At 40.4% G+C, this 143,763-nt stretch overlaps 6 protein-coding genes and 1 pseudogene across 9 annotated transcripts; 3 read left to right on the forward strand and 4 right to left on the reverse strand.

Moving 5' to 3' along the window:
• Positions 1-4,904: 4,904 nt before the first annotated feature.
• LOC100920446 (zinc finger protein OZF) lies at positions 4,905-16,003 on the reverse strand. 3 transcript variants are annotated; one of them, XM_031949086.1, is made up of 5 exons: positions 15,835-16,003; positions 14,919-14,970; positions 11,472-11,598; positions 9,932-10,024; positions 4,905-7,434 (listed from the first exon to the last, which is right to left on the reverse strand). In XM_031949086.1, the coding sequence occupies exons 2-5, from the start codon at positions 14,946-14,948 to the stop codon at positions 5,948-5,950; spliced, it is 1,737 nt and encodes a 578-aa protein (XP_031804946.1). In that variant the 5' UTR covers positions 14,949-14,970; positions 15,835-16,003; the 3' UTR covers positions 4,905-5,947. The 3 variants fall into 3 exon arrangements, with proteins under 3 accessions (XP_031804946.1, XP_031804947.1, XP_031804948.1); XM_031949087.1 differs by lacking the exon at positions 15,835-16,003 and adding an exon at positions 15,174-15,827; XM_031949088.1 differs by lacking the exons at positions 9,932-10,024; positions 11,472-11,598; positions 14,919-14,970; positions 15,835-16,003 and adding an exon at positions 7,654-9,916.
• Positions 16,004-26,728: 10,725 nt separating this feature from the next.
• Positions 26,729-37,464, reverse strand: LOC111719627 (zinc finger protein 2 homolog). Its single transcript, XM_031949085.1, has 5 exons — positions 36,699-37,464; positions 35,371-35,422; positions 32,283-32,409; positions 30,828-30,923; positions 26,729-28,367 (listed from the first exon to the last, which is right to left on the reverse strand). Exons 1-5 carry the CDS (start codon positions 37,088-37,090, stop codon positions 27,133-27,135), a joined length of 1,902 nt encoding a protein of 633 aa, XP_031804945.1. The 5' UTR covers positions 37,091-37,464; the 3' UTR covers positions 26,729-27,132.
• Positions 37,465-45,612: 8,148 nt separating this feature from the next.
• Positions 45,613-58,306, reverse strand: LOC105749711 (zinc finger protein 260-like). Of its 2 annotated transcripts, none has more exons than XM_031949083.1 (5): positions 58,015-58,306; positions 56,729-56,779; positions 54,615-54,741; positions 50,933-51,028; positions 45,613-47,825 (listed from the first exon to the last, which is right to left on the reverse strand). In XM_031949083.1, the coding sequence occupies exons 2-5, from the start codon at positions 56,756-56,758 to the stop codon at positions 45,925-45,927; spliced, it is 2,154 nt and encodes a 717-aa protein (XP_031804943.1). In that variant the 5' UTR covers positions 56,759-56,779; positions 58,015-58,306; the 3' UTR covers positions 45,613-45,924. The 2 variants fall into 2 exon arrangements, with proteins under 2 accessions (XP_031804943.1, XP_031804944.1); XM_031949084.1 differs by lacking the exon at positions 58,015-58,306 and adding an exon at positions 57,623-57,931.
• Positions 58,307-66,449: 8,143 nt separating this feature from the next.
• Positions 66,450-80,878, forward strand: LOC100918713 (zinc finger protein 420). The gene is made up of 5 exons (XM_012544148.3): positions 66,450-66,774; positions 67,676-67,727; positions 71,169-71,295; positions 72,734-72,829; positions 75,103-80,878. The coding sequence occupies exons 2-5, from the start codon at positions 67,698-67,700 to the stop codon at positions 77,481-77,483; spliced, it is 2,634 nt and encodes an 877-aa protein (XP_012399602.2). The 5' UTR covers positions 66,450-66,774; positions 67,676-67,697; the 3' UTR covers positions 77,484-80,878.
• A 4,624-nt stretch (positions 80,879-85,502) lies between these two features.
• On the reverse strand, positions 85,503-98,437 carry LOC105749712 (annotated as a pseudogene).
• A 17,603-nt stretch (positions 98,438-116,040) lies between these two features.
• Positions 116,041-126,405, forward strand: LOC111719572 (zinc finger protein 2-like). The gene is made up of 4 exons (XM_031949094.1): positions 116,041-116,459; positions 118,048-118,100; positions 123,366-123,492; positions 124,935-126,405. Exons 2-4 carry the CDS (start codon positions 118,068-118,070, stop codon positions 125,051-125,053), a joined length of 279 nt encoding a protein of 92 aa, XP_031804954.1. The 5' UTR covers positions 116,041-116,459; positions 118,048-118,067; the 3' UTR covers positions 125,054-126,405.
• Positions 126,406-126,460: 55 nt separating this feature from the next.
• Positions 126,461-131,537, forward strand: LOC111719571 (zinc finger protein 665-like). Its single transcript, XM_031949093.1, has one exon. It carries the CDS (start codon positions 127,030-127,032, stop codon positions 128,458-128,460), a length of 1,431 nt encoding a protein of 476 aa, XP_031804953.1. The 5' UTR covers positions 126,461-127,029; the 3' UTR covers positions 128,461-131,537.
• Positions 131,538-143,763: the final 12,226 nt, after the last annotated feature.

Consider the following 143,763-nt stretch of genomic DNA (forward strand, 5'->3'; position numbering starts at 1 on the left):
TCGGGTTAGGGTTAGGGTTAGGGTTAGGGTAGAAGGAGCACTGGTGGGAGAAATGATCATTGAGGGAGACAGATAGATGAGGTCTAGATACCTAAATGAAATTAGGGTTTAATTAAGGTCTGGTGGTAGGTTCGGGGTAAAGGGAGTCAAATAGAGCTCCCTGCAACCCCTTTGGATTCGGTGCAAGGATACGAAGTTAAATGAGGTCTAGAAAAGGCGCAAAGAGTCCCCTGTAAAGGAATTATAGGCCCGAAAAGCTAGATTGATAAAAGAGGTTTATTATGGGCTTTGGAAGTAAGGTTTAAGGTATAGTTAAGGAAATAGGTGAGGATAAAGAGATAAGAAGACACCGGAAACAGGATTCCAGTGGACAGAGATCCCTGGCATGCCAGGTTGGCATGAACCTCTGCAAAGAGAGGATTCCAGTTTGGTTCTTTTATAATGAGAGATTCAGCTAAAGGGGCCTGTGGGTGGAGTCCCAGGTTGGCTCCTTTTGGCTTTCAGTGGAGACTTGAGTTTGCTTGGTGGGGGTTGGGAAACCTGAGCAAATCATTAGAATGGGGGATGGGACAGCCCAAATTGGCTCAGATCTGATGGGGGCTGGGAGAGCCCAAGTTGGCTCAGATCCAGGTGGGAGCTGGGACAGGCCAGGATCTTCTATTGGAATTCAAAGGGACCAGGATTTGTGAATCAAAAGTCCTAGCTTCCTGGATTGATAATCCATTAGCTAAAAGAGGTTGGGAATCAGAAAGAAAAGAATAAATCAGTTCTTTAAGGGACCACAACCCCCATCAAGATCATTACTGCTCAATGCTCTCTTTCAAAGTTATCCTTATAGTGATGAGGTCCAAAATTGAGCTTGGAGAAGGAGGAAAAGGAAGGGAGACAGAGAAAGGAGCCAGAGAAGTCCCCACCACAAGGATTCACAATCCCATTTTCTGTGGCAAAGAATAGGAGAATTTTTTTCTGAATATCACTAAGAAAGAGACTCTCTTAGTGGACAAAAGCCCCTAGTACAATCAGGAGATTTTGTAAAGAGGTTTGTTGGTGGGACTTAGTTTTATGGACAGATCCTAGAGCTTGGGACAATTGAAATTGGGGCTATTCGATTTGAATAGAGAATTTTAGAATTGAATGGGTGTCTCTGGACTACTCTTTAGCTCTATAGAGAACTTAATCAGTAGTGAGTGTTCTCAATGGGAGTGGTGCTTCACTGCTGACAAGTTTTGTAAATCTCACTACATCTAATGTCAAGGGAAAAACCGAGTCCATGTTCTTTTTGCAGTTTTTGTTTTTTTAACCATAGAAGGGTGACAGTACCGTGACCTCAGCATCTCCTTTTTTAAAATTCTAATTCGATTAATTTAAATTAATGGGGTAATTATAACCCATACTGGATGTATTTCTTGTACTGATCTCAAGAGTACTTTATTGATACCTACTTCCCTAAATGTATCCTTCTGTTCTGGGCTCAGGGGTCTCTATATGGAGCAGCTCCTTTATTGACCCCCCCCCCCCAACAACCCTTACAAATCAATCTATATCCACAGGGTTTTTTCTGTAACTACCCTACCCCCCACTCCCAGCACCCACTGGGGGAAGCATAATTTTTATGAATGATTTTAGGGAAGAGTGGCAACCATCTTTGTCCCATACTGTGAAGACCGCGTATTTTAAAATCCACCAGAGTCAGGAATTCAGGTTAGAGGAAAATCGTCAGTCTTTATTCTCAGTGAAGAAAAATCGGAGGTGGAAGAGAATGGGCAATAGCAATGTGTGTAGCTGAGTCAAGAAGCTAGTTAGACCAGCAGCCACACGACCTAGCAGCTAGGAGTATGGAACCCAGGCCAATCTCTCCCAGCTTCTCTTCCTCTCTCCCTCTCTGCCTCCACCCACCAAAAATCGTCATTTCCTATACAACACATCAGGACTTACACAGAGAGTGGGCAGGGACCATTCTTTATCCAATTATGTATATTAATAGAGTATAGTCCAATTACTATTTAGCCTCACGTACTTGGGACCTCAGTGCATCAATTCAAACCTCAGCCCATTACACCATACCTTGCTTATTTGGATCATTGGTAATGATATCATTGGTAAGCTTAAGGAAGCCTTTGAAGAACTTAGTGGGGACAAATCCCAGACCATCAAAGATCTCCAAATGTGTTAGAATTCTTACAAGGTGCTAAGTCACTGGAATTGATAGAGATAATGGTTATTACTTATTAATAATTATTAGTTATTAGAGTTCACACCTTTAAGAGAGCATATATAAGGAGAAGCCCACAAGCCCACTCTCTCAGAGGTGGAGTCAGATTCATTCCAACTTCCATCTTTGTGCTGGCTGGGGACTTCGGGAGATTCAGGGCCAGGGCCAGGATTTGGTCGAGGAGATTCACAAGTCGGGCAGAATGAGGGAAGACAGAAGCCCACAAGCCCATTCTCAGGGACAGAGTCAGATTCATTCCATTTTCCACCCCTGTGCTGGCTGGAGGCTTTAGATTCAGAGGGAGCTAGGGGCTGAAGCTGGAAGAGACAAAGGACTAGCAACAAGAGCTCTCGGAACCAAGGAGAGTGATAGGACTCTAAGAAAGCTAACCAGGCCATTTTGAAGGAGACAATAAAAGATCTGGACTTTTAACTCCTGACTGCCTTTGATGTGATTATTACTTTGAACTGAAACGAAGGTGGCTCCCAGAAGCCCCCCAAGAAACCTGCTCCCAGAGAACATTATATTTTAGAGAAGAACATTACACAAATGTGCTTTGATTCTTGGCCAATGTAGTCCTAAACAATTGCATTGCTTTGGACCACCTCCTGACCAACTGGTCCTGTTGTGTTTACATCAACACTTCCCATCAAATTGAACTACAGGTTGGAATCCTTCAGAAGGCTAAATGGATGTGTGATTTTCATCAGCAGCTTATTTTTCAAAAGTTTTATTTTGTTTTTCCAAATGCAAAAAAAGATAGTTTTCAACACCCATTTTTAATAATGGCTTTTTATTTTAAAAAAATAATGGCCTTTTATTTTCAAAATATATATAACGATAGTTTTCAACGTTCATCCCTTCAAAACCTTGTGTTTCAAATTTTTCTCCCTTCCTTAGACAGCAACTAATCCAATGCATGTTAAACATCTGCAATTCTTCTAAACATATTTCCATATTTATCATGATGCACAAGAAAAATCAGATCAAAAAGGGGAAAAAAGAGAGAAAACAAAAATCAAGCAAACAACTCTAAATGTGAAAATACTATGTTATGATCCACATTAAGTGCCACAGCTTTCATTCCAGGTACAGATGACTCCATCACAAGTCTATTGGAATTGGCCTGAGTCATCTCATTGTTGAAAAGAGCTTTGTCCATCAGAAGCGATCATCACATAATCTTGTTGTTGCTATGTATGGTGTGTAATATTCTCCTTTAAAATGTAAAGATCTCTGGGAGCAAACTCTTGGGGGTTTCTGGAGGCAGTCTTAGTTTGAGTTCAGTTCAATTGTGAAGACTGTGTATTTTAAAATCAGCTGGAGTCAGGAATTCAGATTAGGGGAAAATCGTCAATCTTTATTCTCAGTGAAGAAAAATCAGAGGTGGAAGGGAATCGGTGATAGCAATGTGTGCAGCTGAGTCAAGAAGCTAGTTAGACCAACAGCCACACACAACCAGCAGCTAGGAGAATGGAACCCAGGCCAATCTCTCCCAGCTTCTCTTCCTGTCTCTCTCTGCCTCCACCCCCCAAAATCGTCATTTCCTATACAACACATCAGGACTTGCACAGAGAGTGGGTGGGGGTCATTCTTTATCCAATCATGGGTAGGGTATAGTTCAATTACTATTTAGCCTCATATACTTGGGACCTCAGTGGATCAACTCAAACCTCAGCCCATTACATTCAATAATTACCCCAAATGCAGCCAAGAGTTAAAGTCCAAATCCTTTATTTTCTCTTTCAAGTACTGTCTCCTTTTTTGGGCCAGGTTAACCTTCTTAGAGGCCTATCTCTCTCCTTGGTTACGAGAGCTCTTGCCCCAAGTCCTTTGCCTCTGCCAGCGTCAGCCTCCAGTTCCCTCTGAATGTCTACAGCCAGCACAAAGGTGGAAAATGGAATGAATCTGCCTCCACCTCCGAGAGTGGGTTTGTCCTTTCTGACTTCTGAATGTCCCAGACTGCCTTCTGGTTGAGGCTCCTAGCTTATATATGCTCTCTTAAAGGTGTGAATCTTGAAGAACTCTTAATAAGTACTAAATACATTAGTGAACTAGAGAACTGTTTAAGTACCATGCTAAATTAGATAACTGACTTAGCACCTTGTAAGAATCCTAACAATAGTGTTCTCTTGGTTCTACTTCACCCAGAATTGCTTCACGTAAGTCACTCTAGGTCTTTCTGAAATATCCTGCTCATCATTTCTTGTAGAACAATAATAATCCATAACATTCATATACCGGATTTTCTGCAGCCTTTCCCCAACTGATGGGCATCCCTTCAGTTGACAATTCCTTGCCTCTACAAAAAAGAATGCCATAAGCATTTTTGCACCTGTGGGCCCCTTTTCCTTTTTTATGATATCTTTGGGATACAGACCCAGGAAAGATACTGGTGGATGACAGGATATGCACAGTTTGATAATCCTTTGGGCATAGTTCCAAATTGCTCTTCAGAATGGTTGGATCAGTTCACAACTCCACCAACAATATATTGATGTCCATGGTTTTCCACAAACCCTCCAACAGTTATTATTATATTTTCCTGTCATCTTGGTCAATCTGAGACTTATTTTTGTAAACTTTGTATTTAAATTTTTTCTCCCTTCATCCCTTATCTTTGTCTTCCCCAGACAGCAAGCAATCTGATATATGTTAAATAATGTAATTCTATCATTTACAAGTTATTTATATATTAAACATTAATTTTTAAAAGACGAACATTAAGCATTATTTGTAATGGACCTTTGAGTACACCTGCGATTTAATGCAATACTTGTCATGAGCCAATTGTAAATCTTTTAAATAATAACTGTAATGGGCCAGAATTATTGAGAGAATCTTAGAATAAGGAGTTAACTCAGTGGAATTGATAAAACATTAGTTTTATAGTTTAGCTTGGTGATTAATAATTCTCTAGTTCAGTACATATACTTAGTACTTAATATAGTTCTAATAGATTCACACCTACTGTGATGTAATTTTAATAGAATATATAAGCTGGGACAAACTCAACCAGAGACATGGATTCCATCCCACCTTTGTGGTGGCTGGAGGCTGGAGCAGAGCACAAGCCCTTGGACTCAGACATGCATTCCATCTCCCACCACCATGGGGAACTGGAACAGACTCGGGGAAGACAGAGGACTGGAGGTTGGAGCACAAGCTCCCAGACTCAGGGAGACTTCAAGACAGAGACCATCATGGTGGTCCTCCTGCCTCCCCCACCGAAGCCAAGCCACATTCCAGAGGACCTCAAGAAAGCTAGCCCAGGCCTCAGGCAAGGAGAAAAGACTGTGAGGGAGACAATAAAGATTTTTGGACTCCATCTCTGTCTATTCTCCTGGTGATTACTCTGCTGAAACAAAGGCTGGTCCAGAGACCTCCAGAAAGCTAAACAGGACCTTACAAACCCTAACCTGAATGCACCGTTAAAATGTTAAATTACTTTCCCAAGGCCATACAGGTACAGAACATAAATTTAACCCATGTCCTCTGACTCCAAAAGTGGGGATCTTCCCATTCCACCAGCATGCCTTTCAAGCAGGTGACCAGAATAAAAAGAAGGCTCCAATATGCCCAAGAAACTGTCTGCTATCCCAAGGAAATTTTCATTTTCCTCACCCTCCCTAAAGCATTATAGCAAGACAAGGCTAAGTATGGAAGGCATCAGCACCACATCATCTTCTCCCAGGATTCTGTCCCTAATTTATTTTCTTCCTTATTTTAATGTCGTTACATTTTATCACAGAACCAATCAGATTTGAATATTAAAGATTTTCCACACTGGTTATATTCACAAGGTTTCTCTCCAGTGTGGATTCTCTGATGTCCAGTAAGAGATGCCCTTTTTGTAAAAGCCTTTCCACACTGGTTACATTTATGAGGTTTCTCTCCAGTGTGAGTCTTCTGATGTACAGTAAGAGCTCCCCTTCTTGTAAAAGCCTTTCCACACTGGTTACATTCATAAGGTTTCTCTTCAGTATGGATTCTCTGATGTACAACAAGAGTTTCCTTTCGCCTAAAAGTCTTTCCACACTGGTTACATTTATAGGGTTTCTCCCCAGTGTGGATTCTCTGATGTATAGTAAGAGCTCCCTTGCTTCTAAAAGTCTTTCTACACTGGTTACATTCATAAGGTTTCTCTTCAGTGTGAATTCTTTGGTGTACACTAAGAGTTTCCTTTCTCTTAAAAGTCTTTCCACACTGGTTACATTTATAAGGTTTCTCTCCAGTGTGGATCATCTGATGTGCAGTAAGAGCTCTCCGATTTCTAAAAGCCTTTCCACATTGATTACATTCATAAGGATTGTCTCCAGTGTGGATTCTCTGATGTGAAGTAAGAGCTCCCCTTTGTGTAAAAGCCTTTCCACACTGATTACATTCATAGGGTTTCTCTCCAGTGTGGATTCTCTGATGTACAGTAAGATATAATTTTTGTCTAAAAGACTTTCCACACTGATTACATTTATAAGGTTTCTCTCCAGTATGGATTCTCTGATGTGCAGTAAGAACTCCCTTTTCTCTAAAAGCCTTTCCACATTCATTACATTCATAAGGTTTCTCTTCATTGTGGATTCTCTGATGTACAGGAAGACTAGACTTATATTTGAAAGTCTTTCCACATTCATTACATTCATAAGGGTTCTCTCCAGTGTGGTTTCTCTGATGTACAGTAAGGCATAACTTTTGTCTAAAAGCCTTTCCACACTGGTTACATTTATAAGGTTTCTCCCCAGTGTGGATTCTCTGATGTACAGTAAAACCTCCCTGATTTGTAAAAGCCTTTCCACACTGGTTACATTTATAAGGTTTCTCCCCAGTATGAATCCTCTGATGTACTGTGAGAGCTCCGTTTTGTCTAAAAGCCTTTCCACACTGGTTACATTTATAAGGTTTCTCTCCAGTATGGGTCCTCTGATGTACAGTAAAAGCTCCCTGATTTGCAAAAGCCTTTCCACACTGGTTACATTCATACGGTTTCTCTCCAGTATAAATTCTCAGTAAATGTCTAGTAAGAGCTCCACTTTCTATGAAAACCTTTCCAATTCGCTTATCTTCATAAGATTTCTCGCCAGTGTGGATCTTCTCAGGTTCATCACAGCTCTCTTGCCAAGTGAAGTTAGCAGGACCATCACTGATGAATCTTGACTTGAGAGATTCTACCATTGAAAGGCTTTGCTCTGTAGGAGGTTTCCTCATTTCAAGTCTGATCTCTTTTTCTTGGGGAAAAAAAAAACACAACAAAGAATAAAACAAAGACAGACAAAACACAAGCACACATGTATGCATGCAGGCATGTGCTCACAGAGACACACTCAGACCACAAATTTTTTCACCTTCCCTCTATCAGTAGAAGAGAAACTCAATTATTTTCTATTTCCTCAGATAAAGAGCAAAATGCTAACTGGGCAGAATCAATCATTTAAAAGTCCCATTACCTGACATCCCAAGGTTGATCAAATTTTTAATGAGCTTCATGCACAAATATGTTGGATCCTCATAATAAACCTGTGACAACAAAGAAAGAGCCTTCATTCTCACTGGGAGCACAGCTCAGGCCATCAGCTCAGAATGCTTGACTGACTTGACTCAAATCCCAGCAGCAGAGACTGGAATTTGCACCCTGTGATTGGAAATGCTCTGCCTACAGTACTTGACAAGGTAACTCCATTGTCAATACTTCCTGTGACTTCTTTGCAATCATTTTCAATTTATTTTTTCTCTATACATTGTATGAGGACACATTCAGAATGCTAATACTTTTTTTTGCATGTTGATTTTTTATATTTCATCTAAGGCATAAGTGATTTTGTTCTGATCCATTACTTTTTTTTCATGTAGCCATTAATTATTCTTTTTTTAAAAAAAAAACAATTATCATCATATTCCCCTGCTTATCCTTTTAACAAACTCAATTTTTAAAAATTCCCCCAGGGATTTAACCCAAACATTTGTCAGTGGCACCTTAAATGGTAAATTGTCCTCTGGGATATGTATGTGCATCTATCTACCTTAACAACTATCATTCTGCAGTGATTTCAAACTACCATGACCAGAAATACACAGCTTTATGAGATCATGCAGTGATCACATCAAACTCTGAGGGCTTGTAACTGTAACATCTTCTTTCAGTTTCCCAACTTGGGACAAAATTGCTTCCAAAATTCCAGGAAGTTTGAACATTCAAGTACAAATGGCCACAGGCATGAAAGGACCCTCAGTATTTGTCTCTCATTGCACCAGAACAGTTCTCTCATTCCTGGGTTACAAAGTAATCACTTCTCATCAAACCAGTAGCCACCAAATCTAGATTTCTGGCTTTCCATTCTTGCAGCTGTGAGGGCAGGCTACCTAAAAACCATGGTCCCTAGTGATGCACAGTAGAAGTCATCATGAAATCATCATAGAAGTCTACAACCTTTCTACAAAAATGGACTTGAAATGCCACTCATTGAGATGCTAAGGTCATTTTCTAATTTAAGTGTATCCTCTGTTTATGTTACTCTTCTCTATCTGGCAGTTTCTCAAAGGTATTGGTTGGCAACATGGGTTAGTCAGTAATAATGTAGCCACTTTAGCCAAGGTAGAAAAAACAAAAATATCTGATGAAATTCTATCCTTTTAAAGGTTGCTTTGCATTATGAAACATTACTACAGAAAATCAAAACAACATTTGTGCGTGACCTTTCAATGAATTTGTGTACATTATTAATGCAATACTTCTCATGAACCAATAGAAATAGAATTTTTTAAAAATAATAATTAGCAAAAATTTAATTGGTTAGAGTTTTCAAAAGTGAAATTCCATCTCTCCATGATGCCGTGTCTGATTCTTCTATTTTCCACATATGTGACCATTTTCATCATATCAGTTTCAGAATCAGACTGCAGCTGGGGGACAGTGGAAAAAGTGTAGATAGGGTTTGGAATCAGTAAGAACTGAGTTTTCTTCACATCTCAGAAACTTGCTAGTCCAGTTATACGATTTCTGTTTTCCTCAGTTTTAGAGATAAACTGTTTATCTCTAAAATGAGCCGAATACTACCACCTAAGACCTAGGATTCTCACGAGGATAACATGAGACCATATTTATCTAGTGCATGGCACACAGTAGATGTCCTACAAAAGCCAACTCTTTTATTTCATGTTGACTATTTCTCCCCAATTGTGCTCTCCTTAGACCACTATTATCCTCACGAATTAGTGACCTCCTAAGGCACTAAATTTAAACGATTTTCCTGGTCCACAGTGGGTTTCTACATAGTGCTGATAGATTATCTGCCCCACAGTCTGTGACCTCCATGAGAGAAGATGTCCCTTGCGTCTCTTTCTGTTCCTGATATTTAGCCCAGGGCCCAGCATGGAGCAGGCCCACAATGTTTGCTAACTGGAAGTCCTAAGAAATGGCTTATCTCAGACGACCTGAGCCCTTTTGGCTCCTTCAGAGAATTCCACTGCCCCAGATTCCAAGCAATGACTCTAATAGGACCACAGATGAGCATTGGGAGTTGGGACCCACGAGGCCATGGAGTGTAAGCCACTCATTTTATAGATGGGAAACTGAGATTCTGACTAGTCCAGGAAGCCACTGCTAAAACATATCTCAAAATATTCCAAGACTGTTCTTCCTCTCCCAAACCAAGCTTTTACTTCATGGTGGCTCCTAGAAGTCTCTTGTAAGCACAACTTTCATGTCCCTACTTTGTCTTCACTCACCTGGAGGGCAGCTCCTCAGTACTTCTGGGTGCAGCATCCAGGGTACTTCCCTTTGCTCAAAATAAGAGATCACATCTCTGGGAACTGGAAGCCCTGGGTATGGAAAGCAGTTAGGAATGAAGGAGAGAAGCTTCAAATTTAATGCTCTTTAGGGAATGGAGTGAGGATCCAGAGCTGCTCCATTTAGAGATGTACCCCCTTCTTTTCAAACATGTGAGTCTATGGTCACCTACTAGTGCTTGTAATGCTAGTAACCCATGATAGGGTTTGCCCCATCATTTTGCTGTACCAGGTGTTCTCAGAAAGAGGCAAATGCTCTTCCCCCACCTCCTATCCTGTCAGGTTCCATTGTGGCAGAAACTTCTAACCCCAGACCTGGGTACAAAGGGTTCTTGGGCCTGAGTGGCCTCGGCCAGATCAAGAGGAACCTTAATGCTGGAACCTCTTCTTCAGAGAAGGGCAGACTCATTCCAGAGTTTCCATTATCTAGACATTAGGTGGAGCCGGTAGGGGAGTGGAGGGAGACATGGGCATAGAAGCAGGAGTACCTGAGCTTAAATTAGGCCTTGGATATTTAGTAGCTTAACTCCCTGGTAAGTATATTAAACTGTTTGCCTCAGTTTACTCTCAAAAGGAAGTAACAACATCACCTACATTACAAGGATGATATGTTGAATAGACATAATATTTTATCTTTAATTTAGAAACAAGCATTTCCACAATATAGTAAAATTAAAAGATAATGGACCATGAAATGCTAAATCTACATATACAAATTGCTGTTACTTTCACATAGACAACAAAATTATAAATGTTTTTCCTTCACTTTCCTGTCCCCACCCGAGAGGTATCTGCCATTACAGAGAAATATATATGATATACCTATGCAACCATGCAGACAAACAGATATGTTAAATTATGCTCTACATATTCCTAGTCATCAGTTCCTTCCTCTGGATGCAAATAGCATTTTTGCTCATTTGTCCTTTTTCATCAATTTGATTACTTAGAATAACTACTTACTTGTTGGAAGTTGTTCTTATGCAACATGGTTGCCACAGCACTGTATAGAAAACATATGGCACAGCACCTGGCAAAGGAAATGCTTGTTCCCTCCCATTTCTTTCCCACAACTTACTTGTGCTAGAATTTGAGGGCAATAAGAAGGAAGATTAAGGACAAACTATCTGTACTGGGAACAATTAGGTACTGGAGGCTAAAACTTGATGGCCATTATGAAGAAGAATATTGCAAATGCTAGACCCATCCCAAAGAGCAAGGGGTGTAAGGCAAAGCTACCTGAGACATTTCCAGAGCTTTGCCAGACAAATTCGTGCCCAGTTAGAGTCACCCAAAAAAAAACCCTGAGATTTGTTTGTATCATCCAATGTAAGGACATAGAGCATGACCCTCTTGCTTGACACAGCTGACCAGCACTTTCTCCATTCTGACTAATGCTGCCCTCCCTAACCCTGCACCCTAGTAAATGACGATTTGCTCTTTGATTGCAGATTTACAGTTAGCAGGGGAATGTCCTTACCTAGGGAGAGCAAGTTCCGGGCATTCTCAACCATGACCTCCTTGTACATCTGCTTCTGAGGAGGGTCCAAGAGGCCCCACTCCTCCTGGGTGAAGTCCACAGCCACATCCCTGAATGTCACCCACTCCTAAAGCACCAAAAGTCATGAGATGTAGAACTGAAAGACACTTCAGAATTAGGATTAGGGGAACCTTAACCTTCAATTTACAGCAGGAAACAAAGCAGAGAAGGGATCTACTCAAAGGTCAGACCATTTCTGAGTGTCAGAGTCAGCTCCTGGAACCAGGGTCAGTAAGAGTCTGACTGAATTTTCCCCAAAGCATTTTATAGTATGTGAGTGATGGTGTGGAGTTTGTCACCAAGGGATGGCAGGCACCAAAAATGGGGGTTCAGCCACCTGAAGAATTCACCATAGCCATTCTCTCTGGGAAAAGGAGGATTTATTGAGGGGAATAGGTTAGAGACCAAGTGAAGGGATACAATAATGGTAAATATGAAATACAGTGGGAGAGTCTATGAAAGACAAGGTCCTCAGTGGGACTCACAATTACCCAGTAGAAAGGGGGCCCCCCCATGAGGTTGGGGCATGCCCTCAGCTGGCAGGCTAATCCTGAAAGGGTGAGTTATCTGTAAGGAGAAGCGGGGTTGGGAAGCAGTGGAAGTTAGGGGAGATAACACATGGCATTGTGTGTAAAGAATAAGTAACCAAGAGGCAGAGTGCCCCTGCTGACTGAACAATCGGCAGCCATAAGATGTCCCATAGGAGGTTTTGTCTGGAGTAAGATACAGATGACTCTAACCCAATGTGGAGCCATCTCTAGGAGCAAAGGGAAACTTTCTTATATGTTCTCCAGAAGAGTATTTCCCCATTTGAGTAGTCCACATGGGGAGACAAAAGTGGATACAAAGGCCTAGAGTCAGGGTTTATAGAGCCCAGCACAGAAATCCCCCACCCACCCTGATGACCTTCAAGCCCATTGGCTGGGCTTCAGGACATAAAGTCTAAGTGAGGCAATCTGCCCGGGAAGCAAAAGGTGCCCAATTAATTCAAACCTTCTCTTACTTGGCAATGGAGAGCGGAGGGATTTTCCAGTGAGTCATTCGATTCTATGGGAGGTGAAACTTGGGCCTGTGTTAGCTTTGAGGTGGGAGGAGCTTTGCTCAATTTCCTGAGAGATCTCACCCTTTCCCATTCAGATGGATAACTGATCTCTGACTCTTTACCTCCCCCCCCAAGAGAAGCTACTACAAACCTCAAGCACCCCACAGCCACCCTTTACCAACATGAAGTAGGGCTAATGCACTCCCAACCAGCTTTGAAGGAGAAAGCTCAGCTGTCTCCTCATTACTCACTGACTTTCTTTGGGACTTTTCTGGCTGAGCTCTCCACTCTGTCTTTGAATTGAGGGCCTCCTTCCCACCCATTCCCCTTTCCATCCTTCTGGGCCCTGTGGCTTCTTTTGTGAATTGCCAAGTTAAAGGGATAGAGAACTTACTTTTCCCAAAGAAAATAAACAAGCAGGGAAGGGAAAGACACAAAAGTGAAGGATAGCCTGGGGAAAGTACAATAGACTACAATTAACATTCAAAGAAAATCTGTCCCTGGCTTAAAGAAAGTACACAGGAAGGAAAGACAGCATGCCCATGGACTTTGACAACAAGGATGATAACTTTCCCAGAAATAAACAACTGGTTAAAAAAAAGGGACCCAATCGTGAAGGAAATTCTGGACAGAGAAAATGAAATTCCAATGGAAAGAATCCACAGATCACCCACAGAAACGCCAAACCCAGAAACCAAAAACAAAACCCAGGGCTACAAACTTCCAAGCTGGCAATGGTCACCTTTAGCAATTCATTCAGAAGGAAAAAGTCCTACAAGCCATGAGACAGACCTTCTCATACAATGAAAATGACTGAGTTTGGAATTGAGGAAGACAAATGCAAACCAAGGAGATAAGGAGAAAGAATGAAAGAATGGGTTCCAGAGAGCAATGGAGATGAGGGTACAGTCCAGGGTGACCTATCCTGCAGATGGGAGTTAAAGAATAAGGCACAAAAACTAAATATTCCACAAAAAAGGGGGGAGTCCAACATCCAGTAAAGTAGAACAAAGAAGGTGTCGACAGTAAGAGAGAGTTGTGTCCTAAAAACTTAGAGAACAAAGAATCCTAGAGGAGAGAGTGAAAGGCTGTAAAACAGAATAGAAAATTGGGAATTGAGTGCATGAACTCCATAGATTTGGAAAGAGAAGAGCACCTGGGGAGTGGGGGAGGAATGGGGAAAGATTGAAAAGGTGCAAAAGGGAAGAGGCTTGACTTTGGAGATGAGAGGGGGTTCCACTGATGAATATTCTTAGAGGAGAAAAGGGGTTTCAACCTGAGGCTTAGGGGTTTTATGCCTGAGAAGGCTGAAAACTGCGGTGATACACAATATTCTGAAAGGAAGGCACCATGAGAAAGAGGAATCTGTGGGGTTGTCCCAGAGCCAGTGGCAGAAAGCATCTACAGGGCAGAGTTCAGATTGGATACCTTGGAGGCTTCTGATGGTAGGAAATGTACAGGGGAAAAAAGAAAGACAGGAGGAGTAGGGGGATTATGAGACAGAGAATGAGAAATTAGGCAAAACAGAAAGGAAGATGGACAATGACAAAAAAGGAGCGCAATCCTCCTTGGAAAGGAGAAGAAAAATGGTTGAAATTTTAAAAATTAGTGAACAGGATTAGTTGAAGGGCAAGAGAGGAAAGAAAACTACAAGAGAACTAAAAGGAAAGGGCCATCTTCACCAAGAAATGTAGAATGAAATGTAAGCAGAAGAAATGAGCAAATGTCTAAAGCAACTGGAGGTAAAAGCCTTATGGGACCTTCAAAATGGAGCAACAGAGGAATATACATATTTCTTTGTCACATATGGAACTTCTATAAAAATGAACCACTGGGATATAGAGATACTGCAGACAAAGGTAAATAAGCAGAGATAATTCGCACATCCTTTCATTACCTAAAGAAACAAGAATGCAAATTGATTCAGGGATCACTGACAAAAGATATAAACCTAAGGGAAGAACTTCTGTTGACATAATAAATAATGACTAGGTCATAGAACAGATCTCAGAAATGATAATATTGCCAAAAAAAAAAAAAAAAAAAAAAAGACAATGATTAAACAATATTCCCAAATTTCTAAGCATCAGCTAATATTGTCCTCAGAAAAATAAATTAACAAACCTAAAACAAGTATAAATGTCAAGATATTAAAATTAAAATTTCAATCAGTCAAAAACACAGAAGAGCAGGGCAACGTTGTTCTTACTGTGTTGACTGAATAACCACTTTTATAAAGAGACAATCCATAAGTAAGTTATTGCCAGCTTCACACACCATCCCCCATGTGAAGGGAAATGTTTTGTGATGGTTGATGTTGGTCAGGTCTAATGGAATGCACTCACCTGAGGAGGTCTGAGGCTCCCAGGGCCCATTCCCTCTAGCTCCAGGCTCCCTCTGTACAAAGAAAAAGTAAACAAGTTGACTCCATTTTGTAAAGTTCCTCCAACTGGTCCCTAGTCTTTCTCGACCTCAGAGTCCTGCTGCCCCCACCCTTAAGTGCCCCACCAATGTAACAACCACCAAAGGCCAGAATAACAGAGGTCACACCTAAGGTTTTAATTCTGTGCTTTTCTAAGCACAAGATAGCCTGGAGTCACCTGGAAAGTCCAGACAAAATCCAGTCTAAGACAGAGCTCCGAGGATTCAGAGAGAAGAGGGGCCAGGGAGGGAAGAGGAAGGTCTGGGAGGCAAGACAGATGGTCCTGGTCAAGGCCACTAGAGAGACGTTAGTGCTGCAGGAGGAGAGCTGAGGCTGGGAAGGAGCTGGGGAGGACTGTGGGCTCGATCCGGTGGAGCCTGGGCTTGGAGTCTAAAGGAAAAGTGCAGGAGGAGCCATAAGGCAGAGGATGGGAAGCAGCCCAAGAGCCCCGGCTTCAGTTAAGGAGAAGCAGGAAAGAGCTTTGGTCACTGGGTCCAAGGCGGGTTCCTGGGGGTAGGAAGGCGGGACTCGAGGATCCCTAAAGGGACTGCGTCTGAAGGAGAATCTGGATCTCTGAGCAATCTCCCTGGGGACTGGGAGACGGGACCCCTGGCTCCTGATCGGAAGGCTGAAATCACGACTCCCGGATTCTTAGGGGCAAAGTCTGAAGTCCGGAAGGTAAAACTGAGCAGCGGGAGCCAGCAAGCTGCGGTAGTGGGGAGCTCATCCAGCAACAAGGCTTAAGGGGACGCTCTGCCAGGTCGGAGGAGGAGGAGACCCAGAGGGCGGGACTATCGCGCGGAAGCCCACAAGGGTGGGGAAAGCCGGCTCCGACCTACCTGCGAGCTGCAAGCACGGTTCTGGCTTCCAGAAGACAAAGCGATCGGGGCTGCCGGGAAGGGAGGACGACCAAGGCGCAGGCAGAGAGACAGCGGGTCCAAGACTTCCGGCTTTCCCCAAACCACTCTGGAGGATCTTCCTAGTCCTCAGAGTCCGGTCCTACCCGTCCCCGTGGAGGGTGGAGCCTTCTTCTCCGCACCCCCAAGGGCCAAGACTGCAGGCTATGACCCCCGGCACAATGGTCTCCTCCGACCCCCCACTCCTCCCAGGCCCGCCCACTTCCGTTACCCCTTTCCTCCCCATCTTCCCTCCGCTTCCTGGAGTTCCCTGCAGTAACTCTTCCTGAGCCACAGACTCATTCATCCACATGTAATTTTTGTTTTTACACGCAGCCAACTTTGACTTCATGTTGTCCTGCCAGAGGAGCTGAGGCAAGAAGAGACTGGTTTTTTACATAGAATTCCCAATCCCTCTATTTTTGCCCGCCTGCATTTTCGATTTCCTTCACAGGCTAATTGTACACTATTTCAGAGTCCCATTCTTTTTGTGCAGTAAAACAGCGGTTAGGACATGTGTTTTGTGTTTAATTTATAGTTTAACATATTTAACATGTATTGGTCTTCCTGCCATCTAGGGGAGGGGGTGGAGGGAAGGAGGGGAAAAATTGGAATAAAAGGTTGGCGATTGTCAATGCTGTAAAATTACCCATACATATAACTTGTAAATAAAAAGCTATTAAAATTAAAAAAAAAAAAAAAAGAAGAGATTGATTTTTAGTCTTTTATGTGTGGGGAGCTTAGGCTAGCAGGCAGAACCATTCATGTTCAAAATCCGAAATCATTTGGTCCCGAGTGAGTGAGGGACAGCATTTATGTAGGATACAGAAGCAAAAAGAAATCGGTGAGGTCCTTGGGCAGCTGTTGCACCAAAAAAAATGCTATTTCTCACAGCCCCATAACGTGATGCACCCAGTGATGGGGATGTGCTTGGGATGTACATAGTGGTGGGAATAACAGGATGCAAAGAATGGTGGGAAAGGGCTTAAGGGGACCTTCCAAGATCAGTATTTTCAGGGAACAATAACTGATCTTATCTGTAGAAGCGCCTCCCATGTGCGCTGCCCAGCTAAGCAGAACAGAAATAGGCAAGGTCACTATGGTCACTTCCATCTAGTGTGTGAGGCTAAGTTGAGGTTCTCATGAGAAACTTACAAGGTCCTTTTTAATTCAGCAAACTTTTCCCACTTTTCCTCTTCCTTGTCACCTACTATCTTTCTATGGTCTACTCCTTTAGTGTATGTGTGTGCATCTGTGCATTTTTCCAGTCTATTTCATGACTTCTAAAATTCCTGTTAAAGTTGGGCTGTGATCCGGGGCTAAGGGGACACTTTCCAAGCCTCTTGCCTTGGGATTTGGGGTCTGGGTCTGGGCTCTCAGTCCTGCTTTGCTGAGGTGCAGCCTGCTTCTTTCTGGCCTTGGGGTTGGACAATACCTTCCCTTGATATCAGTGAAACAGAGCTTTCCTGCTGAACTTCTGGGCTGGAAAAATGTTTCACCTTGTCCTTGTATTGGTTCTCCCTCCCCGGAATTCATTCTGAGGCATTATTTTATAATCTGAGGGGAGCCTGGTAGAGTTCCCGCCATGCTGGGCCATGGTGGCTCCACCATGTTGGTTATTCTTTGGACTGGGAAGCAGGCGTTCTGGAGCATGCATTAGGAGGGGAGGACAAAGTAGGAACAGGGCATTGGAGAGATTTGGTCAGGATAAAGGAGGAAAGGAGCCAGTAGAAAAGGTGGGCATGAATTCATCATTAATGATCAGAGATTCAAAATAATGAATAGAGAATGGTAAGAATAGAGTAGAAGAGGTGGAATCAGGTTCCAAGAAGGAGCACTGGTGGGAGAAATGATCATTGAGGGAGACAGATCATTACTGTTCAGTGCTCTCCATCCAAGTCCATCCTTGTAGTGATGAGGTCTGAACCTGAGCATGGAGGAGGAAAAGGAAGAGAGAGACTCAGTGGACAAAAACCCCTAGTACCGTCAGGAGATTTTGTAAAGAGGTTTGTTGGTGATATCTAGTTTTATGGATAGAGCCTAGATCTTGGGACAAGTGACATTGGGCCTATTCGATTTGAATAGAGAATTTTAGAATTGAAGGAGTGTTTATGGACTACTCTTTACCTCTATAGAGAATTGAATCTGTAGTGAGTGTTATCAATGGAGGTGGTGCCCTTATGTCTCTCAGGATAACAGAATGAAGCTGTTTATCCTGTTTCCCTCAGGCAGGGTCCTTTACAGAGGCCAGGATTCAAGGAGACTTACTCCTTGAGAGAGTTTTGGGGTCTCATTCAGTTTCAGGCTCCCCTCATCAGTAGCAGGTGATACTGAAGAAGGAGGGAAAATGTTAAATTGTGTTCCCTTTAAGAAACTGTATTGCCTTTTAATCTGTGATTTCCTTTGGAGTCTCATTCCCCTCTTGGGGAAAGCGTATTCCCCCTTATAAGTTATCTTTGGGGGATCCCAGAGCCTTTGATTCAATTAGAAATACTGGCCAAAAAGGACGCCTTTGAAGTTGTTAATTGCAATAGGAGATACAGGCTGGAAACTATTTTGATGACCTAGAAAAAATAATAACAAAGTTCATATGGAAAAACAAAAGGTCAAGAATTTCAAGGGAATTAATGAAAAAAAAATCAAATGAAGGTGGCCTAGCTGTACCAGATCTAAAATTATATTATAAAGCAACAGTTACTAAAACCATCTGGTATTGGCTAAGAAATAGACTAGTTGATCAATGGAATAGGTTAGGTTCAAAGGACAAAACAGCTAATAACTTTAATTAACTAGTGTTTGACAAACCCAAAGACCCCAGTTTTTGGGATAAGAATGCATTATTTGACAAAAATTGATGGGAAAATTGGAAATTAGTATGGTAGAAACTAGGCATTGACCCACACTTAACACCGTACACCAAGATAAGGTCAAAATGGATTCATGATCTAGGCATAATGAATGAGATTATAAATAAATTGGAAGAGCATAGGATAGTTTACCTCTCAGACCTGTGGAAGAGAAAGGAATTTATGACCAAAGAAGAACTAGAGATCATTATTGACTACAAAATAGAAAATTTTGATTACATCAAATTGAAAAGTGTTTGTACAAACAAAAGTAATGCAGGCAAGATTAGAAGGGAAACAATAAACTGGGAAAACATTTTTACAGTCAAAGGTTCCGATAAAGGACTCATTTCCAAATTATATAGAGAATTGACTCTAATTTATAAGAAATCAAGCCATTCTCCAATAGATAAATTTGGTCAGAGGATATGAACAGGCAATTTTCAGATGATGAAATTGAAACTATTACCACTCATATGAAAGAGTGTTCCAAATCACTATTGAACAGAGAAATGCAAATTAAGACAACTCTGAGATATCACTACATACCTGTCAGATTGGCTAGAATGACAGGGAAAGATAACACGGAATGTTGGAGGGGATGTGGGAAAACAAGGACACTGATACATTGTTGGTGGAATTGTGAACACATCCAGCCATTCTGGAGAGCAATTTGGAACTATGCTCAGAAAGTTATCAAACTGTGCATACCCTTTGATCCAGTAGTGTTTCCACTGGGCTTATACCCCAAAGAGATACTAAAGAAGGGAAAGGGACCTGTATGTGCCAAAATATTTGTGGCAGCCCTGTTTGTAGTAGCCAGAAGCTGGAAAATGAATGGATGCCCATCAAATGGAGAATGGCTGAATAAATTGTGGTATATGAATGTTATGGAATATTATTGTTCTGTAAGAAACGACCAGCAGGATGAATACAGAGAGGATTGGCGAGACTTACGTGAACTGATGCTGAGTGAAATGAGCAGAACCAGGAGATCATTATATACCTCAACAACGATACTGTATGAGGATGTATTCTGATGGAAGCGGATTTCTTCGACAAAGAGAAGATCTAACTCAGTTTCAATTGATCAAGGATGGACAGAAGCAGCTACACCCAAAGAAAGAACACTAGGAAATGAATGTAAACTGCTTGCATTTTTGTTCTTCTTCCTAGGTTATTTATACCTTCTAAATCCAATTCTCCCTGAGCAACAAGAGAACTGTTCGGTTCTACACCCGTATATTGTATCCAAGATCTACTGTAACCTATTTAACATGTATAGGACTGCTTGCCATCTCGGGGAGGGGGTGGGGGGAGGGAGGGGAAAAATCGGAACAGAAGTGAGTGCAAGGGATAATGTTGTAAAAAAATTACCCTGGCATGGGTTCTATCAATAAAAAGTTATTAAATAAATAAATAAATAAATAAAACATGGGCAACTGTTTAACAATTTTAAAAAATTAAAAAAAAAAAAAAAACAATACCTTCAAAATGAAATCTACAAGTATTCTTGTCCCGTCCACCGGGACTCAGTTATTCGTGGGGAACCGAGGGGGACCCAGCCTGAAAGAGAAACGGGCGGGAAGGAGAAGGGAGACAGCATACGGTTGAAGCAAGTCTCATTTATTGCTGGAAACAGCTCAGGTTATATAGGGTGGAGCTAGGCGTAATACATGAGGACAAAAGCTGGGAGAGAAAAAGGGGGCAGGGGAGAGTGAAGCTATGTGTGTTGCGTTCGAGAAAAGGTATGGGAGGGGGCTACAGGAAGGAGCAGATGTTCCAGGAGGAGAAGGAAGGACATCCTGTGGTTATTGTTCTTATCTGAGTTTCCAGGGTCGTTATGCCCTGAGACATCTCTGTGGCTGACACAATACCATGGATATATGTTCTGAGGTGCGGGGGTCGTTCCGCTTTCCTGGCCATTTGGCCGCCATCTGTTGCTTGATACAAGGTCTGCAGTCTGGTAATTTTCCATGACTATGGTCCGGTCACCAACATATTCTTTAAAAACTTTTTTCTCAATATTGTCAGATATCTTTCAACAGCCATCTGGACCCATCTGGTTTTCAAAAACCATTTCTAACTTGGCTGTTTGACAGCATTTGGTTCTCTAGTTCTTTTGTTTCTAATTTTCTTCTGCACTTTTTTCAAGTTGTATTTATTTGTTATTTATTATATAATTTAATAGAAAAGAGAAAGACAGAAAAGAAAAACAAAACAAAACAAATCAGAACATTGTCATGTGCCCAGCAGAATTACAATTACAATTACTTTTCCACTGAATTCAGGATCGTGTCAGTCTGGACTGCTGAGTGTAAATCCTTAGTTCCACATTTGGGCACCAAAATGTAATGTTCTGGTTAGTTTTCTGGAGGTCTTTGGACCCGCTTTCATTTCAGCTGAGTAATCACCAGGAGAATGGCCAGAGATAAAGTCCAAAAGTCTTTATTGTCTCCTTCACAGTCTGTCTCCTTGCCTGGGGCTCGGCTAGCTTTCTGGAGGCCCTTCAGATGCACCTTGGTCTCAGTAGGGGAAGCAAGAAGACAGTCCAGCCACCATGAGGCTGATGAAGATGTTATGTCTCTCTGAGTCTGAGACTTTGAGTTCCAGCCTCAAGTCCTCTGCCTTCTCTGAGTCTGCACCAGTCTCTCAGGAGAGCCACCAGGAGCCTGACCAAAGATGGAATGTCTCTCTCCCAGTCCTTGTTGGCTCTAATATGCTCTATTACGATTACCATCTGGGGGAGGGGGTGGAGGGAGGGAGGGAGGGGAAAAATCGGAACAGAAGTGAGTGCAAGGGATAATGTTGTAAAAAAATTACCCTGGCATGGGTTCTGTCAATAAAAAGTTATTAAATAAATAAATAAAACATGGGCAACTGTTTAACAATTTTAAAAAATTAAAAAAAAAAAAACAATACCTTCCAAATTATATAGAGAATTGACTCTAATTTATAAGAAATCAAGCCATTCTTCAATAGATAAATTTGGTATTGAAAAGGGGGTCAATCTTGTGGAACTAAATTAAGTACGAAATGCATGTACTAAACTAGAGAACTATGAATCACCCTGCTAAACTAGATAGCCATTGTCTCAGCAATTCCTCTGAGTTAACACCTTCTTTCAAGGACACTTCTCCAGAGTTCTGCCCTTTACACATCTTTACTTCCTTGCAGGCTGTTTTTTTGTTCTTTGATGTACACTTTTTAAACTTTTTTTTTCCACTTTTATCCTCACTATCTCTCCCAAGCAGGCAATAGTTAAACACAGTTATATTTAATAGATACACACATGTGCATACAAATGCAAACACACACACATATATCACAGACCCACAGATACACACTTCTATATACAGAGTAACATGCATACTTATCTACATAAACACATGCACACACACACATATATGTATTTGTGTATATATATATATATATATATATATATATACACAGACCCATTTATCCATATGTAAATATGCATTTAAAACAATATTAGTGTGGGTGACATACAATGTTTCTCTCTTAAATGAATCTTCAAGCTTGAGTATATCTAAGATCAATGACTACTAGCTGTTACAAAATGAAATTTGACCCCTCATCTGTCTTAGCATTTATGCACATCTATTCTTTCCTGTCTCTGCTGTGTCTTCTACTTTAATTCTGCTCCTTAATTTGTCTTGTTATTACTTAATAGCCTGCCCCTTTTTTTGCATTCCCCTCTACCTTTCCCTTTATTTCTTTAGATTTTGGAGAATGCTATGCCCTTCAGGATAGATAGATATATATATACATATAGAGAGTTGTCTATTTAACCCATCCCTGATATGAACAGATTTTCAGAACTACAAGTCTTCCTCTCCCCTCTAATGCATCTGTGTCTATTCTTTCTCTGAACTTTAATTGTATAAATCTGTCTTTTGAGCTACCCAATTCTTGATGTCAGTTGTAAATACATACTATACCTTTCCATGTAGTAAACATAATTTGTCCATGTCAAGTTCCTTTAAATTAATCTTGGATATTGGCTTTTATATGTAAATTTGCCTACTAAGCTCTGGTTTTCTACTAAAAAGTCCTAAAAATCTGCAAGTTGGTGGAATGTTTCTTTTTAATTCACTGAATATTATAGATAATTTTGCTGGATATAATATTTTTGGCCACAGGCCTAGTTCTTTAGATTGCCAGTAAATCCCCCTGGATTGATGAATATTCTAACAGGTGATGAGACCTCATCTAGAGACCTGGAGATTTAGCACCTGAACGGACTACTTCTCTTGGAGTTGGGGGACTTGGCACCTTGGGGGAGGGGGGGAGAGTAGTATCTAGAGGATTAGGGAAGCATGGACATAGAGTTGAGAATGTGGAAGAAAAATAAAAGGACAAGAGATGGAAAATGAGGAGGCAATGTTCCCTTCAAGCATCTCTATCACCTGCATAAAACACAGTATTTTGAAAGGAAGGCACCATGAAAAAGAGGATTAGCTTAGTAGTAATGGCACAAAGCACCTACAAGGCAGAGCTCAGAGTGGTTACCTTGGAGGCTTTTGATTATATGAAGTGTACAGGGAAAAGAGAAAGATTAGAGGAGTAGAAGAGCTATGAATCAGAGAATGAGTAACTAGGTAAAACAGAAAGGGAACATAGAAAATGAAAAGGACAGAAATCCTCATTAGAAAGGGGGGAAATGGATGGAATCAAAAGTGAATGAACAGGACCAATTGAAGGGCAAGAGAGGAAGGGAAACTACAAAAGAACTAAAAAAGGGATGACGAAATGTAGAATGAGATAGAAGCAGAGGGGCCATATAGCATCAAGAAATATATTTGTTTCTATTTCCATTCATTTTCTCCAGAGGTTTATCATGACTAACTTTTGTAAAATGTATTAATCTCCTTCATTTCTTTTTTGTATGTTTCTTAGGTTTATCTAGTTCTGAGAACAAAAATTTGAGACCCCTTACTAATATGGTTTTCTTATTTCCTCCCTCAACTCATTTAACTTTTAAAATGTGGATGGCATCATTGGGTGCCTATATGCTTATTATAGATATATGCTTCAATGTCTGTGGTACCTTTTAGCAAAATGTAGTTTCCTTTCTTTTCTTCTTTAATTAGTACTATTTTTGCTTTGCTGGGATTTTGATTGCTATCCCTGCTTTTTTTTTTTTTCATATACATCTAACAACATTATACAAGCAAAAACATTTCAAAGACCAAGAACTTTGAAAATTGCAATGGCTCTGTTCAATGCAATGACCAACCAGGATTCTAGGGGAGTAATATGAATGAATGAATGAATATCTATTTTTCAACATGACTGATGTGAGAATTTCTTTTGCTTGACTTTGCATATTTTCTATGAGAGTTTGATTTGTCCTTTCCTTTTACCAATGAGTGAGAAGTGTAAGGGACACAATACAAATTCTTGTCAATTGGAAAAAAATGATAAAATTAAAATATAGGGGGGAAAAAGGATAACTTACATTTGTAAAGTCTCACACCAGTTTACCAAGAAGCAATTCCACAAATGTATTCCTAGGAAGGAAGTTGTTCTGAAAGAAGGATTTGGAAGTTTCAATGGACTGACCACAAACAGCATGGACAATCACTAGGATGCAGTAATCACTTTATTGCCATCTTGGGCTGCGTGAAGAGAGGTAAGGACAGGCAGGGCATGATCCCCCTGTGTTCTTGTCAGACATCATCTGCATTGCTGAATTCAGTCCTGGGTGCCAGGGTTTAAGAAGGCCTCCATAAGTTTTAAGGTATACAGAGATGCACTTCCAGAAGTGTGAAGAACCTTGAGCTCAAGGTACATGAGGACTTTTCTCCTGCTCAGCCTCAGAGGTTAGGGCTGGCAGCCATAAGTAAAAGGTACAAAGAGAGAAATGTAGGCCTGATGTCAGGAAAGTTTGTAACAATTAAAGTGGGCCAGAGAGGAATGGGCTATCCTGAGACATGGTGGGTCCCCATTTGAGGCCTCCAAGTATTGTCAATGAAAATCAAAGAGAGCAGAAGCTCATGGTCATCAGAATGGCAGGGCCATTTATAGCATTTGTGATGGCAAAATGGGGAATAAGCTGGATAATAATAATAATAACAGAATTTGCTGTTTTACTAATGAGAAAGTCAGTGAACTACCTGGTCTATTTCTGAAGTTGAATTTGAACCCAGTCCTTTGTGACTCCAAGCTCAGGACTGTTTCTACTGTGCCTCCTAGATGAACTTCAATAGTTCATTTCCTAATTGTTGACTTCATGTTCTTGGCAGAAGACTGAAGTAGGAATGTCTAACAGATAGCTGGATTGAGGAAATGGAGCTCAGGCAAAAGGATATTAGTTATATTCATAAGATTTCTCTGCAGTGTGGACTATCTGATATTGAGAAAGATAACTCTTAGATGTGAAAGCCTTTCCACACTGGTTATATTTATAATGTTTCTCTTTGGTGTGGATTATCTGATGTAAAAGAAGAGCTCTTTTTTGCCTAAAAGCCTTTCCATACTTACATTCATAAGGTTTCTCTCCAGTGTAAATTCTCTGATGACTAGTAAGACTTCCTCTTTTTTGTAAAAGGTTTTGCATATTGAATTACTTTTCTAAGACTACTCCCTAGTGTGTAAGAGTGCTCCGTTCTGGATAACCATTTTGGAAATGGTTACATATATAAAGTTTCTCACTGGTGTGGATTCTATGATGGTCAAAGAGATTTCCCTTCTGTAAAAGCTTTTCCACATTCATTACATTCATCAAATTTCTTAACAGTGTGGATTCTCTGAGGAACAGTAAGAGTTCTCCTTTCTGTGTAGCATTTCCCCATTGATTACATTTATAAGTTACTTTCCATTGTGGATTCTCTGATGTAGAGTAGGAGACTCTGTTCTTATAAGAGTCTTTCTACACTCATTAAATATATAAGGATTCTCTCCAGTGTGGATTCTCTGATGTACAATAAGAGCTCCTTTTTGTCTAAAAGTCTTTCAACACAGACTTCATAAAGTTTCTCTGCAGGGTTGAGCCTCTGATATCCAGTGAGAGATTCCCTTCTTGTAAAAGCCAATCCAAACTGGTTACATTTAAAACATTTTTTTCCAGTGTGAATTTTCACATGCACTAAAGAGATTCTCTTTCTGTAAAAGCCTTTCCACACTGGTTACATTCATAATTTCTCTCCAATATGCATAACCTTATATCTAGTAACAGCCCCTACTTCTCTGAAGTGCCACTTATTGAAATGGTAAAGTTATTTTCTAATTTGAACTTTCCTCTGTTTATGTTACTCTTCTTCTATCTGGCAGTTTCTCAAAAGAATTGGTTGGCAACATGAGTTGATCATTTAGAAAAGTTTCAGTGATAAGTGTTGCAACTTTTCCAGTATAAAACCAAAGTAATACCTGAAGAAATTCTATCATTTTACAAGTTATTTTATATATTAAGCATTGTTTTTAAAAGCCCAACATTAAGCAATATTTGTAATGGACCTTTGAGTACATCTGCCATTTAATGCAATACTTGTCATGAGCCAATAAAAATATAAATCATTTAAATAATAACTGTAATGGGCCAGAATTCTAGAGAAATTCTTACAACAAGCTGTTAACTCAGTGGAATTGATAAGACATTGGTTATATATTTAGCATGGTGATTAATAGTTCTCTAGTTCAACACATGTACTTAGTACTTAATATAGTTCTAATAGATTCATACCTACTGTGATGTAATTATAATAGAGTATATAAGCTGGAACAAACTCAGCCAGAGACATGCATTCCATCTCCCACCACCACAGGGAACTGGAACAGACTCAGGGAAGACAGAGGACTGGAGGTTGGAGCACAAGCTCCCAGACTCAGGGAGACTTCAAGACAGAGACCATCGTGGTGGTCCTCCTGCCTCCCCCACAGAAGCCAAGACACATTCCAGAGGACCTCCAGAAAGCTAGGCCAGGCCCCAGGCAAGGAGACAAGACTGTGACAGAGACAATAAAGATTTTTGGACTTTATCTGTGGGTATTCTCCTGGTGATTGCTGAAACCAAGGCTGGTCCAGATACCTCCAGAAAGCTAAACAGGACCTTACAAACCCTAACTTGAATGCACTGTTAAAGTTAAATTACTTTCCCAAGGCCATAGAGCTACAGAACATAAATTCAACCCATGTCCTCTGACTCCAAAAGGAGGGATCTTCCCATTTTACTAGCATGCCTTTCAAGCAGGTGACCAGAAGAAAAGGAAGGCTGTCTGCTATCCCAAGGAAATTTTATTTTCCTTTCCTCACCCTCCCTCTAGTGTTATAGGAAGACAATGCTAAGCATAGAAGGCATCAGCACCATATCAGCTTCTCCCAGTATTCTGGCCCTAATTCATTTTCCTCCTTGTATTAATGCCTTTACATTTCATCACAGAACTGGTAAAAACCAATCAGATTTGTATATAAAAGCATTTCCACACTGGTTATATTCACAAGGTTTCTCTCCAGTGTGGATTCTCTGATGTCCAGTAAGAGATGCCCTTTTTCTAAAAGCCTTTCCACACTGGTTACATTTATAAGGTTTCTCTCCGGTGTGGGTTTTCTGATGTACAATAAGAGTTCCCCTTCTTGTAAAAGCCTTTCCACACTGGTTACATTCATAAGGTTTCTCTTCAGTGTGAACTCTCTGATGGTCAGTAAAAGGTTCCCTTCGTGTAAAAGTCTTTCCACACTGGTTACATTTATAAGGTTTCTCTCCAGTGTGGATTCTCTGATGCACAATGAGAGCACTCTTGCTTCTAAAAGTTTTTCCACACTGGTTACATTCATAAGGTTTCTCTTCAGTGTGGATTCTCTGATGTATACTAAGAGTTTCCTTTCTCCTAAACGTCTTTCCACACTGGTTACATTCATAAGGTTTCTCTTCAGTGTGGATTCTCTGATGTACACTAAGAGTTTCCTTTCTCCTAAAAGTCTTCCCACATTGATTACATTCATAAGGTTTCTCTCCAGAGTGGATCTTCTCATGTACAGCAAGAGCTCCCATTTTTGGAAAAGCCTTTCCACACTGGTTACATTTATAAGGTTTCTCTCCAGTATGGATTCTCTGATGTGTAGTAAGAGTTCCCTTTTGTGTAAAAGCCTTTCCACACTGGTTACATTCATAAGGGTTCTCTCCAGTGTGGATTCTCTGATGTGCTGTAAGAGGTCCCATTTGTGTAAAAGCCTTTCCACACTGGTTACATTTATAAGGTTTCTCTCCAGTATGAATCCTGTGATGTACAGTAAGAGCTCCCTTGTCTCTAAAAGCCTTTCCACACTGGTTACATTTATAAGGTTTCTCCCCAGTGTGGGTCCTCTGATGTACAGTAAAAGCTCCCTGATTTGCAAAAGCCTTTCCACACTGGTTACATTCATACGGTTTCTCTCCAGTGTAAATTCTCTGTAAATGTCTAGTAAGAGCTTCACTTTCTGTGAAAGCCTTTCCACGTCGGTTATGTTCGTAAGATTTCTCTCCAATGTGGATTTTCTTAAGTGTATCAAGGATATCTTTCCAAGTGAAGTTAGCAGGACCATCACTGATGAATCTTGGCTTGAGAGATTCTACCACTGAAAGGCTTTGCTCTGTAGTACGTTCCTTCATTTCAAGTCTGATCTCTTTTTCTGGGGGGAAAAAAACACAACAAAGGATAAAACAAAGACAGACATTCCACACCCACACACATGCATACAGGGATGTGCTAACAGAGACACACTCAGAGCCACACATTTATTTCACCTTCACTCTATCAGTAGAAAAGAAACTCAATTATTTTCTCTTTCCTCAGATAAAGAGCCAAAATCCTAACGGGGAAGAATCAATTATTTAAAAATCCCATTACCTGACATCCTAAGAATGATTGAATTTCTAAATGAGCTTCATGCACAAATATATTGGATCCTCACAGAAAACTTGTGACAACACAGACAGTGACTTCAATCTCACTTGGGTGCACAGCTCAGGCCAGCAGCTCAGAATGTTTGAGTGACTTAACTCAAATCCCAGCAGCAGAGACTGGAATTTGCACCCTATGATTGGAAATGCTCTGCCTACAGTACTTGACAAGTTAACTCCATTGTCAATACTTCCTGTCACTTTTTTGTGATCACTTTCAATTTTTTTTCTATTATGTGAAGTCACATTCAGAATACTAATTCTTATTTTTTTGTGTGTTGATTTTTCATATTTCATCTAAGGCATAAGTGATTTCGTTCTTTTCATGTAGGCACCAATTATTCTTTTTTTTTTTTTTTTTTTAACAATTATCATCATACCTTAGTTATCCTTTTAACAAACACAATTTTTTAAAAATTCCCCAAGGGATTTAACCCAAACATTTGTCAGTGGCACCTTAAGTGGTAAATTGTCCTCTGGGACATGTATGTGCATCTATCTACATTACCAACTATCATTCTGCAGTGATTTCAAACTACCATGACCAGAAATACACAGCTTTATGAGATCACGCAGTGATCACATCAAACTCTGAGGGCTTGTAACTGTAACATCTTCTTTCAGTTTCCCAACTTGGGACAAAATTGCTTCCAAAATTCCAGGAAGTTTGAACATTCAAGTACAAATGGCCACAGGCATGAAAGGACGCTCAGTATCTGTCTCTCATCGCACCAGAATAGTTCTCTCATTCCTGGGTTACAAAGTAATCACTTCTCATCAAACCATTAACCACCAGATCTAGATGTTGTCTGGCTTTCCGTTCTTGCAGTAGTGAGGGCAGGCTACCTGAAAACCATGGTCCCTAGCAATGCAGAGTAGAAGCCATCATGAAATCATCATGGAAGTCTACAAGCTTTCTACAAAATGGACCTTGACATACCACTCATTGAGATGCTAAAGTCATTTTCTAATTTGAGCATATCCTCTGTTTATGTTACTCTTCTTCTATCTGGCAGTTTCTCAAAGGCATTGTTTGGCAACATGGGTTAGTCAGTAATAATGTAGCCACTTTAGCCAAGGTAGAAAAAACAAAAATATCTGATGAAATTCTATCCTTTTAAAGGTTGCTTTGCATTATGAAACATTACTACAGAAAATCAAAACAACATTTGTGCGTGACCTTTCAATGAATTTGTGTACATTATTGATGCAATACTTCTCATGAGCCAATAGAAATAGAATTTTATTTAATAATAATTAGCAAAAATTTAATTGGTTAGAGTTTTCAAAAGCGAAATTCCATCTCTACATGACAGCTTGCCTGATTCTTCCATTTTCCCTGTGTGACCATTTTCATCATATCAGTTTTAGAATCAGAATACAGCTGGGGGGACAGTGGAAAAACTGTACATAGGGCCTAGAATCAGTAAGAACCGGGTTTTCTTCACATCTCAGAAGCTTGCTAGTCCAATTACAGGACCTCGGTTTTCCTCAGTTTATCTCTAAAATGAGCCTAATACTAGCACCTAAGACCTAGGGTTCGCATGAGAATAAAATGAGACCATATTTATCTAGTGCATGGCACACAGTAGGTGTCCTACAAATGCTCACTGTTTTATTTGATGTTGACTATTTTCTCCCCAGTTGTGCTGTCCTTAAATCACTAGTATCTAATTAGTGACGTAAGGCACTAAATTTAAAAAATTTTCCTGGCACAGTGGGTTTCTACAGAGTTGCTGGTAGATTGTCTGCTCCACAGTCTGTGACCTCCATGAGAGCAGATGTCCCCTCCATCTCTTTCTGTTCCTGGTACTTAGCCCAAGGCCCAGCATGGAGCAGGTCCACAATGTTTGCTGTCTGGCAGTCCTAAGAAATGGCTCACCTCGGACAACGTGAGCCCTTTTGGCTCCTTCAGGAGAATTCCACTGCCCCAGATTCCAAGCAATGATGCTTATAGGATCAAAGATGATCACTGAGAGTTGGCACCCATAAGGCCATAGAGTGCAAGCCACTCATTTTATAGATGGGAAACTGCGATTCAGTGACCAGTCCAGGAAGCCACTGCCAAAATATATCTGAAAATAGTCCAAGGCTGCTCTTCCTCCACCAAGCACAGCTTTCACTTCATGGTGGCTCCTAGAACTCTCTTCTAAGCACAACTCTCATGTCCCTGCTTTCTCCTCACTCACCTGGAGGGCAGCTCCTCAGGCCTTCTGGGTGCAGCATCCAGGGTACTTCCCTTTGCTCAAAATAACAGATCACATCTTCTCTGGGAACTGGAAGCCCTGGGCATGGAAAGCAGTTAGGGATGAAGGAGAGAAGCTTGAAATTTAGATCTCTTTAGGGAATGGGGCAAGGATTCCACTTTTGAGGTTTACCCAATTACATTCAAACATGTAAGTCTATGGTCAGCCATTAGTACTTGTAATGATAGTTACCCATGAGAGGGTTTGCTCCATCATGCTGTTGTACAGTGTGTTCTGAGAAAGAGGTAAATGCTCTTCCCCCACCTCCTATCCTCTTAGGTTCCATTATGGCAGAAACTTCTAACCCCAGACTTGGGTAAAAAGTGTTCTTGGGCCTGAGCAGCCTCAGCCAGATCAAGAGGAACCTTACTCCTGGAACCTCTTTTGCAGAGAAAGGCAGACTCATTCCAGAGTTTCCATTATCTAGACATTAGGTGGAGCCGGTAGGGGAGTGGAGGGAGATATGGGCATAGAGGAAGGAGTACCTGAGTTTAGATTAAGCCTAGGATATTTAGTAGCTCAGCCCCTTGGTAAGTATATTAAAGTGTTTGCCTCAGTTTACTCTCAAAAGAAAGTAACAACATCACCTAAATTACAAGGATGATACGTTGAATAGACATAATATTTTATCTTTAATTTAGAAACAAGCATTCCACAATATAGTAAAATTAAAAGATAATGGACCAAGGAATGCAAAATTTACATGTACAAATTGCTGTTACTTTCAAAAAGACAACAAAATTATTAATGTTTTTCCTTCATTTACCTGCCCCCACCCTAGAGGTGTCTGCCATGACAGAGAAATATATATGGTATACCTATACACATATCCATATACACATATATATCAAATTATGCTCTACATATTTCTAGTCATCTGGATGTAAATAGCATCTTTGTTCATTTGTCTTTTTCCATTAATATTAAAATTTGTATTTTTAAAGAATGCATATGGCACAGCAACTGGCAAAGAAAATGCTTGTTCCCTCCTATTTCATTCCCACCACCTGTGCTAGAGTTTGAGGGCAATAAGAAGGAAGATTAAGGACAACTTCCTGTACTGGGGACAACTAGGTACTAGGGGCTAAAAATTGATGGCCATTAAAAAGTAGAATACTGCAAATGCTAGACCCTTCCCAAAGAGCAAGGGGTATAAGGGAAAGCTGCCTGAGCTCTGTTCAGAGCTTTGCCAGACAAATTTGAGTCCAGTTAGAGTCAGCCAAAATGACCTCCGAGATGTGCTCCTATCGTCCAATGTAAGGACATACAGGAGGACCCTCTTGCTTGGACACAGCTCACCAGCACTTTCTCTATTCTGACTAATGCTGCCCCCCCGAACCCAGTACCCTAGAGAATGACCATATGCAGATTCATAGTTAGCAAGGGAAATGTCCTTACCCAAGGACAGCAGGTTCCAGGCATTCTCCAGCATGACCTCCTTATACATCTCCTTCTGAGGAGGGTCCAAGAGGCCCCACTCCTCCTGGGTAAAGTCCACAGCCACATCCCTGAATGTCACCCACTCCTAAAGCAGCAAAAGTCATGAGATGTAGAGCTGGAAAACACTTCAGAATTAGGGTTAGGGGAACCCTCACCTTCAATTTACAGCAGGAAACAAAGCAGACAAGGAATCTGCTCAAAGGTCAGACCATTTCTGAGTGTCAGAGTCAGCTCCTGGAACCAGGGTCAGTAAGAGTCTGACTGAATTTTCCCAAAAGCATTTTATAGTGTTGTGACTGATGGTGTGGGGTTTGTCACCAAGGGATGGCAGGCACCAAAAGTGGGACTCAGCCACGTGAAGAATTCACCATGGCCATTCTCTCTGGGAAAAGGAGGATTTATTGAAGGAAATAGCTTACAGACCAAGTGAAGAGACACAAGAATAGTAAATATGAAATCGAGTGGGAGAGCCTATCAAAGACAAGTTCCCTAGTGGAACTCACAATTACCTAGTAGAAAGGGAGCCCCCCATGAGGTTGGCGCCCGCCCTGAGATGGCAGGCTAATCCTGAAAGGCTGAGTTATCTGTAAGAAGTGGGGTTGGGAAGCAGTGGGAGTTAGGGGAGATAATGCATGGCACTGTGGGTAAGGAATAAGTCACCAAGAGGCAGAGTGCTCCTGTTGACTGAACAATGGGCCAACCTAGGATATCCCAAAGGAGGTTTTGTCTGGTATGAGACAGAGATGACTCTGACCCAAGGTGGAGCCATCTCTAGGAGCAAAGAAAAAGTTTCTGTTCTCCAGAAGAGTATTTCCCCATTTGGGCAATCCATGTGGGGAGACAAAAGTGGATACAAAGGCCTAGAGTAGGGCTTATAGAGCCCAGTACAGAAATCCCCCACCCACCCTACTGACCTTCAAGCCCATTGGCTGGGCTTCAGGACATACAGTCTAAGTGAGGCAATCTGCCTGGGAAACTAAAAGGTAGCCAATTAATTCAAATCTCCCCTTACTTGGCAATGGAGAGTGGAGGGATTTTCCAGTGAGTCATTCGATTCTATGGGAGGTGAAACTTGGGCCTGTGTTAGCTTTGAGGTAGGAGGAACTTTGCTCAGTTTCTTGAGAGATCTCACCCCATCCCATGCAGATGGATAACTGATGTCTGATTCCTTACCTCCTCCCCAGGAGAAGCTACTACAAACTTCTTTCCTTTACAAGCATCCCACAGCCCCCTTTACCAACATGAGGTGGGGCTAATATACCCCAATCTGCTTTGAAGGAGAAAGCTCAGTTACCTCCTCATTACTCACTGGCTCTTCTTTGGGACTTTTCTGGCTGAGCTCTCCACTCTGTCTTTGAATTGAGGGCCTCCTTCCCTCCCAGACCCGTTTCCATCCTTCTGGGACCTGTGGCTTCTTTTGTGAATTGCCAAGTAAAGGGAGTAGAGAACTTACTCTTCCCAAAGAAAATAAAAGAGAACAGGCAGGGAAGGAAAATAGACAAAAGTGAAGGACAGCCTGGGGAAAGTGAAGTAGACTACAATTAACATTCAAAGAAAATCTGCTCCTTGCTCCTTGCAAGTACACTGGAAGGAAATACAGGATGCACATGGATTTAGACCCCAAGGATGATGAGTTCCCCGGAAAGACACAACTAGTTTTAAAAATGGACCCAATCATGAAGAAAATTCTGGACAGAGAAAATGAAATTCCAATGGGAAGAATCCACAGATCACCCACAGAAAAACCAAACCCAGAAACCAAAAACAAACCCAGGGCTACAAACCGCCAGGCTGGCAATGGTCACCTTTAGCAATTCATTCAAATGTAAAAAGTCCTACAAACCATGAGACAGACCTTCTCATACAATGGAACTGAGTTTGGAACAGTGACAGGCAAATGCAAACCAAGGAGATAAGGGCAATGAATGGAAGAGTGGATTCCGGAGAGTAGTGGAGCCAAAGGTGCAGGAGAATGTGGAAGAAAGGTAAAGGAACAAGAGATGGTAAATATTAGGTGTCAATGTTCCCAGTTATGGAGCCATGTTTTCCCTGACACAGTATTCTGAAAGGAAGGCACCATGGGAAAGAGAAATCTGGGGGGTTGGCCTAGATCCAGTGGCAGAAAGCATCTGGAGGGGAGAGCTCAGAGTGGATACCTTGGAGGCTTTGGATTGTGTGAAATGTACAGGGAGAAGAGAAAGGGCAGAGAAGTAGGGGGACTATGAGCCAGAGAATGAGAAATTAGGCAAAACAGGAAGGGAAGATAGACAATGACAAGAAGGAGCAATCTTCCTTGCAAAGGAGAAGAAAAATGGATGAAATTTTTAAAATTAATGAACAGGGTTAGTTGAAGGGCAAGAGAGGAAAGGAAACTACAAGAGAACTGAAGAAATGTAGAAGGAAATGTAAGCAGAAGAAATGAACAAATGTCTAAAGCAAGTGGAGCTATAAGGCTTATGGGACCTTCAAAATGGAGCAACAGAGGAATATGCATATTTCTTTGTCACATATGGAACTTCTATAAAAATGAACCACTGGGATAAAGACATCCTGCAGACAAAGGTAAATAGGCAGAAATAATTCATACATCCTTTCATTCCCTAAAGAAATAAAAATAGAAATTGATTCAGGGATCACTGACAAAAGATATAAACCTAAAGGGAGAACTTCTGTTGACATATTAAATAACGACTAGGTCATAAACCAGATGTCAGAAATGATAATATTGCAACAAAAAAAAAAAGAAAGAAAGAAAAAGAAAAGAAAATAATTAAACAATATTCCCAACTTTCTAAGAATCTGCTAAAGTAGTCCTCAGAAAAATAAATTAATAAACCTAAAACAAGTATAAATATCAAGATATTAAAATATCAATCAGTCAAAAACACAGAAGAGCAGGGTTGTTCTTATTGTGTTGACTGAATAACCACTTTTGTAAAGAGTCGATCCATAAGTAAATTATTGCCAGCTTCACACACATTTCCCCAGGTCAAGGGAAATGGTTGTAATAGTTGATGTTGGTCAGGTCTCAATGGAATGCACTCACCTGAGGAGGTCTGAGGCTCCCAGGGCCCATTCCCTCTAGCTCCAGGCTCCCTCTGTACAAAGAAAAAGTAAACAAGTTGACTCCATTTTGTAAAGTTCCTCCAACTGGCCCCAGTCTTTCTCTACCTCAGAGTCCTGCTGCCCGCACCCTTAATTGCCCCACCAATGTAGCAACCACCAAAGGCCAGAATAACAGGGGTCACATCTAATGTAGTGTTCCAGTCGGTTTTCTGGAAGTCTCTGGACCAGCCTTCATTTAAGCAGATTGATCACCAGGAGAATAGTCAGGTATTAATTTTTTATTGTCTCCTTGTCTTGGGCTAGGGCTAGCTTGGTCTCAGTGGAGGAAATTCAGGAGGACAGGCCTGCTACCATGGTAGTGTGAGATGGAGTGAATGAATCTGGCTGAGTTTTCCCACCTTAAATACTCCATTATAATTACATCATCATAGGTATTAATCTTATAGAATGGGTGTGAATCTTATAGAACTAGATTAAGTACTAAGTACATGTACAGAACTAGAGAACTATTAAGCACCATGCTAAACCAGATCACCATTGTCTGTCAATTCCATTGACTTAACACACCTTGTAAGAATCCTAGTTTCAAGTACAGAGTTCTGGCCCATAATTACTAAAGTTTTTAATTCTGTGCTTTTCTGAGCAAAAGATAGTCTGGAGTCACCTGAAAAGTCCAGACAAAATCCAGTCTAGGACAGAGCTCCGAGGGTTCAGAGAGAAGAGGGGAAGGGGAAGGTCCTGGAATGGAGGTCAAGGCCACTAGAGAGACGTTAGTGCTGCAGGAGGAGAGCTGAGGCTGGGAAGGAGCTGGGGAGGACTGTGGGCTCGATCCGGTGGAGCCTGGGCTTGGAGTCTCTAAAGAAAAAGTGCAGACGGAGCCACAAGGCAGAGGACGGGAAGCAGCCCAAGAGCCCCGGGTTCAGTTAAGGGGGAGTAGGAAAGGGCTTTGGTTATTGGGTCCAAGATGGGCTTCTGGGGTAGGAAGGCGGGACTCGAGGATTCCTAAAGGGACTGAGTCTGAAGGAAAATCTGGATCTCTGAGCAATCTCCCTGGGGACTGGGAGACGGGACTCCTGGCTCCTCATCAGAAGGCTGAAATGAGGACTCCCGTTTTCTTAGGGGCAAAGTCTGAAGTCCCGGAGGTAAAACTGAGCAGCGGGAGCCAGCAAGCTGGGGTTGTGGTGGGGAGCTCATCCAGCAGCAAGGCTTAAGGGGACGCTCTGCCAGGCCAGAGGAGGAGGAGGAGACTCAGAGGGCGGGACACCGCGCGGAAGCCCACAAGGGTGGGGAAAGCCGGCTCCGACCTACCTGCGAGCTGCAAGCAGGGTTCTGGCTTCCAGAAGACAAAGCGATCGGGGTTGCCGGGAATGGAGGACGACCAAGGCGCAGGCAGAGAGACAGCGGGTCCAAGACTTCCGGCTTTCCCCAAACCACTCTTCCTGGTCCTCCCATCCATCCTCCAGGAGGGTGGAGCCTTCTTTTCCACACCCTCGCAGGGCCAAGACTGCAGGCTCTGACCCCCGGCGCAATGGTCTCTTCCTCCCCAACTCCTCCCAAGCCCACCCACTTCCGTTACCCCCTTCTCCCCCCTCCCCAATCTTCCCTCCGCTCTCTGGAGCTTCCTCCAAGTAACTCTTCCTGAGCCACAGACTCATCCACATGTAATTTTTGTTTTTACACGCAGCCAACTTTGACTTCATGTTGTCCTGCCAGAGGAGCTGAGGCAAGAAGAGACTGGTTTTTAGTCTTTTATGTGTGGGGAGCTTAGGCTAGCCGGCCGAACCATTCACGTTCAAAATCCGAAATCATGTTCCAAAATCATTCGGTCCCGAGTGAGTGAGGGGCAGCACAGAAGCCAAAAGAAAGCAGTGAGGTCCTCGGGCAGCTGTTGTACGAAAAAAATGCTATTTCTCACAGCCTAAGGCAATAACCGGATACACCCAGTGATGGGGATGGGCTTGGGATGTACGCAGTCCTGGATTGATGAATATTCTAACAGGTGATAAGAGACCTCATCTAGAGACCTGGAGATTTAGCACCTGAACGGAATACTTCTCTTGGAGTTGGGGGACTTGGCACCTTGGGGGGGGGGGGGGGGGGGGAGTGGAGGGAGGGGAGAGTACCATCTAAAGGATTAGGAGAGCATGAACATAGGGTTGAGAATGTGGAAGAAAAATAAAAGGACAACAAGAGATGGCAAATATCAGGAGGCAATGTTCTCTTCAAGCATCTCTTTCACCTGCAGTGATACACAGTATTTTGAAAGGAAGGCACCATGGGAAAGCGGGATTAGTTTAGTAGTAATGGCACAAAGCACCTACAAGGCAGAGCTTAGAGTGGATGATAACTTGAAGGTTTTTGATTATATAAAGTGTACAGGGAAAAGAGAAAGATTAGAGGAGTAGAAGAGCTATGAATCAGAGTAAGAGAAAGTAGGTAAAACTTTCCCAGAAAGTCCCAGAAAGGGATCATGGACAATGAGAAGGACAGAAATCCTCATTGGAAAGGGGGGAGGAAATGGATGGAATTAAAAATGAATGAACAGAACCAGTTAAAGGGCAAGAGAGGAAGGGAAACTACAAGAGAACTAAACAAAGTGATGAAGAAAGGTAGAATGAGATAGAAGCAGAGGTGCCATGTACCATAGAGAAAAATATATATTTGTTTCTATTGCCATTCATTTTCTCCAGAGGTGTACCATGACTAACTTTTCTAAAATGTATTAATCTCCTTCATTTCTTTCTTGTATGTTTTTGTTAGGTTTATCTAGTTTTGAGAACAAAAATTTGAGATCCCTTACTAATGTGGTTTTCTTATTTCTTCCCTTAACTTATTTAACTTCTTTTAAAATGTGGATAACATCATTTGGTTCCTATATATGTTTATTATAGATATATGTTTCATTGTCTATGGTACCTTTTAGCAAAATGTAGTTTCCTCTCTTATCTTCTTTAATTAGTACTACGTTTTCTTTGCTGAGATTCTGATTGCTGCACCAGCTTTTTTCTTTTTCATATGAAGGATAAGGACCTGAATAGGTCTATTATGCTTTCTTGTTTTTTGTAGACAGCATTGTAAGAAACTGTTTTTTAATCAATTTTGCTATCTGCTTCCATTTTTGGGGTGAATTCATTCCATTCATACTTACAATTTATACTAACTTTGTATTTTCTTCATCCCATTTTTACCTAATTCTAATCTCAGTCTCTCTCTCTCTCTCTCTCTCTCTCTCTCTCTCTCCCTCCCTCCCTCTCTTTCTCTCTCTCTCTTTTTCTTTTTCTCACTCTCTCTTTCTCTCTCTCTCTCTCTCTCTCTCTCTCTCTAATTCTCTCTTTCTCTCACTCTCTCACTCTCTCTCTCTCTCCCTCTCTTTCTCTCACTCTCTCTCTCTTTCTTTTTCTCACTCTCTCTTTCACTCTCTTTCTCTCTCTTGCTCTCTCTCTAACTCTCTCTTTCTCTCACTCTCTCTTTCTCTCTCTCTTTCTCTCTCTCTCTCTCTTTCTCTCTCTCTCTCAGCATGATATATCAAATTTGGGGAGCTTTGGAATTTTGTCACAACATTCCTAGTTTTTCTTTTGTTCCCTTTCAGAAGGTGATAGGTAGATTCTTCCAATTTCTATTTTACCTTCTGGTTTTATATTATCAGGATACTTTTCCTTGATAATTTCTTGACAGATGATATCCAGTATCTCTTTTAAAATTATCATGGCTTTCAGGTAATCAGTTTTTTCTGTAATTATCTCTCCTGGATTGATTTTCCCAGTCACTGATTTTTCCCAATCAGATATTTTACATTCTGTTTTGTCATTCTTTCATGTTTGTTTGATTATCCTTTGATAAGGATAGGATTATAATCAGTGGACACCAAGTGGTTCTAATTGGAGAAGGCCCATGAGAGGGAGACAAAAACCTGAAAGTGAGTGATTACTAGAAAGGGACCAAAGAAAAAGGTTGGCAAGTTGATGGCGGGATGTGGTCATAGGGGAGCTCCTTGGGCCTGTGACTGGACGAAGCCGTAGGTGATGGAGTCAGAATAATGTGGGCTAGTAGATTTAAAGAACAATTTTTAAATGTTCAGTGCCAAAAGTTCAAGAAGTCTCCTGGGGATATCTGGGATAAATATTTGGTCATATGTTGTTTGACATTTTAACAATGACTTAAAGATAAAGGGAAAGAAAGTTGCCACATTAATTTTTCAAAGCTAGAAGAGATAGCTAGTAGTTGTGTGATAGAGTTAGTGTCCTAAATAATCCTGACAGGTAAGAGAGATCTGGGCTAAAATCACAAAATGAAGTTCATGTGTCCGAAAGAGAATTGTGTCAGCTGGTATTAAGTGAATTGAATAAAACCAGGAAAAAAATTTATACAAACAAAAACATTTGAAAGACCAAGAACTTTGAAAGTTGCAATTGTTCAAGTTCAATGCAAGTTTTTCAATTCAAGGACCAACCAGGATTCTAGGGGAGCAATATGAATGAATGAATATCTATTTTTCAACATGACTGATGTGAGAATTTCTTTGCTCGATTTTGCATATTTTCTATCAGAGTTTGATTTGTCCTTTCCTTTTTCCAATGAAAGGAGTGAGAAGTGTAAGGAACAGAATACAAATGGTTGTCAATTGAAAAAAAACGATAAAAATAAAATATAGAGGAAAAAAGGATAGCTCACATTTGTAAAGTCTCACACAAGTTTACCAAGAAGCAACTCCACAAATGTTTTCCTAGGTAGGAAGTTGTTCTGAAAGAAGGATTTGGAAGTTCCAATGGACTGACCACAAGCTTAGCATGAATAACCACTAGGATACAGTAAGTAGTTTATTGCCATCTTGGGCTTCATGAAAAGAGGCAGGGACAGGTAGGGGATGATCCCCCTGTTCTCTTGTCAGACATCATCTGCATTACTGAATTCAGTTCTTGGTGCCAAGGTTTAAGAAGGCCTCCATAAGTTTTAAATGTACACAGATGCATTCCAGAAATGTGAAGAACCTTGAGCTCAAGGTACAGGAGGACTTTTCTCCTGCTCAGCCTCAGAGAGCAGAGCTGGCAGCCATGAGTGGAAGCTACAAAGAGGGTAATGTAGGCCTGATGTCAGGAAAGTTTGTAACAATTAAAGTGGGCCAGAGAGGAATGGGCTATCCTGAGATATGGTGGGTCCCTCCCTGTTTGAGGCCTCCAAGTATTGTCAATAAAAATCAAAGAAAAGAGAACAGAAGCTCATGGGTCATCAGAATGGCAGGATCATTTACAACATTTGTGATGGCAAAATGGAGAATAAGCTGGATAATAATAATAATACTATTTGCTACTTTACTAATGAGAAATAGTTAATGAACTACCTGGTATATTTTTGAATTTGAACCCAGTCCTTTGTAACTCCAAACTCAGGATTGTGTCTACTGTGCTTCCTAGATGAACTTCAGTAGTTCATTTTCTAATTGTTGACTTCATGTTCCTGGCAGAAGACTGAAGTAAGAATGTCTTCATCCCATTTTTACCTAATTCTAATCTCAGTCTCTCTCTCTCAATCTCTCTCTCTCTCTCTCTCTCTCTCTCTCTCTCTCTCTCTCTCTCTCTCTCTCAATCTCTCTCTCTCTTTCTCTCTCTTTCTCTCACTTTCTCTTTCTCTCTCTCTCTGATAAAATAATGATAGCTGGATTGAGGAAACGGAGCTCAGGCAAAGGGATATTAGTTACATTCATAAGATTTCTCTGCAGTGTGGACTAGCTGATATCAAGATAGATAATTTATATGTGAAAGCCTTTCTACACTGGCTATATTTATAATGTTTCTCTTTGGTGTGGATTCTCTGATGTACAATAAGAGCTCTTTTTTGCCTAAAAGCCTTTCCACATTAGTTACATTCATAAGGTTTTTCTCCAGTATGTATTCTCTGATGTACAACAAGAGCACCTTTTTCTCAATAATCCTTTCCACATTGGTTACATTTATAAGGTTTCTCTCCAGTGTGGATTCTCTGATGACTAGTAAGACTTCCCCCTTTTTGTAAAAGATTTTGCATATTGAATTACCTTTATAAGATTTCTCCCTAGTGTGTAAGAGTACTCCATTCTGGATAACCATTTTGGAAATGGTTACATATATAAGGTTTCTCTCCAATGCATTCGCTGATATCTAGTAAAAGATTCCATTCTTATAAAAGTCTGTCCCCACTAGTTACAGTTATAATGTTTCTCTCCGGTGTGGATTCTCTGATGTACAATAAGGGCTCCCTTTTTCCTGAAAATCTTTCCATAGTGGTTATACTTACAAGATTTCTCTCCAGTGTGGATTCTATGATGGTTAGCAAGAGTTTTCCTTTCTGTAAAAGCTTTTCCACATTCATTACATTTGTAAGGTTTTTCTCCAATGTGGATTCTCTGATTTCTAACAAGATCTAATCTTGTTCCAAATGACTTCCTACATTGGTCATATTCATAAGGTTTCTCTCTAGTGTGGATTCTCTGATGAACAGTAAGAGTTCTCCTTTCTTTATAACATTTTCCCATTGGTTGCATTTATAAGTTTTCTCTCCACTGTGGATTCTCTGATGTAGAGTAGGAGAGTCTGTTCTTATAAAAGTCTTTCCACACTCATTACACATATAAGGATTCTCTCCAGTGGATACTCTGATGTATAATAAGAGCTCCTTTTTGTCTAAAAGTCTTTCAACTTAGACTTCATAAAGTTTCTCTCCAGAGTTGATCCTCTAATGTCCATTAAGAGATTCCCTTCTTGTAAAAGCCAATCCAAACTGGTTACATTTAAAACATTTTTTCCAGTGTGAATTTTTACATGCACTAAAGAGACTCTCTTTCTGTAAAAGCCTTTCTACACTGGTTACATTCATAAGGTTTCTCTCCAATATGCATGACCTTATATCTAATAAGAGCCCCCACTTCTCTGAAGTGCCACTTATTGAAGTGGTAAAGTTATTTTCTAATTTGAACTTATCCTCCATTTATGTTACTCTTCTTCTATCTGGCAGTTTCTCAAAAGAATTGGTTGGTAACATGAGTTGATCATTCAGAAAAGTTTCAGTGATAGTGTTGCAACTTTACCAGTATAATACCAAAGTAATACCTGAAGAAATTCCATCATTTTACAAGTTATTTTATATATTAAACATTATTTTTTAAAAGCCCAACATTAAGCAATATTTGTAATTGACCTTTGAGTACATCTGCCATTTTGCAGGGGTCCAGCCTCTGCAGGAGGTCCAGGGGGCCGAGCAGGAGGAATAGAGTCAGCGTCAAAGGAAGACAGGAGTCTTGGGATAGTTTGAGTGAGGAACTAATGGAAGTGATATTCCCATTTCTCTCAGGCTCCTTCAGGATTTATTTTTATACTATATCATGATCATATATTTTTCTTTAGGTCAACATTGTCTTCAGACATGTGTCTGACTTAGTGACCTTTATATGTTACTACATTTGACATTTAATATTCGAGTAAGTTTTTTATGGTTAAGTGTTAATTATTGATTACATTACACGAACCCAATAATGAAAGGTAAATGTTATACAAAGTTAAATGTCAGTGAATTTTGTTAGTTTACTTATGTCTTTGTCAATTCTATGGGTTGTTTGATTTCTCTTTCCCTATTGGAACCATGTACATAGGCATTTAGGGCAATTCCTAGTTATACTTTAACCATCTTTTGGTTCCTAAATATACTGATCTTTTCTGAGTCTAAGTTGATAAACACCATTATTTCTTGGACCTTTGGACTCTCTCTGATAGTGACAATGCTTTCCATGGTGTTCTCTCCTTTATCATTTGTCTCAGTGAGAGATTAGTTTTATTAGGACAGAATATGTATGTGGAATCATTTCTAGTTAACTTGCCCAAATTCCCCTTGTCACCAGATTTTTAAAGATAATGTTTAGTGCTATAATCAAGCCAATTATAAATAATATAGGAAATAGTAACCCACTAATAACTTGGAGAAGACACAGGACTGGAAGCTGGCCTGTCCTCCTGCTTCCCCACTGAGAGCAAGGCCTGTCTAAATGACCTCCAGAAAGCTAGCCAGGCCTCAAGTGAAGGAGACAGACTGTGAAGGAAATAATAAAAAATTTGGACTTTATCCCTGGCTATTCTCATGGTGATTACTCAGCTGACACAAAGGCTGGTCCAAAGACCTCCAGAAAACCAACCCAAACACTACATTTTGGCGTCCGAATGTGGGACTAAGGATTTACACTCAGAAGTCCAGACTGACGTGATCCTGAGTTCAGTGAAAAAGTCTCCATGACACAGAAATTAGGGTAAGTACAAAAACAGACAAGAAGGAAACTTTGTTAAGAACTAGTGTTTCAGCTGAAATGGGACAAATGTTTAGAAAACAGTCTTCTCCACTACAAGGAAAGTGTGTAGCAAGCATAGTTGGACTAATAAAAAACCAAGATTTGATTGTAACTTGGGAGCAAATCATTGGACTTTTAGAAACATTACAGTACTAGTCTCTTTGGTTCTCTAAGGAAGAAGAATTAGAACCAGTCTGGCAACCATGGTACTTCCCTTTGCTTAAAATAAAAGTTCAAAGCTTCTCTGGGAACTGGAAGTCCTGGGCCTGAAAATCAGTTAGGAATGAAGGAGAGAAGCTTGTAATTTAGTTCTCTTTAGGGAAAGGGCTGAGGATCCAGAGCTGCTCCATTTTGAAATTCACCTCATTATGTTCACACATGAGTCCATGGTCACCCATTAGTATTTGTAATGGAAGTAATACAAAATGGGGTGTGCCACATTATCTGAGGAGCCAAACCCTCCATTCCCCAACCTCATCCAGTTATACCCCATTCTGGCAGAAACTTGTAACCTCACAAAAACTGCATTAAAAGGGTTATTGGACCAGAGAAGCCTTGAGCCTGATCAACAGGAAACTTAGAATAAGACAATCTGGTCTTGGGGCCCCTTCTCCATAGAAGGATGGACTTGATTCAAAGTTTCCATTATCCAGTGTGTTCAGGGAAGACTCTGATGTGAAGGCTTCCAAGCCCTTGACAGGGCTGCTTGTCACCTTTGGTGTCCACCTGATCCCCCAATTCTCACCTGTAACTTCAAGAAGCTGGAGCATGCACAGGGGCCATGCCCTGGTAAACTCTGGCCAGATGGGTTAAACCAGGCTGAGGACCACCAAAGAGTTTCAAACTCTAGGGTAAATTTTAGGGAAGGGTGTCCACCCTAGCCATGTAAAACCTACCCCTGGTGGAATGGGCAGATGAAAACAATTCATTCCACTGGGCATGAAGGCTGACACAGGCATTGTGGAAAGCTTAGACATTGGTTAGACATTGAAGACACGATAAATCAAATCATCACCCATCACCTTGACTCCATCCTGTCACTGGATGGTGGTGACTTCAGAGTGAGCATGATGACATTGTGCAACTCTGCCTCCCTCAAATACAATTAGGCATGAATCAAAAGCCATCACTACACATTCACACGCACGCACACAAACATACGCACACACCCACACACACCATTGTTCTTTCAGTTCTTTCTCTGGATGCAGACAGTGACTTTTCTTCTTATATTCTTTCTAGTTAATTTGGCTGTAAACACTAGCTGTAAAAATAGTGCTTTCTGTTTCTCTTCTAATCTTGGGTGCATTGGTTTTATTTGTGCAAAAAAGCTTTAATTTAATGTAATCAAAATTATTGTTTTGCAGTTTATAATGTTTTCTAGTTTTTCTTTGGTCATAAATTCCTCCCTTCTCCCCAGATCTGGCAGATGGACTATTCCTCATTCTCTTAATTTGCTTATATATGATAAGACCTTTATATCTAAATCATGAATCCATTTCAACCTCACCTGGATAGAGGGTGTTAGATGCTGATCAATGCCTAGCTTTTGCCATACTACTTTTCAACTTTCTCAGCAATTCTTGTGAAATAATGACCCCCCAAAAGCTTGGGCTCATTGAACACTTTTCTTGGCCAGTACCAAAGAGTTTTGATGACAGCTACTTTATAATTGTTTTAGGTCTAGTGTGACTAAGCCACATTCCTCTGCATTTTTTCCATTAATCCCCTTGAAATTCTTGACCTTTTGTTCTTCCAGCTGAATTTTGCTATCATTTTTCCTAGCTCCACAAAGTAACTTCTTGGCAGTATCCAGTGGGATTTAAACCAGGGATGCAAGGATACATTAGGAATACAATGAACATGATTAGCCATACTCTAAACCAAAATGTCCAAAACCACACAGCAGTTTCAATGAAGAAAAGGCTTTCAGCAAAGTACCAGTCTCTGATGGTAAAACTATAATGAAACGTATCAGCCTGGTGGGACCATTTTCAATATCATAAAAACATCTATCTAAATCCAAAAATATCACAGGAAATAGGACTGAAAGCTTTTCCAATAAAAGCCATGATGATTACTCACCCTACTTTTCTAAAAATACTAGCAATAGCAGTAAGACAAAAGAAAGGAATTAAAGAATAAAGACAGGTAAAGAAGAACTCAAACCCGACCAATAACTTAAGTAAAGTTGCAGGTTACAAAATGGATCCTCAAAAGTTAATATTACATAATAGTAAGAACTCCCCTTTTTGCAAAAGCCTTTCCATATTGGTTAATTTTATAAGGTTTTTCTCCAGTGTGGATTCTTTGATGAACAGTAAGAGATTCCTTTCTCATAAAAGCCTGTCCACACTGCTTGCACTCATAAGGTTTCTCTCCAGTGTGGATTCTCTGATGTCGAGTAAGAGTTCCCCTTTCTGCAAAAGCCTTTCCACACTGGGTACATTTATAAGGCTTCTCCCCAGTGTGGATTCTCTGATGTACAATAAGACCTCCCCTTTTTCTAAAAGCCTTTCCACATTGGTTACATTTATAAGGTTTTGCCCCAGTATGGATTCTTTGATGTTCAGTAAGAACTTTCTTATAACTGAAAGTCTTTCCACACTGGTCACATTCATAAGGTTTCTCACCAGTGTGGATTCTCTGATGTATAATAAAATATCCTTTATTGCTGAAAGTCTTTCCACACTGGTCACATTCATAAGGATTCTCTCCAGTGTGGATTCTCTGATGTATAGTAAGATAATTCCTTTTTCTAAAAGCCTTTCCACACTGGTTGCATTCATAAGGATTCTCTCCAGTGTGGATTCTCTGATGCATAGAAAGACTAGACTTATAAAGAAAAGTTTTTTCACACTGGTTACATTCATAAGGTTTCTCTCCAATGTGGATGCTCTGATGTCCAGTAAAACCTTCACTTCCTGCAAAGACTTTTCCACATAGGTTATATTCATAAGGTTTCTCTCCTATGTGGATTCTCTCATGTACACTAAGACCTCCCTTTTGTCTAAAAGTCTTTCCACACTGGTTACATTTATAAGGTTTTTCTTCAGTGTGGATTCTCTGATGTACAATAAGAGTTTCCTTTTTTCTAAAAGCCTTTCCACACTGGTTACATTTATAAGGCTTCTCTCCAGTGTGGATCCTCTCATGTAAAGGAAGACTATGCTTATATTTGAAAGTCTTTCCACATTGGTTACACTCATAAGGTTTCTCTCCAGTGTGGATCCTCTGATGTCCAGTAAGATCTCCCCGTTTTCTAAAAGCCTTTCCACATTTATTGCACTCATAAGGTTTCTCTCCAGTGTGGATCCTCTGATGCACAATAAGAGTTCCCTTTTGTGTAAAAGTTTTTCCACACTGGTTACATTTATAAGGTTTCTCTCCAGTGTGGATTCTCTCATGTAGAGGAAGAATCTGTTTATATTTGAAAGTCTTTCCACATAGGTTACATTCATAAGGTTTCTCTCCAGTGTGGATTCTCTGATGTACAGTAAGAGCTCCCTTTTGTCTAAAAGTCTTTCCACACTGGTTACATTTATAAGGTTTCTCTCCAGTGTGGATTCTCTCATGTAGAAGAAGAATCTGCTTATATTTGAAAGGCTTTCCACATTGGTTACATTTATAAAGTTTCTGTGCAGTCTGGACTCTCTCATGTTTAGTAAGAGCTCCCCTTTCCATAAAAGCGTTTCCACATTGCTTACATTCATAAGGTTTTTCCCCAGTGTGGATTCTTTGATGTCTAATAAGAAACCCCTGTTTTCTAAAAGCCTTTCCACATTTGTTACATTCATAAGGTTTATCTCCACTATGGATTCTCTGATGTGTAATAAGAGCTCCCCTTTCTTCAAAAGCCTTTCCACATTGTTTACTTTCATAATGTTTCTTTCCAGTGTAAATTCTCTGTAAATGTCTAATAAGAGCTTCACTTTCTAGGAAAGCCTTTCCACTTTGGTTATGGTCATTATATTTCTCTCCAATGTGGATCTTCTCAGATTCATCACAGATCTCTTGCCAAGTGAAGTTAGCAGGACCATCACTGATGAATCTTGGTTTGAGAGTTTCTACCACAGAAAGGCTTTGCTCTGTAGTACATTCCTTCATTTCAAGCCTGATCTCTCTTTCTGGAAAAAAAAAAGACAACAAAGAATAAAATAAATATAGACACTACACACACACACACACACACACACACACACACACAAATCTGATCTCTTTCTGGGAAAAAACACAACAAAGAATAAAAGAAATATAGATACTATTACTACTACTACCACCACACACACACACACACACACACACACACACACGTACACAAGTTGTGAAGGCCAAGTTAGCACCCTGGGTACCTTAGAATCAGCCAGTCAGGATAAGCAAAAGCCCTTGATCTTTATTCTTGGTCTTTTGGGGTAGCAGTCAGGGGAATGGACACAAGAATCTCCACACCTTCTTTCTCTCTATCTACAGCCAAAAAGTATCTCTTGCTTGTCTCATTCTACCTTCTAATCCCTTTTACAATTCTCTGTATACACCAACAGATCATGCTGGCACAGACTAGTGGGGTGGGCCATTTTCCAAGCATATGCTAATAGAGTATTGTCCAATAAGTAGCCTTAAGTGCTCGGTTGTCCAAGTGTATCTGCTCAGTTTCAGCCCTTTACAACAAGTGCTCATAGAGGCATCCTCAGACCCACACATTTATTTCCCCTTCCCTATATCAATAGAACAGAAACTCAGTTATTCTCTATTTCCCAAGATAAAGAGCAAAATCTGAAATGGGCAGAATCAACAAATTAAAAATCCCATTACCTCACATCCCAAGGATGATTTAATTTCTATTGTGCTTCATGCCCTAATATATTGAATCCTTACAGTAAATCTTAGACAACAGAGAAAGTGCCTTCAACCTCATTGGGTGCACAGCTTGGGTCATTAGCTAAAAATGGTTGAGTGACTTGACCCAAATCCCAGCAGCTAAAACTAGAATTTACCCCCTGAGAATCGGCATGCTCTGCCTACTGTACTTGACAAGTTAACTCGACTGTCAATTTTTCTGCCACTTTCTGATGATCACTTTCAATTTTATTTTTCTATTACATTATCTAAGGTCACATTCAGAATATTCACACTATTGTTTTTTACATGTTGATTTTTCATATTTTATCTACAGCATAAGTGATTTTGTTCTGATCTATTTTTTTATGTAGACACTAATTATTCTTTTTGAAACAATTAACATAGATTCCCCTACTTATCCTTTTAACTAACACAATTATTTTTATTATTATAACTTTTTATTGACAGAACATATGCATGGGTAATTTTTTACAACATTATCCCTTGCACTCACTTCTGTTATGACTTTTCCCTTCCATCCCTCCACCCTCTCCCCTAGATGGCAGGGAGTCTTATACATTTAACTAACACATGTTTTAAAAAAATTTACTGCAAGGATTTGACCCCAAAATTTTTCAGTCCTACCTCTGGGACAATGTGTATATGCATCTATCTACCTTAACAACTATCTTTCTGCAATGATTTCAAATTATCATGATAAGAAATACACTGCTTTTGGGGATCATGCAGTGAATACATCAAACTCTGAGGGCTTTTAAGTGCAACATCTTCTTTCAGTTTCTCAACTTGACATTAAATTGCTTCCAAAATTCCAGGAAGGTTGAACATTCAAGTACAAATGGCCATAGGTATGAAAAGACCCTTAGTGGCAGTCTCTCATTGCATTAGAGTAGTTCTCTCATTTCTGGGTTACCAGGTAATCAGATCTCATCAAACCAGTAACCAGCAGATCTAGATGTTGTCTGGCTTTCCATTCTTGCAGCAGTGAGGGCAGGTTACTTGAAAACCATGGTCCCTAGTAATGCAGAGTAGAAGCCATCATGAAATCATCATGGAAGTCTACAACCTTTGTACAAACATGGACCTTGAAATGCCACTCACTGAGATGCTAAGGTCATTTTCTAATCTGAGCATATCCTCTGTTTATGTTACTCTTCTTCTATCTGGCAGTTTCTCAAAGGAATTGGTTGGCAACATGGGTTGGTCAGTGATGATATAGCCATTTTACAAGTGGCAGAAAAAACGAGTATCATCTGAAGAAATTCTTTCCATTTAAAGGTTGCCTTGCATTATTAAACATTATTACCCCCCCCAAAAAAGCAATGTTTGCAAGTGACCTTTGAATAAAGTTGTATATATTATTATCAATACAATACTTGTCATGAGCCAATAGAAATATAAATCTTTTAAATAATAATTAGCAAATAATTTTGATTAGTTGGAATTTTCAAAAGTGAAATTCCATCTCTCAATGACAGCTTGTCTAATTCTTCTATTTTCCACATGTGTGATCATTTTCATCATATCTATTTCAGAATCAGAATAGAGTTAGTGGTACAGTGGAAAAATTGTGGATAGGGCCTTGAATATGTAAGATCCGAGTTTTCATCCCTTCTCAGAAATTTGGTACTCAATTACAGAATCTGTGTTTTCTTCAGTTTCTTTATATCTAAAATGAGCCTGATTCTAACATCTAAGTCTTGGTGTTCTCATGAGGATAAAATGAGATCATATTTATCTAGTCCATGACACACAGTAGATGCCTTACAAATGCTCATTGTTTTATTTCATGTAGATTCTTTCCTCCTCAATTGTGCTCTCATTAAACCACTATTATCTCACTAATTAGTGACCTCCTAAGGTACTAAATTTAAACAATTTTCCTGGTCCACAGTGGGTTTCTACATAGTAGCTAGTAGATTGTCTGCCCCACAGTCTGTGACTTCCATGAGAGCACATGTCCCCTGCATCTCTTTCTGTTCCTGGTGCTTAGCCCAGGGCTCAGCATGGAGCAGACACATAATTTTTCTGACTCAAAGTCCTAAGAAATGGCTCATCTCGGACAACCGAGGTGACAACCTGAGCCCTTTTGGCTCCTTCAGGAGAATTCTACCGCCCCAGATTCCAAGCAATGACGCTTATAGGACCACAGATGATCACTGAGAGTTGGGCCACAAGGCCATGGAGTGCAAGCTGCTCATTTTATAGATGGGAAACTGCGATTCAGTGACCAGTCCAGGAAGCCAATGACAAAGCATATCTGAAAATATTCCAAGCCTGCTCTTCCTCCCCCAAGCCCAGCTTTCACTTCATGGTGGCTCCTAGAAGTCTCTTGTAAGCACAACTCTCATGTCCCTATTTTCTCCTCACTCACCTGGAGGGCAGCTCCTTAGGCCATCTGGGTGCAGCATCCAGGGTACTTCCCTTTGCTCAAAATAAGAGATCACATCTTCTCTGGGAACTGGAAGCCCTGGGCATGGAAAACAGTTAGGGATGAAGGAGAGAAGCTTGACATTTAGTGCTCTTTAGGGAATGGGGTAAGGATCTAGAGCAGCTCCATTTTTGAGGTTTACCCAATTACATTCAAACATGTGAGTCTACGGTCAGCCATTAGTGCTTGTAATGCTAGTCACCCGTGATAGGGTTTGTCCCATCATGCTGTTGTACAAGGTGTTCTGAGAAAGAGGCAAATGCTCTTCCACCACCTCTTATCCTGTTAGGTTCCACTGTGGCAGAAACTTCTAACCCCATACCTGGGTACAAAGGATTCTTGGGCCTGAGCAGCCTCGGCCAGATCAAAAGGGACCTTAGTCCTAGAACCCTTCTTTATAGAAGAATAGACTCATTACAGAGTTTCCATTTTCTAGAAATTAGGTGGAGGCAGTAGGGCAATGGAGGGAGACATGGGCACAGGGAAGGGTGTACCTGAGCTTAAATTAAACCTTGGACAGTTAGTAGCTGTTTACTCTTTGTTAAGTATATTAAACTGTTTGCCTCAGTTTCCTCAACACTCAAATGAGCATAATAACATTACCTAACTTGCAAAGTTAATATGTTAAACACAATATTTTTTTATATTTATTTACAAACAAGCATTTCTACAATTTAGTAAAATAAAAAAGATGATTAAACATGAAATGGCAAATTTTTACAGTATACAACTTGCTGTTCCTTTCATATAGAAAAAATATATAAATGTTTTTCCTTCACTTTCCTGCCCCCACTCTAGAAATTTCTACCATTACACAGAAATATACATGGTATATCTATACATCTATCCACATACACATATATGTCAAATTATGCTTTATGTATTCTTAGTCATCAGTTCTTCCTCTGAATGCAAATAGCATCTTTGCTCATTGGTGCTTTTTCATTACTTTGGTTACTTAGAATAATAACTTACTTGCTGGAAGTTGTTCTTACATAATATCGTTGCCACAGTGGTGTGCAGAAAGCATCTGGCACAGCACCTGGCAGAGGAAATGCTTATTCCCTCCAAATTCCTTCCTACCACCTGTGCTAGAATTTGAGGGCTATAATAAGAAGGAAGAGTAAGGACAAACTTCCTGTACTGGGAACAAATAGATGCTAGGGACAACAAATTTATGCCTATTTAAAAGAATATTCCATAATAAAAGGTCAAGAATCTCAAAAGAATTAATGAAAAAAAAAATCAAATGAAGGTGGCCTAGCTGTACCTGATCTAAAACTATATTATAAAGCAGCAGTCACCAAAACTATTTGGTATTGGCTAAGAAATAGATTAGCTGATCAGCGGAACAGGTTAGGTTCACAAGACAGAATAGTCAACTATAGCAATTTAGTGTTTGACAAACCCAAAGATCCTCACTTTTGGGATAAGAATTCATTATTTGACAAAAACTGCTGGGATAACTGGAAATTAGTATGGCAGAAATTAGGCATGGACCCACACTTAACACCGTATACCAAGATAAGATCAAAATGGGTCCATGATTTAGACATAAAGAACGAGATTATAAACAAATTGGAGGAACAAAGGATAGTTTATCTCTCAGACTTGTGGAAGAGGAAGAAATTTGTGACTAAAGACGAACTAGAGACCATTATTGATCACAAAACAGAAAATTTTGATTACATCAAATTAAAAAGCTTCTGTACAAACAAAACTAATGTAAACAAGATTAGAAGGGAAGCAACAAACTGGGAAAACATCTTCACAGTTAAAGGTTCTGATAAAGGCCTCATTTCCAAAATATATAGAGAGCTGACTCTAATTTATAAGAAACCAAGCCATTCTCCAATTGATAAATGGTCAAAGGATATGAACAGACAATTTTCAGATGATGAAATTGAAATCATTACCACTCATATGAAAGAGTGTTCCAAATCATTATTAATCAGAGAAATGCAAATTAAGACAACTCTGAGATACCACTACACACCTGTCAGATTGGCTAAGATGACAGGAAAAAATAATGATGAGTGTTGGAGGGGATGTGGGAAAACTGGGACACTGATACATTGTTGGTGGAGCTGTGAACGAATCCAACCATTCAGGAGAGCAATCTGGAATTATGCCCAAAAAGTTATCAAACTGTGCATACCCTTTGATCCAGCAGTGTCTCTACTGGGCTTATACCCCAAAGAGATACTAAAGAAGGGAAAGGGACCAGTATGTGCCAAAATGTTTGTGGCAGCCCTGTTTGTAGTGGCTAGAAGCTGGAAACTGAGCGGATGCCCATCAATTGGAGAATGGTTGGGTAAATTGTGGTATATGAATGTTATGGAATATTATTGTTCTGTAAGAAACAACCAGCAAGATGAATACAGAGAAGCTTGGAGAGAATTACATGAACTGATGCTAAGTGAAATGAGCAGAACCAAGAGATCATTATATACGTCAACAACGATACTGTATGAAGATGTAATCTGATGGAAGTGGATTTCTTTGACAAAGAGACCTTATTCAGTTTCAATTGATCAATGATGGACAGAAGCAGCTACACCCAAAGAAAAAAACACTGGGAAATGAATGTAAACTGTTTGCATTTTTGTTTTTCTTCCCGGGTTATTTCTACCGTCTGAATCCAATTCTCCCTGTGCAACAAGAAAACTGTTTGGATCTGCACACATACATTGTATCTAGGATATACTAGGACATATTCAACATATATAGGACTGCTTGCCATCTAGGGGAGGGGGTGGAGGGTGGGAGGGAAAAATCGGAACAGAAGTGAGTGCAAGGGATAACGTTGTAAAAAAAAATTACCCTGGCATGGATTCTGTCAATAAAAAGTGACTATAATAAAAAAAAATAAAATAAATTTGATATACACAGTACCACAATTTGAAAAAAAAAAAAAAAAAGAAGTAGGGCAGAGGTGAAAAATATAATAGCACTTAGTAATTAAAATCTGATTTCTCAATTAAACATATTGTTACTCTTAATTATACTGATTGTTTTAATAAACTATGCAAAAGGAAAATTATTCACAATCAGATGAGATAGCAGGCTATAAATACAGAGCGTGAATTTAAAAAAAAAAAAAAAAAGAATATTCCACATGCTACACCTATCACAAAGAGCAATGGTGTATAAGGAAAAGCTGCCTGAGCCCTTTTCAGAGCTTTGGCAGATGAATTTGGTTCAGTTAGAGTCAGCCAAAATAAACTCTGAGATTAGTTCCATGTTTGAGATGTTTCCTTACTGATTTGTTCTTAGACTTGAAGTTACCTAGAATTGGTAAGAGATGGCTTCAGGAGCAACTAAAGACCCCCTCAAGGTTCTATCATCCAAGGAAAAGAGACCCAGGAGGGATCCAGTTGGGGAGTCGGGAGGCATTTAGGGTTAGGGTTAGAGTCGGGAGGCGCGAATTTAGGGTTAGAGTGGGGACCCGCCTCCCGATTCTAACCCTAACCCTAAATGCCTCCCGACTCTAACCCAGCTGACCAGCACTTTCTCCATTCCAACTGATACTGCCTCCCCCCCCTCCCCCCAATCCTCCATCCCAGGGAATGATGATATGCCTTTCGATTGCAAACTTCAGAGCTAGCAGAGGAAATGTCCTTACCCAGGGACAGCAGGTTCCAAGCATTCTCCAACATGACCTCCTTATACATCTCCTTCTGAGGAGGGTCCAAGAGGCCCCACTCCTCCTGGGTAAAGTCCACAGCCACATCCCTGAATGTCATCCCCTCCTAAAGCAGCAAAAGTCATGAGATATAGAATTGAGACACTTCAGAATTAGGGTTGGGGGAACCCTAACTCTCAATTTACAGCAGGAAACAAAGAGAAGAGATCTTCTCAAAGGGCAGACCATTTCTGAGTGTCAGTCAGCTCCTGGAACCAGGGTCATTAAGAGTGGGATCGAATTTTCCCAAAAGCATTTTATAGTGTTGTGACTGATGGTGTGGGGTTTGTCACCAAGGGATGGCAGGCATCAAAAGTGGGGATTCAGTCATGTGAAGAATTCACCATGGCCATTCTCTCTGGGAAAAGAAGGATTTATTGAGGGGAATAAGTTACAGACCAAGTGAAGGGATACAATAATGGTAAACATGAAATAGAGTGCAAGAGCCTGTGAAAGACAAGTTCCTCAGTAGAACTCACAATTACTCAGTAAAAAGGGAGCCCCCCCATGAGGTTGGGGCAAGCACTTAGCCAGATAAATCCTGAAAGGCTGAGTTATATGTAAGGAGGAGAAGATGGTTTGGGAAGCAGCCTGGAGTTAGGGAAGATAACATGTAGCTCTGGGAGGGAGGAGAGGCCCAAAGTATAAGATACCAAGAGTCAGAATGCCCTGCTGACTGACCCAAAGGAGGGTAACCCGTGTAGGATAGCCCCAAAGTAGGTTTCCCTGAAATCAGATGGAGATGACCCTAACCCAAAACAGACACATCTCTAGGGGCAAAGTGAAAATTTATTACATGCTCCTGAGAAGCGAATGTCTCCTCAACTGAGCAGTCCATTTATGAAAAGGTCCAGAGTAGGAGTTACATAACCCCAGAAGAGAAATTCCCCACCCACAGTGCTAATCTTTAAACTCATTGGCTGGGTTTAAGGCCTTACATTCTAACTGAGGTAATCTGCCTGGGAAACCAAAAGGTAGTTAATTAATCCAAATCTCCCCTTCCTAGGTAATATCTGATTTGGCAATGGAGTGTGAAGGGGTTTTCTATAAGTCTCTTGATTCTATGGGAGGTGAAACTTGGGCCTGTGTTAGCTTTGAAGTTGCAGGAGCATTACTCAATTTTCTGAGAGATCTCACTCCATCCCATTCAAATGAATAACTTATCTGATTCCTTACCTTCCCCTCCCATGAGAAGCTACTGCAAACCTCTTTCTTTTACAAGCTCCTCACAGCCTCCCTTTACCAACATGAAGTGGGGCTAATGAACCAACCTGCTTTGAAGGAGAAAGCTCACTTACCTCCTCATTACTCACTGGTTCTACTTTGGGACTTTTCTGGCTGAGCTCTCCACTCTGTCTTTGAATTGAGAGCCTCCTTCCCACCCAGACCCCTGTCCATCCCTCTGGGACCTGTGGCTTATTTTGTGAATTGCCAAGTAAAGGGAATAGAGAACTTACTCTTCCCAAAGAAAATAAAAGAGAACAGGCAGGGAAGGAAAATACACAAAAGTGAAGGACAGCCTGGGGAAAGTGAAGTAAACAACAATTAACATTCAAAGAAAATCTGTCTCTTGCTGAAAGCAAATACACTGAAAGGAAACACAGCATGCACATGGATTTAGATCCTAAGGATGACAGGTTCCCCAGAAAGACACAACTGGATTTTTAAAAATGGACCCAATCATGAAGGAAATGCTGGACAAAGAAAATGAAATTCCAATGGGAAAAATCCACAGATCACCCAAAAAACCAAATCCAGAACCCAAAAACAAAACCCAGGGCTACAAACTGCCAGGCTGGCAATGGTCACCTTTAGTGGGGGAGGAAGGTGGAAAGACTGAAAACGTGTAGAAAGGAAGGAGGCCTTATGGCATCTTCTAAATGGGACAACAGAGGAACATGCATATTTCTTTGTTCCTACTGTATTAACCTAATAACAAGTTTTGGAAAGAGACAATCCATAAGTAAGGCACTGACAGCTTCATATCATCTATCATGTCAAGGGAAATGCTTGTGATTGTTCATGTTGGTCAGATCTGGATGGCCCGCACTCACCTGAGGAGGTCTGAGGCTCCCAGGGCCCATTCCCTCTGGCTCCAGGTTCTTCTGTTCATAGAAAAATAATGAAAGTGACTCCATTTTGTAAAGTTCCTCCAACTGGTTCATATTCTTTCTCTACCTCAAAGGCCTCCTGTCCTTACCCTTTATGACCCCACCAACGTAGCAACCACAGTAGATCTGAATAACAGATGTCACACCTAAGGTTTTTAATTCTATGCTTTTCTGAGCATGAAACAGCTTGGAGTCACCTGGAAATTCCAGACAAAATCCAGGCTAGGATTGAGTTCTGAGGGTTCACAGAGAAGAGGAGCCAGGGAAGGAGAGGTAGGATCTGGGAGGCAAGACAGGCCAATATAGATCAGGTTAGGTTAAGGCCACTAGAAAGACAAAAATGTTCCAGGGGGACAGCTGAGCCTGGGAAGAGCTGGGGAGGACTGTGGGCTCGATCCGGTGGAACTTGGGCTGTCGTCCCTAAAGGAAAAGTGCAGATGGGGAGCCACAAGCCAGGAACCTGACAGGAAGTAGCTCAAGAGACCGGGTTCAGTTAAAGGGGAGGAGGGCAGAGCTTTGGTCATTGGGTCCAAGGTGGGCTCCTGGGTAGGAAGGTGGGACTCGACAATCCCTGAAGGGATTGAGCCTGAAGGAGAATCTGAATCTCTAAGCAAGAGGTGGGGAATGGGAGACGGGACCCCTAAGTCCTGATCAGAAGGCTGAAATCAGGACTCCTGGATTCCTAGGGGCAAAGTCTGAAGTCTGGGAGGTAAATCTGGGCAGGGGGAGCCAGCAAGTTTGGGAATTGGTGGGAGCTCATCCAGAAGCAAGTTTTAAGGGGGCGCACCCGACAGCCTGCGAAGCCAACAAGTGTGGGGAACTCCGGCTCTGACCTACCTGGGAGCTGTACACACGGTTGTGGCTTCCAGAAAACAAAGCGATCTGAGCTCTCAGGGAGAAGAAGAGAACCCGAAATTCCCCAGTAAGGGAGGACGATTTGATGGGCAGGAAGAGACATTATAGCTCCAAGTCTTCCGGCTTCCTCCAACCCTTCTGGAGGGTCCTCAAGGTCCTCAGAGTCCCTCCCTGTCCATCTACCAGGATGTTTGAGCTCTTTCCTCCAATCACAACCAGGGACAGGACTTAAGGACTCTCACAGCTCCTCCACATAAATCCCTCTCCTCTCATCTGCCCTAAACTCCCCACTCCCCCCACCACCACCCCTTCACACTCCACCTGGACAGTCACCCACAGGCTGGTCCTCTCTGAGAGCGCCTTTGATCAGTTACCTTTATTTCTTCCAGTTCCTCTTCATATTGCTTTAAAGCTACATTTTACATCCTTAAGGTCTGGCCTGCTTGTAGAGGGTGAAAAATTCAAAGACCGTGGGAGAACCAATCCAATCCAATCTGGATTTACAGCTACAAAGAGTGTCCAGCATCCGCATTTTCCCAAGAGCCGTTTGCTTTCAGTTCCTCAGAGTAGAGGATCCCTTGTTTTGGCTTAGTCTTTCTGCTCAGAAAGAGGTGAGTCTGGGAGGGAAGGAGCTGGGGGAGGCGTTGGGGAGGAGGAGCTGTCAGAGAGGACCAGCCTGTGGGTGTCCAGGTGGAGTGTAAATTCCGGGGTGGAGTTTGGAGCCTTGGGAGGAGTTTAGGGCAATAGAGGGATCTTTGTGTGATGGGAGGGAGAGGCAGGACTTATGTGGGAGGAGCAGTGAGAGTCCTTAAGTCCTGGCCCTGAGTGTGATTGGAGGAAGAAGCTCAACCACCTTGGGGGATGGACAGAGCAGGGCTTTTGGGACTGGGAAAACCGTCCCTGATTGGATTGGAGGGAAGCAGGAAGTTTTTAAGCTGAGATCCCTCTCTTCTGTGGGGTTCAGATCCCTCTCCTTTTTTCCCTTGGAACTACTGTCCCTTTGTCTTCTGGAGGACAGACCTGTTCTTGCAGCTCCCAGGTAGGTTTGAGCCAACATCTCCCATATTTCCTGGCTTCTGTTGGCTGTCCTGGTCATTCGGTCCCCTCTTCCACTCTGACCTTGTTGTGAGTGTCCTCCAAGTCGACCAAAAGTACCCCCTTCTCCCAAGCCTTCTTCTTGGATGAGCTTTCCACCCCTAAATGTTTTCCAGGCTCCCAGCCACTTCCCCAACATCCGGGCTCCCCCTGCCCACATTTAGCTCCCAGACTTTAGTCTTTACCCCCTAGTAATCCGGGAGTCCTGATTTCAACCTTCTGATCAGGACCCAGAGGTCCCCTCTCCCTGTTCCCACTTCTTGCTTAGGGATTTAGATCCTCTTTCAGACCCAATCCCCTTTAATGTCCCTTGAGTCCTGCCTTCCTACCTCCAGTACCCCAACTTGGGCCCAGTTTCCAAAGTTCTTTCCTCATCCCCTTAACAGAACCCGTGGCCATTGTGCTCATTTCCATCAAGTCTCAGGGTTGTGAGTCCTTGTCTGCACTTTCCCATTATGAACTCCAAGACCAGACTCTACTAAAGCTTCTCTCCCCAGTTCCTAGTCAGGCCTCAGGACTCAGAATTCCTGCTTTCCCAGGCTCAGCTGTCCCACTGGAGCACAAATTGTCACTCCAATATTCCTGATTTCCCTGCCATGACCTATATTGGTTTGTTTTACTTCCCAGACTGTAATCCTGCCCCTCAGACCTGCTTCCCAAACCCTCTTCCATCAGACCCTCAGGGCTTAGTCCTAGATAGGATTTTATCTTTCTTGTCTTAGGTTTCTCCTGGTCATTTCTGGTGACTCCAAGCCAGGACTTTCCCCATCTCCCACCTTTCCTGGCTTCCCTCTCTCTACAACAAGCAGTCTGTCTATTGTCTAGAATGTTATATACATATATAACTTATATAACATTGTGTTAGTTGGGAAGAGAGGATAGAGGGAGGGCAGAGAATCAGGTGGAAGGAGAGCTCTGACTCAGGAACTATTGAAGCTCTCACTGGTCTCCCACCTGGAATCCCAAGCCTCTTGTACTTCTGGGGTCTCTGTAAGATAGGGAGAGGAGGAAGAGACAGAGGGGATGGGTTTTCCTGTCCACCCCATCTTCATTTCCAAACCTGACTCTCCCTGCTGCCTGCAATCTTCTGTAGGGTGGAGTTTTTATCCTGAGGCCAGGACCAGGGCCTTTGAAACTCCCTGTTGGGGTCTTACTCCCAGTGTGTCTCTTCAGGCTACCTTCCAACCTGTAGGAACCCCTTCCTCTTCAGGGATGGCTCTCCTTCTCCAGGTCAGTCTTCAGGGGAACCAGGCCTGGCCCAAGCAAATATTGGGTCAAATGTAGATGACAAAACTTGGAGGAAAATTAGACTGGTTTTATCATGAGGGTCCCAAAGAGCAGTCACCCAAAGGACGGTGAGCACAAAGGCAATCAGCCTGGGAGGAAGATTGTGGCAAGTCCTGGGGACTCTAGGACTTTCTCTTGGCTCTCAGAAAGACTAAGAATGAAAGCCTCCCATGGTTCACTGTGACCACTGTTGATAAGAGCTTTGGTTGTTGCTTCGTTTGTGGGGCCAGAAAGGGTGGGGGAAGCTCAATCCTGAGATTTAAAGATCAGGACCAGGAGGAACTTGACAAAATGGAGTTACTCTGGGTGTTTGCTACCTCCATAGAGAGTCTGGAGCTCCCTGTGAGGGAATGGGCTCTGGGAACCTCTGACCTCCTTCTCAGGCAAGTATAGTCCATCCCCAGACCTGACCATCAGCAGTCACAACCATTGCCATGGACATGGAGGATGGGCTGTGAAGCTGGCAATGTCTCTCATATGGATCATTTCTTTATCAACATGGGTATCAGTTATAACACAGTAGGTTAAATTCCATCTCCTTACAGCTGACACACAAAGATAACCACTTCCCTCATTACTCTATTACCTAGGGGACATGTCTTTGCTCTCTGAATGGTACACACACACACACACACACACACACACACACACACGAGCTTCTCCCAGTTCTCTTTCTTGTGACCAACCTCTTCCATATAGCAACTCAAGATCTGGGAAAGATCTGGCTTCCCCAGCTCTTGGCTTTTGCAATGCTGTCACCAGAGCAGGAACTGGCCTCCTGGTGCTGCTCAGGTCACCCAAGCCTTCCCAGGTCTCTCTGAAACTCCCCTTTACCATTTCTTGGGTCAAGTCAATAAGCATTTAAATAGGCCCTAGAATGCAGCCAAGGAGTTCTAGTGCCAACATTTCCCAATATGGGCAACCCTGTTTGTTCTCTCACTCAGCTAGCCTCTCCCATGATTATCCTGTATGCTTTTATATGTATAGAGCTCCTGATGGCCAAGAGAAAATCTCAGAATTCTTTTTACATTTGCCTCCAAGCACATCAAGTGTCTGAGAGAGATCTCAGAATGAAAACTCCCAGGAACATCATAGGCAAAATGCAGAGCTTCCAAGTAGCTGAGAAAAATCCTGCAAGCACCTGGAAAATCCAATACAGTTCAAGTACCAAGGAGCCACCATGAGAACCAGACACAATTGAACAACTATTATTAAGGAATAGAGAACTTGGAATAGGACAGGCCAGAAGGCAAAAGACATGACTTATGAACAAGAGTCATTCATGAAACAAAACAGAATATAACACTATGAGGAGGAAAGGACCTTTAATGAAAGTCCTTCCAAGCATTCCTAATGAAAAGACCCTAGATGCAGAAAACCTGAAGAGAAATACAAAACAACAACAACAACAAAATGCAGTCCAGTCCAGGTCTTACTTGAGACCTACTTTACTCTCTGTTAGGGCTATGGATTCAGACATGTTGGCTCTCCATCCTCCTAAGAACCAATTGTAAAGACAGACCAGGTAAACTTTGATGAAGAATGCCTGTTACTGGAACAAAAGTGTTATTTACAGTGAATTGAAGGCATACATGAGGTAAATAGATCAATATGATCATTTCTGCTCTGTATTGATACGTATCACAACTGTTTACAATTCTCTTGATGCTGATGAGCTTCACTACCATGCTGCGTTGATAAGCATCTTGGCTCAGAGAGATGCAGAAATGCCCAGAAAAGAATGGTGATGAAGGTAGCTAGTAATTTTGTAACACGAATCTAAAAGATATATCAACACTGGCACTCAGATTAATCAACAGAGACTGCAAAGCATATCTTCCGCCTGGTCTCAGTATTCATGCACACTCTCAGTCTTTCAGTGGAGCTGAACTTCGACAAGCCATAGCTTGGCTAATTTGAGAAATGAAGACTGGGCCACGGTCTCTGAAAAGAGCTGAGCTAGCAAACACCTTGATGTCCCAGGGGCTTTTCAGTTCCACAAGGGAAGGCATCTATCTAATGAGTAAAGATGTCAACAAAGACCAAAAGGAGCTTGAAGCCCCCCAAGGGGGCATATGTATAAAATTTGTCTGCCAATCCTTCCCTGGATATATCCCCCTCCTCTGGATGGACTTCAGAAGAGAGGGTGATTTAATAGCCCCTTCAGAATTTACTTGGCACAAACCAGGCAGGCCTGGCAGACCTGCCTAATTGTTTCTCCCACTTATGACCAGTGAAAATAGGCTTCACAAGGCATTAGAAGGCACTGTTTCCTAAGTGAGTAGCTTGTTGTAGCCAAAAAGAAATTTCTACTGGCTAGCTTCTGGGAGTAGTTGGCCTGAGAGAATCTGAAACCATCCAGAAAAGAAAAGGGGTACCCCTTTCCTTCAACAAGGGCTTGTTGCTGGGGGCTATATGACCAAGTGAAGGACTTGGGGAATTGGGGAATCAAAGGTGCCATGGTCAGAGGCAAATGGGAAGCAGCGCAGGTGGCTGAATCTGCAAGCCTGAAGGACATCCTCCTTCTGGTGTCCTTCACAAAACATTACAGGAACCTCTCTGGGTCCTTGGACAGCTTGCAGTAATTGTAGAACTTCCCCTGCATACTTAGTGGGGGGATGTTTGCTGTCAAAAGACCTCTTTTTTTCTATATAGTCCCATGAGCACACAAGACATAAAAGACAATTTGGAGTCAGTAAATTCACTCTAATTCCTTTCACCAATTCTAAAGCCCTGGTGAGGGCCATGAGATCAGCTTTCTGGGCAGAAGTCTGGTGGGGGAGGAGGGAGCGGGGAATGGGGCTCATGGCTTAGTTTCTAGGTGCAATTGAGGCTCACCAGCCTCACCAGACAGTACACACCTGTCTACCTTCTCCTGTTGTCAAGAAAACTGGGCCCATCAGTAAACTGTAGAGGTACGAACTAAGTCCATGTACAGAAAGACTCCAGTCCAGGTCTTACTTGAGACCTGCTGTCTGTAAGGGTTCAAAGTTCAAAGAATTAGCTCAGCATCTTCCCTGTCAGTGATGAGAAACAAGCTGGAGAGAAATTTAAGGTATCTTGCTGGACAGTGCATAATGAAACATGCCATTTGGGATTCCAGAAGTAGATTTTTACTGCTAACTGCTCCCATTTGTGACTCTGTTACCATAAGCCGTTTGTTACAACTCTGTTCTAGAAGCTGCTTGTTACTAATTGCTCCAATTTGTGACTTAGCATAAACAGTTTGTTACAACTCTGTTAGAGAAAGTGATTGTTACTGCTAACTGCCCCCCTTTGTGACTGTTACCATAAGCAGTTTGTTACAACAGTTAGTTAGACAAGCAGATTGTTACTCCTAGGTACTGTTTAATGTTAATGTCAAGCTGGAAAGTTGGAGATGAGGTCCATCTGTAACCTTGGAAGGTACAGAAGTCCAAGGGATGGTGGCTCTTTCAGCAAAGCTGATAAGCTCAACAGGACTAGCAGGTGAGTGATCAATCTAGTGCCAAGACTGAAAGAAGAAAACCAGCACTGAGTCAAACACCTTGTCAATGAATTCCCTGATCCTTATAGCAAACTCTGGTATCATTATCCATATCTTATTTTTGCTTATGTAGTTAGGGAGATCTGGAGCAGAAAATATTGATTTCCTTCACTTTTTTAATTCAAATTTTCTTTTTTTTTTTTTACAAGAAAAAATAGATTTCTCTCCCTTCCCTTTCCACCATGCCATCCTATGGAGAAAGCAAGAATATACATTATATGTAGCCAACTGTTCTGAAAAGGCATTTAATATTAAGATCTATTAATACATGATCAAATGTCTATATTTTGTAACACAGACTCTGCTGCAAAGCATGAGCGCTAAGTAAATGAGGGAAGAAAGGTTCTAGCTACACTAAAATATTCATTGCAGTAGCTATTTTTGTTTTACTTTGTGTTTTGGTAGCAAAATATAATGTAGATACAAAAGAGAAACAAAATAGATGGTCTTTAGTTGGACAATGTCTAAACAAATTTTGAAAATGAATATACTGGAGTATTGTATCATGAGATATAGTGGATAAAAAGTATTCAGAGAAGCATGGGAATGTGTAAATGAACGGAAATAGACTGAGGTGAGCAAAACTAAGAGAAAGTATATACCCAATGACTCTTTAAATATTCAGATAGCCTAATCAGTGATCTCTTCAATTTGAAATTCCTTCTGACAAAGTAGTTGCATGTCTCTATCCATCCTGTAATTTTCTTGTTTTTGTTTTTTTTTTTAATAAGAAACTTCTTGCCTTTGTTTCATAGAAATTCACAGAGGATCATTACAAAATGATGGAGTCCTTCCTTATTTACTCCTACCATCTCAAGGGCATTTGTCCAGTGTTCCAGAGTCCACCTATCAGCACTTTTCCTTATCATGTGACCAGCTAATCTTCACTTCTTGTTCTACAATCTTTCATGTGAAGTATGAACAATGTCAATTATCCCAACAGAGGACATCAAGAAATTTCAGAAAATGGTTTGATCAGTCAACACAACTACCTTGACAAATGGAGAGAAGCAACTGCCAAAGATGATAGCAAGTAGACAATAAATTAGCTTGTAAAATCTTTTAATTTTATGATGTTTGTGCTAACAATGACAAATCATTCTGGGACCCTACAGTCTGTCAGGTTTAATAGGTTTATACATTAGACAGAAATGGGGGCCATTACCAGGTGTCTTGGTCTATTTTTTCCCACTGGGCTCTGATGACGCTGATGGATGGAGTGAGCTAATAACGCTCCAGAGTCTCCCTGAAATCCAACACAAGACCTGACTGGATGATGGCATCAGTGCTCTTTTGGAACAAAGGACCAATAACAACAACAAGCTTCACTTGAAGACACTCAGGAGTTCAAAAGTTGCTCAGTGTTGCTTTTACTGCAAGAAATTCAGTTTTCCCCTCAGTCACTTTTAATTGAAGAAAAACTCTGATTTAAGTTAAAAGTGCAATGTTTTCATAAAACACTCAAATTCAAAGGAATTGTTATCTCTGTACCAGCTATAGATGATTTCATGTTAAGGAATATATTAATTATCTTTTGTATGTTTAACTGTGTTCTGATTCAGTTCTAGAACATCCTTTGTTGTCTGTATTAGTCAAAATGATACCATTCCTGGAAATAGTTTTGTACAATTAGAGGAAATTTGTTAGTTGTCTACAAGATCCAGGTGTAAAGTATCAACATTTTCAAGATAAAAAGAGGGGCTGTTGAAAATTGAAAACTATCATTATATATATATATATATATATATATATATATATATATATATATATATAGAAAATAAAAAGCCATTTTTAAAAAATAAAAAGCCATTATTAAAAATGAGTGTTGAAAACTCTCTTTATATGCAATTTGGAAAAACAAAATAAAAATTTTAAAAAATAAGCTGCTGATGAAAATCACACATCTATTTGGCCTTCTCAAGGATTCCAACCTGTAGTTCAATTTGATGGGAGCCAACAAAAGGACAAGGTGAAACATTTTTCCAGCCCAGAAGTTCAGCAGGAAAGCTCTATCTCATTGAGATCAAGGGAGGGTACAGTCCAGTTCAGGTGCCCCAAGGCCAGGAAGGAGCAGGCTGCACCCCTGCAAAGCAGGACTGAGAGCCCAGGCACCAACAAGCTAGCAGCCAGACCCCAAACCTCAAGCCAAGAAGCTTAGGAAAGTGTCCCCTTAGCCTGGTATCACATCCCAACTTTAATATTAATTTTAGAAGTCATGAAATAGACTGGAAAATGCAAAGATTCACACACACACACATACAAAAGGAGTAGACCATAGAAAGATAGTAGGTGACAAGGAAGAGGAAAAGTGGGAAAAGATTGCTGAATTAAAAAGGACCTTGTAAGTTTCTCATGAGTACCTCAACTTAGCCTGACACACTAGATGGAAGTGACCATAGTGACCTTGCCTATTTCTGTTCTGCTTAGCTGGGCAGCGCACATGGGAGGTGCTTCTACAGATAAGATCAGTTATTGTTCCCCGAAAATACTGATCTTGGAAGGTCCCCGTAAGCCTTTTCCCACCATTGTGTGCATCCTGTTATTCCACCACTGTGTACATCCCAAGCCCATCCCCATCACTGTGTCGATCCGGTTATTGCTTTGGGCTGTGAGAAATAGCAATTTTTTTTGGTACAACAGCTACCCAAGGACCTCACCGATTTCTTTTTGCTTCTGTACCCTATATAAACGCTGCCCCTCACTCACTCGGGACCGAATGATTTTGGAACATGATTTCGGATTTTGAACGTGAATGGTTCGGCCGGCTAGCCTAAGCTCCCCACACATGAAAGACTAAAAACCAGTCTCTTCTTGCCTCAGCTCCTCTGGCAGGACAACATGAAGTCAAAGTTGGCTGCGTGTAAAAACAAAAATTACATTTGGATGAGTCTGTGGCTCAGGAAGAGTTACTGCAGGGAACTCCAGAGAGCGGAGGGAAGACCGGGGGGGAAGAAGGGAGGGTAACGGAAGTGGGTGGGCCTGGGAGGAGTTGGGGAGGAAGAGACCATTGCGCCGGAGCCGCAGCCTGCAGTCCTGACCCTACAGGGGTGCGGAGAAGAAGGTTCCACCCTCTTGGGCGATGGACAGGAGGACCAGGAGAGTGGTTTGGGGGAAGCCGGAAGTCTCGGACCCGCTGTCTCGCTGCCTGCCCCTTGGTCGTCCTCCCTTCCCGGGACCCCCGATCGCTTTGTCTTCTGGAAGCCAGAACCGTGCTTGCAGCTCGCAGGTAGGTCGGAGCCGGCGTTCCCCACATTTACGGACTTCCGCGGGGTGTCCCGGCCACTGGATCTCCTCCTCCTCCTCCTCTGACCTCGTGGAGGTTCTCCAGGTCTACCAGGACCTTAAGCCTTGCTGCTAGATGAGCTCCCCACCACTAACCCAGCTTGCTGGCTCCCGCTGCTCAGATTTACTTCCCAGATTTCAGACTTTGCCCCTAAGAATGCGGGAGTCGTGATTTCAGCCTTCTCATCAGGAGCCAGGGGTCCCGTCTCCCAGTCCCCAGGGAGATTGCTCAGAGATCCAGATTCTCCTTCAGGCTCAATCCTTGTAGGGATCCTCGAGTCCTGCCTTCCTGCCCCCAGGAGCCCACCTAGGACCCAATGACCAAAGCTCTTCCCTCCTCCCCCTTAACTGAACGCGGTCTCTTGAGCTACTTCCTGTCAGGTTCCTGGTTTGTGGCTCCGTCTGCACTTTTCCGTTAGAGACTACAAGCCCAAGCTCCACCGGATCGAGCCCACAGTCCTTCCCAGCCCTTTCCCAGCCTCAGCTCTCCTCCTGGAGCACTTCTGTCTCTCTTAGTGGCCTTGACCTCCAATCCAGGACCGTCTGTCTTGCCTTCCAGACCCTCCCCTTGTGTCCCTGGACCCTCTTCTCCCTGAACCCTTGGAACTCAGTCTTAGACTGGATTTTGTCTGGACTTTCCTGGTGACTCCAGGCTATCTTGTGCTTAGAAAAGCACAGAATTAAAAACCTTAGGTGTGACCTCTGTTATTCTGGCCTTTGGTGGTTGCTACATTGGTGGGGCAATTAAGGCTGGGGGCAGCAGGACTCTGAGGTAGACAAAGACTAGGGACCAGTTGGAGGAGCTTTACAAAATGGAATCACCTTGGTTACTTTTCTATGTGCAGAGGGAGCCTGGAGCCAGAGGGAATGGGCCCTAGGAGCCTCAGACCTCCTCAGGTGAGTGCAGTCCATTCAGACCTGACCAACATCAACAATCAAAACCATTTCCCTTGACTTGGGGAAATGTGTGTGAAGCTGGCAATAATTTACTTATGGATCGTCTCTTTACAAAAGTGGTTATTATGTTAACACAGTAGGAACAACACTGCTCTGGTCTTCTGTGTTTTTAACTGATTCATTGAGATTTTAATTTTAATATCTTGACATTTATTCTTGTTTTAGGTTTATTAATTTATATATAGAGAGAATTCAGATTAATCTCTTTTTCTAAATGCTTGATGTGTGATTATAAGTCTGTTTCCTCCCCTGAGGACTACTTCAGCAGAATCTTAGAAATTTGAGAATTTTATTTAATCATTGTCCTTTTTTTCTTTTTTACAATTTTATCATTTCTGAGATCTGTTCTCTGACCCAGTCATTATTTAATGTCACCAGAAGTTCTCCTTTTAGGTTTATATCTTTTGTCAGTGATCCCAGTGTCAGGCAGTTTCCATTCTTATTTGCAGTGGTTCTCAAACTTTTGTTTTCAGTATCTTTATCCTATTCAAAATTATTGAGGATCTCTCCAAAAGGTTTGGTTTATCTGGATTATATTTATAGACATTTACCATATTGGAAATAAAAACTATTTTTGAATTTGTAGACCCTCTAAAAGGATTTCAGAGATTCCCAGGATTCTCTAGACCATACTTTGAGAACCACTGCTTTAGGGAATGAAAAAATGTACGAATTATTTCTTCTATCTACCTTGGTCTGCAAAATGTCTTTATACCAGTGGTTAATTTTTATAGAAGTTCCATATGTGACAAAGAAATATTCATATTCCTCTGTTGTCCCATTTTGAAATTGCCATAAGTCTTTTATTTCCGATTTCTTTAGACATTTGTTCATTTCTTCTGCTTACATTTCATTCTACATTTCTTCATCTCCCTCTTTCCTTTTCTCTTGTAGTTTCCTTTCCTCTCTTGCCCTTCAACTAATCCTATTTGTTGGCTTTTAATTTCATTTATTTTTCTTCCCCTTTCCAAGGAGGATTGCACTCCTTCTTGCATTATCCATCTTCTCTTTCTGTTTTGCCTAATTTCTCATTCTCTGGATCATAGTCCCCCTACTCCTCTGGTCTTTTTCTTATCCCTGTACATTTCATACTAACCCTGTAGATGCTTTCTGCCACTGGCTCTAGACCAACCCCACAGATTCCTCTTTCCCATGGTGTCTTCCTTTCAGAATACTGTGTATCACAGCAGCTTCAGTGAGAACATGGCTCCATAGCTGGAAATATTTCCTCTTGATATTTGCCCTCTCTTGTTCCTTTACCTTTCTTCCACATTCTCCTAGAAATCTCAATCTTGGCTTTACAGGCACAAAATCCCTAAGTCTCAGGGAGAGGTCTCTTTTCTCCTCTAAGAATAGCCATCAGTGGAACCCCCTCTCATCTCCAAGGTCAAGCCTCTTCCTTTTTGCACTTTTTCAATCTTTCTACCTTCCTCCCTCACTCCCCAGGTGCTCTTCTCTTTCCAAATCCATGGAGTTCATGTACTTAATTCCCATTTTTTTATCCTGTTCTCCAGCCTTTCATTCTCTCCTCCAGGATTTTTACTTCTCTAAGTTTTTAGGACACAACTCTTACTAACTGACCGTTTCTTCTCTGTCTCCTTTACTTGATGTTAGACTCCCCCCTTTATTGTGGAATATTTACTTTTTATACTTATTCTTCAGCTCCCATCTGCAGGATAGGTCATCCTGGACTATATCCTCAGCTCCACTGCTCTCTGGAATTCATTCTTCCATTCCTTCTCCTTATCACCTTGGTTTGCATTTGTCTTCCACTATTCTAAACTCAATTAGTTCCATTGTATGAGAAGGTCTATCTCATGGCTTATAGAACTTTTTCCTTCTGAATGAATTGTTAAAGGTGACCATTGCCAGCCTGGCAATTTGTAGCCCTGGGTTTTATTTTTGGGTTCTGGTTATGGTTTTTCTGTGGGTGGTCTGTGGATTTTTTCCATTGGAATTTTATTTTCTGTATCCAAAATTTCCTTCATGACTGGGACCATTTTTTTAACCAGTTGTGTCTTTCTGGGGAACTTGTCATCCTTGGAGTCTAAATCCATGTGCATGCTGTCTTTCTTTTCTGTGTACTTGCTTTCAGCAGGGGACACATTTTCTTTGAATGTTAATTGTAGTTTACTTCACTTTCCCCAGGCTGTCCTTCACTTTTTTTGTATTTCCCTTCCTTGCCTATTCTCTGTTAACTGCTGTCCAACTCCACTTTTCCTTCTTATAGATAACACACCCTTTCAGGATTAGTCTGCCAGGTAAGGGCATGGGGAGCTCCCTTTCTTCTGGGTAATTGTGAGTTCCACTGAAGAACTTGTCTCTCCTGTGCTCTCCCACTTTTTCACATTTACCATTATCGTATCCCTTCATTTAGTCTGTAACCTATTCTCCTCAATAAATCTTCCTTTTGGAACTGTATGTGCCAAAATGTTTGTGGCAGCCCTGTTTGTAGTGGTTGGAAACTGGAAAATGAATGGATGCCCATCAATTGGAGAATGGTTGGGTAAACTGTGGTATATGAATGTTATGGAATATTATTGTTCTGTAAGAAATGACCAGCAGGATGAATACAGAGAGGCTTGGAGAGACTTACATGAAGTGATGGTAAGTGAAATGAGCAGAACTAGGAGATCATTATATACCTCAACAACAATACTGAATAAGGATGTATTCTGATGGAAGTGGATTTCTTCGACAAAGAGAAGATCTAACTCAGTTTCAATTGATTAATGATGGCAGAAGCAGTTACACCCAAAGAAAGAACACTGGGAAATGAATGTAAACTGTTTGCATTTTGGTTTTTCTTCCCAGGTTATTTTTACCTTCTGAATCCAATTCTTCCTGTGCAACAAGAGAACTGTTCGGTTCTGCACACAGATATTGTATCTAGGATATACTGTGACATATTTAACATATATAGAACTGCTTGCCATCTGGGAGAGGGTGGAGGGAGGGAGAGGAAAAATCGGAACTGAAGTGAGTGCAAGGGATAATGTTGTAAAAAATTACCCAGGCATGGGTTCTTTCAATAAAAAGTAATAATTATTTTTAAAAATAAATAAATAAATCTTCCTTTTTTCAAAGAGGATGGCCAATAGTGAATTCTTCATGTGGCTGAACCCCCACTTTTGGTGCCTGCCATCATTTGGTGACAAACCCCACACCATCAGTCACAATACTATAAAATGCTTTTGGCAAAATTCAGTGAGACTCTTACTGACCCTGCTTCCAGGAGCTGACTCTGACACTCAGAAATGGTTTGACTTTTGAGCAGATCTCTTCTCTTTGTTTCCTGCTGTAAATTAAGGGTAAGGATTCCCCTAACCCTAATTCTGAAGTGTTTCTGAGCTCTACATCTCATGACTTTTGGTGCTTTAGGAGTGGGTGACATTCAGGGATGTGGCTGTGGACTTTACCCAGGAGGAATGGGGCCTCTTGGACCCTCCTCAGAAGGAGCTGTACAAGGAAGTCATGGTTGAGAATGCCTGGAACTTGCTGTCCCTGGGTAAGGACATTTCCCCTGCTAACTATGAATATGCATATGATCATTCCCTAGGGTACAAGGTTTGGGGTGGGGGGGGGGGCAGCATTAGTCAGAATGGTGAAAGTGCTGGTCAGCTGTGTCCAAGCAAGAGGGTCCTCCTGTATGTCCTTACATTGGATGATACGAACAAATCTCAGAGATTATTTTGGCTGACTCTAACTGGGTATGAATTTGTCTGGCAAAGCTCTGAAAATGGCTCAGGCAGCTTTTCCTTACACCCCTTGCTCTTTGGGATGGGTCTAGCATTTGCAATATTCTTCATAATGGCCATCAAGTTTTAGCCCCAAGCACCTAGTTGTCCCCAGTACAGGAAGTTTGTTTTTAATCTTCCTTCTTATTGCCCTCAAATTCTAGCACAAGTGGTAGGAAGGAAATAGGAGGGAAGAAGCATTTCCTTAGTCCAGGTGCTGTGCCATATGCTTTCTGTACAGCACTGTGGCAACAATGTTGTGTAAGAACAACTTCCAGCAAGTAAGTTGTTATTCTAAGTAACCAAAGTAATGAAAAAGCACAAATGAGCAAAGATGCTATTTGCATCCAGAGGAAGAACTGATGACTAGAAATACATATAGCATAATTTGACATATATGTGTGTCTGCATGGATGTATAGATAAGCCATGTATGCTTACATGTTTATATGTAATGGCAGATAGGTGAGGATAGGAAAATGAAGGAAAAATATTTATAAGTTTGTTATCTGTTTGAAAGGAACAGCAGTTTGTATACTATAGATTTACCATTTCATGGTCCATTATCTTTTAATTTTACTATATTGTGGAAATACTTATTTGTAAATTAAAGATAAAACAAAATTTTATGACTGGTTAACATATTATCCTGCAATTTAGATGATGTTGTTACTCCCTTTTGAGAGTAGAGGAAACTGAGGCAAACAGTTTAATATAAGTACCAGGGGGTTAAGCTACTAAATATCCAAGGCCTAATTTAAGCTCAGGTATTCCTGCCTCTATGCCCATGTCTCCCTCCACTGCCCTACTGGCTCCACCTAATTTCTAGATAATGCAAACTCTGGAATGAGTCTGTCCTTCTCTGAAGAAGGGGTTTCAGGACTAAGGTCCCTCTTGATCTGGCTCAAGGCCACTCCGGTCCAAGACCCCTTTTTACCTAGGTATGGAGTTAGAAGTTTCTGCCACAATGGAACCTAACAGGATAGGAGGTGGGGGAAGAGCATTTGCTCTTTCTCAGAACGGCATGATGGGACAAACCCTATCACGGGTTACTAGGATAATAAGCTCTAGTGGGTGATGATAGACTCACATGTTTGGATGTAATGGAATAAATCTCAAGATGAAGCAGCTCTGGATCCTCACCCCATTCCCTAAAGAGAACTAAATTTCAAGCTTCTCTCCTTCATCCCTAACTGCTATTCATGCCCAGGGCTTCCAGTTCCCAGAGAAGATGTGATCTGTTATTTTGAGCAAAGGGAAGTACCCTGGATGCTGCACCCAGAAGGCCTGAGGAGCTGCCCTCCAGGTAAGTGAGGACAAAGCAGGGACATGAGAGTTGTGCTTACAGGAGACTTCTAGGAGCCACCATGAAGTAAAAGCTTGGTTTGGGGGAGGAAGAGCAGCCTCGGAATATTTTCAGCTATGTTTTGGCAGTGGCTTCCTGGACTAGTCACTGAATCTCACTTTCCCATCTATAAAATGAGTGGCTTCCACTCCATGGCCTTGTGGGTCCCAACTTCCAGTGATCATCTGTGGTCCTATAAGAATGATCATCTTTGATCCTATAAGGGACATTGTTCTTATGGAGATCACAGACTGGTGGGGCAGATAATATAAAAGCAACTATGTAGAAACCTACTGTGGACCAGAAAAATAATTTAAATTTATTGCTTTACTAGGTCACTAATTAGTGAGGATAAAAGTAGTTTAAAGACAGCACCTTATACACAAGTTTAATCAGAAATATACTTACCAAGGGATTAAGCTACTAAATATCCAAGGCATAATATAGGCTCAGGTACTCCTGCCTCCATGCCCATCTCTCCCTCCACTCCCCTACCAGCTCCACATAATTTCTATGTAATGGAAACTCCAGAATGAGTCTGTCCTTCTCTGAAGAAGGGAGTCCAGGATTAAGGTCCCTCTTGATTTGTTAAAAAGATATGTACGGGAATAAGATAACTGTTTTAAAAAGAATAATTAGTGGCTACATGAAAAAAAATAATGGATCAGAACAAAACACTTATGCCTTAAATGAAATATGAAAAATCAACACACACAAAACAAGTGTTAATATTCTGCATGTGACCTTGGATAGTGTAATAGAAAAATAAATAAAATTGAAAGTGATCACAAAAAAATGACAGGAAATATTTATAGTGATGTTAACTTGTCAAGTACTGTATGCAGAGCATTTCCAAATGCAAATTCTAGTCTCTGCTGCTGGAATTTGAGTCAAGTCACTCAAGCATTCTTAGCTGATGGCCTGAGCTGTGCACCCAGTGAGAATGAAGGCAGTTTCTATATTGTCACAGGTTTACTGTGAGGAACCAATATATTTGTGCATGGCTCATTGGAAATTCAGTCATCCTTAGGATGTCTGATATTGGGATTTTTAAATGATTGATTTTGCCCAGTTAGGATTTTGTTCTTTATCTGAGGAAATAGAAAATAATTTTTTCTGCTGATACTGGGAAGGGGAAATAAATGTGTGGGTCTAAGTGTCTCTGTGAACATGTAGTGTTCTGGTTGGTTTTTTGTAGTTCTCTGGTGTTATGGGCCAGAACTCTTGTACTTGAAACAAGGATTCTTACAAACTCAGTGGAATTGATGAGACATTGGTTATCTAGCTTAGCATGGTGATTAGTAGTTCTCTAGTTCAGTACATGCACTTAGTACTTAATATAGTTCTAATAGATTCACATCTACAATGTAATTGAAATAAAGCATATAAAGCTGGGACAATCTCAGCCAAAGTCAGAGCCAAAGAAGACAAGACGCCTGGAGGTGGGAGCTCAAGCTCTGGGAGCCAAGGAGAGACATTCATTTATTTCATATCACACCATTGTGGTGGCCAGCCTTTCCTCCTTTATTTCCTCCACTGAGACCAACGCCTGTCTGAAGGGCCTCAAGAAAGGGCCCCAGGCAAGGAGATAATAAGGAATTTCGACTTTGGATTTTAACACTTAACTATTTTTGTAATGATTACTCTGCTGAAAAGAAGGCTGGTCCAGAGATCTCCAGAAAAGCAACCAGAACATTACACTCTGGGGCAGTCTTCTTTTCAGTAGGGTAATTAATAGGGTAAGAATAGCCAGGTGTTAAACTCCAAATTGTCTCCTTGCCTGGGGCCTGGGCTAGCTTGGTCTCAGTGGAGGAAATGCAGGAGGACAGCCACCAAGATGATGTGAGATGGAATGAATCTCTCTGGGTCCGAAGACTTGTGCTCCAGCATCCAGCCACCTCAAAGGTGGGCAATGGAATGAATGTGTCTCTGAGTCCACCGTGGCTGAGTTTGTCCCAATTTATACACTCTATTATAATTAGATCATTTACAGTATACTGAGTATAAGCCAATCATTATATCACTAGAGAGCCATTATTTGTTGTAAGATTAAATCACTCATACTGAACCATGCTAAACTAGATAACCATTGTCTTATCAATTCCACTTACTTAGCACCTTGTAAGAATCTTTGTTTCAAGTACAGTGTTCTGGCCCATAACACCTGCATACAGCATGTGTATATGTGTAGTGTCTGTATTTGTTTTATTTTTGTTGTCTTTTTTTTTTCCCAGAAAAAGAGATCAGACTTGAAATGAAGAAACATACGACAGAGCAAAGCCTTTCAGTGGTAGATTCTCTCAAGCCAAGATTCATCACTGACAGTCCTATTAACTTCACGTGGAAAGATATCTGTGATACACTTAAGAAAATCCACATTGGAGAGAAATCTTACAAATATAATGGAAGTGGAAAGGCTTTCATAGAAAGTGAATCTCTTACTAGATATTTACAGAGAATTTATACTGGAGAGAAACCTTATGAATGTAACCAGTGTGAAAAGGCTTTTAAAAATCAGAGAGCTCTTACTGTACATCAGAGGATCCACACTGGGGAGAAACCTTATGAATGTAACCAGTGTGGAAAGCCTTTTAGAAAAGAGGGAGCTCTTACTGTACATCAAAGGATCCACACTGGGGAGAAACCTTATATATGCAACCAGTGTGGAAAGACTTTTAGACAAAAGGGAGCTCTCACTGTACATCAGAGGATCCACACTGGAGAGAAACCTTATAAATGTAACCAATGTGGAGAGGCTTTTAGAAAAAGGGAATCTCTTACTGTACATCAGAGGATCCACACTGGAGAGAAACCTTATGAATGTATCCATTGTGGAAAGACTTTCAGCTATAAGAGAGTTCTTACTGCACATCAAAGAATCCACACTGGAGAGAAACCTTATGAATGTAATCAGTGTGAAAAAACTTTTATTTATAAGTTTAATCTTTCTTTGCATCAGAGAATCCACACTGGAGAGAATCCTTACGAATGTAAGCAATGTGGAAAGGCTTTTAGAAAACAGGGAGATCTTACTGTACATCAAAGAATCCACACTGGAGAGAAACCTTATAAATGTAACCAGTGTGGAAAAAGCTTTAGACAAAAGGGAGCTCTCACTGTTCATCAGAGGATCCACACTGGAGAGAAACCTTATAAATGTAACCAATGTGGAAAGGCTTTTAGAAAAAGGGAATCTCTTACTGTACATCAGAGAATCCATACTGGAGAGAAACCTTATGAATGCATCCAGTGTGGAAAGACTTTCAGCTGCAAGAGAGTTCTTACTGCACATCAAAGAATCCACACTGGAGAGAAACTTTATGAATGTAACCAGTGTGAAAAAACATTTATTTATAAGTTTAATCTTTCTTTGCATCAGCGAATCCACACTGGAGACAATCCTTATGAATGTAAGCAATGTGGAAAGGCTTTTATGCAAAGGGGATCTCTTATTGCACATCAAAGAATCCACACTGGAGAGAATCCTTACAACTGTAATCAGTGTGGAAAGGCTTTTACAAATCAGGGAGCTCTTACTGTACATCAGAGAATCCACACTGGGGAGAGACCTTATAAATGTAACCAGTGTGGAAAGACTTTTAGGAAAAAGGAAACTCTTATTGTACATCAGAGAATCCACACTGAAGAAAAACCTTATGAATGTAATCAGTGTGGAAAGGCTTTTACAAATCAGGGAGCTCTTACTGTACATCAGAGGATCCACACTGGGGAGAGACCTTATAAATGTAACCAGTGTGGAAAGGCTTTTACACAAAGGGGTGCTCTTAATGGACATCAGAGAATTCACACTGGAGAGAACCCTTATGAATGTAACCAGTGTGGAAAGGCTTTCAAATACAAGCATAGTCTTCCTGTACATCAGAGAATCCACACTGGGGAGAAACCTTATAAATGTAACCAGTGTGTAAAGACTTTTAGGAAAAAGGAAACTCTTATTGTACATCAGAGAATCCACACTGAAGAGAAACCTTATGAATGTAACCAGTGTGGAAAGGCTTTTAGACAAAAGTTATATCTTACTGTACATCAGAGAATCCACACTGGGGAGAAACCTTATAAATGTAACCAATGCGGAAAGGCTTTTACACAAAGGGGAGCTCTTACTGGACATCAGAGAATCCACACTGGAGAAAACCCTTATGAATGTAATCAATGTGGAAAGACTTTCAAATGTAAGAGTAGTCTTCCTGTACATCAGAGAATCCACACTGGAGAGAAACCTTATAAATGTAACCAGTGTGAAAAGTCTTTTAGGAAAAAGGAAACTCTTATTGTACATCAGAGAATCCACACTGAAGAGAAACCTTATGAATGTAATCAGTGTGGAAAGACCTTTACGCAAAAGGTAACTCTTACTGCACATCAAAGAATCCACACTGGAGAGAAACCTTATAAATGTAATAAGTGTGAAAAGGCTTTTAGAAAACGGGGAGCTCTTACTGTACATCAGAGGATCCACACTGGAGAGAAACCTTATAAATGTAACCAGTGTGGACAGGCTTTTATAAGAAGGGAATCTCTTACTGGACATCAGAGAATCCACATTGAGGAGAAATCTTTTGAATGTAACCAATATAGAAAGGGTTTTATATGAAAATCTGATTGTTACTGCCAGATCTTTGATGAAATGGAATGGCATTAAAATGAGGAATATGTATTAGGATGAGAACATTGGGAGAAGGCTACTGATGCCTTCCATACTTAGCCTTCTGTTACTGTAACCCTGTAGGAAAGGTGAGAAAAGGAAAATAAAAGTTGCCTTGGAATAGCAGACAGCTTCTTGGGCGTATTGGAACCTTCCTTTTCATCTGATCACCTACTTGAAAGGCATCCTGATGGAATGAGAAGCTCTGTACTTTGGGAGTTAGAGGACATGGGTTGAATTTCTGGTTCTGTACCTCTGTGGCCTTGGGAAAGTAATTTAACTTTAACAGCGCATTCAGATTAGGGCTGGGTTTCTTCTAGCTCTAAATCCTTTGAGAAGCTCAAGAGGTGCTTGAAGATGAACTCTACTCTTCAACATTCTTGGGTCTTCAGGTTCAGATTACGGTTAATAATTCAGATGACATCACTAAGCTTTCTGGGTATGATTGGCAATTTGGAGACTCAGCAAGATATGGGAAATTCTCAAGCTAGAGCTTTGTTGAATGAGGAAACTTGCACACCATTCCTAAATAAATAATTTTATGCAGTTCATGAAACCTTTCTTGCCATATTCAGGCAAAAAAAAAAAAAGTTTTGTTAAGATGCTTTAAGAATGTAAGGTTTCTACTCTGATGTTTCAGCTTACATCCATCAAATTGATAGAAATGACCCCAAAAGCTGAAAATAGTGTGTGGAAAGGGTGCTATAGAATTAGAGGCACAGTCATATAATGAATGTAGCTATGAATTGGTCCAACTGTTCTGAAAAGCCGTTTGGTATTAGAATTTATTGAAAGTTGATCAAATGTTCAGATTTTGTGACACAGAGACTCGGCTGCAAGGCTTGAACGCTAAAGAATGAGGGAAGCAAAGGTTCTAGCTATACTAAAGTAATCCTTGCAGTGGCTTTTTTTGATAGCAAAATAAAATGTAGGTGCAAAAAAGAAACAAAATACATGTCATTTAGTTGGAGAATGTCTAAACAAATTGTGGTGATGAACATATTTGAATGATTTGACATGGAAAAACCATATAGGAAGAGAATTCAGAGAAGCATGGGGATATGGAAATGAAGAGAGATGGATTGAAATGAGTAAAACCCAACATCAGTGACTCCCTCAAATACCAATGATCTCTTCAATTTGAACTCCCTTGCAACCATGGAGATGAATGTCTGTGTCCATCCTGTGTGTTTCTTGCCTATTAGTTTTCACATAAATTAGGAAAATTTGTAATTTTCTTTCTCTGTTTTGGCCCTTCTTGATTTAGCTAACAGTATTATAACTGTTATAGAATGACTTTGGTAAGACTCTTTTTTTCTAAATACTTTATATAGTATTGGAATTAATTGTTCTTTAAATGTCTGGTAGAATTCACTTATAAACCCATCTGGCCTTGCAGATTTTTTTCTTAGAGAATTTATTAATGGCCTGTTCAATTTCTTCTAAAATGGGACTCTGGGGAGGATTCTGGGAAGATAGAGTATAGGATGATAAATTTCAAACTCTCCAGGTTTCCACCACAAAAAGAACAAATTTATTCCTCAGCAGGAACATAGACTGGAAAAAAATCAAGAAGACTTGGGGAAGAATAAGGGTCCTCCAGATACAACCTAAGAAGATGTGTAGGAAGTGTTCATCCTGGGGATTAACCCATGTGAGGTGTAAACACCTTCAGACTAGCTCTGCACAAACATCAGGTGGGGAGCTCTGGGGCTAGTGGGGTTTGACTGGAGCTAAAGCAGGAACCATAGAAACTTTCATCTCTGGAGTAGGAGTCTAGGAAGACTGAGTGAATCTGTACTGATTAGGAATTCCAGGACCAGTTGTATTGCAGAAACTCTGTCTTGGTTGAGAAGGAGCCAGCACACCCGATGAGTGCAGAGAGGGTAGTGGAAGTGTAGTGATACTGGCTATGGACATTTGCAGAAGGGTGACGTTTTGGTAAACTTTTAAAAAATTTTATCTACCCCTAAGCTGTGATTAGTAGAATTTGCTATTAGAAATAAAATCTCTTGGAAATATAACTGATATTCTTTTGAGTTTTGAATTTGATTACTTGATCATTAAGTCAATAACCCATTACTTGAGAGAATTTTTATAAGCTACTCAGAGAAATGTGACCCTGAACAGGTAGAGGTCTCTATCTGGACAAGTGTTGGGAGCCTTTGCTCAAGGTGAGATTCTTTTGACTCAGTTTCCCAGTTCTCTTTCTTTGTTTCCCACCTGATCATTCCTAAGTCTGATAAGGTAGAACTATTATAACTGGATATCAAACTAAACTAAGAAAGCTTTATTTTGTCATGTGTATGCTCCCAGGCGGAGGCCTGAAGAACTAGTTCTGATGGTATTATTATACGCTGGTATTTTCCTCCTATAACAAATTTCTATGATAAAAACAAGATATTATATAATTGAATTTGTGTATGGTCAACACAAATTCAATTATACAATATCTTGTTTTCAATATGAAAATATGTAGTTATTGTATCCTAAATAATTTGGTGAATGAGTATTTGATAGTCACCTATTTGTTGTAGACACATATAGGATGTTTGTGTGAAACAAAGTCCTTAAAGGTTTCCAAAATAATGTAAAAATAATTAACATGATCATCTGTAAGACCTGTTATTTTGTTGTTTCTTGAAAGTAAAGCTAACACATCTTTAACATTTGTATATCCTGTGTATCCTATGACACAAATATGTTCCATTACATGAGAAGTTGCTAAATGATCTACATTCGGCTCTACATCTTATAGCAGTCTTTGTGGACTTATCTTTCTTTCTCAGATCATCCTAACCTCTATTTGTTAGATTCATTTTTTATTCTAGATTTTAGTCAGTTACAGCTGCATTGGCCAATTTCAAGGAGCTGAATCATTGGACTCTTTAATTGGTTCCAGCTTATCACCCCCTTCATAAAAAGATGGGACTCAACTCTACACCCATGCTCAGCAAAAAGTAGTTTCAAAAGATGAGATCATTGCCCCTGCTCCCAGAGGACTTTGGATCTCATTGGTTTGGAGAGAAATTAGAATTGATTAGTGAATGGACCCTAAATTATCCAGTGTCTGGATGGGTCTCCTGTTACAATGAATTTGGGACTTAGGATGGCACAAATTTTCACAGCTCAGATATAGGATTCCATGATGCTTTCTAGGCCCTTGGTAATATACTGTAGAGCACATTTTAAAATATTCAGTTTCCAACTACAGATATTGTTTTAAGGAATTGCACTAGAATCCAACTCATGATTTGAATATGTTATACATCCAATTGTATATAAGTTGGATAGGTAATTAACATACATATTACATATATATGTATGGATCCATATGTGTATTATATAATAGATATAATTTATTGTATTAACTATTAATAATATAATTAAAAATACAAATGTATATATGTTGTAAAATGTTACAATTGTGTTCTGTACCAATGTCTTCTATTCCAATATCTTCTAATTTGCTACCTATGGTGCTTGTTATTGAACATCCACCCTATGTATTGGTGCCTATGAAGATCACTCACCATTGGTACAAGTCAGCAGGTGAACCAGCTTGAGATAACATTAAAGGAAAATTAGAAAACAAAGTAGGAAAAGGAAAAATTGTTGGATTACTCCTTGTTGATGTTCTAGCAACTACAGCAATTATTACACCACTGGCTATTTCAGCTTTACCTCCTAACAGAATTATTCAGACTGCCCAATTCATAAATTAATTACCAAAAAATGTATCATAAGCTCTTAAAGAACAAATTAGTATAGATGAGTTAAAACAAGGACCACAGTTAATGGAATAATCATTAATATGGTTAGGAGATCATGTAAACAATTTAGAAACTTGATCACAACTAATTTGTGATTATAAATTCACTCATATATATGTAACTCTATAGATGGGATAATGATACCATCAATGTGACATGGCGCTCAATGAGGAACTGAATAAATGAAGCTATATAATTCAAACCTCACTTGGGATATATCTGAATTAACTACTTTGGCTATGTATACATATGTGCATATTTGCATAGGAACTCTAAACAATGCAATGAGGATTCATGATGACATGTTGTCTTCATTGACGTGATACTCTGAGTACAGATTAAAAACATTCTTTAGATATGACCAATGAGAAATTTTATTTAATTTGAAAGCATATGTTCTTGTGATAGGGGGCTATTGTTTCTTGTTTTTTCAACGGGATGACATGGCAGAATGGGAAGGGAGAGAAATCTATTTTTTCTTGTAAAAAAATTTTGAATTTAAAAAGTGAAGTAAACCAATATTTTTTGCCCAAGATTTTCCTGACTACATAAGTAAAAATAAGATGGGAATAATGACACCAAAGTTTGCTATAAGGACCAGGAGAGACAACTGACAAAATGTTTAATTCAGTGCTGATTTTCTTCCTTCAGTCTTGGCACTAGATTGACCTCTCACCTACTGGCTGCCAAAGGTAGCACCCTCCCCATTGAGCTTCTCACCTTTGGTAAAAGAGCTATCATATCCCTTGGACTTCTGTCCTTCCCCTGTCACATGGTTGGGTCAGTGTTGTTTTTTTTCCTGGAAGGTGAAAAAGCTGGTCACAGAATTAGACTTACACAGTGGACAAAGACTCCATGTGTCTCCCTCTGAGCAGTATTCTGAGGGGCTCTGAACAAGCTAGCATGTCTGCCTAGCAAGCTAAAAGGCGAAGAAGTCTACCTCTTTTGTGTGACCCTAGGCAAGTCACTTAACCCCAATTGTTTCAGAAAAAAAAAAAGTCTACCCTGTGAAATTAGGGTGCTTCAGGTAGGACAGAATTCCCAAGAAGGTATATTCCTTTATTGTACTAAGCAGAAGAACTCACCTACGAAAGCAAGAGGAGGCTGGTGTTCTCAACCTAAGGAACTCTAGTGACTTTACAAATGGTCCTTTTTAGGCTATACTTAAGTAAATGTTTGTTTGTTTTTTTAACATGTGGAACTGTAATATTCTTGCCAAAATGCAATGTTCTCTTGTTGGGTTTTCTTGGGGTCTCTGGGAGTAGCCTTCATTTCAGTTCAGTAATTACCACAAGTACAGTCAGGTATTAAGGTCCAAATCCTTTATTATCTCTTTCAAAGTCTTGTCTCCTTTCTTGGGGCCTGGTTAGCTTTTTTATAGTCTAGATCCTTTATTATCTCCTTCCTGGGGCTGGGCAGTTTTCTGGAGAACCTTTCAGTCTGGCCTTGGTCTTAATGGGGGAAGTGCAGGAGTCCAGGCCAGCCACCAGGAAGATCAAAAATCGAATTGAATTTCTCCCCTTGGTTCTGAGAGCTTAAGCTCCCGCCGCCACTCCTTTGCCTTCTCTCCAAATGTCTGTAGCTCTCTCCGAATCCCCTGGCTGAGGCTTCTAGCTTATATGTTCTACACTGAGTATAAACCTATCATTATATCACTAGGAAACCATTATTTGTTGTAGAATTAAATCAATCATACTGAATCATTCTAAACTAGATCTCTACCAATTCCACTTAGTACCTTGTAAGCATCCTTTGTTTCAAGTTCAGAGTTCTGGCCCATAATATCTCCCGCTTTTGTTTTTAGAATATAGGGAATCATGCTCTATGTTCTCAAGAAGATGCGAACCTCAAAAAAGGAGGTGAAAACACCATAATAGGAGGTGATTACACCCTCCCTAATGTCTCAGGAAGAGAGATGAAAACACCAAAGGAAATGAGAAATCAAATCAGATTAGTGGGTTTCTGAAGGGGCTCACTTGAAACAAGGTGTACATAATATCAACATGGGAGGTATTACACATAATTACATAAATTACACAAGCACATAGCAATATAACATAGGCTAGTAGTGATGAAACAAATAACATGAATCAACATGAGGAATTATACATGTCCATAAGCCCTACTTCAAAAGGAATCTATTGTCCATTAGTTCATGCAATCATGCTAGCTCTTATTATCCAGGAGATATAAATATATCTGATTCAGCCTACTCAGTAGGTGTGGTACAAAGAATTGCCACAGCCCAAATAAAATGTGCAGCCTCTAATATATATCAGCTCTTTAAGAAACTTCAAGAGCAAGTGAGAAAGCATCCGGGTAAGATCTATATATTGCATGTCCACTCTCATAGTGGACTTCCAGGTCCCATTTTTGATGGCAATTCAAAGGCAGATAGCCTTCTAACTATGTTGGTCAATACTCCTTTATTCCAAGAAGCCCAAGAATCTCACTCTAAATATCACTAGGCTGCTCAAGCTTTACATTTACAATTTGGGATAACAAAAGAGGAAGCTAGGAGCACAGTAAAAGCCTGTACAGCCTGCCTCCCTTTCCATGCTCCTATGCTACCTCCAGGGAAGAATCCTCATGGCTTGAGACCCAATGAAATCTGGCAAATGGATATGATCCATTATAAATCTTTTGGTCGTCTGTCTTTTATCCATGTTGTAGTAGACACCTTTTCAGAATTCGCTTTTGCAATGCCAGCAGCAAGAGACAGCCCAAGTGGTCACTGAATTCCTTATACAAGCTTTTGCAATTATGGGTGTGCCACAAGCAATAAAAAGAGATAATGGACCTGCATATACTTCTAAACATTTTGCACACTTTTGTGCACAGTATAAGATCTTACACACCACTGGCATACCTTTTAATCTTCAAGATCAGGTAATAGTAGAGAGGAGAAATAGAGGCATTAAGATACTCCTCCAAAAGCAAAAGAAAGGGGGAGCCACAGGTAACCCTAGAGAACTTCTAAATTTAGCTCTCTGTACCGTTAATTTTAAAGTTTTTGATAAAGATGCACTGGCTCTGGCAGACAGGTTTTATAACCCAACAGAAGGGCAGCGTCCAGTGTGAGCAGTTCCAATGTAATTGCTAGGTGATGAGAAGAAATCTAGAAAGTGGTAAATAGAAGGGATTAGATAGGTTAACTGCTTGGGAGAAATGGTTTGCTTGTGTTTCTACAGACAGAGAAGGAATCAGATGGGTGCCAATGAGCACTGTAGAGAGATAGAAAAAGAGAAAAACCTAGAAACAAAGGAGAAGACCTAAAAAACATCTGACGCTGAAAGAGCATGGCTGATAGAGACTGTTAAAGAACTTTAAAACCAGCAGGAATCATTGGATGATAGACTCCTTTTGGACTATTTCTAGGACTTATGGACATGTATAATTCTTCATGCTGATTCATGTTATTTGTTACATCACTACTAGCCTGTGTTATATTGCTATGTGCTTATGTAATTTATGTAATTATGTATAATACCTCCCTTATTGATGGATTTGTGTATACTTGTTTTAAGTGAGCCCCTTCAGAAACCTGCTAATCTGATTTGATTTCTCATTTCCTTTGGTGTTTTCATCTCCCTTCCTGAGAAGTCAGGGAAGGTGTGACCACCTTCTTTTTATGGTGTTTTCACTTCCCTTTTGAGCAATCAGGTTAGGTGTGATCACCTTCTTTTAGGGGTTCTCACCTCCTTGAGAAGTCAGGGAGATCAAGACCACCTATGTTCTAAATCAAAAGAAAGCGGGAGATGTTAGAATCCTAGTGTTAACTCAATGGTATTGATAGAAACAGTGCTTATGTGCTTGGGTTTACACCTTTGGAATTCACACCTGTGGGAGAATTCACACATTAGAGACTACACATTAGAGCTCACACATTTAAGAGAGTTTACACATTGGTTCACACATTGGAGTTCACAAGTCGGGAAATATCCAAGTTTACACCTTCCATAATCCTACTCTCTCAGAGGAGAAGTCAACCTTTGGGTTCATACCTTTAAGAGATCATATATAAGAAGCTCTCAGTCTCAGCAAGAGTCAGTTGGGAGACGGAGAAGCCAGGAGTCAGAGTTGAGCTAAAGGCAAAGGACTAGCAATGAGAGCTCTCAGAACCAAAGAAAGCTAATTGGGTTATTTTGGAAGAGACAATAAAAGATTTGAACTTTTATCAGCTGGCTGCGTTTGAGGTGGTTATTGATTGGAACTGAAACTAAGGCTGCCTCCAGGAACCTCCCCAAGAAACCTGCTCCCAGAGAATCATCATATTCTAGAAAAGAGAACACCACAAGAACACACTGTTAAATTATTTTCCCAAGGCCCCAAAGATACAGAAACAAAATTTCAACCCATGTCATCTGACACCAAAAATAATTATTTTTCCATTCCACTGGGAAGGCTTTCAAGTATGTGACCAAATAGAAAAGAAGGCTACAGTATGCCTAAAAAGCCATCTTTAATGTTCCCATCCTATAGGATTATATCAAGGGAAGCTACATATGGAAGGCAGCAGCAGCACATCATCTCTGATTTTTCTCTCCCTAATTCATTTTCCTTCTCATTTTATTGCCTTTATGTTTTGTCACAGATCTAGCAAAAAAACTTTAGATTTTTATATAAAACCCTTTCCATATTAGCTACATTCATAAGCTTTCTCTCCAGTGTGAATTTTCCACTATCTAGTAAGAGTTCCCCTTACTGTAAAAGCCTTTCCACATTGCTTACATTTATAAAGTTTCTCTCCAATGTGGATTCTCTAATGAACAATAAGAGCTCCCTTTTCTCTATAAGCCTTTCCAAACTGGTTACATTCATAAGATTTCTCTTGAAGAGTAGATTCTCTGATGCACACTAAGAGACTCCTTTTCTGTAAAAGCCTTTCCACACTAATTACATTTATAAGGTTTCCCTCTAGTATGGATTTTCTGATGTCCAATAACTTACCCCTCCATGTAAAAACCTTTCCACATTGGTTACATTTACAAGGATTCTCTCCAGTGTGGTTCCTCTAATGTATAATAAGCTTTCCCTGTTTTGTTAAAGTCTTTCCACATCGGTTACATTCATAAAATTTCTCTCCAATATGGATGCTCTGATTTCAACTAAGAGTTCTCCTTTCTCTAAACGCCTTTCCAGATTGGTTACATTTATAAGATTTCTTTCCAGTGTGGCTTCTCTGATGTGCAGTAAGAGTTCCCCTTTGAGTAAAAGTCTTTCCACAATGATTACATTTATAAGGTTTCTCTCCAGTGTGGATTCTTTGATGTACAGTAAGAGCTTCCCTTTTTATAAAAGCCTTTCCACACTTGTTACATTCATAAGGTTTCTCTCCTGTGTGGATTCTCTGATGTGCACTAAGAGATTCCCTTTTTGCAAAACCCTTTCCACATTGGTTACATTCATAAGCTTTTTCTCCAGTGTGGATGCTCTGATGTCCAATAAGAGTTCTCCTTTCTGTAAAAGCTTTTCCACACTGGTTACATTTATAGGGTTTCTCTCCAGTGTGAGTTCTCTGATGTACAATAAGAGCTCCCTTTTGCCTAAAAGTTTTTCCACATTGGTTACATTCATAAGGTTTCTCTCCCGTATGGATTCTCAGATGTTCAGTAAGAGTTCCCCTTTCTGTAAAAGCTTTTCCACATTGGTCACATTTATAAGGTTTCTCTCCCGTATGGATTCTCTGATGTCCAGTAAGAGTTCCTCTTTGTGCAAAAGCCTTTCCACATTGATTACATTTATAAGGTTTCTCTCCAGTATGGATTCTTCGATGTACTGTAAGAGCTGTCCTTTTTGTAAAAGCCTTTCCACATTGGTTACATTTATAAGGTTTCTCTCCAGTGTGTATTCTCTGATGTACAGTAAGAGATTCCCTTTTTGTAAAAGCCTTTCCACACTGGTTACATTTATAAGGTTTCTCTCCAGTGTGGATCCTCTGATGAACAGTAAGAGAGTCCCTTTCTGTAAAAGCCTTTTCACACTGGTTACACTTATAAGGTTTCTCTCCAGTGTGGATTCTCTGATGTACAATAAGAGCTCCTTTTTGTCTAAAAGTCTTCCCACAATGGCTACATTCATAAGGTTTCTCTCCAGTGTGGATTCTCCGATGTACAATAAGAGCACCCTTTTCTCTATAGTCCTTTCCACATTGGTTACATTTGTAAGGTTTCTCTCCAGTGTGGATTCTCTGATGTACAGTAAGGACTTCCCTTTTAGTAAAAGTCTTTCCACATTGGTTACATTTATAAGGTTTCTCTCCAGTGTGGATTCTTTGATGCACAATAAGAACTTTCTTTTTTGTAAAAGCTTTCCCACATTGCTTACATTCATAAGGTCTCTCTCCAGTGTTAATTCTGTCACATCTAGTAATAGTTCCCCTTTTTGTGAAAGTCTTTCCTCTTTGCTTATGCTCATAAGATTTCTCTCCAATGTGGATTTTCTCATATTTATCACAGATCTCTTTCTGTGATAAAGGAACATCATTGATGAATCTTGGCTTGAGAGATTCTACAACTAAAGGGCTTAGATCTCTAGTACTTTCCTTAATGTCAAGTATAATCTCTCTTTCTGAAAAAAAAAAAAAAGACAATAAATTTAATACAGACACCACACATATGTACTCACACACACATGTATATTTATAGCCCCTTCCCTCCATCAGAAGAGAAACTTAGTTATTTCCTATTTCCTCAGTTAAAAGAAAAATCTTTAATGGACAGAATTCATCACTTAAAAATTCCATTAGCTCACATACCAAGGATGATTGAGTTTCTAATGAGCTTCATACACAAAGATATTGGATCCTCACAGTAAACCTGTGACAACACAGAAAGTGACTTCATTCTCACTTATGTTCACAGATTAGATCATCAGTTTAATTGACCCAAATCTCAGCAGCGGAAACTAGAATTCATATCTTGTGAATGAATGACCATGCAGCACCTACAGTAATTTGCAAAGTATCTCCATTCAAATTTTCTCTTAAGCTTTCATTGTCTTCACATTTGAGGGATCACTTTGAACTTTTTTTTCTGTTACATTATCTGAGGTCACATTGAGAATACTAATACTATTTTTTGGGTATTTTATCTGAGGCCTAAGTGATTTTGTTCTGAACCATTATTTTTTTATTGAGGTAGCCATTACTTTTTTTATTTTAAAAAATATATATCATCACATGCCCCTGAATATCCATTTAAAAAACACAATTTTTTTTTTTTTTGGCTGAGGCAACTGGGGTAAGTGACTTGCCCAGGGTCACACAGCTAGGAAGTGTTAAGTGTCTGAGGCCAGATTTGAACTCAGGTCTTCCTGACTTCAGAGCTGGTGCTCCTCTATCTATCCCGTGATCTAGCTAACCCTAAGAGACACAATTTTTAAAGAAATGAATGAAATTATCCACATCTGAAAATATATCTCATACAGATTATTGAGTTAATCATCATGAGGCACAGAAGCCTATTGTAATTCTTCTTTAGACATTCACAATCCTCTTGAAGAACTGAGACCATGATCCAAGGAATTTTGACCCCAAAATTTCTGTGTTACTTTTCACACAGTGCCCATTTGTACAATTTTGTGCATACATCTATCTTGACAACTATCTTTCTGCAGTGATTTCATACTATCAAGATCAGAAATATGCTGCTTTATGAGATCATGCAGTGATCACATGAAACTCTGAGGGCTTCTAAGGGCAACATCTTTCAGTTTCTCAACTTGGCACAAAATTGCTTCAAAATTCCAGGAATGTTGGACATTGAGGTACAAATGGTCACAGGTCTGAAAAGATGCTCAGTGGCCATCTCTGACTGCACCAGAACTGTTCTCTCATTCATGAGTTACCTAGTAATCAGATCTTATCAAACCTCTAATCAAGAAATCAAGTTATTAGCTGGCTTTCCATTCTTGTAGCAGTGCTGGCAGGCTATTTGAAAATCATGGTCACTAGGAATGCACAGTAGAGGCCATCATGAAATCATCATGGAAGGCAAAAACCTTTCTATATCATTGACCTTGATGCTCCAATTATTGAAATGGTAAAGCTATTTGCTAATTTGAATTTATCCACTGTTTCTATTACTTATTTATTTTTATTTATATATATATATTTATACTCAATATTTATATTGAGAAAATTTGACATTTTCTCAAAGGATTTGGTTGGCAATGTGGGTTGGTCATTCAGTAAAGTTGCAGTGATGATGTTGTCATTTTAACAGTGGTAGAAAAAACAAAGTAATCCCTGAAGAAATCCTTTCATTTTAAAGGTTATTTTGTATATTAAACATTATTTAAAAGAGAGGAGAAAAAACAACAACCCATAAAGCAATATTTGCAACTGATTTTTAAATTTTGGCATTAAATCTGCCATTTAATACATGAGCCAAATAGATATATGTCTCTTTAATTAACAAATAATTTTGATAGGTTAGTGTCCTTTTGGCAATTTCAGGAGAATTCCTGGCCTCAAACCCCAAACAAAGACTTCTCAGAAGATGATGTATGATCATTGAAAGGGACCTATAAGGTCATGGAGTACAACTCCCTCATTTTATAGATGGGAAACTAAAATTCAGTGACTAGGCCAGGTTGCCACTGCCAAAAAAAATCTGAAAGAGCGTCCCAAGGCATGTCTTTCTGCCCCAAACATAATGGTAACTCCTAGAAAGTTCCTGTAACTCTGGTATCCAGACTTTCTCCTCACTCACCTGGAGAGCAGCTCCTCAGGCCTTCTTCGTTCAGCATCCAGGGTGTTTCCCTTCGCTCAAAATAAGAGATCACATCTTCTCTGGGAACTGGAAGCCCTGGGCATGGAAAGCAGTTAGAGATGAAGGAGATAAGCCTGAAATTTACTTTTCCTTAGAGAAAGGGGTAAGGGGCCAGACCTGTTCCATTTTAAGATTCACTGGATTACATTGAAAAATATGTGTCTATGGTCATATATTAGTACTTGTAATGCTAGTAACTCATATTAGTATTTGCCACAACATCCTCTTGTACAACCTCTTCTAAGAAAGAGCCAAATGTTCTTCCCTCCACCTCCCATCCTGTTAGACTACATTGCAGTAAAACTTTCTAACTGCATACTTGAATAAAAAGGGTTACTTGGTCTGAGCAGCCTCAAGCCAAATCAAGAGGGACCTTAGTCTGGGCACCTCTTCTTTATAAATGGAGAGATTCATTCCTTAGTTTCCTTTATCTAGAAATTAAAGGAACCCAGGAGTGCATTGGAGAGAAACATGGGCACAGAGTCAGATGTACCCAAGTTTAAATTAAGCCATGGACAATTACTAACTGTTTAGCCCTTGGGAAGTAAATTAAACTCTTTCCTTGTTCAACTCTCAATTGGGGATAACAATGTCACCTTACTTGGACAGTTAATATGTTAAACTCAAAGAATATTTGTTTTATCTTTACCCAGATGCAAACAGCACCTTTCTTCATTTGTGCTCTTTTTAATGGGTGTACTTAACCTAGTGAAAATAACTTATTAGCTAGAACTTCTTAAACACAAGGAACAGCACTTGGCAAAAAGCAAGTGAAAAGAAATGCTCATTCCCTTCCATTTCTTTCCCATTCCAAATTCCACCTCTGGAATTTGAGGGCAATAGGAAGGAAGATTAAGGGCAAACTTCATGAACTAGAGACAACAAGATGCTTGGGGCTGCAAACTAATGACTATTTTTTAAAAATTCCAAATACTAGAACCAAGCCAAAGAGCAACAGGTTGTAAGGAAAAGCTGCCTGAGCCATTTTCAGAGCTTGGGCAGACAAATTCACGTCCAGGTCAAGATCAGATAAAATAACCTCTGAGATGTGTTCCATGTTTGAGAAGATTCCATGGTGATTTGATCTTTGACTTAAAGTTCCCTAGAATTGGTAAAAGACAACATCAGCAGCAACAAAAGGCACTGTCAAGTTTCTATCATACAATTTAAAGATATGAAGGAGGAGCCTGTTGCATGGACACAACAGACCAGCACTGTCCCCTTTCTAAGTGATGTCCCTGTCAAACCCTGCACCCTAGGGAATGAAGATATTCCCTTTGACTACAGATACAGAGTTAACCAGGGAAATATCCTTACCCAGGGAAAGGAGGTTCCAGGCATTCTCCAACATGACCTCCTTGTACAGCTCCTTCTGAGGAGGATCCAAGAAGCTCCACTCCTCCTGGGTAAAGTCCACAGCCACATCCCTGAATGTCAGCAACACCTAAAGCATGAAATGCCATGAAATACAGAGCCGAAAAACACTTGAAAATTAGAAACTCCAACTTTCTCTAATTTACAGCAGGAAATTGAAGCACAGAGAAGGGATTTGTGCAAAGGTCATACAATTTTAAGTCTCAGAGTCATAAAATTGAGTTAAGAAGCCAACAAATGGACCACAGAGGGGAGAGAATGGCCAGATCTGAGAATATCCTGATACTTGGTACAGGTCATCTATTTCCAACCTGCTTCATGTAACACCATGTTTTTGTTCAATGTTCTTGGATTCTGAGGGTTTTCTACTTCCTTTTTTTTTCCATTTTCATCATAATCATAGAATTCATGTCATTTATCTGACATTCTGATATTTATTCTCTCTTGTGCTCTACCCTGCATGTAAAATTGCTGTTCCATTTTTCATCATTTTGATTTCTTCTTTAAAAAACCTAATTAATGAGCTGATATGGACTTTGAGCTTACTCTCTGTCCATGTCAGGAAGAGCAGAATCTGATGTTGTCAGTCACAACCAAGTCCCAGACTATGCTGTTTGCATAGCATGACTGTGGGAATAGCACTCTTCATCAACCTCCATTGTCTAGTCCTCAAATTTCTGGGCATCTTTAAATAACCTTTGAGATATTGATTAGCAGGTTTTAGTTCTGGGACCTTGTCTGCCAGGGACATTCCATGTGACTTCTTTGATCCCTCCCTCTGAGCTAGCACATACTTGCCTGGTACTTCCCCTTGCTCCCGTAAGAAACCCCCAAAGGTCATATTTCCCCTATAAAAGATGTAGCCCTGATGAAGATCTTTGCTAAGTCCTTTTCAGATCAAAGTCCACAATGGCATCCTCTGTCTCCCTCCTCGTAGTGCCTCCCCTCTAATGGTGTCTTCGAAGTTACTTTAGTTAACTCTCCTTAGTTTGCTAAACTCTTTATGTATCTAGGCTGCTGGCCAATGGAATATTCAGACACAGTGCTTCGTTGACTCTTCCAAATCATTTTCCTTGGGAAATAATTGCTCTCCCAGTTCTGTTCTCTATTTCTCACACTTGGTTGTTATTTTATCTCTTAAATTTGTCTATAACCTCTTCTAAATAAACCTAACTTTTGGCAAAGAAAATGGCTACTGTGAATTTGTCATCTGCCTATTTCTAACTAGGAATTGCTATCCGATCTCATCACAGTCTATGAGTAATCCACATTTCACCTTTCATTTTCTTTAGTTTGTTTACTTTTGAATACTGAAGAATGTATTGCTTTTTTACACTTTTTAAGATTCCCAAGCATTGCTCCATTTTCCCCTTTCTCTAGGGTCCCTTGAATACCTTTCTTCATCTATAGTATTGGTTCTCACCAAACAGGCACCCCTTTTACAGATGGATAACAGAGCTCTGATTCCTTACCTCCCCCCCCCCAAGAGAAGCTATCCAAAACCTCATTCCTTTGCAAGCATCCCACAGTCTCCCTTTACCAACATGAGTTGGGGCTCATGCACTCCCAACCTGCTTTGAAGGAAAAAGCTCAATTACCTCCTCAATTCTCACTGGCTCTACTTTGGGACTTTTCTGGCTGAGCTCGCCACTCTGTCTTTGAATTGAGGGCCTCCTTCCCACCCAGTTCCCTTTCCCTCCTTCTGAGACTTGTGGTCTTCTTTTGTGAAATGCCAGGTGAAGGGAATAGACAACTAATTCTTCCTGCCCAAAAAATAAAAGAGAAAAGGCAGGGAAGGAAAATGCACAAAAGTGAAGGACAGCCTAGGGGAAGTGAAGTGACCTACAATTAATATTCAAAGAAAATCTGCCCCTTGCTGAAGTGTACTGAAGGAAAAGACAGCATGCACATGGATTTAGACTCCCAACAAGCTCCCCACAAAGACACAACTAGTTTTAAAAATGGACCCAATCGTGAAAGAAATTCTGGACAGAGAAAATGAAATTCCATTGGGAAGAATCCACAGATCACCCCCAGAAAAACCAAATCCAGAAACCAAAAACAAAACCCAGGGCTACTGCCAGGCTGGCAGTGGTCATCTTTAACCATTCAATTCAGAAAGAAAAGATCCTACAAGCCATAAGACAGACCTTCTCATACAATGGAACTGACTGAATTTGGAACAGTGGAAGACAAATGCAAACCAAAGAATAAGGGGAAGGGATAGAACAGGGGGTTCCAGAGAGCCCTGGAGCTAAGGGAGCAATCCAGGATGACCTATCCTCCAGATGGGAGCTGAAAAATAAGGAACAAAAAGTAAATATTCCATAGTAATGGGGAGTTTAACATCCAATAAAGGAGACAGAGAAGTAAGGGTCAAAGAGTAGGAGGAAAGCCAGGAGAGAGTCATGTCCTAAAAACTTGAAGAGAGAATAGTAGAGAAGAGAGTGATCAATAGTGTGAAAGGCTGGAGCACAGGAAAGAAAAATGGGGATTGAGGAGATGAGCTCTGTGGATTTGGAAAGAGAAGAGCACCTGGGGAGTGGGGGAGGAAGGTGGAAAGGTTGAAAAGGTGCAGAAAGGAAGGAGGCCTAACTTTGGAGGTGGGAGGGGGTTCCACTGAGCAATATTCTTAGAGGAGATAAGGGACTTCACTCTGAGGCTTAGGGATTTAGTCCCTGAAAAGGCAGGATTGAGATTTCTAGGAGAATGTGGAAGAAAGATAAAGGAATATGAGAGGATAAATATCATGTGTCAATGTACCCAGTTATGGAGCCATGTTTTCCCTGACAGCTGCTGTGATACAGAGAATTCTGAAAGGAAGGAACCATGGGAAAGAGGTATCTGTGGAGGTGACCTAGAGCCAGTGGCAGAAAGCATCTATAGGGCAGAGCTCAGATTGGATACCTTGGAGGCTTCTGATTGTATGAAAGGTACAAGGAAAAGAGAAAGACCAGAGGAGTAGAGGGGTTATGATCTAGAGAATGAGAAACTAGGTAAAACAAAAAGGGAACTTGTACAATGAGGGGAAGAAGAGAAATCCTTCTGGGAAAGGGGAAGGAAAATGGATGAAATTAAAAATCTAATGAACAGGACAAGTTGAAGGGCAAGAGAAGAAGGGAAAATACAAGAGAATGAAAGGGAAAAAAGAAATGAAAAAATATACAATGAGATGAAAGCAGAAGAGATGAACAAATGTTTAAAGAAACTGGAAGTAAAAGACTTATAGTATGTTCTAAATGGAGAGACAGACGAATACAGATATTTCTTTATCACATATGGAACTTCTACAAAAATTAACCACTGGGATACAGAGATTCTATGCACAAATGGAAAAAGGTAGAAATAATTCATATATCCTTTCATTCTGTAATGAAATGACAATGAAAATTAGGTCAGGCGTCACCAACAAAAGATACAAAACGAAATGCAGTTTTACCAGTGACATATTAAGTAATGACTGAGAGAACAGCTCTCAGAAGTTCTAATTTTGCAAAAGAATGTGAGAACAATTAAACAATATTCCCAAATTTCTGGGATTCACCTAAAGTAATCCCAGAGGGAACATAGACTTAAAGTCTCATATTAAGCATTTACAAAAAGAGAATATTAAATAAATCTCTATCTTAAAAAATTAGAATAATAAATGAATTAACCAAAAATAAGTATAAATGACAATAAATTTAAATTAGAAGAGAAATAAATTAGAAATAAAAAAATTACAATAAATGTCTTGTCTGAAATAACGAAGAAATGTTGGGGGGAAAGAGCAGAAAAAATACTCAATAAAATTATCCAATTAGTTTTGTTTTGTTTTTTTCCTTGAAAAGGGCCAAAGCTGTCCCAGGACCAAACTTACATAATGGGAAAGGCTCCATGTGCTTCCCTGAAAGCTGTACTCTGAGGACAAATTAGTGGGGCTGCCTGGCAATCTAAAGGGCTAACAGGCTACCCTTGTGAAGTCAGGGTCCATCAGATATGACAGATTTCCCATTGCCACACCCAGTTCTGCTGACCAGATGAGCTTCTTTCTACATGGAACCAAGGTCAGTCTTGTCTACTCAAGCTTAACAACACGGACATCTTTACTGAACGCCCTATTGATGCTGTAATTAAATATATTTCCTTTTATTGGAGAATGGCCTAGGAGTATCTGATTTTTGCTTTACATCTATAATATTGGCTTCAGTCATTTTCATCTACCATATTATTCCAAGTAAAGCTAGAACCAGTCCCATTTTGGTAAAGAATGGATCCATGCATGAGACATTGCCAGCTTCACAGCTCAACCTCCATGTCCATGGCAATGGCTGTGACTACTGATGTCAGGGCTGGGGATGGACTGCACTCACCTGGGGAGGACGTCTGAGGCTCCCAGGGCCCATTCCCTCTGGCTCCTGGCTCCCTGTGGAGGTAGCAAAGCAACCAAAGTGACTCCATTTTGTCAAGTTCCTCCCTCTGGTCCCTTGTCTTTACCTATCTCAGAATCGGGCTTCCCCCACCTTTTCTGGCCCCACAAATGAAGCAACAGCCGAAGCTTTTAACAGTGGTCACAGCTACCATGGGAGACTTTCATTCTAAGCCTTTCTGATAGCCAAGAGAAAGTCCTAGTGCTCCCAGGAGAGTCCCTCCCTTCTTCACCTCTAACTTCCCCTTGCCACAATCTCCATCCCAGGCCGATTGCCTTTGTGCTCCTCATTCTCTGGGTGATTGCTATTTAGGACCCTTATGACAAAACCAGTCTAATTTCCCTTCAAGTTTGGTGTCTACATTTGACCCAATACTTGTTTGGGCCAGGCCTGGCTCCCCTGACGATTGACCTGGAGAGGGAGTGCCATCCCAGAAAGGGGGAGGGGTTTCCTTAAGCAGGAAGCAAGCTTATTGGGGGTGAGACCCCAACAGGGAGTTTCAAAGGATCTGGCCCTCCACCCTACAGAAAGATGCAGGCAGCAGGGAGGGTCAGGATTGGAAATGAAGGTGGTCTGAACAGGAAAACCCATCCCCTACCTCTTAATCCTCTCCTACCTCCTCTTCCCATCCTCCTACAGAGACTCCAGAAAGTCTGGTGACCCCAGAGAGTCATGTGACCCCAGGTAAGACTCCAGTAACAGCTTCAATTCAATTCAATCAGAGCTCTATTTCCACCTGGTTCTCTGCCCTCCCTCTATCCTCAACTAACTCGCACTTAATTCTACACAATAGAGTGACAGGGGTCCTCAAGCTTTTCAAATAGGGGGCCAGTTCCCTGTCCCTCAGACGGTTGGAGGGCCGGACTAGAGTAAAAACAAAAACTTTGTTTTGTGGGCCTTTAAATAAAGACACTTCATAGCCCTGGGTGAAGGGGATAAATATCCTCAGCTGCTGCATCTGGCCCGCAGGCCGTAGTTTGAGGACCCCTGCCGGGACTGACTGCTTGATATAGGGGAGGGAAGCCAAGGAGAGTAGGGGATAGGGGGAGCTCTGACTTGGAGCCACCAGGGATGACCAGGGGGAACCTAAGACAAGACAAAACTCAGTCTAGGATTGAGCCCTGAGGGCTCTAAAAGAAAAGGGCCCAGGAAGCAGGTCTGGGGTGGGGGGCATTAGTAGAGTTTGGTAGATAAGACAGACTGATATAGATCATGGGAGGGAGGTCAAAAATATTGGAGTGACAGCAGTGCTGCAGGGGGACAACTGAGTTTGGGAAAGCAAGGAAGTCTGAATCTTGAGGTCTGACCAGGAGCTGGGGAGAGGTGCTCTGGTAGAAACTGGGCTTGGAGATACTAAAGGGAAAATGGAGACAGGGAGTCACAAGCCTGAGAGCTGATGGAAAGTAGCCCAAGGGACACAAGTTGTGTTCAGGGGAAGCAGGAAAGAACTTTGGAAATGGGGTCCAAGTTGGGATGCTGAAAGTAGGGAGGCAGGACTCAAGGATCCTTAAAGGGGGTTAGGTCTGAAGGAAGATCTGAATCTCTTAGCAAGAGGTGGGAATCGGAGATGGACCCCTGGGTCGTGATCAGATTGCTGAAATCAGGACTACCAGATTCCTATGAGCAAAGTCTGAAGTCTGGCAGGTAAATCTGGGCAAGGAGAGCCAGTAAGTTTAGGAAGTGGTTGGGAGTCTGTAAAACATTAGGGGTGGGGAGCTCATCCAAGAGGAAAGCATGGTACAAGGGGTCGACCTGGAGGTCACTCACCACAAGGTCAGAGCAAGAGGAGACCCATTGGCCAGGGCCAGCACCAGGAAATATGGGGGATGTTGGCTCACACCTACCTGGGAGCTGCAAGCACAGTTCTGTCCTCCAGAAGACAAAGGGACAGGAGCTCCAAGAGAAAAATAGCAGAGAGATCTGAAGTGCATGGAGGAGAGACAAATCTCAGCTAAAAGACTTCCTGCTATCTTCCAATTCAGTCCGGGACTGTCTTCCCAGTCCCAAGAGCCCTGCCCTGACCATTCCTCAGGATGGTTGAGCTCTTTGCTCCAATCATAACTAGGGCCCGGATTTAAGGACTCTCACTGCTCCTCCCCCATAATCCTGCCCTCCCTCCCATCACACAAAGATCCCCTTTCCAGCCTAAACTCCTCCCAGGCCCCCAAGCTCCTCCCCAGGCTCACACTCCACCTGGGCCATCACTCACTGGCTGATCTTCTCTGAGAGCTCCTCCTCCCCAACACCTCTCCCAGCTCCTTCCCTCCCCAGATTCACCTCTTCCTCTTCAGCAGAAAGTCTGCTCTGCTAAAACTGCACCAAACTAAGCCATAGAAATCCTCTATTCTGAGGAACTGGAAGCAAACGGCTCTTGGGAAAATGGGGATGTTAGAAACCATTTGTAGCTGTAAATCCAGATTGGACTGTACTGATTCTCCCACTGTCTTTGGGATCTTTCACCCTCTACAAGCAGGTCAGACCTTACTGCAAAATACCCTTAAAATGTAGCATTAAAGCAATATGAGGAATCAGAGAAATGCAAATTAAGACAACTCTAAGATACCACTACACACCTGTCAGATTGGCTAAGATGACAGGAAAAAATAATGATGATTGTTGGAGGGGACGCGGGAAAACTGGGACATTGATGCATTGTTGGTGCAGTTGTGAATGAATCCAACCATTTTGGAGAGTAGTTTGGAACTATGCTCAAAAAGTTATCAAACTGTGCATACCCTTTGATCCAGCAGTGTTACTACTGGGATTATATCCCAAAGAGATTATAAAGAAGGGAAAGGGACCTGTATGTGCACGAATGTTTGTGGCAGCCCTTTTTGTAGTGGCTAAAAACTGGAAACTGAATGGATGTCCATCCGTTGGAGAATGGCTGAATAAATTGTGGTATATGAATATTATGGAATATTACTCTTCTGTAAGAAATGACCAACAGGATGATTTCAGAAAGGCCTGGAGAGACTTACACGAACTGATGCTGAGTGAAATGAGCAGGACCAGATCATTCTATACTTCAACAACAATACTATATGATGACCAGTTCTGATGGACCAGGCCATCCTCAGCAACGAGATCAACCAAATCATTTCCAATGGAACAGTAATGAACTGAACCAGCTATGCCCAGAAAAAGAACTCTGGGAAATGACTAAAAACCATTACATTGAATTCCCAATCCCTATATTTATGCCCACCTGCATTTTTTATTTCCTTCACAAGCTAATTGTACAATATTTCAGAGTCTGATTCTTTTTGTACAGCAAAATAACGTTTTGGTCATGTATACTTATTGTGTATCTAATTTATATTTTAATGTATTTAACATCTACTGGTCATCCTGTCATCTGGGGGAGGGGGTGGGGGGGTAAGAGGTAAAAAATTGGAACAAGAGGTTTGGCAGTTGTTAATGCTGTAAAGTTACCCGTGCATATATCCTGTAAATAAAAGGCTATAAAAAAAAATAAAGCAATATGAAGAGGAACTGTAAGAATTAAAGATATCTAATAAGAATTACTCTGTCCTAATCTTGTCAAGTTAAATCTAGCTGGAAGGGAAGAAGGCAAAAAGTTACTATAAAGGAAATTAAGGTTAAATAAATCAGGGAGTGGCTCCATTATATCTTGTGATTTAAAAAAAAAATGGGACGAGGGAAAGAACCTCAGTTATCAAGTCTATGGAAAGAAGAATATAAAAAATACAGAGATGAATGGAGAAACACATTTTACTAATCACTATAAAGGAAGAGGAAGAGAAAAAGGGGAAGAGAAATTAGAGGGAAGAAAAATTAAAGGAAGTATTAGTTTTAAGTAAAACAAATTCAAAGATTGTACAAAAATAGATTGCTTTTTTTTTTAAGTTGGCAAAAGGAATCTGAGAGATTAACCCAAAATGGGGAAATGGGTGAACAAAAAAGGTCTCAAAATGTACTGGAGTACTGCTGCACTGAATTCGGGTTAGCATAAGGACCAAGATTTCTGAAGAACAATGATTACAAAACATGCTGCCTGCCACTTAAAGATGAAGACTCTGGTACAGAATGAGAAAGATTTTCCAGGACATAGAAAGGGGGGGATTTTTGACTTTATATACTGACAATTCATTGTGCATAATGGATTTTGTTTTACTTGTGTTTTCAGAGGGAGTTGTGGAAACAGGTGAAAGAGTAAGAAGGTAGATCTTAGCTGACACAAGTGTATGTGTACGTGTACACACACACAAACAGAAATATATATATATATATATATATACATTTGTGTATATTTGCATAAGAACTTAGAACAATTCAATGAGGACTCATGATGATATGCTGTCTACCTCTTCACAGACATGATAGTCAGAGTATAGATTGGAAACATTCTTTAGATATGACCAATACGCAATTTTGTTTAGTTTGAATGCATATGTTCTTGTGGTGGGGAGTTATTTTTTCTTGCTTTCTCCGTAGGATGGCATGGCAGAAAGGGAAGGGAGAGAAATCTATTTTTTCTTGTTAAAAAAATTTTTTTGAATTAAGAAAAATGAAATAAGTCAGTATTTTCTGCCCCACATCTTCCTGACCACATAAGGCAAAAATAAAATAGTGATAACTGATGAGGTCTAGAGTGAACCAAAATGATGAAGTTTAGATTTGGGGTACCCAGATGAAAATGAGGTCTAGTGGCAGGTTCGGGGTACAGGGAGTCAAATGGAGCTCCCCTGCAACCCTTTGGATTCGGCAGGGAGTTAAATGAGGTCTCATGAGTGGTGGCACAAGAGTCCCCTGTGTGGTTTTCTTCTTTGGTGTTCTCTCTGGGAGCAGGTTTCTTGGAGAGGTTTTCTAGAGGCAGCCTTAGTTTCAGTTCAGAATAATAATCACCCCAAATACATCCAGGAGTTAAAATCCAATCTTTTATTGTGTCCTTCAAAGTCTTGAGCTTCAGCCCCTAGCTCCCTCCAAATGTCTCCAGCCGGCACAAAGGTAGAATATGGAATGAATTTGTCTCTGCCTCCAAGAGTAGGCTTCTGTGTCTCCCAGAGTGCTCTTTGGCCCTGAGAGCTTCTTGCTTATATACTGTACACTGAGTACACACCAAACATTTTATCACTGGGTACTGGAATCTTTACAAACTGTTATGGGCCAGAAGAAACAAGGTACTAAGTAGAACTGAGAACAATGCTTGTGTTCACACCTTTACTCATTGGAGTTCACAGTTTGGGAGATTTCAGGGTTTTAGTATGAGATATCTGAATTCACACCTCCCTTGAAGTTCTTAAGGCCAGAGAGCACTCTGGGAGATAACCCATAATCCCATTCTCTCAGAGGAGGAGTTAACCTTTGAGAGATCATATATGTAGAGGAAGCTCTTAGAGCTTCAAGAGAGTTACTTGGGAACATTCCCAGGGGTCGGAGAGGAGCACTCTGGGACAGACCGGAGCACTCTGGGAGCTTGAGAGCCAGAAGCCCTCTTTCGGAGGCAAGACAGATTCACCTTGGTGCTGGCTGGAGGCTGAAGAAGGCAAAGGCAAAGGACAAAGCTGCAAGAGCTCTTGGAACCAAGGAAACAGAGAGGCCTCTAAAAAAGCTAACCAGGCTGTGTTGGAGACAATAAAAGATCTGAACTTTTAGCACCTGGATGTATTTGGAGTGATTAACTGAAACTAAGGCTGCCTCCAGAAAACCTCCCCAAGAAACCTTCTCCCAGAGAGAACCATCATCTTATTATTTTAAAGAAAAAGACCCCACAACTGGGAAACCATTATTTGTTGTAGGATTAAATCAATTCTAAACCAGATTTAAACATTGTCTCCTCAATTCCACTTAGTCCCTTGTTTCAAGTTCTGGCCCATAACATCTCCTTGTAGGATCAGATCAATCATACTGAACCATGCTGAATTAGATAATTATTTCTGTCAATAAAAAGTTATTAAAATAAATAAAAATAAATAAATTAATAAAAAATAGAAAAAAATTAGGTAATTATTGTCTCTATCAATTCTAATGACTTAACACTTTGTAAGGATTCCAACATCTCCCGCTTTCTTTTGATTTTGAACATAGGTGGTCATGTCCTCCCTGACTTCTCAAGTTGGTGAGAACCCCCCAAAATAAGGTGATCATGCCTTCCCTGACTGCTCAAAAAAGAAGTGAAAACACCATAAAAAGAAGGTGGTCACGCCCTCCCTGACATTTCGAGAAGGGAGATAAAAACACCAAAGGAAATGGGAAATAAAATCAGATTAGCGGGTTTCTGAAGGGGCTCACTTGAAACAAGGTGTACATAATATCATCATGGGAGGTATTACACATAATTACATAAATTACATAAGCACTTAGCAATATAACACAGGCTAGTAGTAATGTAATAAATAACATCAATCAACATGAGAATTTATACATGTCCATAAGTCCTAGGAATAGTCCAAAAGGAATCCATTGTCCATTAGTTCACGTGCCAGGAATCCAATAATTCCTGCAAGCTTTGAAGTACTGCAATAGTCTCATCAACAATTTTTCATCTCAAGGAATCCAATGATTCCTGCTGGTTTTCAATAACTGAAACAGTCTCATCTTGTGTTAGGGAATCCAATGATTCCTGAAGATTTTAGTCTCATTGTCAATCAATCATGCTCTTTCAGTGTCAGATGTTTCTTAAATCTTCTCCTTTGTTTTGAGGTTTTTCTCTTTTTCTGTTTCTCTCTGATGGACAAAGCGAATACGGCTCATTGACACCCATCTAATTCCTTCTCTATCTGTAGAAATACAAGCAAACCCTCTCTCCCAGGCAGTTAACCTATCTAATTCCCTTCTATTTACCACTTTTGGGATTTCTCCTCATCATCTGGCAATTACATTGGAGCTGTTTGCACTGGTCATTGCCCTGTTGGGTTAAAAGGCCTGTATTCTCCCCAACTGTAATCTCTTTCTGCCATGTGATTACTTTTAGGCTGATTGATCACATCAGAGTCCTGACCTTCTAAAGATTCTCTGGGTATAACGTCAGCTGCTATCATGCCCCATTTGTCTTTTATATGATATCTTAGAGCTGGGCTCCCTCTGTCATTTCTCTGGGTCAATCTACATGCTGAGGCTCAGTGAAAGCCTCGGTTGCATTTTGGACATGGGGTTTTGGGTTTTATTCTCTCACCCTGTCCTCTCATTGGGCTCTCAAATGTCCAACTTTTCCACACTGAAAGCATCTACAAGTTTCTCTAGAAGTCCCTTGCCAAGAGGGACCCTGTCTTCCCATGTTCATCATAGTTTGGGTATAATAAGCATTTGTGCCCACTGTGGCACAGCGTCTTATGATCTCCTCTAAAGAAGCATCTTTGTCTAGTCCCCATATAATTCTTTTGCAAACCTCATTGGCATTTTCCTTAGCCAGATGTCTGGTCATTATTTCTGTGGCTGCATTATCTCCAATGGTTCTTATGACAGCTGTTTGCAAACGTCCCACAAAATCTGCAAAAGGTTCATTGGGACCTTGCTCTATTTTTGTGAAGGCTTCCCCTCGATCTTTTTGTCCTGGGAGGGACCCCCAAGCTTTTATTGCAGCCTTAGAAATTTGCTCATACATTGGTATGGGATAATAAATCTGTTCTGAATTCTCTCCATATTGACCTTCACCAGCTAGTTGGTCAAAAGTGATTTGTCCAATAGCTCTTGTTTGTCTATTGCATTGGGCTTGAATCCTACATAATTCATGATACTCCAAAAGCCACAACTTTTGTCATACCCAAGATACCATCCTGGACCTTCCACCTCAACAACATGGTTGTTGTAGGTACCAAATGTTGGGCTTTGGTCATGGGGAAAATTCACAATGGCCTTTTCTTTGGCAAAAAGGTAGGTTTATTTAGGAGAAGAGGTTGCAGACCAAATGAAGGGGTACAATGGTCACCAAGAGTGGGGACTATGACATAGATTTGGGAGAGCAATAGGATTACCAAGGAAAGGAATATGGCAGAATCCATTAAAGGTCTACTTTATGAAGTGGGAGTACTCTACTGACTGACAGGCTGAATCCATAGAGGTGTTTAGTCCCCTAAAGAGGTAAGAAGGTACAAGGAGAAGGATCATCAGAAGGCATGGTGAGGGGATAAGAGGAAAGACCCCACCTGGGATGGGGGAGGGATGAGGAGAAAGACATCATCAGGCAGAATGCAATGATGGGCTCACCCATAAGGGGTTCAGCAAAGATGGCATGGGTCATGGACAACATTAGAGGGGAAATTTAACCTCTAGCCTCAAGATGGGGCTCCCCAGGACCTCCACGGAGTCTAAGACCTTAAGGTCTAGTATCCACAACCTCATTTCAACTGTTCTCTGCCTTCCCTGCTTCTTCTCTTCCCAAATAACAAACACCTTATCTAGATAACAGAAACTGGCCTTCTGGTGCTTCTCAGGTCACACAAGCCTTCTCGGATCTATCTGAAACTCTCCCAGTTATCATTTCTTGGATGGAGCATTAGACAGGCCCTAGAAGATGGGCAAGGAGTTCTACCAAGAATTCTGGTGCCATTCTGCTACTCTGGTGATTCTAAGCCCTGCCTGGCACCAAGATTGATCTCTCCTGTTTTGAATGCTATCGGCATTCTACCCCATACCGTGTTACTAAAGAAACTGGCTTCCTGGTAGTGTACTTTGGGCTCCCCCAGGCACAGTGCCATGCCCTGGCAAAGACCATGAGAGCAACAGGGAGAAAAGGAAGCCTTGGCAGAGCCAGGGTAGTGTGCCATGTACTTCAGACAGTTTCTTCAATATGCGACTCTGCTGTGGGCTAGAGCAAGTTCTACCTTTACCTGGAAGAATATAATGGATGGAAATGACTCAAGACAATATTCAATTAAGGGATTTGTTTAATTATAGCATTAAAGGGGCATTCAGTAAAGATGTCGGTGTTCTTAAGCTTGGTTCCATGTAGAAGCTCATCTGGTCAGCAGAGCTGAGTGCGGCAATGTACCATCTTGGGCCATCTGTCATATCTGATGGAGCCTGATTTCACAGGGTCCTTGTAGGACTTTATATTCCCCAGCAGCCACGCTATTTTTCCATGAGGCTCTCAGAGTACAGCTTGCAAGGAACCACATGGAGCCTTTCCCATTATGTAAATTTGGTCCTGATAGCTTTGTCCCCTTTCAGGGAAATAAATAAAACTGACCTCATTACATAGCAGGGGAAGGACAGAACTCCAGGAAATAGTGGCCCTTTCACCAAGGCTGACAAACTCAGTGGGGAGAGTGCAATTTTTGACAGCTGTCACATAAGTGGGCAATCTAATTTCAAGACTGGCTAAAGGAACAAAACCAGCATTTATTATGAAGCACCTACTAAGCGTACGACATCGAGTTAAGCACCTTGCCAAGATGTCCCCTAATCCTTACAACAAACTCTGAAAGGTACATGTCATTCCCATGTTATTAGTCAGGAAAATTTGAAGGGTGGGGTGAGGGTAATATAATGGTTTCCTTTATTTTTTTTATACACACATTTCTATCAGTCAAGATCTACCTTTTTCTTTTGTCACTTGCTTCCCCACCATTGAGAATACAAGTAAAAGAAAAAATTGCAGTGTTTATGTCCTAAAATTGTCTCAGTCTATAGCAGTCTTCCATTTTTAAGTAGTAAACAGCATGTTTCATTCTACTTGTTCCTCTGAAATCTTGATTGGTCTTTCTGCTCGTTTGAGTTCAATGGAATAGTATTCTATTATATGTATGGAATTTATTTATTCAGCCAATTCTCCATTCACACATAATCCATGAGATTCCTTTTACACCTCAAAAGGAACAATATGTATTCTTGTACATCCTTTGAATTTGTTTTACTTAGGACTAATCCCTCCCTTAATCCAACCTCTCTCCAATGTCACCTCTTTTTCTTCTTCCCCTCCTTTTCACTGGCGAGTAAAATGTATTTCTCCACTCATCTCTATGTTGTATGTCTTCTTCCATCCTTGGACTAGATGACTGAGGTCCAGGTATCAGATATCCCCATCCACTGCCTTTTTCTTTCAGAGATGTGTACTTGTGGATCTTCCTTAATTGAAATAACATGTCCCAAACTTCCTTTCCCTCCACCCACCACTTCCCAATTTCTCCTTAAGATATAATGGAACCCCTCCCATCTTTACTTTGATTTCCTCTGTGAGCTCCTACTAGGGATCAGAGGGGACACATGTCATCTCATCATATTTGAATATAATGATTTTGTCCTTTGATTTTGAGTCCCTGAGGCTAGTTCATCCTGAATTTTTTTTTTTTTTTTTTTTTTTTTTTTTTTTTTTTTTTTTTTTTTTTTTTTTTTTTTTTTTTTTTTTTTTTTTTTTTTTTTTTTTTTTTTTTTTGTATTTCTCTGTTTGAACTTCTAACGTTTTCTCCATCTATAGGCTTGGAAGGACTTTCATTAAAGGTCCTTTTTCCCTCCTAGTGTTATATTCAGTTTTGTTTCATGAATGACTCTTGTTCATAAGATCATGTCCTTTGCTTTCTAGCCTGTCCTATTCCAAGTTCTCTATTCCTTAATAATAGTTGTCCATTTGTCTCTGGTCCTGATGATGACTTGGTACTTGAAATGTACTGGATTTTCCAGGTGCTTGCAGGATTTTTCTCAGCCACTTGGAAGCTCTGCATTTTGATTATGATGTTCCTGGGAGTTTTCATTCTGAGATCTCTCTTAGAAACTTGATGTGGTTGGAGGCAATCATAGAAAGAATTCTAAGAAATTTTCTCTTGACCATCAGGAGCACTATTCACATAAAAACATACAGGCTAGTCATGGGAGGGGCTAGCTGTGCATATTGGGAAATGTTGGCACTTTTCCAAGGCTCCTGAAACTGGAAAGGGATCAAGGATGTTTGTGACAGTTGCTTTTATCTGGGAAAGGAATGTTCTTTTGGCTGTGCAAGGTTATGATAAGAACAACTGAAAGCACATTTGTGAGGCAAAATTCAGGCCTGTTCCACTTTCAAGAATCTTGTGATGAAGAGAGCCAGCTACACCCAGAGAAAGGATTGTGGGAACTGATTGTGGATCACAACATAATGTTCTCACTCTTTTTGTTGTTGTTTGCATTTTATTTTCTTATTAATTTTCTTTCCCTTTTTTCCCCTGAGGCAATTGGAGTTAAGTGACTTGCTTGGGGTCACACAGCTAAGAAGTGTTAAGTGTCTGAGACCAAATTTGAACTCAGGTCCTACTCACTACAGGACTGATGCTCTATCCACTGCACCACCTAGCTGCCCCCATTTTCTTTCCTTTTTGATCTGATTTTTCTTGTGCAGCAAGATGATTGTATAAATATGTTTTACATATATTGGATTTAACAAATATTTTAACATCTATACATGTTGGATTGCTTGCCATCTAGGGGAAAAGAGGGGGAAATTTGGAATACAAGGCTATGCAAGTGTCAATATGGAAAATTATCCATGCATATATTTTGAAAATAAAAAGCTTTAATGAAAAAAAAGAGAAAGAAAATAAACTCCTTATACCTGAAAAAAAAAAAAAAAAACACAACCAGGGCCTGTCTCATCAAAGTGACCTGGGGTTTCTTTATTTCTATTTTATGCTCTCTTTAGAAAATATGCAGGGATCTTAACAATTTCTTGAAGTCTTACGTATAAGCTGTCTAAGGGCATTCTGATAGTCAGTTGATTCTCAAGTTTTACCTTGCTCTCTTTTCTGTGACTTGTTTTTAATGACTTACATTTGCTTCTTTTTTCAAGTCTCTTGAATTTGTTTTTATATTTATCATTGCCTTGTGGCTTCCATTTGGTCTGTACAAATATTTAGAATTTGTTGTGTGGTTTTATGAATTCCTTGATTCTTTGTCATTGCTCTTATTTCTTTTCTATGGGGTTTCCTTCAAGATCTCTCATTGCATTCATAAACATGTATAATTCTTGCTCTTCCTTTTCCAAGAATTCTGCCTGGGTTTTTGCCCAAACAAACTGCCTCTAGTGCTTGGAGACAGGAGTCACTCCTCTGCATTGATGTCTTGAGTATCTTAGAAACCAATATTGCTTCTTACAAGGAGGGTCTGTTTTGCTTGTCAGTTTGCCCATTCTGGCTGACTTTCTGAGTTCAGACTTGAAGATAGAGCTGGGCTCTGCAGCACTCCTGGGATAAAGGTCTGGGCTGGTCTGTTTGCTGCTTTCTTGGGGATACTGAGTAATTTTTTTTATTACAGCATCTCAGGGACAGGAAAGAGGTCTGCAGTGAAAGTGGTCTGATCCTGTTCTGAGGTCCATGAGTTGGTCATATTTAAGAATATTTTATCTCAGTTTGTACCCTGAAAGTCACAAGTAAATCTCCATTTAGGTTTGTATCTTTCATGATGTTCCCTGAGCCAATTTGCATTCTTACTTCATTAGGCAATGAAATGATGTATGAATTATTCCTACCTGTGTACATTTGTGTGCAGTTTCTCGCTCTTTCTCAGTGGTTAATTTTTTTAGAACTTCCATGTGTTGCAAAGAAATATGCACATTCCTCTCTTGTCCCATTCAGAAGATGCTATAAGTCTTTTACCTCCAATTTCTTTAGCTATTTGTTCATCTTTTTTTGCTTTCATCTCATTCTACATTTCTTTCCCCCCCCCCCCGCCCCGTCCTTATCCCCTTTAGTTCTCTTATAGTTTCCCTTCCTCTCTTGCCCTTCAACTTGTCCTGTTCATTAGTTTTTTTTTTTTTTTATTTCATCCATTTTTCTTCCCATTTCCAAGGAGGATTTCTCTCCTTGTCTTTATCCATCTTTTCTTTCTGTTTTGACTAGATTCTCATTCTCTGATTCAAAGGCCCTCTACTCCTCTGGTCTTTTTATTTTCCCTGTATACTTCAAACAATCAAATCCTGCAACGTATCCATTCTGAGTTTTGCCCTGTAGATGTTTTCTGCCACTGGCTGTAGGACAACCCTATAGAATCCTCTTTCCTTCCTTTCAGAATACTGGGTATCACAGCAGGTTTCAGGGAGAACATGGTTCCAAACCTGGGAACACTGCCTCCTAACCCTAACCCTAAATTCGCGCATCTTTATATCTTTCTTCCACATTCTCCTAGAAACCTCAACCCTGTATCTATATTCTCCTACTCCTTCAAGTTCATCAGGCCGCCTTCATTCTCCATCTTTCAATCTCTCCAACTTCCTCCCCTATTCCCCAGGTGGTCTTCTCTTTCCAAGTCCATGGAGCTCATCTCCTGTTTTTCTTGACTGTTATCCAGCCATTGACATTATTAATCACTCTCTCCTCCACGATTCTCTCTTCTCTAAGTTTTTAGGACACAATCCTTTCCTGGCATTCCTTCTTCCTATCTGTCCCCATCTTCTCTCTCTTCCTTACTGGAATTTAGACTCCCCTTTACTTGGAATATCTACTTTTTGTCCTTTATTCTTAAGCTCTCATCTACAGAATAGGTCAGTCTGGGTTAGATATTAAGCAAAAATTATACTCCTTTTCACTGGTGAGTAAAATGTTTCTCCATTCACCACTGTATTGTTTATATTCTTTCCATAGACTGGATAACTGATCTTCTTCCCCTCTTCCCATTTTCTTAAAATCACCAAGATACAACAGAGCCACTCCCAGCTGTACTTCTAAATTCGCGCCATTTCTTGTTATACTTTGGCATAGAAGCTGTTTTTTTTTAATTCCCTGTCCTCCTCTGAAGATGAACCCAGCTCTTACCTGTTCTCATAGTAAGTTTCTTCTTTCCTGAGCCATTTTTTTTTTTTAAATAAGGATTAGTTTAAGTGCCTCTAATTGTGAGGGAGGTGGAGGGATATTGCCTCCAGCCTTACTTGATCTCTTCTCTCAGATTGAAACTCCAAACCAAAAACTCCACCTTTCTGCAAATGTCCATAACCAGCATCTGGTGTGCTGGCTTCTTCTCACCCAAAGCAGAGTTTATGCAACACAACTAGCTCTGGAAATCCTAATCAGCGGAGGTTCACTCAGTCTTCCCAGATTCAGATCCCCAATACTTCAAGCTATTCCAGAGATGAAAGTTTCTGTGGTTCCTGCTTTAGCTCCAGCCAAACTCCACTAACCCCAGAGCTCCCCACTTGATGTTTCTGCAGAGCTAGCCTGAAAGTGTTTGCACTTCACATGGGTTAATCCCCAGCATGGGCACTTTCTGCAGATAGATATACTTGGGATGTACCTGGAGGACTTCTATCCTGACCCAAGTCTCCTTGATTTTTCTCTAGTCTATGTTCCTCCTGAGGAGGAAATTTGTTCTATTTGTGGTGGAAATCTGGAGAGTTTGAAATTTGCCATCCTATACCCTACCTTCCCAGAATCCTCCCCAGAATCCCATTTCAGAAGAAATTTAATAGGCCATTAATGGATTATCTAAGAAAAAAATCTGGAGGGGCTAGATGGGTTTATAAGTGAATTCTACCAGACATTTAAAGAACAATCAATTCCAATACTATGTAAACTATTTGGAAAAAATAGGAGGGAAAAGACTCCCACCATATTCATTCTATAACACAGTATGACACTGATAGCTAAATCAAGAAAGGCTAAAACAGAGAAAGAAAATTACAGACCAATTTCCCTAATGAATATAATTAAAAATTTTAAATAGAATATTATCAAAGAGAGTACAGCAACTTATAACCAAGATAATACATTATGACCAAGTGGGATCTATGTCAGGAATGCAGGAATCAATATCAGGAAAATTATCAACATAGTTGACCATATTAATAACCAAACCAACAGAAATCATGTCAATAGCTCAACAGATGCAGAAAAAGCATTTGACAAAATGCAACACCCATTCCTATTAAATTTTCCTAAAATGATCTATTGAAAATGATCTATTTAAAACCATCAACAAGCACTACACTGGAGATAAGCTAGAAATGTTATCTGTTATGAGCCAGAACTTGAAACAAGGTGATTACTCAAGGGAGATGTTAGAATCCTAGTGTTAACTCAATGGAATTGATACAATGCTTATTGGTTCACATATTAGAGCAAATCCTTACAAGGTGTTAAGTCACTAATATTGATAGAAACAATGCTTGTGTTTGCACCTTTAAGAATTCACACATTAGCGCACACATTGGAGTTCACAAGTATGGGAGATTCACAAAAATTATCAATAAAATCAGAGATGAATCAAGATTGACCCTTATCACCACTATCATTCAACATTGTACTACATTGTACCACATGTACACTACAGTTTGTGCTGCAAATGTTGGCTTTTGCAATAAGAGAACAAAAAGGAATTGAAGTGATTATATCAGTCTTTGCAGATGATACAATGGTATATTTACAGAATCCTAGAGAATCAACTAAAAAGGTAATAGACACAGTTAACAACTTTAGCAGAGTTGCAGCATATAAAATAAACCCACATAAATCATCATCATGTTTATATTTTACCAACAAAGCCCAGAAGGAAGAGATAGAAAGAGAAATGCCATTGAAAATAAGTATAAATATTTTAAGATATTTAGGAGTCTGCCTGTCAAGAGAAAGCCAGGAACTATATGAACACAATTATAAACCACTTTCCACACAAATAAGGTTAGATCTTAACAATTGGAAGATATCAAGTACTCATGGGTAGGCCAAGCTAATATAATAAAAATGACAATTCTGCCTAAAATAATCTACTGAATACAGTGCCATACCAATTGACCTATCAAGAAATTACTTTATAGAACCAGAAAAAATAATAGCAATATTCATTTGGAAGAACAAAACATCAATAACTTAAAGGAAATTAATGGGGAAAAAAGCAAAGGAAGATAGCCAGACCTAAGGGATCATCACAATCATTTGCGAGTGGGTAAGAAATAAGACTAGTGATCAGTGGAATAGGTTAGATTCACAAGTCACAATAGTCAGTGATTACAGCAATCTAGTTTTAATAAACCAAAGACTCTAGCTTCTGGAATAGGAACTCACTATTTGACAAAAATTGCTGGGAAAACTTGAAAATAGTATGGCAGAAACTAGGCATTCACCAACATCTAACTCCTGCTGCCAAGATAATGTCAAAATAGGTTCATGATTTAGTCATAAAGAGGGATGCTAAGAGTCAATGCTGAAAAATTACCCATGCATATATCTTGTAAATAAAAAGCTATAATAATAATAATAATAATAATAATAATAATAATAAAAGAGCAATGCTATAAGCAAATTAGGTGAAAGAGAGATAGTCTATTGTAGAGGGCCAAGAGGTAAGAATCTATTTCAGGTCTTAAATCTTATAGTAACTTGGCTCACCAAAACTCTTTTATTGAAATAGCAGAGACTGCTTGTCAATATAATAAATTAATAATCTAGTGATTGAAGCAAAATGCAAACACTACCCTGAATTAAAAGCAAACTTTTGAATTTAGAATAGGAAAAAGAGCCTACAATAGAGACTAAAGGCATTTTAGGAGAAAGATACACCATACAATGGTATGATAAACTTTACCCTATCTCAACCATTTGCATCTCTGTCTAATTAACCAAGATCCACATCTTAATCATTTACATCTCAGTAGATCTTGTTTGTTAGAGAAAACTATAGGAACTTCAAAGAGTATACTTTGTAACAAGTCTATGAGCATCTGAGGTATATATATTTGTCTCTAATTAATAAACTTTGAAGAGTCCATAATCCAGACTTCTCCACCTGGCCTAGGTAGTTACACCCTTTATCTCACGACAGGAGCTGGACTCCAATAGTCTACTTCTCAGATCTGCGGAAAAAGGAGGAATTTGTGACCAAAGAGGAACTAAAGAACCTTATGAAAGGCAATTGAATAATTTTGATTGCATTAAACTAAAATGTTTTTGCACAAATAAAACCAATGCAGCCAAGATTACAAGGGAAGCAGAAAGCTGGGGAAATTTTTTGCAGCCAGCTTTTCTACTAACTGCCTTATTTCTAAAATCTATAGAGGACTGATTGAAATTTATAAGAATTCAAGCCATTCCCCAATTCATAAATGATCAAAGGACTTGAACAATTTTCAGACAAAGAAATTTGAGCCATTTCTAGATTTATTTCTTTAAAAATGCTCTAAATCGGTGAAAAATTGGAACAAGAGGTTTGGCAATTGTTAATGCTGTAAAGTTACCCATGTATATATCCTGTAAATAAAAGGCTATTAAATAAAAAAAAAAAATGCTCTAAATCACTATTGACTTGAGAAATGTAAATTAATGCAACTCTTGGCTAAGATGACAGGAAAAAAATAATAGATGTTGGAAAGGATGTGGGAAATCTGGGATACTAATGCATTATTGGTGGAGTTGTGAACTGATTCTGGAGAACAATTTGGAACTGTGCCCAAAGGGGTATAAAACTGTCCAGACTTTTTGATCCAGCAGTGTCTTTACTAATTCTGTATCCCAAAGAGATCATAAAAGAGGGAAAAGGACAAATTTGTGCAAAAATGTGGGTAGCAGCTCTTTTTATACTGGCAAGGAATGAAAAAAAGAGTGGATGACCATCAAATGGGGAAGGCCTAAGTTATGGTATATGAATATAATTAAATACTGTTGTTCTATAGAAAATGACGAACAGGTCAATTCCAGAAAGGCCCGCGAAGCCTTAAAAGAATTGATGCTGAATGAAGTGAGCAGAACCAGGAAAACAAGTGTACATAGCAACAGCAAAATTAAAACATCAATTATGATGGACTTAGCTCTTCTCAGCAATAAAATGACCAAAGACAATTTCAATGAACTTTGGATTGAAAATGCCATCTGCCTCCAGAAAAAGAACTATGGAGACTGAATGTGGATTAAAGCATACTATTTTTACTCTTTTTTCCTTTGCTGTGGTTTTCCCCTTTTGTTCAGATTTTCCTTTTCCAACATAAGACATATAGAAATATGTTTAAAAGTGAATGTAAAATTATCTGTTCATATTCTTTGACCATTTACCAAACATATAACCTATATCAGATTGCTTGATAGCTTGAGAAAGGCAAAGGTAAAGGAGTGGAGGAGAAATAAAATTGAAACTCAAAATTGTACAAAAAGGAATGTTAAAGACCATTTTTACATGTAATTGGGAAAAATAATACAGTATTAAAATAAAATAAAATTTTAAAAAGAAACTTCTTGTATAGAGCAGGTGGTTAATACAAGTTCGTTAAACTGAACAACAACAACAAAAAAAGATGTCCTTCCAGGTTGGCAGAATGGAAGCAACCATGGAAAATTTTGTAGCTAGAAATTGCAAGGCCTCTTGACTGCTTAGTAATGGCTGATTTTCACAATATTTATACAGAGGATGATACATAAGAGGTGCAGTGTAAATGCTATTTCTTTTATTAGATTTTGACTATTTCTTCCTCAATTCTGTTCTTCTTAAACTATTATTATCCTTACTGATTAGTGAGGCACTAAATTTAGTTCCAATTTATCCAGTTCAAAATGGGTTTTTACATAGGTGTTGGTATATTGTCTGCCCTACCAAACTGTGATCTCCATGAGAGCAAAGGATGTCCTTCATATCTCGTTATGTTCCTGGTGCTTAGTACAGGGCCTGAATGTTTGTCTTATGTTTGTCTTATGTTTGTCGACTAGAAAGAGTTCATCTTCCATAGCTAATCCCTTTTGGTACTTTGAAGAGACTTTTATGTCTCCCAATTACAAACAATGATCACAGATGATCACTAAAAGGGAGCTAAAAGATCACGCAATGCAACTACCTTATTTTTTAGATGGGAAAATGGAGATTCAGTGAAAAGCTCAGTTTACCACTGCCATGAAATATCTGAAAAAGAATTCTAAGGCAGATCTTTCTTCCCTGCACCTGGCATGTACTTCATGACAACACCTCAACCTTGTGTAATCCCAACTCTCATGTGCCTGCTTTCACCTTACCTGGAGGGCAGCTCCTCAGGCCTTCTTGGTCCAGCAACCATGATACTTACCTTTCCTCAAAATAAGAGATCACATCTCTGGGAACCAGAAGGCCTGAGGAGCTTTTCCGAACATGAGATAGCCTGGGGTCACCTAGAAAGTCCAGACAAAATCCAGTCTAGGATTGAGCTCTGAGGGTTCAGAGAGAAGAGGGGCAAGAAACAAAGGGGTAGGGTCTGGGAAGCAAGACAGACCAATAGAGGTCTGGGAAGGGAGGTCAAGGCCACTAGAGAGAAAGAAGAGCTCCAAGAGGACAGCTGAGCCTAGGAAAGAGCTGAGGAGGACGTGCTCCCTGTACCCAGGGAGCCTGGGCTTGGAGTCCCTAAAGAAAAAGTGCAGACAGGGAGACACAAGCCAGAGGATGGGAAGCAGCCCAAGAGCCACCGGTTCAGTAAAGGGGGAGCAGGAAAGATCTTTGGTTAAAGGATCTAAGGTGGGCTACTGGGAGTAAGAGGGCGGGACTCCAGGATCCCTAAAGAGATTGAGGCTGAAGGAGAATCTGAATCTCTAAGCAAGAGGTGGGGACAGGAGACGGGGCCCCTGGGTCCTGATCAGAAGGCTGAAATCAGGACTCCCGGAATCCTAGGGGCAAAGGCTCAAGTCTAGGAGGTAAATCTGGGCAGGGGAAGCCAGGAGGTTGGGTAAGGGGAGCTCATTCAGTAGCAAGGCTTAAGGGGGGCGCTCCCGATAGACCTGGAGGACGCTCTCCACGAGATCAGAGGAGGAGGAGGAGACCCAGAGGGCGGGACACCGCGCGGAAGTCCACAAGTGTGGGGAAAGCCGGCCCCGACCTACCTGGGAGCTGCAAGCAGGGTTCTGGCTTCCAGAAGACAAAGCGATCGGAGCTCCCTGGGAAGGGAGGACGACCAAAGAAAGGACAGGCAGGGAGATCGCAGCTCCAAGACCTCTGACTTTCCCCAACCCACTCTGGAGGGTCCTCCTGCTCCCGAGAGCTTAAAGGCCAGTCACCCACAGGCTGGTCGTGTCTGAGAGCTCCGCTTCCCCCGCCCCCCGCCCCCCGCCTCTGATTAGGTCTAACCCTAACCCTAATTACCTTTAATTCTTTACACTTGCTCTTATTGCTTTAATGCTACATTTTAAGTTATTGTGCCTTAAGGTCTGGCCTGCTAGTAGAGGGTGAAAGATCACAAAGACCCAGGACAATCCAGTCTGGATTTACAGCTACAAAGAGTGTCCAGCATTCCCATCTTCCCAAGAGCCGTTTGCTTCCAGTTTCTCCGAGTAGAGGATCCCTCGTTTTGCCTTAGTCTTTCTGCTCAGGAGGGGAATCAGGAAGGGAAGGAGCTGGTGGAGGCGTAGGGGAGGAGGAGCTGTCAGAGAGGACCAGCCTGTGGGTGTCCAGGTGGAGTGTAAATTCCGGGGTGGAGATTGGAGCCCTGGGAGGAGTTTAGGGCAGAAGAGGGATCTTTGTGTGATGGGAGGGAGGGTCAGGACTTATGTGGGAGGAGCGGTGAGAGTCAAGTCCTAGCTCCTGTTGTGATTGGAGGAAAGAGCTCAACCATCCTGGAGGATGGACTGGGCCGGACTTTTGGGACTGGGAAGACCCTCCCAGACTGTATTGGAGGGAAGCAGGAAGTCTTTGCGCTGAGATCCGTCTCTCTTCCGTGCAGATCAATCTCTCCTTCTTTTCGTAGGACCTACTGTCCCTTTGTCTTCTGGCAGACAGACCTGTGCTTGCAGTTCGCAGGTAGGTCTGAGCCATCATCCCCCAGCCTGTTGGCTGCCTTGGCCATCGGGTCCCCTCTTTCCCCTCTGACCTTGTGATGAGTGTCCTCCTGGTCGACCAAAAGCATCCCCTTCTACCATGCCTTCCTCTTGGATGAGCTTCCCACCCCTAAATGTTTTCCAGGCTCCCAGCCACTTCCCCAACTTCCGGGCTCCCCCTGCCCCGATTTACCTCCCGGACTTCCGACTTTGCCCACAGGAATCCGGCAGTCCTGATTTCAGCCTTCTGATCAGGACCCAGAGGTTCCCTCTCCCTGCTCCCACCTCTTGCCTAGAGGTTCAGATCCTCCTTCGGACCTCCCTCCCTTTAAAGATCCTTGAGTCCTGCCTTCCTATCCCCAGGACCCCAACTTGGACACATTCACCAAAGTTCTTTCCTGCCCCCCACTTAACGGAATATGTGGCCCTTGGGCTCCTTCCCATCAGGTCTCAGGCTTGTGACTCGCGGTCTCCACTTTCCCTTTAGTGACTTTGGAGTCATATGGGCTTGGGCCAGAGTTCCCCACCCCAGGTCCTGGTCAGCCCTCAGGACTCAGACTTCCTGCTTTCTCAAGTTCAGCTGTCCCCTGCACTTCTGTTACTCCAATATTTCATTCTCAGTTTCCCTGTCATGATCTATATTGGTCTGTCTTACCTCCCAGACTGTAGCCCTGCTCCCCAGACCTGCTTCCCAGCTCCTCTTCTTTCAGAACCTTGAGGGCTCAAACCCACGCTTGGGTTTTGTCTTCTTGTCTTAACTTTTCCATGGTCATTCCTGGTGGCTCCAAACCAGGACTCTCCCCAGCCCCACCTTCCCTGGCTTCCCTCCACATACATCAAGCAGTCAGTATATTGTCAAGAATTATGTGTGTGTTAGTTGAGGAGAGGAGAGGGAGGGCAGAGAACCACGTAGAAGGAAAATCCTGATTCAAGAACCATTGAAGCTCTCACTGGGGTCCCAAGCCCCTTGTACCCTTGGGGTCTCTGTAGGAGGATGGGGAGAGGAGGGAGAAGAGCAGTAAGAGAGGGAGGGGATGGGTTTTTCTGTTCAGACCCACCTTCATTTCCAATCCTGCTCCTCCATGCTGCCTGCATCCTTTTGTAGTGTGGCTTCTTTCCCCTGAGGGCAGAGCCAGGGCCTTTGAAACTCCCTGTTGCGGTCTCACCCCCAGTAAGCTTGCTTCCTGCCTATAGAAACCCCTTTTCCTTTCTGGGATGGCTCTCCCCCTCCACGTCAGTCTTCAGGGGAACCAGGCCTGGCCCAAGCAAGTATTAGGTCAAATGCAGACACCAAACTTGGAGGGAATAGACTGGTTTTATCATAAGGGTCCCAAAGAGCAATCACCCAGAGGATGATGAAGCACAAAGGCAATCAGCCCGGGACGAAGATTGTGGCAAGAGGAAGATAGAGGTGAAGAAGGGAGGGACTCTCCTGGGGGCTGTCAGAAAGGCTGAGAATGAAAACCTCCCATGGTTATCTGTGACTACTGCTAATAAAAGTTTTGGCTGTTGCTTCATTTGTGGGAACTTGACAACATGGAGTCACTTTGGTTGCTTTGCTACCTCCACAGGCATCCTGGAGCCAGAGGGAATGGGCTCTGGGAACCTCGGACCTCCTCCTCAGGTGAGTGCAGTCCGTGCAGTCCATCCCCAGACCTGACCATCAGCAGTCACAGCCATTGCCATGGACATGGAGGTTGGGCTGTGAAGCTGGCAATGTCTCATGTGTGGATCATTTCTTTATCAAAATGGGCATGTGGTGCAACACAGTAGGAACAACACTCCTCTGCTCTCCTGTGTTTTAAACAGACTCATTGGGCCCTCAGTATCTTGAGCAGTAAGGACCCTCCCCCCTCCCCAGCCTAAATTGTCCCCTCCCTATTTGCTTTTAAGTTCCATCTCCTTATAGCTGACACACAAGAGTTACCATTTCCCTCATTACTTTTAATTACCTAGGGCTCATGTCTTTGGTGTCTCAGTGGTACATACACACACTCACAAAGAGCTTCTCTCCTTCTTTTTCTTGTGGCCAAGCTCTCCCTTATAGCAATTGAAGAGCCGGGAAAACCCTTCAGATTCGAGTCTTGTCCCGACAGGTCTGGGAGCAGACCCCTGAAGGCTTCCCCAGCTCTTGGCTTTTTCAGTGCTGTCCCCAGAGCAGAAACTGGCCTCCTGGTTGTGCTCAGGTCACCCAAGCCTTCCCAGGTCTCTCTGAAACTCTCCCCTTTACCATTTTTGGGTCAAATTAATAAGTGTTTTGACAGGCCCAGTAGCCAGCCAAGGAGTTCTAAGACCAAGAGTTCTGGGCCATCCTGCTGCTCTGGTGCTTCTAAGCCCTGCCTGGCACAGAGATTGATCTCTTCTGTGTAAAGGACACTATTGGCATTCTACCACATTTACTAAACAAGCTGGTTTTCTGGTGGTGTAATTTGGGCTCTTCTATGGAGAATGCAATGCAATGAGACCATGAGAGCAACAGGGAGAAAAGAAAGCCTGGCAGAGCCAGGATTATGTGCCATGTACTTCAGACAGTTACTTCAGTATGTGACTCTGCTGTGGGCTGGAGCAGGTTCTAACTTTGTGTAGAAGAATGTAATGGATCGAAATGACTCAAGCAAAAATCAGATACTCCTAGGACATGCTACAAATTAAAGGAGATGTATTTCATTATAGCATTAACAGGGATTCTGTAAAGTTGCCAGTGTTCTTAAGCTTGAGTAGATAAGGCTGATTTTGGTTCCATGTAGAAGCTCATCTGGTCAATAGAGCTGGATATGGTATTGTAGCATCTTGGGAAATCTGTCATGTCCGATGGACTGTGATTTCACAAGGACAGCCTTTTGGGCTTTTAGATTGCCAGGCAACTACACTAATTTGTCCCCAGGCTCTCAATGCTGATTGTAGGGAAGCACACTTATTATGTAAGTCTGCTCCTAGAATAGCTTTGTCACCTTTCAAGAGAAAAAAACAAAACAAAACAAATCTCATGTTTTATTGACTTTTTTCTGCTCTTTTTGATCAGATTGACTATTATTTGTCATTTTAAAGACACCATTTATCATTGTAATTTTTTAATTTACAAGTTAGTATCTTCTCATTTATACTTATTTTTGGTTTATTCATTTGTGTTTCTACTTTTTTTAGAATCCAGATTTAGTTAATCTTCTCTTTTTGAAAATGCTTAATGTGAGACTTTATGTTCCCCCTTTTCCACTCCCACCCCCACTACTTTAGGTGAATCCCAAAAATTTGGGGATATTGTTTAGTCATCCTCACTTGCTTTTGCAAATATAGCACTTCTGAGATCTCTTCTCTGACTCAGTTATTATTTAACATGTCATTGATAAATCTCCATTTAGGGTTATATCTTTTGTTGATGATCCCTGAATCATTACCAATTTCCATTTTTATTTCATTAGGGAATGAAAGGATATATGAATTATTTCTACCTTTTTACATTGCAGTATCTCTGTATCTGAGCGGTTAATTTTTGTAGAAGTTCCACATGTGACAAAGAAAATGTGCATATTCCTCTATTTCGCCATTTAAAAGATACCATAAATCTTTTACCTTAAGTTTGTTTAGACATTTGTTTATCTCTTCTGCTTTCATCTCATTATATATTTTTTCATCTTCCTTTTTCCCTTTAATTCTCTTATAGTTTCTCTTTCTCTCTTGCCCTTCAACTTGTCCTGGTCATTAGTTTTTTAATTTCTTCCATTTTTCTTCCCCTTTCCAAGGAGGATTTCTCTCCTTTCCCCTTATTGTCCATCTTCCTTTTCTGTTTTGCCTATTTTCTCATTCTCTGGATCATAGCTCTCCTACTTCTCTATTCTTTCTCTTTGCTCTGGACGCTTCATAAAATCAATAGCCTCCAAGATATCCATTCTGAGCTTTGCCTTCTAGATGCTTTCTGCCATTGGCTCTACACCAACCCCACAGATTCCTCTTTCCCATGGTTCCTTCCTTTCAGAATATCGTGTATCACAGCAGGTGTCAGGGAGAAATTGGCTCCATAGCTGGGAAGATTTCTTCCTGATATTTGCCCTCTCTTGTTCCTTTACCTTTCTTCCACATTCTCCTAGAAATCTCCATCCTGGCTTTTCAGGCCCCAAACACCGAAGTCTGAGGTGAAATCCCTTATCTCCTCTAAGAATATTCATCAGTGGAACCTCTTCAGGCCTCCTTCCTTTCTGGATCTTTTCAGCCTTTCCACCTTCCTCCCCCACTCCCCAGATGCTCTTTTCTTTCCAAATCCATGGAGCTCATCTCCTCAGTTCCCATTTTTCTTGCTTGTGCTTCAGCCTTTCACACTATTGATGACTCTCCCCTCCAAGATTCTCTCTTCTCTAAGTTTTTAGGACATACCTTTCTTTTACTATCTGACCCCTTCTATGTCCCCTTTACTGGATGTTAGACTCCCCTTTACTATGGAATATTTACTTTTTGTTCCTTATTCTTCCTTCAGCTCCCATCTTCAGCATAGTCATCCTGGACTGTACCCTCAGCTCCATTGCTCTCTGGAACCCATTCTTCCATTCTTTCCCCTTATCACCTTGGTTTGCATTTGTCTTCCGCTATTTCAAATTCAGTTAGTTCCATTGTATGAGAAGGTCTATCTCATTGCTTATAAGACTTTTTCCTTCTGAATTGAATTGTTGAAAATGACCATTGCCAGCCTGGCAGTTTGCAGCCCTAGGTTTTGTTTTTGGTTTCTGGATTTGGTTTCTTTGTGGGTGATCTGTGAATTCTTTCCACTGACATTTCATTTTTTCTGCCAGAATTTCCTTCATGATTTGGTCCATTTTTTGTTTTTGTTTTGTTTTGTTTTGTTTTGTTTTTTGCTGAGGCAGTTGAGGTTAAGTTGCTTGCCTGGGGTCATGCAGTTAGGAAGTGTTAAGTGTCTGAGGCCAGATTTGAACTGAAGTCCTCCTGACTTCAGGGTTGGTGCTCTATTCACTGTGCCATCTGGGCTGGATCCATTTTTTTTTTTTTTAACCAGTTGTGTCTTTCTGGGGAACTTGTCATCCTTAGAGTCAAAGTCCATGGGCATGCTGTCTTTTCTTCCAGTATGCTTGCCTTCAGCAACAGGCAGATTTTCTTTGAATATTAATTGTAGGTCACTTCACTTCCCACAGGCTGCCCTTCACTTTTGTGCATTTTCCTTCCCTGCCTATTTTCTTTTATTTTCTTTGGGAAGAGGTTTAATTTTCTATTTCTTTAACTTGGCAATTCACAAAAGAAGACCACAGATCCCAGAAAATTGGAAAGGGGTCTGGGTGGGAAGGAGACCCTCAATTCAAAAGCAGAGTGGAGAGCTCAGTCAGAAAAATCCCAAAGAAGTAGAGCTAGTTAGTAATGAGGAGGTAGGTGAGCTTTCTCCTTCAAAGCAGATTGGGAATTCATTAGCCCCACCTCATATTGTTAAAGGGGGTTGTAGGGTGTTTATGAAGGACAGAGGTTTGGAATAGCTTCTCTTGAGGAGGTAAGGAATCAGAGATCTGTATCTCTGTTATCCATCTGTAAAAGGGGTACCTTTGTTTGGTGGAAACCTATACTAACGAAGAAGGGACTCAAAGGACTCTAGAGAAAAGGAAAGCTGGAGCATCTTGGGAATCTTAAAAAGTGCTAAAGAGCAATGAATTCCTCAATTGTTCAGAAATGAAGAAGCAGAATAAAGAAAATGAAATGTGAAATGTGGATTACTCATAGACCTTGATGAGGTCAGGGTAGCAATTCCTAGTTAGAAATAGACAGGTGACGAATTCACAATGGCCATTCTCTTTGCCATAAAGTAGGTTTATTTAGAAAAGGTTAAAGACAAAATGATGAGTTAAAATAAGGACCAGGTATGGAAAATGTGAAATAGAATTGGGAGAGCAATGGATTACCAAGGAAAATAATTTGGAAGAATCCATTAAAGTATGTGCCTGAATATTATATTGACTGGCATACTAGATACATAAAAAGTTTAGCAACTAACCAATTACCTAAAGTAAGTTCAAAGACATGATTAAAGGTAAGACACTATGAAGAGTGAGACAGAGAATACCTCATTGTGGACTTTATCTTGAAAATGACTTAACAAAGATCTTCATCATGGCTATATCTTTTAGACCTCTAGGAGTTTGGGGGGGAAAGGGGGAAACTACCAGACTAGAATTTGGTAATTCAGAAGGAGAAATCAAAGAAGAGTCACATGGCATGCCCTTGGCAGACCAGGTCTTAGATCTAAACATGCTAATTAATATCTCAAAGGTGGTTTAAGAGCTTAAGGTTTAAGCCCAAGGTTTGAGGGATAGACAATGCAAGTTGATGAAGAGTTCCATTCCCACAATCACTGTATGCAAATAGGATGGTCAGGGACTTGGTTGTGTCTGATAACATCAGGTTGAGTTTTTCCTGATATAGGGAGAGAGTCAACTTTTAAGTCCACATCAGACCATAAATCATACATTTTAAAGAAGAAATTAGTATGATGAAAAATGGAACAGCAATTTTACATACAGGATCGAGCACAATGGAGAATAAATATCAGAATGTCAGATAAAGTAAATTCTATGCTTATGGTAGAAGTGGAAGAAAATCAAACAGAAAATCCTCAGAATCCACTACATTGGCCAAACACATGTTGTACATGTAGCAGGTTGGAAATATAATGACCTGCCCCAAGTATCAGGGTATTCTCAGATCTCGCCATTCTCTCCTCTCTGTGGTCCATTTGTTGGCTTCTTACCTCAATTTTATGCCTCTGACACTCAAAAATGGTGTGACCTTTCAGCAAATCCCTTCTCTGTGTTTCAGTTTCCTGCTATAAATTGAGGAGAATTGGATGCTTTAGTTCTGAAGTGTCTTTCAGCTCTATATCTTATGACTTTTGGTGCTTTAGGAGTGGGTGACATTCAAGGATGTGGCAGTGGACTTTACCCAGGAGGAGTGGGGCCTCTTGGACCCTCCTCAGAAGGATTTGTACAAAGGGGTCATGTTGGAGAATGCCCGGAACCTGCTGTCCCTGGGTAAGGACATTTCCCCTGGTAATTCTGAATCTGCAATCAAAGGGCATATCTTCATTCCCTAGAGTGCAGGGTTTGACAGGGGTATCACTTAGAAAAGGGAAAATGCTGCTCTGCTGTGTCCATGCAACAGGCTCCTCCTTCATGTCTTTAAATTGTATGGTAGAAACTTGAGAGTGCCTCTTGTTGCTCCTGACACTGTCTTTTACCAATTCTAGGGAACTTTAAGTCAAAGATCAAATCACTATGGAAACATCTCAAATATGGAACACATCTCAGAAGTTAGAAGGCAAACCTCTACCTGGACATTAATTTGTCTGCCAAAGCTCTGAAAATGGCTCAGGCAGCTTTTCCTTATAACCCATTTCTCTCTGGGATGGTTCTAGTATTTGGAATATTCTTCTTTTTACAGCTATCACTTTGTAGCCCCTAGCACCTAGTTGCCCTGGGTACATGAAGTTTGGCCTTAATTTTCCTTCCTGTTGCTCAAATTCCAGCAGTGGAATTTGGAATGGGAAAGGAATGGGAGGGAATAAGTATTTCTTTTCAGCCATACTTTGCCAAGTGCTGTGCCATATTGTGTAAGAACAACTTCCAGCAAAGATGTTATTTTCACTAGTCTAAGTACTCACATTAAAAGTAAAGAACAAATGAAGAAAGTTGCTATTTGCATCTGGGTAAAGATAAAGCAAAATATTATGTCAATTTAATATATTAACCTTCCAAGTTAGGTGACATTTTTATCCTCCATTGAGAGGTGAGCAAACTGAGGTAAAAAGTTTAATTTACTTACCAAGGGGTATGCAGCTAGTAATTATCCATAGCTTCATTTAAACTTAAGTACACCTGACTCTATACCCATATCTCTCTCCTCTGAACACCTAGATCCCTTTAATTTCTAGATAAAAGAAATTGACACACTTTATTTTTTTGCTGAGGCACTTGGGGTTAAGTGACTTGCCCAGGGTCACATAGCTAGGTAATGTTAAGTGTCTGAGACCAGATTTGAACTTAGGTCCTCCTGATTTCAGAGCTGGTGCTCTATCCACTGTGCCATCTAGCGGTCCAAGATAAGAGAAATTAAGGAATGAGTCTGTCCATTTATGAAGAATGGGTATCCAGACCAAGGTCCCTTTTGATCTGGCTTGAGGCTGCTCAGGCCCAATAATTTTTTTTATTCAAGTATGGGGTTGGAAGTTTCTGCTGCAATGGAGTCTAACAGGATAGGAGATGGAGGGGAGAGCATTTGGCTTTTTCTTAGAACAGGTTGTACAACAGGATGATGTGGGTTACTAGCATTACACATACTAATGGGTGACCATAGACTCATATTTTTCAATGTAATGGAGTGAATCTCAAAATGGAAGAGTTCTGGTTCCTCGCCCTTTTCCCTGAGGAGAAGTAAATTTCAAGCTTCTTCATGCCTAACTGCTTTCCATGCCCAGGGCTTCCAGTTCCCAGAGAAGATGTGGTCTCTTATTTTGAGCAAAGGGAAGCACCATGGATGCTGGACCAAGAAGGCCTGAGGAGCGTCTCTTTAGGTGAGATGAAAGAAGGGACATGAGCCTTGTGGTTACAAGAAACTTTTAGGTATTACCGTGAAGTAAATATTAGATTTGGGGTAGAAATTCCAGCCTTGCTATGCTTTTTCGGATTTTTTTTGGCAGTGGCTACCCAGGAAGCCTGGGGTAGTCACAGAATTTTGACTTGCCATCTATAAAATGAGTGAGTTGTACTCCATGTTCTTGAAGGTCCCTTCAAGTGATCAGCTATCATCATATAAGAAGTCATTGTTTGGAATTTGAGGCCAGGAATTCTCCTGACATTGCCAAATGGGTTTTAACCAGTAAAAATTATTTGTTAATTACTATTAAAAACATACATCTATTGGCTCACAAGTATTACATTAAATGGCAGATGTACCCCAAGATCAAGTGCAAATATTGTTTTAGGAATTTTTTTTTGTTTTTTTAAATAATGTTTAATATACAAAATAACTTTCAAAATTATAGGATTTCTTCAGGTATTAGTTTTCTTTTTGCTGGCACTGGTAAATTTTACTGACTGACCAATCCATGTTGCCAACCAACTCCTTTGAGAAATTGTCATATAGAAGAAGAGTAGCATAAACAGAGGATACATTCAAATTAGAAAATAACTTTACCATTTCAATAAGTGGAGCTTCAAGGTTGGTTTTATAGAAAGGTTTTTCTCTTCCATGATGATTCCATGATGACATCTCCCGTGCATTCCTAGTGACCATGGTTTTCAAGTAGCCTGCCATCACTGCTGCAAGAATGGAAATCCAGATAACATTTTGGTCTCCTGATTACAGGTTTGGTGAGATGTAATTACTACATAACCCAGGAAAGAAAGAACAGCTGGTGCAAAGAGAAAACCACTGAGGGTCTTTTCATGCCTGTGGCCATTTGTACTTGAATGTCCAGCCTTTCTGGATTTTTGGAAGCAATTTGATGTCAAGTTGAGAAACTAAAAAAATATAGCACTTAAAAGCCCTTGGAGTTTGATATAATCATTGCATGATCCCCAAATGCAGTCTGTTCCTCATCATGACAGTTTAAAATGACTGCTGAAAGATAGTTGTCAAGGTAGATGTATGCATGTACATGTCCCAAAGGACAATTTATCCCTTAAGGTAGCACTGAAAATTTTGGGGTCAAGTACCTTGGATCATTGTCTCAATTCTTCAAGGGGCTTGTGAACTTCTAAAGAGGAAAGAGGTGCAATAGGCTTCTGTGCCACGGAATGATTAACTCAAAATTCTCTATCAGAAATATTTTTAGATGTGGATAATTTCATGCATTTTTTAAAAATTGCATTTGTTAAAAGGATATGCAGGGGGATCTGATGATAATATTTTTTTAAAAGAAACAAGTAATGTCTTCCTCCAAAAACAAAGTAATATTTTTTCAAAGAAATAAGTAATGTTTTCCTCCAAAAAAAAAAAAAAAAAAAAAGTAATGGATCACACAAAATCACTTAGGTCTCAGTTAAAAAAAAAAAAAAAAACAAACCTGTTAGTATTCTGAATGCGACCCCAAATAATATAACAGGAAAAAAAGTTGAAAGTGATCCCCAGAAAGTGGAGACAATGAAAGGGAAAAAGAAAAACTGAGAGTGGAGTTAAGTTGACAGGTACTATAGGAAGAGCATATCCATTCACAGGTGATAAATTCCAGTCTCAATTGCTGGGATTTTGGTCATGTCACTCAACCATTGTGAGCTGATGGCCTGAGCTGTGTGCATAGTGTGAATGAAGGTACTTTTAATGTTGCACAGTGAGGATCCAATGTATTTGTGTGTGATCATCTTTGGGATGTGACCTAATAGGATTTTTAAGTGATTGATTCTGCCCATTTTAGATTTTTCTCTTTACCTGGGGAAATAGAAAATAACTTAGCATCTGTTCTACTTATGGAGAGAAGGGGATATAAATATATGTGTGTGTGAGTATGTATTTGTGGTATCTATATTCATTTAATTATTGTTGGGGGGTTTTGTTATTGTTCAGAAAGAGAGATGAGACTTGAAATGAAGGAACATACTACAGAGCAAAGCCTTTCTGTGGTAGAAACTCACAAGCCAAGATTCATCAGTGATGGTCCTTCTAATTTCACTTGGAAAGAGATCTGTGATAAACCTGAGAAAATCCACATTGGAGAGAAATCTTCTAAGCATAAGCAAAGAGGAAAGACTTTCACAAAAAGTGGGGCTCTTACTAGACAGAAGAGTATGCACACTGGAGAGAACCCTTATGAATGTAATCAATGTGGAAAGACTTTCAAATATAAGTACAATCTTCCTGTACATCAGAGAATTCACACTGGAGAGAAACCTTATGAATGTAACCAATGTGGAAAGACTTTTAGATATAAAGTACATCTTACTGTACATCAGAGAATCCACACTGGAGAAAAACCTTATGAATGTAACCAATGTGGAAAGGCTTTTACAAGTAGGACAGCTCTTACTAGACATCAGAGAATCCACACTGGGTTGAAACCTTATAAATGTAAGCAATGTGGAAAGGCTTTTACAGAAAGGGGAGCTCTTACTAAACATCACAGTGTCCACACTGGGTTGAAACCTCATAAATGTAACCAATGTGGAAAGGCCTTCACAAAAAGGGCGGCTCTCACTAGACATAAGATTATGCACACTGGAGAGAAACCTTATGAATGTAAACAATGTGGAAAAGCTTTTACATGGAAGAGTAAGTTGATTGGACATCAGAGAATCCATACTGGAGAGAAACCTTATGAATGTAACCAATGTGGAAAAGCTTTTACAGAAAGGAGAGCTCTTACTCTACATCAGAGAATCCACACTGGAGAAAAACCTTATAAATGCAACCAGTGTGGAAAAGCTTTTACAGAAAGGAAAAGTCTGACTGTGCATCAAAGAATCCACACTGGAGAGAAACCTTATAAGTGTAACCAGTGTCAAAAGGCTTTTAGAACAAGTGCAGGTCTTACTGTACATCAAAAAATCCACACTGGAGAGAAACCTTATGAATGTAACCAATGTGGAAAGGCTTTTACAAAAAGGGAATCTCTTACTGTACATCAAAGAATCCACACTGGAGAGAAACCTCATAAATGCAACCAATGTGGAAAAGCATTTATACATAGGGGACATCTTACTATACATCAGAGAATCCACACTGGAGAAAAACCTTATGAATGTAACCAATGTGGAAAAGCTTTTACACAAAGGGGAGCTCTTACTGTGCATCAGAGAATCCACACTGGAGAGAAACCTTATGAATGTAACCAATGTGGAAAGGCTTTTACACAAAAGGAAAGCCTTATTATACATCAGAGAATTCACACTGGAGAGAAACCTTATAAATGCAACCAGTGTGGAAAAGCTTTTACAGAAAGGGGAACTCTTACTGTACATCATAGGATCCACACTGGAGAAAAACGTTATAAAAGTAACCAATATTGAAAGGATTTTTTATAAAAATCTTATTTGTTTTTGCCAGATCTGGGATGAAATTTAATAATGTAATAAAATAAGGAAGATAACGAATTAGGGAGAGAACATTGAGAGAAGATATTGTGCTGCTGATGCCTTCCATACTTAGCCTTCTCTTGGTATAATCCTATAGAGACAGTAAGGAAAGGGAAAATTAAAGATATCTAGGGATAGTAGAGAGCTTCTTAGGCACATTGGAGCCTTCCTTTTCATCTGGTCACCTACTTGAAAGGCATGCTGGTGGATTGGAAAGATCACTGTATTTGGAGTCAAGTGACATGGGTTGAAATTCTGGTTCTCTGCCTCTATGGCCTTGGGAAAGTAATTTAACAGTGCATTCAGGTTAGAGTTCAGGTTTCTTCCAGCACTAAATCATATTAAAAGACAAAAAGCAGTTTGAAGGTGAACCCTACTGTTCAATGCCACTTATTGCTGTGTTTTCCGCTTCAGTTTGGGTCAGTAATTCAGGTGACTTCACTAAGACTTCTAGGTATGAAGGCAGTTTGAATATTAGCAAGATATGAGGAATTCTGGACCTAGCTCTTTTTTGAATTAGGAAACTTGCACATTAGTCCTAAATGAAAGACTCTGCACAGCTTGTGAAATGGGTTGTTTGCCATATTTATTTAGGCAGAAAATATGTTTCCTTAAGATGCTTTTTAAGAATGAAAGATTTATATCCATCAGATTGACAGTGATGACCGGAAAAGCTGAATATAGTGTTGGAGGGCTGTAGAATTAAAGGCACAGCAATACAATGTATGTAGCTATCAATTGAGCCAACTATTCTGAAAAGCTGTTTGGTATTAGGATTTGTTGAAAGGTGATCAAATGCCCATATTTACTGATACCTAGATCCTGCTGCAAGGCATAAAGTCCAAGGAAGTAAGGGGGGGAAAGAGGTTCTAGGTATGCTAAAGTATTCTTTGCAGTGACTTTTTTAATTTTAGTGTTTTCTTTTGGTAGCCAAAAAACATATAGATGTAAAAAAAGAACAAAAATAGTAGCTCTATAGTTGTAGAATGTCTAAACAAATTGTGATAATGAACATATTGAAGTATTTTGCCAAAAGAGAAAGTGGATAGAAAGAATTCAGAGGTGCATGGGGATATGTAAATGAATGGAGAGCAAGACCATGAGAAACTACATATCTGTTGATTTCTCAAATACTCAGAAAGCCTGGTCAATGAACTCTTCAATTTGAAATCCCATCTGACCATGTAGATGAATGTCTGTATCCATTCTGTAATTCTCACCTAGAATCACACAAATTCTCAGAGGATCCGTCCAATATGATGGAGTCCTTCCTTACTTTCTCCTACCATCTGAAGGGCACTTGTCCAGTGCTCTACAATTCTTTCATATGAAGTTTGAGCAATGTCAATTATCCTCAACAGAGGACACCAAGAAATTTCAGAAAATCCTTTGATAAGCATATGACTCCCTTGACAATTGGAAAAGCTACTGCCAAAGATGATACCAAATAGACAATAAATTAGCTTGTAAAATCTATTAATGTTATGATCTATTTTGTGCTGACAAAGGGAAAACACAACTCTGGGACCCTACAATACTTTAGGCAGAAATGGGGGCCATCACCATTGGGCTCAGATGATTCTGAAGGATGGAGGGAGGATGATGATTTTGCCCAGATCTGTCTCACTAAAATCCAAGTCACTTGCAAATCAAGACTTGACCCACTCATGTCATCAGTGCCCTTTGAGAACAAAAGACCAACAAAACCAATTTCATGGAAGATGCTCATGAGTTCAAAAGTTCAGTTATCCCATCAATCACTTTTACTGGAAGAGAAACCCTGAGCTAAGTTAGAAGTGCAGCATTTTCATAAAACACTCAAATTCAAAAGGAATGGTTCTCATTACTCCCTATAAAACATTTCATGTCAAGGAATTTGTTATCTTTTATATGTGTAGCTATTCTGATTCAGCTCGGGAACATCCATTGTTCTCAGTACTCGTCAAGATGACTCCACTCCTGCAAATATTATCTATAGATATTTTTGTACAGTTAGAGGAAATTTGTTATCAGTCAGTTATTTCTGTGAGAACCAGGTGGAAGGTATCAACATTTCCACAATGAAAAGAGGGACTATTGCCCGCTCCCCTTTCAGACATTCAATGAATCATGGTCAGAGTTTCACAGTTTAAGGCTTTCTTTTAAACTCAGTTCTCTGAAACCTAATTCCACGAAAGGGGAAAGGGGACACTATGGTCTATTGTCCAGGACCAAACAGGAATGGAAGAAAATAAATAAGTGTTTGTTTTTTACTCCTGATGTGTATTTTCCATGTGCTTTCTTTATAATGCATAATAAAAGGGAGTCTAATAGCTAATAAAAAAATTAAAAAAAAAAAAAAAACAGAAGAGGCCAGATAGTAGGAAATAGTTATGTCCTAAAAACTTAGAAAAGAGAGAATCCTGGAGGAGAGATCAATAGTGTGAAATGCTGGAGAACAGGCAAGAAAAATGGGAATTGAGGACAGGAGCTCCTTAGATTTGAAAAGAGAAGACCCCCCTTGGGAATGGGGGAGGAAGATGGAAAGATTGAAAAGGTGCCGAACAGAGGCCAGATTTTGGAGGTAGGAAGGGGTTCCACTGGGGAATATTCTTAGATGAAGTAAGGGACTTCACCCCGAGGCTTAGGGGTTTTGTACCCAAAAAGCCAGAATTGAGATTTCTAGGAGAATGTGGAAGAAAGGTAAAGAAACAAGAAAGGGTAAATATCAGGTGTCAATGCTCCCAGCTATGGAGCAATCAATGTTCTCCCTGACAGCTGCTGTGATACACAGTATTCTGAAAGGAAGGCACCATGGGAAAGGGGAATCTCTGAGGTTGGCCTAAAGCCAATGGCAGAAAGTATCTAGAGGGCAGAACTCAGAAGGAATACCTTGGAGGCTTCTGATTATGTGAAGTGTACAGGCGAAAGAGAAAGACCAGAGGAGTAGGGGGCTATGACCCAGAGAATGAGCATGTGGGTAAAACAGAAAGGGAAGATGTACAATAACAAGAAGGAGAGCAATCTTCCTTGTAAAAGAGAAGAAAAATGGATACAATTTAAAAACTAGTGAACAGCATTCTAATTGAAGAGCAAAAGAAGGGAAACTACAACAGAACTAAAAGGGAAAAGAACTAAAAAGGACCTAATAAAAAAAGCTGGATGGAAAAATATATAATGAGTTGAAAGCAGAAGAGATGATCAAATGTCTAAAGAAATTGGAAGTAAAAAACATAGTATCTTCTAAATGGGGCAGCAGAGGAATATACATATTTCTTTGTCACATGAAATTTTTACAAAAATTAACCACTGAGATACAGACACTGCACACACATGTAAAAAGGTAGAAATAATTCATACATCCTTTCATTCCTTAATGAAATGCATGGAAATTGGCTCCTGTTCAGGGATCCCCAACAGATACAAATCTAAATGGAGATTTATCAGTGACATGTTAAATAATGACTGAGTCACAGAACAAATCTCAGAAGTGCTACATTTGCAAAAGAAAATGTATAGATGATTATCCCCAAATTTCTGGGATTCAGCTAAAGTAGTCCAAGGGGGGATGTAGACTTAAAGTCTCACATTAAGCATTTACAAAAAGAGATTAACTAAATCTGCATTCTAAAAAAAAGTCAAAAAAGAAGTGAATAAATCAAAACTATAAATGAGAAGATACTAAAACTAGAAGGGAAATAGATAAATAAAAAATTACAATGATAAATGGTTTCTTTGAAATAATTAATAAAGTTGAGAAAACTCTTACTTAACTTGACAAAAAGAACATAAAAAACACTAAATAAAATAATAAGGTTAGTTTTGTATTTCTTTGTTTTCACTTTGAAAGGTGAGAAAGCTGTCTGAGGAGACTTACATAGTGAGTGGTAAAAGCTCCTTGTGCTTCTCTACAAGAAGTACTCTGAGACACCACCCCACCCCAGAACAAATTAGTGTGGCTGCTTGGCAATCTAAAGGCCTAAAAGATTACCCCTGTGAAATCAGGGTCCATCATACATGCAATAAAAGATTAGGGGAAAATAGATAAAAAATGAATTGGAAACTAAATAATCTAATCCTAAAGAATGAATGGATGAGACAACAAATCATCCACACAATAACTTCATACAAGAGAATAACAATAATGAAACATAACCAAAACTTGTGGGATACAGCCAAAGTGGTTATTAGGGGAAATTTTATATTCCTAGATGCTTCCTTGCATAAAACAGAGAGAGAGAACAATGAATTGGGCTTGCAACTATTTATCTCAGAATGGTGAGGGGTCACCATTTAATAAAAAGCTGGAGAGATCTCCAGGAACAAAGTAAAAGTTTATTGTAGGTTCTCCGGAGAATTGGGAGACCCACCCATTGCAGGCAATCGAAGGGAGGAGGCACCTTCTGGGACAAGTTTTACACTTTAAATAGTCCCTAAAGCAAACACCCCTCCCACCACCGACCATCATCCTCATTGGCTGAGGGTCTTACATTCTAAACTGGGGAACTACCCAAGAAATTGAACTTGGCCAATAAGTACATAGTTGCCCATATTTGATCGAAGAAGGGAGAAAATGATGTCATGAGAAGATAGCAAGAAGGGGACTTAGGTCTGCCTTTGAGTCAATGCTCAAGGACTTTCAGACCTACTTCAACCGAAGTAGATGAAGCCTTACTCGATTTTCACAACTATCCTGAGAGATCTCACCTCATCTAGTTCACAACTAAAAAAGCTAGAAAAAGAACAAATTAAAAATCCTCAAATACCAAATTTGAAATTCTGAAAATAAAAGAGGAGATTAGTAACATTGAAAGTCAGAAAAGTATTGAATTAATAAGTAGAACTAAGACTAGGTTTTATTAAAAAAAAAAAACCAATAAAATAGGTAAACCTTTTGTTAATTTGATTAGAAAAAGGAAAGAAGAAAATCAAATTGCTAAGCTCAAAAAAGAAAAGGGAGAACTTTCCACTAATGAAGAGGAAATTAGAGCAATACCCAACTGAATGCCAATAAATTTGATAATCCAAGTGAAAAGGGAGGAATCCCTACAAAAATATAGATTGCCCAAGTTAACAAAAGAGGAAATAAATTATTTAAATAGTCCCATTTTAGAAAAAGAAATAGAACAAGTTATCAATCAACTCCCAAAGAAAAAATCTCCAGGGCCAGATGTATTTGCATGTTAATTCTACCAAACATCTAAAGAATAATTAATTCCAGTACTTTATACTTCCTAAATTCGAGAAACTAGATTCTTTGGCTACTAAGTGATGTTTGCTTGTTTGTTTGTCTGTTTGTTTTAAGAAGCATATTCCACATGCTAGATATATCCCAAAGAAGAATGGGTTATAAGAAAAAGCTGCCAGAGCTGTTTTCAGAGACTTGGCAGTTAAAATCTATGTCCAGGTAGAGGTTCAATGAAATAACCTCTGAAATTAGGTCCACATTTGAGAGACTTCTTTGATCTTTCACGTGAAGCTACCTAGAATTTGTAAGAGACAGTTTTGGGAGCAACAAAGGACCCCCTCAGGTTCCTATCATACACTGCAATATAGGATTATGGAAAGATGAAATCTGTTACCTCTGATCCTTACTTGGGCTCTTAGAGGGAATTAAGGGAAAGTAAAGCTGGGAGTGGCTCATTTATGTCTTGCTGATATTAAGAAGAATGAGAAGAGGGGAAGATGAATCTCAGTTATCAAGTTTATAGAAAAAAGAGATGAATGGAGCTTTCTCACCCATGAAAAGGAGGGGGAGGAGAAATTAGAGGGAAGATAAATAAGGGAAGTACTAGTCTTAAGTAAAACAAATTCAAAGATCGTACAAGAATATCACTTCTTTTAAGGTAGCAAAAGGAATAGAAGAGATTAACCCAAAATGGGGAAATGGGTGAACCAATAAGGTCTTGAAATGTAATGGAATACTATTACATTGAATTCAGGTTTGCATAAAGACCAAGATTCCCAAGGAATAATGATCACAACAGATGCTGCCTGCTACTTGAAGACTCTTGTAGAATGAGAAAGATCTTCCAGGATATAAACACTGGGAATTTTTTATTTTTCAGACTGACTATTCATTGTGTGTAATGGATTTTATTTTACTTGCGTTCTCAGAGGGGGTTGTGGGAGCAGGTTAAAGTTAGAAGGTAGATCTTAGTTGATACAAATGTTTGTGTATGTACACACATATACATAAATATATATACATATGTGTATCCTTGCAGAGGAACTCTCGTAATATCAGGGAAACTGAGGCAAGTAGAGACTGGCCTAATTTTAAAATGGAGAATTTAATAAGATAGCTGACCAAACGGGACTATCGTCCAAAGCATTCAGTGCAGAGGAACTGAGGCATAAAGTTTATATAGGATTGTAGCTAGCAAAGCAAGCAGGTGATAACAAGCAAAAAGAATGTGGTTTGGTAATTTCCTTGTTTATTATCAGGCAGCTGTCACACAAGAAAAAGAGGTTTTTCACAGCCTAAAGCAATAACAGGATGCATCCAATGGTGGGAATGGGCTTAAGGGGACCTTCCAGGGTCAGTATTTTCAGTGAACAATAACTGATCTTATCTATAGAAGCACTTCACAGTTATGATGCCCAAGTAAGCAGAACAGAAATAGGCAAGATCACTCTCTGGTCATGCTTGTCACTTTGATCTAGTGTCTGAAGAGGCTAAATTCAGGTTCTCATGAGAAACTTATGGGGGCATTTTTGGTTCAACAATTTCTACTTCCTTTGGCGGAAAGATTCAAATCCTAGACTCCTCCTCAATGTAAGCTAAAAGTTGCATAACCATTATTTTGATGGATTCAGCCTGTTGCCCAATAAATGTCATAAAGTGGAGAGTACACAAGGACCAATTGTTATTATTAGAATTAAAAGCAGGAATGGGCCCAACAAGGATGTCATGAGGGTAGGTAACTAGCAGGAGGAATTGAAGAGGGACTGGTTCCAGTTCTGTCCTACCATCTTCCTTTTGGGACTCCAAGTTTTTTCAAACTAGAGCCAAACTTTCTCTGATTAAAAATAGCAGGCCTCTTCTCAGAGCATTACAGAGGCCACTCATTTAAGGAACAGCAGGTCCAGGCCTCAGGGAGTTTTACCTGCTTCTCAGATTAATAAAGTGTTCTAGATGGCCCAGGTGGAGATCCACCTGTGCACCTAACTCACAATAACTCACCAAGGATGAGAACCATAGTGCCCAGCAGGCCCAACCCTTCCAAGATGGGAATGAGCCTGCTTCTTGAGCCAATGAACCAGTGGCCCTGTGTGGGAGAAGGGCTCCCACCCTTCTTGTCTCTGGAATAGTGAGACTAGGAAAGACAGAGACTAAAATGCACAAAGAGTCTTGGTGGGACAGAAAGGCCTCAGCCTCACAGAGCTGAGGACTGAGGCATAGGGAGAGGAGCCAGGTAAAGGGGATGGATGACACTAGGTAAGTACCAGAGCCCTTATATTCCCCAGGGTCAAGCTGGACTGATCCCAGGAACAAGAGTCAGGGGAGGAAGAGCTAGGGACCTTCTACATAATAGGTGGCTGAGTGTCCATGCAAAGCCAGCAGTCAGGGCCAAAGTCCAGCCTAGAGGTATTTATGGCATGGTGAACAGCTGAAAGTAAGTTAAAGACAAATGTGATTGGAGAGAAAGAGGATGGTAAAGTTTCAGGGTCCCGGATAAATGCATGGGAACAGGGACTGAGGGAGGCCTGATGGGGCAGGGGCTGAGGGGGGGGGGGGCAGAGGAAACAACAAAACCCACAAACTTTTTTGGTCCTTTATTCCCCTTTTTGTTTTAGCTACTAAATCATCTGAGGGGGAGTGGACAGCAAGGGTTGAGTAGCCATCTTACACATAAGTCCTGACAGTGAATTAAAGTTCCTATGCATAACACACTAGGACAGCAGGGGCTTTCTACTCCAGCATTTATCTAAGCATCCCTCAATTAATTACATGTTCTGAATGGAACATTGTATTCAATTAAAAAGTGCAGATACATTCTTCAATTTGACAAGCACCAAACTGAATTGTTAGTGTTGCATCTTCTTTCAGCAACATTTGCCCAAATTTTAACATTTTTCATTCTAAATACTAAATACATTGTAACGGGACTCACTCAAAATTTGGTGTCCATTCACCAATCAGTTCCAGTTCCTCCCAAAGCAATGGGGCTCAAAGTCCATTAGAGGCAGGAGCCACGGTGTCATCTTCTGAAACTACTTCTTGCTGAGAATGGGCACAGAGCTGAGTCCTCCTACAGGATCCTATTTGGGGGGGAGGGGGTAATGCTAGTACTGATTGTGGCATCTAATGGGTTGATCCAGGTCCTTGAAGCTGGTTAATACAGCTGTAACTTGAAACTCGACCAAAATCTAGAACAAAAACAAACCTAACAAATAGAGGTTAGAATTGTCTGATTTACAAAGACTGAGCCACAAGAACTGCTACAAGATGTAGAGGGGCCAATTTAGATTGGCCAACAGCTTTTCGTGTAAGGAAACATGTTTGTGTCAGGACAGACAAATGTTAAAGATATGTCAGCTGTAGTCTCAATAAACAATAAAATAGCAGTTAGGTTTCACATTTGTTCTGATAATAGAAATCTGCTATAGGAAGAAAAAGGAAGGGTCATGAGTATAATATAATATAATCACTCAAAACTGATTCTTCAAGGCCTCAATCTGAGAGCACATACATGACACAGGAAAAAACTGGCTTAACTCAGTTTCACTTCAGGTAATTGTCCAAGTAACAATTCCATATTAAGACAAACTCAGGAATAATCAGGTAGATTTTCATTCAAAAGAACACCACTGGGAAACTGAGTCAGAAGAATTCCACCTTGTCAGAGTCCAAGATCGGTCTTACAATTCTTGCCCAGGATGCTAACTCCCATCTATAACAAGTCAGGATCATATTTATCTGTGTGGCTTGTGGCATATTCCTTTCAGAAGGTGGATTACTGGCTTGATGATCTATTAGACAGTCATACCTGAATTTAAAACTCCAAATAATATCAGCTACACTCCCAAGAGAGTTTTATCTCCAATAGCAAATCTCATTAATCAATGCTTCAGCTGAATCTAGCTCTCAAGGATCACATCTCCTAAATAGGTATTGACTATCACCTTATATTGACAACAGTAAGAAATTCATCCTAGAATGTTCACAGCTTATATTTCATATCTAAGTAGATGGTGTTTAAGTTCAACATTATACAAGTCATTCTGTTTTTAAAATACATAGAAAAATTCTAAATTGCATATTGTCTATAGCAGAAACATGTTCAAAAGGACAAAGGCAAAAACTGCTATCCTCAGAGTCCTTTGAAATAATGGGTACACTTTAAGATGACCAATACAATCAGTTAAAACTCATATAGAATACAGAATTTCTTAATCCCACTTAAAGGAACCCTATCAGAATTAACATTAATAACTTCATCATTCAAAAAAAATGTTAATTCATCTTTCTGCAATTGAGGATTCCCTATAAACTTTTGGAAATATGAATACACCACTCAGGGGCTTCAGGACTATATGAAAGAAAAATGTCTTACAAACCAATTTGCACAACTTAGTCAAAACCAGAGCAAGGATATTAAGTTAAAATCCTACTGTAGGTACTTCAAGGAAACTATAGATTACAGTTATTATATTCCTTAAATAAGGGAATCAGTATGCATTTAAATAAATATTAAATAATTTGCTGAAGACAGAGGGAGACCTCGATAGAGATAATCATTTCAGAGATCTTGCAGTTCTAACAAGCCTCTGAAAAGTTCCTTGCATTGCTAAGCAGTAGAATCTGAGATATAGCATTAAAATGCCCTTGCCCTAAGGTAGCCAGAGACTTGCAAAAGAAAAACACTCAGTTGTTGACACCATGTAAAGCTATTCCTTTAAGCAAAGCAATTAAAAGTAACTTCATTTGCCCTTTCTGTCCAACCTACACCTCTCCCTCCCTATTTCCAATACACTGTCTCTGTGCCTCTCCAGCCAACAGCACTTACTAGAAACACCTGCTTAGCTGCAGGATTCAAGGTCATCTTGACGTGGCTCTGAACCCCCCTTAATCCCCACTAAGTGTCAAGCAGCATACCAGCAAAGACTGAGAAGAATTAAGAACACATGTATTGGGCAGGTATCATAAATCAGGATGGCCAGGAGTGAAGCCGTTTCTATTGAGAATGCCTTTGACTAGTACACAAAACACTGCCCCTTCCTGCATTGATTGGTTTATCTTCTTTATGTTTGTTTTGTTAGTAATTTTGTGCTTTTAGGGCTTAAATATGGAGAGCATAGATACAATAGAGTTTTGTCTTGACCATTTCTATCTTTTCTTGCTTTCATAGTTTTTGCGAGAGCCAATACAGCTGATTTATAATTGGCTGATAGCAGCTGAGGTTACACCCAGAGAGTCTTTAGAAATTCAGGACTCTGATGTCATCAACCAACAGAAAAGCAATCAGGATTACAGTTGGGGAGAATACAGGCCTTTTTACCAAACAGGGCAGTGTCCAGTGCAAACAGCTCCAATATAATTACCAGATGATAAAGAGAAAGACCTCAAAACAAAAGGATTCAAGAAAACATTTGACACTGAAGGAGCATGGCTGACAATGAGACTGTTAAAAACTTTTAAATCTTCAGGAATCATTGGATTTCTAACACAAGAGACTGTTTCAAGAAGATTCAAGAAACATCTGATACTGAAAGAGCATGGATGATAATGAGACTGTTAAAATAACTTTAAAATCTATTATTGGATTCTTGGCACATTAATGGACAATGGATTTCTTTGGGACTATTTCTAGGACTTATGGACAATTGTACAAATTCTCATGTTGATTCATGTTATTTGTTACATTGCTACTAGACTGTGTTATATTGATGGACAATAGGTTCCTTTTGGACTATTTTTAGGACTTATGGACATGTATAATGTTGTATATGAAAAATTGTTTACCTCAAAGCTTACAGGAATCATTGGATTCCTGGCACATGAACTAATGGACAATGTTTTAATGTGTAAATTCTCATGTTAATTCATGTTGTTTGTTACATTACTACTAGCCTGTGTTGTATTACTATGTGCTTATGTAACTGTGTGTAATGCTCTCATACTGATGGATTTATGTACACCTTGTTTCAAGTGAGCCCCTTTAGAAACCCCTTAATCTGATTTAATTTTCTATTTCCTTTGGTATTTTCATCTCCCTTCCCGAGATGTCAGGAAAGGCGTGATCACCTTTTTGGAGTTCTCACCTCCTTAAGAAGTCAAGGAGGTTATGACCACCTATGTTCTAAATCAAAAGAAAAGGGGAGATGTTGGAATCTTTACTAAAGTGTTAAGACATTTCTTTACAAAGTGTTAAAGACATTGGAGTTAATTTAATCTTAGAAAGAAGAAATAAACGTTTGCAATTTTTACCAGCTGGCTGCGATTTCGAAGTAATTATTTATTTCAACTAAGACTAAGGCTGGCCCCCAAGAAAACCACCAACATTTTGGCGCCCAACGTGGGGCACGAACCCACGACCCTGAGATTAAGAGTCTCATGCTCTACCGACTGAGCTATCCGGGCATGACCAGAGTGAAATAAGTCAAATATGCCATCAGCATAAACCCTTACAGGTCGATCATAAGGAGTCCCTCTTCTGGCCTCCTCCATAGTTACTCTGATATAGGGCTTACTGAAGTCAATTTCAACTTCATCTGAAAATGGGGCTGGCTCCTTTAAGCCAAAGCAGCCAGGCATTTTGGCAAGAACCCCATCTTCTTCTGTTGCCCCATTGGGTCCAGTTGGCACTAGGGAACAGGGACATCAAAGGCTTCCCAGACCCCACACACAGGCTGCCAGTTCTCCAGAGACCAGCCCTGGCCTGGGACAAATCAACACATATATAGCGCAGCAATGAGCAGGGTAAAGTTAATCTACATTTTTTCTCCTTCATTTATCTTTTACTTTTACTTTGAATAATGGGGCAGGTAGAAGTTAAATAGCCCTGTAGAGAAGCCTAAGAAAAGGCTTTAAAAAACCCTGGTTAAGAAGGGCCTCATTATCACTTCAAAGCAAATTACAGAATATTACTAAGAAATGGGACCAGATGCTTTTCTTCTTTATTGTTTTCATTTTTTAAAAAAATTTTAATATTTTAAATTTGTGCATGGCTGGTCCTACTTGCTTCCAAGAAATCAGATACTTCTCAGCTCAAATGCAAACAGATTTTGATAAATTGTCCTCTTTGTACATCAAAAAGGAAAAGATCTTAAAGGAAAATCCTGGGGATGTTTTTCTTCCAGCTGTCTCCCTCTTTGGGACTTTTCCAGTCATCAAAGTTCCGTACCCAAATAACTCAGGACAACCTGGCCGAGATTATACCCCTTTGCCTATGAGTGTCCTTAAAGAATTAAAGGGTACACCAAAAGATTATGGCCTGTTGGAATCCTTACAAAGTGTTAACTCATTACAGTTGATAGAGGCAATAATTATCTAATTTCGCATGGTTCAGTATGATTGATCTGATCTTACAAGGAGATGTTATGGGCCAGAAGAAACAAGGTACTAAATCAAACTGATAAAAACAATGCTTGTGTTCACACCTTTAGAGAACTCATATAAGCAAGAAGCTCTTAGGGCCAGAGAGCACTCTGGGAGGAAACCCATAATCCCACTCTTGGATCCTACAATCCCACTCTTGGAGGAGGAATCAACCTTTTACATCGAACATAAAAAGAGCTTTAGTGAGTCAGTCAGGGTCAGTTCAGTTCGGAACATTGCCTAGAGTCAGAGAGGAGCACTCTGGGACAGATACAGGACTCTGGGAAGAAGCCCACAAGCCCACTCTCAGAGGTAGAGTCAGATTCATTCACTTCATCTCACTCCACTCTGGTGGCTGGTCTCCTGCACTTCCCCCACTGAGACCAAAGATGGTCTGAAAGGCTCTCCAGAAAGCTGCCCAGCCCCAGGCAAGGAGACAAGTGATTCATTCCATTTTCCACCTTTGTGCTGGCTGGAGGTTGAAGGACAAACCTTTGGATTTGGAGACATTTGGAGGGAGCTCTTGGAACCAAGCAGAGAGATAGGCCACCAAGAAAACCTCAAAACAAAGCAGAAGATTTAAGAAACATCTGCCACTGAAAGAACATGGCTGACAATGAGACTGTTAAAAGAACTTTAAAATCTTCAGCTTTCAGTTCTTGAAAACCAGCAGGAATCATTGGATTCCTTGAGAAGAAAAATTGTTGATGAGACTATTGCAGTACTTCTGAGCTTACAGGAATCATTGGTTTCCTGGCACATGAACTAATGGACAATGGATTCCTTTTGAACTATTTCTAGGATTTATGGACATGAATAAATTCTCATGTTGATTCATGTTATTTGTTACATTACTATTAGCCTGTGTTATATTGCTATATGCTTATGTATTAATATTATGTATATTGTATGTATTATGTATATAATTATGTATAATACCTCCCATATTGATGAATTTATGTATACCTGTTTCAAATGAGCCCCTTCAGAAACCCATTAATCTGATTTGATTTCCCATTTCCTTTAGTGCTTTCATCTCCCTTCCTGAGATATCAGGGAGGGTGTGACCACTTTCTTTTTATGCTGTTTTCACTTCTTTTTTGAGCAGTCAGGGAAGGCATGATCACCTTCTTTTTGGGGTTCTCACCATCTTGAGAAGTCAGGGAGGTCATGACCACCTTATGTTCTAAATCAAAAGAGAGCAGGAGATGTTAGAATCCTTACAAAGTGATAAATCAGTTGCCTAATTTAGCATGGTACTTGGCAAATCCTCTAGCTCACTAATGTATTTAAGTATTCACTGGAGTTCATACTTTTGGGAGATGATTCACAAGTCAGTATTCAGTATGAGATTCACAAGTCAGAAACCCACAATCCCACTCTTTCAGAGGAGGAGTCAACCTTTAGATTCACACCTTTAAGAAATCATATATAAGAAGCTCTTAGAGCTTCAGTCAGTTAGACCAGAAGATTGACAAGAGTCGGAGTTGAGCTAGAAGCAGAAGCTGCTAGAGGCAAAGGATTAGCAACGAGAGCTCTCAGAACCAAAGAAAGCTCAAGTCAGTTCACTTCAGAAGATTCACAAGCTAGAGACTGCAGTCGGGCAGAACGAAGGATTCGGAGGAGCAGAACCAAGATTGAGACTGAGAACTGGAGATTCAGAGAGAGCTGCAAGAGCTCTTGGAACCAAGGAGAGAGATAGGTCTCTAAGAAAACTAAGCGGGCCCAAGGAAAGAGAAAGACTTAGAAGGAGAAAATCAACATTTGAATTTTATCAGCTGGCTGTATTTGGAGTGATTATTACTCAGAACTGAAACTAAGGCTGCCTACAGAAAACCTCCCCAAGAAACCTGCTCTCACAGAGAATGATTATATTATACAAAAAAACACCACAGGAATCACTACTGAAACAAACCCATAATGCTTCAAACATGCACCAGCTTATTTAGGTTATAGAGGAAAAATCTATGATCATAATTCTGAGATTATTTACTGCACAAGGTATCATTAAAGAATTTTCTGTGAATGCTTTGGACCATTATCATGCTGAAACACCACTGACTATATTCCTCCTCCATTGTTAGGTGCCAAGGATTAGCACTCCAGTTCCATTTAACCAACTTTTAGAAAGTCAGTAAGCAATTAGTAGAAAGCTACCATATGCTAGGTGCTGTGCTAAATCCAAGAGACAAAAGACAATTCTCTGCCTTCAAGGAATTCACAATTTAATGAAGACAAGTCAACAAATATGTTCAAATAAACTATAAAGAGTAAATAATTAACATCATGAAAGCATTAAAATTTTTAAGGAGTTGGAAAAGGCTTTCTGTAGAAAACAGAATTTTAGTTGGGAATTGAGGGAAGCCAAAGAGATCAGTAGGTAGAGATGAGTAGGAAGAGCCTTCCAAGTATGAAGGACAACCCGGGAAAAATGCCCAATCTGGAGATGAAGTGTCTTGTTCATAGGAGAGCCAGGAGGCCAGAGTCCCTAGATTGATGAGTAGGGGAATGGGAGTGGGGGGAGGGAAGGTGTAGAGGGCGGCGGATAGTGGGGGAACTCTGTGTGAGATATAAGTTCCAGAGGAAACCAGCTGACAATGTTTGGTTCAACTCTCATCTCCCCCTGGGGGTGTCTCAGCCTTCCTGAGAAGTCAGGGAGGGTAACAACCCATGTTCTACTTGAAGCAGAGATACTTGCTGTAAAGAGGTATTTT

The sequence above is a fragment of the Sarcophilus harrisii genome, chromosome 1, assembly GCF_902635505.1.
Source record: "Sarcophilus harrisii chromosome 1, mSarHar1.11, whole genome shotgun sequence".
NCBI classification, from domain to species: Eukaryota; Metazoa; Chordata; class Mammalia; order Dasyuromorphia; family Dasyuridae; genus Sarcophilus; species Sarcophilus harrisii.

Bases quoted from the DNA above. Each gene is read 5' to 3' on its own strand.
- LOC100920446 (XM_031949086.1), bottom strand. From the start codon at position 14,948: ATGGGCCCTGGGAGCCTCAGACCTCCTCAG. The intron at 10,025-11,471 runs GTAAGGACATTC...TTCCATACCCAG, and splicing joins CCGGAACTTGCTCTCCCTAG to GGCTTCCAGTTCCCAGAGAT. The intron at 7,435-9,931 runs GTGAGTGAAGAC...TTTTTCCCCAAG, and splicing joins ACTGAGGAGCTGCCCTCCAG to AAAAAGAGATCAGACTTGAA.
- LOC111719627 (XM_031949085.1), bottom strand. From the start codon at position 37,090: ATGAAGTCAAAGTTGGCTGCGTGTAAAAACAAAAATTACATGTGGATG. The intron at 32,410-35,370 runs GTGAGTGCATTC...TTGCTGCTTTAG, and splicing joins GGAGCCTCAGACCTCCTCAG to GAGTGGGTGACATTCAGGGA. The intron at 28,368-30,827 runs GTGAGTGAGGAG...TTTTCCCCCCAG, and splicing joins CCTGAGGAGCTGCCCTCCAG to AAAAAGAGATCAGACTTGAA.
- LOC105749711 (XM_031949083.1), bottom strand. From the start codon at position 56,758: ATGGGCCCTGGGAGCCTCAGACCTCCTCAG. The intron at 54,742-56,728 runs GTGAGTGCGGGC...TTGCTGCTTTAG, and splicing joins GGAGCCTCAGACCTCCTCAG to GAGGGGATGACATTCAGGGA. The intron at 47,826-50,932 runs GTGAGTGAGGAG...TTTTTTTTCCAG, and splicing joins CCTAAGGAGCTGCCCTCCAG to AAAGAGAGATCAGGCTTGAA.
- LOC100918713 (XM_012544148.3), top strand. From the start codon at position 67,698: ATGGGCCCTAGGAGCCTCAGACCTCCTCAG. The intron at 67,728-71,168 runs GTGAGTGCAGTC...TTGGTGCTTTAG, and splicing joins GGAGCCTCAGACCTCCTCAG to GAGTGGGTGACATTCAGGGA. The intron at 72,830-75,102 runs GTAAGTGAGGAC...TTTTTTTCCCAG, and splicing joins CCTGAGGAGCTGCCCTCCAG to AAAAAGAGATCAGACTTGAA.
- LOC111719572 (XM_031949094.1), top strand. From the start codon at position 118,068: ATGGGCTCTGGGAACCTCGGACCTCCTCCTCAG. The intron at 118,101-123,365 runs GTGAGTGCAGTC...TTGGTGCTTTAG, and splicing joins ACCTCGGACCTCCTCCTCAG to GAGTGGGTGACATTCAAGGA. The intron at 123,493-124,934 runs GTAAGGACATTT...TTCCATGCCCAG, and splicing joins CCGGAACCTGCTGTCCCTGG to GGCTTCCAGTTCCCAGAGAA.
- LOC111719571 (XM_031949093.1), top strand. From the start codon at position 127,030: ATGAGACTTGAAATGAAGGAACATACTACAGAGCAAAGCCTTTCTGTG.